This window comes from Eschrichtius robustus, chromosome 7 (genome assembly GCF_028021215.1).
Source record: "Eschrichtius robustus isolate mEscRob2 chromosome 7, mEscRob2.pri, whole genome shotgun sequence".
NCBI lineage: Eukaryota > Metazoa > Chordata > Mammalia > Artiodactyla > Eschrichtiidae > Eschrichtius > Eschrichtius robustus.
Window position 1 is genome coordinate 107,769,698 of NC_090830.1, and position 144,179 is coordinate 107,913,876.

The 144,179-nt window shown below is 40.6% G+C and overlaps 2 protein-coding genes across 2 annotated transcripts in view; both read right to left on the minus strand.

Annotated features, from left to right (window-relative positions):
• Positions 1 to 3,762: 3,762 nt before the first annotated feature.
• On the minus strand, positions 3,763 to 80,318 carry TM9SF3 (transmembrane 9 superfamily member 3). The gene is made up of 15 exons (XM_068548283.1): positions 80,034 to 80,318; positions 70,591 to 70,786; positions 61,570 to 61,692; positions 59,057 to 59,217; positions 57,966 to 58,043; positions 52,397 to 52,528; positions 50,640 to 50,806; positions 43,005 to 43,099; positions 39,850 to 39,980; positions 26,495 to 26,634; positions 23,605 to 23,673; positions 20,669 to 20,815; positions 20,126 to 20,209; positions 19,923 to 19,999; positions 3,763 to 7,970 (listed from the first exon to the last, which is right to left on the minus strand). Exons 1-15 carry the CDS (start codon positions 80,130 to 80,132, stop codon positions 7,903 to 7,905), a joined length of 1,767 nt encoding a protein of 588 aa, XP_068404384.1. The 5' UTR covers positions 80,133 to 80,318; the 3' UTR covers positions 3,763 to 7,902.
• Positions 80,319 to 89,823: 9,505 nt separating this feature from the next.
• The window catches only part of PIK3AP1 (phosphoinositide-3-kinase adaptor protein 1), a 59,247-nt gene continuing 4,891 nt past the window's right edge, over positions 89,824 to 144,179 (minus strand). Inside the window, exons 4-15 of the mRNA XM_068548994.1 lie at positions 143,929 to 144,061; positions 141,476 to 141,672; positions 138,627 to 138,816; positions 122,888 to 122,983; positions 118,615 to 118,812; positions 115,113 to 115,178; positions 113,063 to 113,268; positions 110,143 to 110,215; positions 103,461 to 103,616; positions 98,763 to 98,833; positions 97,318 to 97,436; positions 89,824 to 90,131 (exon numbers count right to left, since the gene is read on the minus strand). Coding sequence (XP_068405095.1) covers positions 90,074 to 90,131; positions 97,318 to 97,436; positions 98,763 to 98,833; positions 103,461 to 103,616; positions 110,143 to 110,215; positions 113,063 to 113,268; positions 115,113 to 115,178; positions 118,615 to 118,812; positions 122,888 to 122,983; positions 138,627 to 138,816; positions 141,476 to 141,672; positions 143,929 to 144,061 — 1,563 coding nt within the window. The 3' untranslated portion in view covers positions 89,824 to 90,073. The remainder of the gene's footprint in view (positions 90,132 to 97,317; positions 97,437 to 98,762; positions 98,834 to 103,460; positions 103,617 to 110,142; positions 110,216 to 113,062; positions 113,269 to 115,112; positions 115,179 to 118,614; positions 118,813 to 122,887; positions 122,984 to 138,626; positions 138,817 to 141,475; positions 141,673 to 143,928; positions 144,062 to 144,179) is intronic.

Sequence of the window (144,179 nt, forward strand, 5' to 3'; positions counted from 1 at the left end):
AAGGATGATTTAAAATGACGGGCTTCTCCTCTTTGTGACCCCATCCTTTAGTAAAACAGTGTAAGATGCTTCAAATAGGCAAAAAGATTGACAAACAGCTGTACGTGCTATTTGTGTTAAACTACAGACATGTTTTTTTTAAATAAGCCACTCACCATTAACTTGATTGAATAAAAACGACCAATTTCTGAAGTCTGGTTAATTTTGTGCCAATTAAAAACATATGCCCAAATAATTTAAGAGAATAATCAAGAGCTATTTGAAAACCCCTGCTACGTTGTACCTTAAACGTAAAAATTGTTAGAACTGAGCCATTTCGATTTATAGACATAAAAAGTACTATTACAGAGAGACTTTTCAGAGACCTTTCTATGCAAGCAAAATGGCCCCAGTCATGAAGTAAGACACACCAATGTGTAGAGATTTTCAGCATCACTCCCAGCAGCATCTTTTTTCATTTAAACTGCAAGCAGAAAAAAGTGGACTGAGCTTTCCTTTTAGATTTTCATATGGTTTCACAGCCACTAATGACAAAAGAGCTGACAGGGAGCCCCGAGCTGGGCTTTACACAGGATTCCGAATTTCTTGCATTATGATTATCTGTCTTCTCATCTAGTAAGTAGGGTAACAAGTCCTTCAAACCAGTAAAGATTTAAAAGTTAACCACTGGACGGGTGCTACTGGATATTTTGTCTGGGCCCTAAGAAATGCAAGTTGACCCTGCTTCATGCTAAGTCTTCATCAAATGGGCACATACAGGATGGAGCCAGGTTGGGCAAGAACTGACAGACAGGAGGAAGTAATCTGGGGTGGGTGTGTGGGTGGAATGGATGTCACCAAATGGCAGGGAAGGCCAAGTGGCCATTAAATAGGTGTGGGAAGGGGTTGAACGTCATTTCTGCCTGAACACTAGGAGTCAAACCCAACGCCATAGGTCTCTGCATTCAACCCAGTGAAGGTCACCACCTGTCAGTAGAGAAGTCCACAAAGTCAACAGCTCAAAAGCCTAACAAACTTCTGTGACACTTCCACGTCTCCAGATGGCACTAGGCAAACAGCCAACTGGCCTCCTCATTAGCAGGGAATTCCTCCGGAAAATAGACATTACAGGCAACCTCTTGGGCAAACACTGAGGTTGTGAGCTTTTATTGCCTCTAATCCCCACCTCATGAGTAGCTGCCAGGCTTCTCACCAACACTCTTCGCCCAAATATTTTGAAGACAGTCATGCTCCGGGATGAGCAAACGGCAGTTTTATGTCAGAAGCCCTGTTTAAATGCTATTTTAAAGGCTATCAAACAAATCAACAGACTATTTGAGTCATAGTACAGAAAAGTTAGATAGGAACAATTGAAAGGGATGGTTAATATTTTCTTCTCAGTTCTATGGTTTCTGATTTCACTCACCACTTTTATATTTTCAACTTTAATCGGGGTTCAAATAACTTTTAAAATGTATCTTTTAAATCCCACGAAAAAACTAAAGATAGATTTAGAATAAAAGGCTTTGTGATCTAAAGCCGCTCAACTCAGTTCCATTATCACATTCATAATTTGTGGGTTTCCTCCCCCATAGCTCATGGTCCTGTGGAAACGTGGAAGTCATTACAAGCTTCCCCCCCTTTTAGTCAGATGTCTGTCCTCCACTCAACTCATTCCAGCTCTACCCCTATGCCCCGAGTGATGCGGCTCTTGCAGCAGCTCTCAGATGCCTCCACACCTACCAAGTTTTATCCTCCTTACCTACTCCACAGAGGCCACTTTGTCCTCCTCGTGCCTTTCCAGGTTACTATACACCATCTTCTCCAAGGCAGGGAGCAGAACCTCCAGGGTAAAGCGGGCACTCTCAGTTGCTGGTTCATTTCTTAGTTTACATTAACTGACCACTGAGAAGGTACTTTGAGTTTTAAAAATATTTAATACTGTTACAATTTTTAGCAGCTGCTGAAAACCTTCTGTGGCTCTCTGAAACCTCTACCCAAGCCCGTAAGGGTGGCACGTCAGGTCCTCCATCCACCACCAGGCCGTCCTTCCACGTGGATTCCAGCCTTGGCTCTTGCCACCTCCGTCTCTCCACTCTTGTTGCATTAAACACCTTGCAGTCATCCTAACAGGGCCCTGCTGCTTCACACCTCCATGTCCTTGCCGGGGACAACTTCATAACCACACAGCCTGCATCTTCATGCCACCATTACTGCAGCTACCACACCTATGACACCTATTTATGTCTATCCTACCCTTCTGGGTCTCTAGCCTGTAGCAGACCCGTCTGACCAACTCTAACTTGGAAAGCGCCTTCCACATCTTACTCTCTAGACCCTCTTCCCTCCAGTGACCTCCAAGGTTAAGTCCCATAATCTTAGTGGCTTAGACTGAGCCACTAAGAACTGCAACATTGGCCAGTTTAAGTGACTTACATCAAGTTCTCCCTACAACCATGTCCTCCATTTTAAAAATGTGAAACTCCTATCACTTTAAGCATGCAACACTTTGAAAATAACTTTAAAAACGTTTGTAGACTACATTACCACCGTTGACTCCATGTGTCCCAATGCAAGCTTATTCCCTCCCCCTTTTCTAATGTTAAACTGTAGATTAGCTATTTAATAAAAGTTCTCACTTTGAAATCCAGAAGGTGGTTGTATAGCAGATTCCTTTATACTCCTAGTTTTCTAATCAGACAAAAAAGTGTTCACTAAAGAGATCAAAAGTAACTCAAATTTGCACCAATATAACTATTTGGCTAACAGGAATTGCCAAGTAATAATACGTGTCAACTGAGTCTGGTAATAAAATCAAGGGGAGAAAAGAACCAAGGAGGTTGACAATAATTTAAATAACTAGTTAAAACCGAAGATGAAAAAAAAGCACAAATAGACCTGCAGAAACTAACCACTAATTTTGATGTAGTACAATAAAAATAATCCCTTCCGTTGGTATAGAACACTCATTTCCGGTATGATCTCTATGACAATATTTCCAATATTCTCTCTTCCATAGGCTGGAGAGGTGATATCCCCATTTTACAGTTACAACAGTCAAGACAACAGGACCCTAATTTTGATTACTTCTGGGCTAAAAATAAGAAACTCTTTAGCTGCTCTAGTTTCTTACCTATAAAATGTAGCTGTCTACCCTATCAGCTTCACAGGACAGTTGTGAGAAAACATATGTGAAATTGTTGTGAAACAGTAATAAGTACTAGACAAATGCAATGCATTACCAATCAGGAGAATGACGGGCATAGGGGTAATGGGGTTTGAATGCAGGAGTCAGAGTTTGTATATAAAGAAAGTCAAAGGAATGGTAATAAAAGAGAAAAATCATTTCTTAAAAAGACAAACCTTGTTCATTGTACCATTCTTTCCATTTTCTGTACTTTTTTTTTTTTTTTTTCAAAATATAAAGCTGGGGGAAAAAACCAAATCTCAAATTTTAAACCCTTTGTTTCAGGGGTCAGCCCACTATGGCCCACTGGCTGTTTTTGTTGTTTTATTGGAACACAGCCATGCTCATTAGTTGATGTACTTTCTCCCATGGCTGTTGTGCTACAATGGTAGAGCAGTTGTTACGGAGACTGTACAACTCTCAAAGCCTCAAATATTTCCTATCGGCCTCTTTACAGAAAGTTTGCTGACCCCTGCTTTATTTAATTGTGCAAAGCTATTAGTAATCTCTTCATATGCGTGCCAATAATAATGGGTTATCCCTTATGCTTGGTTCACCTGTTTCAAAAAGGAAATAAATAAAGCATCCAAGGGAAGAACATTTGACTTTTTATTACTTTTTAAAAATCCAACTTCAGTTAGATTAACAGACTAGGTTAGAACTTCAAATGTGATACATTATATACTGCACTGGATTTCCATTACTAAAAAGCCAGTTGGAATATGGCCTACACAAATCACGGGTGGGTACAAAAATGGAAGTAATCATTGAGCATTAACTGTTTCCTTTCAACTCTGTCACCGATTGTCTGTACTCTGTGGGGATTTATAGATTCATGTTTGACACAGTTGAAAATCCCAAGTGGGACTGCTTTTCCAAAGATACTCTGTTGTCCTTCAAATAGAACGCCATGCTATTTCCTCCTTGCCTAAGCTCTTACTTGTAACGTTTATAACTTTCAAATGACCTAAACTGATGAATTACAGTTAACACACAGAATGCTGCTTTATCAGTCAATTATTAGCAAGACACGTTCACCTACTGGTGAACATTCTTCACAACAGTTTATTTCCATCTCCTAATACAGTGAAACAAGAACTTATAACTTTAAGTGAAACTTAAAACTTTACTTTTGTCTTTGCACAATTCTGCCTACAGTTCCAAAGAGAATGTCAAATTAGATGGCTTTTAGAAAATGCTCGTAAGAGAGAACAAGAGTTATTCCTCATACTGAATTTAAATTTTATAAAATTTCTGCAGCTATATGTCAACTTTCTGAACTACCCTACCTCTAAATCTAGTCTATTTCTATACACACTTCCAAACAATCTTTATAAATTTTCACTTCTCTGATCTCCTTAACATCTCGATTGCTAAAATACAGCTTCAAAAGTATGCAATTTTTAAGAAGATATAAAACATTAATGAATACTTGTGTTCTCGTATGTCACTACTCCTATTTATTACGTGTTCCAATAAATCAACAGAATGAAGCACTAAGACACGCTGAAATCTAAACTTAAAACCCAGGTGGAACTTCAGCGTATAGATTACAAATAGGCTTTTCTTTCCCAGAATTCATATACAGAAGCCCTTCGGTATATAGCTTTTCCTGAACAAATGACATTAATACATTTTTTCCTTTTTTACATTTGTAAAAATTCAGGAAATCTTAAAATAATATTTATTTGCAAGACATTTGGCATAAGGTGATCAATAAACATTTAGGAAACAAAAGCTTTATCGAAATGAATACAATTTGTGGATAAACCCTGAATAAAGGGGCTTTTGGAAGAACTGGAATTTGCAGCAGCCGCCTTTAGAAAGAGGGCCATCCACTCGCAATGGAAAACACTCAAGCATACCGTTCACTAGGTTCAGAAATCACCACAATATAATGAATTCTAAGGGCGTGGGGCTCAATTTACGGGCAAACTCAGCACGATCTAGGAGTCCAACATGATATACTAAAGAATGCTTTACCACCCTTCCAGCCATTACACTTCCACCTTATCCTACTCTTGTACTAGGATATATGTATTAACAATGTCACTTCCTAATGTACCTAAATTTCAGGAGAAGCGTCCTTACGGATACAAATACCCAGTTTTTGAGACTGTTCAAAGCATCAGCTGATAAGCTGAGCAAATGTTAACAAATGAAAGACAACTAGCATTTATGGAGTGGAAAAACCCTACCTACCCTTTAATTAACTTAAATAACATATTTTACCATTCTACAACTGAGAGCTAGGGAGCTAAACTATTTGTGGATTACATCTTCTTCAAGAGAGACACACACACACCCAGCCCCCTCTATGAAGCCATAAACCAAAACCTATTTTTTAAAGGACTTTTCAAGGTGACTTATACTCATTTTAATGGAGCTCTTAATGTATTTGGAAATTAGAAAATTATTTTTCAGTGAAGATCCCAAAGGACTTTAAATACAGATCAATTTAGTAAAAGAACTGGTGTACCTGAAAGCAGCTAAACCACTCATTCTTTAAAAACCCTACATCTTACTTGCAAGATTCATGAGAAACAAATTTCATTTTATTAAGACAGAAGCTTGCCACCCAATTGACAATCTATCAGACTCTATGTTCTTATAAGTACTTAACACATAGTTTAAAAGTTACATAATATAAGCCATTGAGTACTGACTTTTAGTTCTTTTTCTTATAAGATCTTAAAGGCAGGTGTGAGAAGAAAAGAGAAAATGGAGGAACCAGTAGATTACACTTAATATAATATTTTGGTTTGGAGAAGAGGATTTACCTACAGCTTTTGATCAAATTTCTGTTTGTTCATGTCAGCCATACTTAAGTAGTAAGAAATCAAACTTTTCACCCTTTATAGTCCTTACATGCTACATTATAGGATGAAGAGTTTCTTAATTTATAGAAACATATTTTGTAATGAAAACACCTTATGTAACTCCGAATGGCATGAGTTTCACATTAAGGTTTAAATTACAGCTGTTTCGAGTCTTTCTAAAAATACCAATATACAGTATTGTTTGTTTAGGTGGTCATTTGCATAGCAAACTATTAAACTAGAAACTCAATGGTTCTAGGAAAACTTCACATTATGGATCGTTCCAGAAAGATGTATTCAAAATTAAAGTTACTTCTCTTAGAAAACTATAACCTTTATTTGCTCCTCCCCTAGTAAGCTAACCACTTTTACCCATCCCCACTTTACATGGTACACCAACCTGAACAGATTTTGTGCCACAATTTCATTCAAAGGGCTTCTCATTCACTTTGTGACTGTACTGGATAATCTAGATGTAAGCAAGTTTGGGGATTTTAAAGTAATTGTCCCCTGTATTAGAAAAGCATGGTTTATAGTAGAGTAAAAAATTTGCATTCAGTAATTGCCTTTTGAAAAGGTATCTTCAAATTGCAAACACATGTATTTTCACAAAACAATTTGGTCAGGAAGTTTTATTTTAACATTCTAAAGCAGTAACGCTTTAGATGTTACTTAAGTGCCCCAGACAGGATTAACAAAATTAAATGTTTCTAAATTACAAATTCAGCTCCTGTAGGAGTCTCAGGAAAAAAACAAAGAAAACAATCCCCCCTCCCAAAAGAAGTATGAACACACACATTTTGAAGAAACCCCAATGTTTCATGCAGTGGTAGGCAAGATGTAAAAAGCCACCCAAATTCACACATTTCTACACCAATCATATCAGAAAAAAGTACTCTGTAGTCAATCTGTACATCCAAATGCATTTGGGAATCTACACCTACGTTACATTATTTAATGTTATATACATTTATTACCCACCCCCTTGTTTTTAATAATTTCTTATGTAAAACCTTCATTCAAACCCAAAAAAGATGTAAGACTAACTTGGGGGGAGGGGGCAGATAATCACTTTAGACATTCAGTTAAAATGTAGTTTATCTAAATCACAAAATGTTTAATAAAAACAAATATCTCCTCCATTTAATACTTTGCTTTCTAACTGTACAGTAAATTGCATTGTAGAGAGTACACCTCTATCTTCAGACTGTATCTTCTTTGGATGGAATTAAGATGTAACTGGATAGTTTTAAGATAAATAAATGGGAAGTTGGTCCAACTAAGATGACAGCAGATGTATTACACGCAGGATTTAATATTTTTAAATTCTCTCTGTAAAAAAAAAAAAAAAAAAAAAAAGGATGCAGTTGAATTGGAAAAAAAAAAAAAAAAAAAGGCAGGTCAAAAAAGAACCCAGGTTCAATATATAAAAATGTCCCACAATAAGTTGACGATGGCAGTAAAAATAAGAGAAAAAATTAATCTTTCTGGAACATCATTTTTCAATAACGTAGAAACACTAGTGCCAGGAAGATTTCTATTCATGTAATTTTAGCATCCAAGTTTCCCTCTATTTATTTTATTGGAACAAATGCTTTAAATAAACTATTTGTCCTCTTCACTGAAGAGAGCTGGTCTGTTTCATCTTTAATGAGCTAGTTTTTGGGAAGATTAGCCATGTACTGTAGTAATGCCTACTGCATAAAATCCAAGCATTTGCTGTGAACAGTTGGAGAAAGCAGTCAGTTAAGAACCTAGGATCAATGGAAATAGATGTTACTTTAAGCCATCCATGAAAGAGAGACCCACAAAGTACCCAGTATTAAAGCCCAAATCTCTTCTTGCGCTTTTTTTGCTGTGCAAGTTCCACCCCTGTGAAAGAGAAACTGATCCGAAGTTCCAGGTTTTCTTGGGTCTTTAGTCAATTTTCACATTAGTATAGATTTTTCGGACAAAGGCACTTGTTCCCATGTAACCAATTGCTCCTGTAAAGATAAAATAAGATGTTTTGAAACAAATACATACAGAGCAGTATCCATCATTTACAAACAAACACTAAATGCTCTCTGCTCTGAAAAGTTATTCTTTTTCCAAGATAACATCTTTTGTTAGTATTCTCTCTGAACCTATTAAAATAGTGTCATTTGTTCCGCAAGTCACCTGTTACTGTCATACACCAAGTTTGACCTGATGTAGTATTTTTATAATTAAATATCAATTAATACATGAACTTATGAACTATATGAATTAATCTCTTATAAAGAATAATTTCAGAATGACAAAAATTCGTTAAATGAAAAAAACATGTTTTTTTTTAAATTTAAGCATAGATTTTTCTAGGTCATTAAAACAATATTAACATGTTCCCCAAACCATATGATACCTTATGGATAATTCAGTAAGAAGTGACTGGGGATTCTCTCAGGGACGGACTGAGAACCACGACCCAGTGCCATTTGAAGCTCTAGGGAGGAGGCTTCTTTTTTTATGTTTAAATTGTAGAGGCTATGTGATTGGTAGAAAGGCAGGCATTTGAAGACATGCATAAGAGAGACAGGTAAGTAGATCACAAGTTTTTGAATAATTAGCTTCAAATGGGACCCAAAACACCAGAGAGCAGGGGTGTTTTTGTCTGTTTTGTTAAATTAAGTTTCTGCCTCCTGGGCCTAAAAAAGTACTTGGCACATGATAAGATAGTCAATAAATATTTGTTGAATGAATGAATTAACTGTATGGCTCTTTACAGCAAATACTAAGGGATCTTTAAAACAAGACAGTTGGTCATTCATATCATAGAGAAGATTCTCCACTGGATTTAGGAATTTACCACCTAAGCCCATTATTCAAAGTCTAAAAGTAAATCTTCCATGAGTTAACGACACACACATATACACCTAATTGTCCACCTCTGAACTAACTTTTATTTGCCCAACTGGTGTATGCAAGGAAAAAAAATAAGTCTCTTCTGCCTTTACGTATGTAAACTGTACCTCAAGGGAATCAAATGGCTGATAAAAGGAAGTTTCTCCTTAGAGAAGTATCCCAGCTAATAAATATAAAAGAAACAACAGAATGAGAATATTATAACCCCTAATGACTTATTTAAGCTAGGCAATAATTATCAATGGCTCCTAACCTCACAGAGACAACCAGACATTAAGTGCCTCCTTATGAAAGTTCACAAACCACCTGCTAAGTATTCTTGGACAAGTATTAATATTCTTGAGTATGATCAAGTCTGTAGATCTAACTACCACTTTACAGAAAATATGGGGGAGAAGAAGTACATAGAGAACATTAAATAACACCTGAGGGATATAATCAGCAAAATCCAGAGTGTGAAAAACACTACAGGAATTAAAACAAACCAACCAACCAAAACCCAAGTTTCTTAAATAATTGCACGGGAAAAGAGAGCAAACTGGATCTTGATGCAAACAAACTGTATTAAAAGAGAAATAAGGATGTGTGGGGTAAATTTGAATACTAAGTGAATATTTGAGCATATTAATAAATTATACTTATATATTGAATATATACTGAAATAATATTACATATTATATAACTGCATTCTTACATATTATAGTTATATAATAATTATAATATAGTATATAAACATTGCACATTTTATACACACACACACACACACACACACTGAAATATTTACAGTTTAAATAACATGAGGTCCAAGATTCATGTCAGAAAAAAAGCGGGGTAAGGTGGGACTATAAATAAGACAAGATTGGCTACCAGTTGATAATTACTGAGGTGTTAGGTGTGTTAGGTACATGGGGATTCACTACATATATATTACTGTTCCTCTTTTTGTATATATTTGAAAATTCCCCATAATTAAATATTGAAAATGTTTTTAAAAACCCACCCAAACAAAGCAAACCTATTTTTGCAATGAAGACATTTATTTTTTAATATGAAATAATTATACTACACTTGAAAATAGTGATAATTCATTTTGAAATAATTATATACAAGTCCTTACAAGGTAAGAGAAAACACCATTCAATTTATAAAAATAAACCTGAATTCTTATAAAAAATCTATAAAATTTTAAGTAGAATCAAAAATTTAACTTGCATAATACAACACTAGTCCAATAACCAAATCCAGTTCTCCAGACTTAGAAAACATTGTTCCCTTTTGAGCAGAGATACGCTTAAAAGCAAACAGTGTCAACCTAGAGTATCATTTTTCCTAATCTTATGAGTATCTCAAGAATAAGCTTATAAAAATCTGGCTTTATAAAAGGAAGATACTGTTGGGCTTCCCTGGTGGCGCAGTGGTTGAGAATCTGCCTGCTAATGCAGGGGACACGGGTTCGCGCCCTGGTCTGGGAAGATCCCACATGCCGCGGAGCAACTAGACCCGTGAGCCACAACTACTGAGCCTGCGCGTCTGGAGCCTGTGCTCCGCAACAAGAGAGGCCACGATAGTGAGAGGCCCGCGTACCGCGATCAAGAGTGGCCCCCGCTTGCCGCAACTAGAGAAAGCCCTAGCACAGAAACGAAGACCCAACATAGCAGTCAAGCAATCAATCAATCAATAAATTAAAACTTTAAAAAAAAAAAAGGAAGATACTGAATATGCTCTCTAGAAAAGTAAATGTCTTGGGAATAATACACTTTTAAACTTAATTTCCTTAAAACTAAAATGCTATGCTCAAAATATAAAGGCTACAACAATATCTAATTATTTCCCACCTTAACATACTTATTTATTTTTCCTACATTAAAAAAAATCAACAAATATTCTTCTTTCAATTACTGACTGAAAAAGCATTTCAGCAACATAACCTGATGCGTATGTATAATTTTTGTATTATGATGACGTTTTAATCATTTCCACTGTGAACTGTTTCCCCTCCCCCCAAAACACAAATTAGCACTGAAGGCATATAAACCCTTTAAAGAATAAATGTTGGGACACTGCCAGAACAGCAGGGAACCGTAAATGTGCCAAGACTGTTAGGCAGTAAGATGAAATTTCAACAGGAAATGCGTTCAAAAACTTTAGCTAAATTAATTCCATTTTCTTTGTAAATGTCAAGATATTACCTCTCCAGGTTTTCCTAAAATCATATTATAGAAAGATTCAAGAAAAAAGTAACCTTCTGCATAATCCCATGACTCCATACCTCATTGATTGCTGGTGATAATCAAGAAAGATCTCAGAGGGGGAACCAAGATGGCGGAGTAGAAGGACGTGCTCTCACTCCCTCTTGTGAGAACACCAGAATCACAACTACCTGCTAGACAATCATCGACAGGAAGACACTGGAACTCACCAAAAAAGATACCCCACATCCAAAGACAAAGGCGAAGCCACAATGAGACGGTAGGAGGGGCACAATCACAGTAAAATCAAATCCCATAACTGCTGGGTGGGTGACTCACAGACTGGAGAACACTTATACCACAGAAGTCCACCCACTGGAGTGAAGGTTCTGAGCCCCACGTCAGGCTTCCCAACCTGGGGGTCCGGCAACAGGAGGAGGAATTCCTAGAGAATCAAACTCTGAAGGCTAGTGGGATTTGACTGCAGGACTTCAACAGGACTGGGGGAAACAGAGACTCCACTGTTGGAGGGCACACACAAAGTAGTGTACGCATCGGGACCCAGGGGAAGGAGCAGTGACCCCAGGGGAGACTGAACCAGACCTACCTACTAGTGTTGGAGGGTCTCCTGTGGAGGCGAGGGGTGGCTATGGCCCACCGTGGGGACAAGTACACTGGCAGCAGAAGTTCTGGGAAGTACTCCTTGGCGTGAGCCCTCCCAGAGTCTGTCATTAGCGCCCCACCAAAGAGCCCAGGTAGGCTCCAGTGTTGGGTTGCCTCAGGCCAAACAACCAACAGGGAGGGAACCCAGCCCCACCCATCAACAGTCAAGCGGATTAAAGGTTTACTGAGCTCTGCCCACCAGAGCAACAGTCAGCTCTACCCACCACCAGTCCCTCCCATCAGGAAACTCAGACAAACCTCTTAGATACCCTCATCCACCAGAGGGCAGACAGCAGAAGCAAGAAGAACTACAGTCCTGCAGCCTGTGGAACAAAAACCACATAGACAGAAAGACAGACAAGATGAAAAGGCAGAGGGCTATGCACCAGATGAAGGAACAAGATAAAACCCCAGAAAAACAACTAAATGAAGTGGAGACAGGCAACCTTCCAGAAAAAGAATTCACAATAATGACAGTGAAGGTGATCCAGGACCTCGGAAAAGAATGGAGGCAAAGATCGAGAAGATGCAAGAAATAGTTAACAAAGACCTAGAAGAATTAAAGAACAAACACCTAGAAGAATTAAAGAACAAACAAACAGAGATGACCAATACAATAACTGAAATGAAAACTACACTAGAAGGAATCAATAGCAGAATAACTGAGGCAGAAGAACGGATAAGTGACCTGGAAGACAGAATGGTGGAATTCACTGCTGTGGAACAGACTAAAGAAAAAAGAATGAAAAGAAATGAAGACTGCCTAAGAGACCTCTGGGACAACATTAAACACAACAACATTCGCATTATAGGGGTCCCAGAAAGAGACGAGAGAGAGAAAGGACCCAAGAAACTATTTGAAGAGATTATAGTCAAAAACTTCCCTAACATGGGAAAGGAAATAGCCACCCAAGTCCAGGAAGCGCAGCGAGTCCCATACAGGATAAATCCAAGGAGAAACGCACCAAGACACATAGTAATCAAATTGGCAAAAATTAAAGACAAAGAAAAGTTACTGAAAGCAGCAAGGGAGAAACGACAAATAACATACAAGGGAACTCCCATAAGGTTAACAGCTGATTTCTCAGCAGAAACTCTACAAGCCAGAAGGGAGTGGCATGATATACTTAAAGTGATAAAAGAGAAGAACCTACACCCAAGATTACCCTACCCGGCAAGGATCTCATTCAGATTTGATGGAGAAACCAAAAGCTTTACAGACAAGCAAAAGCTAAGAGAATTCTGCACCACCAAACCAGCTCTACAACAAATGCTAAAGGAACTTCTCTTAAGTGGGAAACACAAGAGAAGAAAAGGACCTACAAAAACAAACCCAAAACAATTAAGAAAATGGTCATAGGAACATACATATCGATAATTACCCGAAACGTGAATGGATTAAATGCTCCAACCAAAAGACACAGGCATGCTGAATGGATACAAAAACAGGACCCATCTATATGCTGTCTACAAGAGACCCACTTCAGACCTAGGGACACATGCCAACTGAAAGTGAGGGGATGGAAAAAGATATTCCATGCAAATGGAAATCAAAAGAAAGCTGGAGTAGCAATACTCATATCAGATAAAATAGACTTTAAAATAAAGAATGTTACAAGAGACAAGGAAGGACACTACATAATGATCAAGGGATCAATCCAAGAAGATGATATAACAATTATAAATATATATGGACCCAACATAGGAGCACCTCAACACATATGGCAACTGCTAACAGCTCTAAAAGAGGAAATCGACAGTAACACAATAATAGTGGGGGACTTTAACACCTCACTTACACCAATGGACAGATCATCCAAAATGAAAATAAATAAGCACATAGAAGCTTTAAATGACACAATAGACCAGATAGATTTCATTGATACTTATAGGACATTCCATCCAAAAACAGCAGACTACACTTTCTTCTCAAGTGCACACGGAACATTCTCCAGGATAGATCACATCTTGGGTCACAAATCAAGCCTCAGTAAATTTAAGAAAATTGAAATCATATCAAGCATCTTTTCTGACCACAATGCTATGAGATTAGAAATGAATTACAGGGAAAACAACGTAAAAAGCACAAACACATGGAGGCTAAACAATACGTTACTAAATAACCAAGAGATCACTGAAGAAATCAAAGAGGAAATCAAAAAATACCTAGAGACAAATGACAACGAAAACATGACGACACAAAACCTATGGGATGCAGCAAAAGCAGTTCTAAGAGGGAAGTTTATAGCTATACAAGCCTACCTCAAGAAACAAGAAAAATCTCAAATAAACAATCTAACCTTACACCTAAAGGAACTAGAGAAAGAAGAACACACAAAACCCAAAGTTAGCAGAAGGAAAGAAATCATAAAGATCAGAGCAGAAATAAATGAAATAGAAACAAAGAAAACAATAGCAAAGATCAATAAAACTAAAAGCTGGTTCTTTGAGAAGATAAACAAACTTGATAAGCCAATTAGCCAGACTCATCAAGAAAAAGAGGGAGAGGACTCAAATCAATAAAATCAGAAATGAAAAAGGAGAAGTTACAACAGACACGGCAGAAATACAAAGCATCCTAAGAGACTACTACAAGCAACTCTATGCCAATAAAATGGACAACCTGGAAGAAATGGACAAATTCTTAGAAAGGTATAACCTTCTAAGACTGAACCAGGAAGAAACAGAAAATATGAACAGACCAACCACAAGTAATGAAATTGAAACTGTGATTAAAAATCTTCCAACAAACAAAAGTACAGGACCACATGCCTTCACAGGTGAATTCTATCAAACATTTAGAGAAGCGCTAACACCCATCCTTCTTGAACTCTTCAAAAAAACTGCAGAGGAAGGAACACTCCCAAACTCATTCTATGAGGCCACCATCACCCTGATGCCAAAACCAGACACAGATACTAGAAAAAAAGAAAATTACAGACCAGTATCACTGATGAATATAGATGCAAAAATCCTCAACAAAATACTAGCAAACAGAATCCAACAACACATTAAAAGGATCATACACCAAGATCAAGTGGGATTTATCCCAGGGATGCAAGGATTCTTCAATACATGCAAATCAATCAGTGTGATACACCATATTAACAAATTGAAGAATAAAAACCATATGATCATCTCAATAGATGCAGAAAAGGCTTTTGACAAAATTCAAGACCCATTTATGATAAAAACTCTCCAGAAAGTGGGCATAAATGGAACCTACCTCAACATAATAAAGGCCATATACGACAAACCCAGAGCAAACATCACTCTCAGTGGTGAAAAACTGAAAGCATTTCCTCTAAGATCAGGAACAAGACAAGGATGTCCACTCTCACCACTGTTATTCAACACAGTTTTGGAAGTCCTAGCCACGGCACTCAGAGAAGAAAAAGAAATAAAAGGAATACAAATTGGAAAAGAAGATGTAAAACTGTCACTGTTTGCAGATGACATGATACTGTACATAGAGAATCCTAAAAATGCCACCAGAAAACTACTAGAGCTGATCAATGAATTTGGTAAAGTTGCAGGATACAAAATTAATGCACAGAAATCTCTTGCATTCCTATACACTAATGATGAAAAATCTGAAAGAGAAATTAAGGAAACACTCCCATTTACCATTGCAAAAAAAGAACAAAATACCTAAGAATAAACCTACCTAGGGAGACAAAGGACCTGTACGCAGAAATCTAGAAGACACTGATGAAAGAAATTAAAGATGATACCAACAGATGGAGAGATATACCTACCATGTTCTTGGATTGGAAGAATCAATATTGTGAAAATGACTACACTACCCAAAGCAATCTACAGATTCAATGCAATCCCTATCAAATTACCAATGGCATTTTTTACGGAACTAGAACAAAAAATCTTGAAATTTGTATGGATAACACAAAAGACCCCGAATAGCCAAAGCAGTCTTGAGGGAAAAAAACGGAGCTGGAGGAATCAGACTCCCTGACTTCAGACTGTACTACAAAGCTACAGTAATCAAGACAATATGGTACGAGCACAAAAACAGAAACATAGATCAATGGAACAAGGTAGAAAGCCCAGAGATAAACCCACGCACCTATGGTAAACTAATCTATGACAAAGGAGGCAAGGATATACAATGGAGAAAAGACAGTCTCTTCAATAAGTGGTGTTGGGAAAACTGGACAGCTATATGTAAAAGAATGAAATTAGAACACTCCCTAACACCATACACAAAAATAAACTCAAAATGGACTCGAGACCTAAATGTAAGACCGGACACTACAAAACTCTTAGAAGAAAACATAGGAAGAACACTCTTTGACATAAATCACAGCAAGATCTTTTTTGATTCACCTCCTAGAGTAATGGAAATAAAAACAAAAATAAACAAATGGGACCTAATGAAACTTAAAAGCTTTTGCACAGCAAAGGAAACCATAAACAAGACGAAAAGACAACCCTCAGAATGGGAGAAAATATTTGCAAACGAATCAACGGACAAAGGATTAATCTCCAAAATATATAAACAGCTCATGCAGCTCAATATTAAAGAAACAAACAACCCAATCCAAAAAAGAAGACCTAAATAGACATTTCTCCAAAGAAGACATACAGATGGCCAAGAAGCACATGAAAAGCTGCTCAACATCACTAATTATTAGAGAAATGCAAATCAAAACTACCACGAGGTATCACCTCACACCAGTTAGAATGGGCATCATCAGAAAATCTACAAACAACAAATGCTGGAGAGGGTGTGGAGAAAAGGGAACCCTCTTGCACTGCTGGTGGGAATGTAAATTGATACAGCCACTATGGAGAACAGTATGGAGGTTCCTTAAAAAACTAAAAATAGAATTACCACATGATCCAGCAATCCCATTACTGGGCATATACCCAGAGAAAACCATAATTCAAAAAACACATGCACCCCAATGTTCACTGCAGCACTATTTACAATAGACAGGTCATGGAAGCAACCTAAATGCCCATCGACAGACGAATGGATAAAGAGGTTGTGGTACATATATACAATGGAGTATTACTCAGCCATAAAAAGGAACGAAATTGAGTCATTTGTTGAGACGTGGATGGATGGATCTAGAGACTGTCATACAGAGTGAAGTTAAGTCAGAAAGAGAAAAACATATATCGTATATTAACGTGTGTATGTGGAACCTAGAAAAATGGTACAGATGAACCGGTTTGCAGGGCAAAAGTTGAGACACAGATGCAGAGATATGGACCAACATATGGACACCAAGGGGGGAAAGCCGTGGGGGGGTGGGGATGGTGGTGTGCTAAATTGGGCAATTGGGATTGACATGTATACACTGATGTGTATAAAATTGATGACTCATAAGAACCTGCTGTATAAAAAAATAAATTAAATAAAATTCAAAAATTAAAAAAAAAAAAGAAAGATCTCAGATTAAATAAAGAGGAGTTCAGGGAACAATATTCTGAAGGAAGGATGGCCAATAATACTAAACGAAATTTTTTGATTGCCAAGGGATACATAGGATGTTCCCATATAACACAAATCCAGGTTTAGCTTTCAGTTCCTATTCCCCTTTCCCTCAAAGTTGGTTAACTAATTATCACGAGGAAAAGTTATCACAGCAGCTATAAATAAAATGTGTAACTATAATATAGAGAACTGTCTTCCCTTATAGCTGGTGAAATTAGTTTTACTACTTTACGGTCAGTGTCATTTGTATATGTGTATACAGTGGTCACACACATGGTATATACGAACAGAACAGATTCTTTGTTTTTTTAATTTTTATTTTATATCGAAGTATAGTTGATATACAATGTTGTGCTAGTTTCAGTAGTACAGCAAAGTGATTTAGTTATACATATACATATATCTATTCTTTTGCAGATTCTTTTCCCATAAGGGTTATTACAGAGTACTGAGGAGAGTTCCCTGTGCTACATACAGCAGGTCCTTGTTGATTATTTCATATCTAGTAGTGTGTATTATGTTAATCCCAACCTCCTAATTTATCCCTCCCCTCCATCTCTTTCCCCTTTGGTAACTGTAAGTTTGTTTTCTAAATCTGTGAGTCTGTTTCTGTTTTGTAAGTAAGTTCATTTGTATCATTTTTTAGATTCCACATGTAAGTGATATTATATGATATTTTTCTTTCTCTGTCTGACTTACTTCACCTTGTATGATAATCTCTAGGTCCATCCAGGTTGCTGCAAAAGGCATTATTTCATTCTTTTTTATGGCTGAGTATAGATTCTTTTTTTTAAATTATCATGTAACATTATATTAGTTTAAGGTGGACATCATAATGATTTGATATATGTATGTATTGCAAAATGATCACCTCAATAAATTTAGTTAACATCCATTACCTCACATAGTTACAAAGGTTATTTTTCTTGTGATAAGAACTTTTAAGACCAATCTCTTAACAGCTTACAGACATAAAACACAGTATTATTAAATCTAATCACCTTACTGTACATTACATCCCCAGAAGTTATTCATCTTATAATTGGAAGTTTGGACCTTTTGACCACCTTCATCTCCGGCAACTACCAATCTGCAGAACAGATTCCTCTGAGGAAGGAAGAAAGCAATCTTGGTACCCTAAAGAGGTCCACAAATGTCATACCAGGACCTAGGTTTTAACAAGATCATTCTGTTTTCCTTATTCTATTGCCCATCCTATAGCTAAAGGTAGAATTATCAAAAAAAAAAAAAAAAAAAAAAAAAAAAAAGGTGTGTGTGTGGGGTAGTTCTGAATTGTACACTATCTGGAAATGTCTCCAGAGTGATTAGTCCTTAAGTCTTACAACATTCCTATGAGGTAACTAGGGAATCAGCCTCGTTTACTGGGTAAAAACCTGAATCAGAAAAAAAGTGAGCTGCTTGTACATTTTCCCTTAAGATACCTCTGCCAGGACTCAGTGTCATGAAGTTGCTCTGAGATGAAAACACAAGGTGTAGAAACCCAAAGAAACTACAGAAACAAAGACACAACCCCAGAACAGAAGGACAGCCCAAGACGCTTGGCGCTCCTCAATCCAGTAACAGCAGCAGCCGGCACTCACTGAGCATCTGCCATCCACCTGATGTTTACCCACAGTCAATCACTGGCTCCTCATCACAACCCTGCAAGGTAGGTATTACTACTGTTTTGCAAATGAGAATGTTGAGGAAGAAAGGTTAAATAATTTGGCCACAGTAACAGGGCTATTAAGTAGGGGCAATGCGATTCACAACCAGGACTAATTGTTCCCCCTAAGTCTAGCTCTTCCCAGAAATTCTCCACCATGTCTCCCATGTAACTGGCTATCTCTTAACACCTAATAAGAGACCCGCATTACACTTGGTGCTTCACACACGTGACACTATTACAAATAACTACTCTGAAAGCTATGCCCATTTTATAGATTAGAAAATGAGATTTAGAAAGGTTAATACGCCTTCCCGTGGCCACAAAAAAACAGTGAGTGGCAGCATGGAGATTTAATCTAGGTCTCTCAGACTCTTCAGTCCATGTCTTTTCCATTTTTCATGCTGCTTCCAAAAGTTCTTTCTTTATTTTCTAGTCATTTCACACATACTAGAGACTCTATTATATGGCGATAACTATTACCTCTTCCATTTAAGGGGAGATTGTGATAGACCCATGAAACAGTGGTATTATCCTCATTTTACAGAGGCTTGGAGAGCTTGGAGAACTGGCTCAAGGTATAGAACCACAGATGGCACAGCCAGAACTTAAGCCCAGTCTACAGACCCCCAAGCGTGTACTGATAACCAGTCAACTGTGCTGCCTCCTGGACACTGCTACCTCCATGAACGGTGGAACCGAAACTTCCAAACAAAATTCATTCAGCCAAACCTTAACCTGTTTACATAATAATCTTTTCCAAAGAATCTAAACAAAACAAACAAACAAACAAAAACAACAATTCTCAACATGAATAAGAAACTAATTGTGGTATGGAAAATAAAAATAGTGCTATACAGAATTACTAAAAACAGGAAAGTAAAAAAGAAATCAATGAGGTAATAAATTAGATTTTGAGGAATAGTCAAAAGGACTGAAATCAGATGCTTGAGTTTATTTTGGTATTCCTGATCAAACAACAGAGAGTAGTTTCTTAATTTCCAATTACTGTATTTTTCTAATTCAGAAACACTCAAAGATTTACTCATGATGTTCCAGGAAGTTCAGAACTTACCACACATTATCCCTAAGGCTGTGCTAAATACCGCCATATATCCAAAGTAAAATGATGTCTGAAATAAGCCATACATCCTGAAACAAAACCAAAAAATTATATATAGTATATCCATCTTTACTTTAGACATAAGGCCTAAATTCTAGTATTTAAATGACAAACTTAGCTTCTAAAATACAAAATGAAAAAATGTCTCCACTTACTTTGTTTTGAAAAAATAGTAGTAAAAGGAATACATGTAAACATAAATTGCAGTTGATGCAGCAGAGAGAAAACTTGTCCATTGCCTGAAGAAAAAAAGTAACCCTTTTGAATGGATGGCACTGAAAAGATTTTAAAGCAAAGACTTTTATAAGAACATCCTTTAAGATTCTGTATATTTAAAAACGAATGCATGTACAAATGTACAATGGCATTTAAATATATCAACGAGGAGAAAGCCTAAGAATTGGAAGGAGAGATCCTAAATTTTGTCAAATTCCCTATTATAAATGACCCTAAATAAACCATTTCCTTTTTCAGACCTGTCTCCTAGTGTTTAAACTAATGACCCTCATTAATACCAAAAAAAATTTTTTTGACTGATATTATTTCTCCTCTAAAATAGTCAACATTTTTATAATTGGAAAAAAAAAATCCCTATACTATCTTGAGGAAAATTTCTATACAGATCTTTTACTCCACTTGATACACTTCAAATGGAATCTTATTTAAAAATATTATGGTCCCCAGAAATAAATACTCACCACCTATAATCCTCTGCATTTAGTAGAAAGTATGTGCACACGATGGTCACACAGACGGTCACAATGCACAGGATGACCAGCACCAGCATCATGAAGCCATAGACATAATAGATCTTATACGCCCAGAAAGATGTGAAGATGAAATACCTAAATACAACACAACGAAGACATAGTTTTCTAGTCTTTATTCACGTAGCTCACACTGCTCTTGCTAAATCTCACTTGCATCTTAGTTCTCACTTTTTTCTCACTTAAATCTCAATATTTTTCTTTCAAGTAACTTCCAACAGTTTCCCTTACCCCCTTTTCATTAAATCATTTAAAATTCTCTCAGAAATATTTTCTTAGATAATCTTTCAAGAACAGACTCATTAGTAGGGTAGGGTATTCATCGCTAAGCAAACTAAATAAATTAGAAGCTTAAGGAGTATATTGTGGAGAAGAAAAATGAAAATAGCTAAAAATTCTTATTTTTAAAATAAAGTCAATTTCCTCGTTCTTTCATTTTTTTCTAGATACGACACTATATAAACAATGTATTTTATATTTTATAAAACACCCTACTAAATTAAAAAAGGTTTGATATAGTAATAATGTATAAAATTAGTAAAATAAAAATAATTAGGAAAAGAAAGCCTATGGAAGCTTCATGCCATTTTCACAGTACCACGAGAGAAAGGGCATTAAGATTTTATACCAAAAAAAAGATCCTTTACTCTAATTCCATTACACAAGCCATAGTTAAACAAAAAGGGTTTTTTAGCCTCTTTTCTTTTTCTTGTTCCCTTCTGCTTGTTAGTTACCTTATTCATCACCCATTCTTTCAACAGATATTTACAGAGGCCCTATACATATCAGAGAAGCAGTGAGAACAGAACTGAAGACAAAGTCTCTACTCTCAAGGAGATTAGTTCAGTGGGAACTAGTAAAGGGGCAATCATGACACACAAGTGCTTCTCCAATGCACCTTAACAGGGGCAACTTACAGGTTTGGCTGGGTGGGGCTCTGGGGGTAGGGAAGGGTAGTGAGAAGAATCAGATAAGGCATGGTGGGTGGGGAGCTAGAAGAATGTTCCACGCATTGGAACAGCAAAGGCAAAGGCTCACAAATAAAGGAATTCACTGTATTTAGAAAGACTCAAAGTAATTCAGTATGGCTAGAACTTCAAATGAACTGTGAGATATAAGAAATGAGGTTGGAGAAGAGAACAGGGCCAGATTCTATATTATGAAGGTCTTTGTTGACTATGTGATGGGGTTTGGACCTTACCTCAATGAAAATGAGAAGTCTTTAGCAAATAAGTGACATGATCAGACTGATACCTTAAAAAGACCACTGTGGCTATCAAGAGGAGAATAGGTGTGAGGGTGGTCAAAGCAGAGAAGTTAAAGATACAGCAGAGTGGCTACCAAACGGAACAGAGTACCCGAGAAAACAGGAAGAGGAGTGATCCACAAGGTAGTATGGACAGGGTAGGAAGGAAAAAATAGTGGCAAGTCAAATCAGGGTGAGGACACAAGTCAGAAAGTACAAAAGAATTTCTCGAACTGGTTTTATTAAACCATGAGCTAGAGTGACGTGCTCTCCAATCCCTCTAAGGTGCCGACTAATTAATACCCACAGCTGGCAGGTGACCACCAGGAGTGGCCCAAATCTATGTCAGTTGTCCTTATTAGCGTAATTAGACAATTTAAGTGTCACATAAAGAAATAAACATGATAGCTAAAAGAATTATGATTTCTATGAAAATTATGTTGAATACTTTGGAAAAATTCAGTAAGGTGAGCCACTAAAAAAAAAGTGATAAAACTGGGCGTGGGTGAGACAACTATAAAAGACTGGGGGACGAATGTACAAATCCAGAAGGATTCTGCACTTAGGACACTTCAGACAGGTCTTTACATTCCTGCTCCACTTTAAAAAGGTTGGAAAATACAGAAGATGCATTATGAATTTCAAAGGTAAAAATGATGGAAACGTCAACTGGGTACAAAAGCAAGACCTGGCTCTGTATTTTTTTTAAAAAATCAGTGAAAGATGTACCTTTAGTTGTTTTAAGTTAAAATAAAATGTTATGTATGTATCTTTTTTTAATAATTCCCTTACACGAGCCAACTTTTTCAATTAACCAACTGTCAGATTCAATCACGCCTCTTAAGGAGGCATCCACTACACAGGAGAGAATCAGCACTGGGGGGCATCTGGAAACGTGTAAGGAAATTTTGAGTAGTCACAATGACTGGCATTTCATGGGCAGGATCCAGAGGTGTATGACTGGAGTTCTTGAAAAACTCCCATACAAAGAACTGTCTTTCCTAAAATGCCAGAGCATTCCCATCAAGGAACACTGGAACACAGGCTGAGAAAAGAAATGCTTATATTTTGCAGTGGGGACCAAGGATGCAGATATGAAGCATGGTAACTGGGCACAAGATGGCATATCTCCCACCCCCAAACACATACATAATTCCCAGCACTCCTGTGGGCCTCGATGGAAGAAGACTAGGAATGAATGTGTATCCAAAGATGTCAGGATCTTGACTAACTGGTAGGTAATGGCTTACTTAGTTCCCTGGACCCTTAGAAATATTGTAAAAATAAAAATCAGTAATTTCTTATATCATGTAGGTGATCAAAGGCTGGTCTGACATGCATGCATTCTCTAGCATGCATGCTATGATTTCTAAGATCTCCTGTTTGGTGAGAAAGGTCTAGAACACAATACAAAAACAGTATAAACTTCACCTGAATATTTGAGAACAAAGCAGAAAACCACCTTTTGATAGACTACGTAGACCCCTTTCTAGAAGCATGGACTTAACAAACTAACTCTGTTAGATGCCTGCCCATCTGATGATTCTATACCTATCCTGACTCCTAAATTTTCTTATTACAATGAAATCCCCCAAAACATAAATACATTGCCAAAACTTACATTTCAATAAAGATTGAGCCAAAAGGTAAAATTCCTCCCAGGCAAACAATAACTGCAGGCTCCATGAACCTGGAAAATATTAAAATTAACAGTAAACTTCTAGTATGATTTCCACATTATATTATATAAACCCTGATAATAGAAATCAGATGCTTGGTACTTAAAAATAATCTAAAGGATAGAAACAAACCAGTAAAAAGAAAAACAAAAATTCAAAGAGGCACAGTACTGAGAGGGGACTTCAAATTAGCTGTAGGTTATAGTCAAAATTCTTTTTGGCATTCAAGGCCGAGATAAGAACTTGTGGAACACAAATACTTGCTACTGGCAGAACTCAAGAAAAACTGTGAGTATTTGCTCCTGTTCTATACTTTTCAGTTAACTTCTAAAAATTTTTGTCATTTACTTACAGAAAGCCATAGTGAAAGAAAATAAAAGTCTTGAGACCGCCCCCCTGCATCTGAAATAATGTTTCCCAAATTGTGGCCTTGCCAATCTCTTTGCTCATGCTTGCCTTGGTTCAGTAATTTGTTTTCCTATGAATCATACAATTAAGGTATTACGAGTTCTGAGTTATAAAAGGAGTCAAAGAATGAATAAAAAATAAAATTCAAACCTCATTCATTCACTCAACAAACATTTATTGATTGCAATTGGTAATTCTCCACCTGGAATGCCTTCCCTTGTCTCATAGTTCTCTCCTGCGAGCACTGACTCAAGTGTTCTCCCTGTAAAGCCTTTCCCGGGTCTCCCAAGAAGAGGTGGGTTCTTCCACTGTCTCTTGAACGTAACTCCATGGCAGCACTTACCACACTATACTGTACTGTCTAATTAAATACCTCACTAGATTATAAACCCTGGCAGGCAGAAGCTATTCACCCAGGTATTCCCAGTGTCCAGCACAGTATGTGGCACATAAAAGATAGTAAACTACTATTTCTGAAATGAACAAACTACAAAACTGAGAAGAAAATGAGTTAGAGAGCCGAAAAAAAAAAGATTAAAAAATTGTAAAGTCTAGTCTTCTTTCCTCCTTTTATAGAAAGCCAAGATCCACAGAGGTTAAAAATGACATGCCCGCCAGATCTAGTATTCAGATTTTGGTTCCCATACAACTATATAAAGAAAATGAAGAGACACGCGAGCCTTCCTACACCTAAATGTGACCCATGGCTATTAGCAAGGTCACGTGTTGCTCCTTCCTCTCCTTCACCAGCCCTAGTGACCCAGGGGAACTTTTGTGATTTCTATGCTTTTCCTTTAACCTTATCCTCCCCAGTAATGGGTAAAGGAACAAACATTAGGTCAATGGGCCTTAACAGTCTAATCTTGATTTGAAGATAAAACTGACTTTAAAAAGCAGACTACAAAAGCTCTCATAAGCACCAATCTAAGAGAAAAAGAACACGGGCAATTCCTAAGACTAGAACAGATCACTCTCCTTTACACTACGGGGCTATTTTATTCAGCCTCCACTTCTGCAAAATGTCTACACACCTCCAAGTCTACAAAAGACTATATAAGTACTTAAACATAAGTTATACTTACAATATAGCAAAATATCTAGGAAAAGAGGCTTTTCAATATATATCCCTTATTATGAATATGTAGAGTCTACCATATAGCTATTCTTATGAGATGGGGAATAAAAAAAATGTACAGTAAGATTGTTCTATTTATGTCTGCAAGTAAGAATTAGGAAAATAAAGAATACAGAATAGCATAAATCATCACTAAAACATTCAATTTACTAATTTTATTTTATTTATTTATTTATTTTTATTTTTTTGGCTGCGCCGTGCGGCGCGTGGGATCTTAGTTCCCTGACTAGGGATCGAACCCGCACCCCCTGCAGCAGAAGGGTGGAGTCTTAACCACTGGACTGCTGGGGAAGTCCTCAATTTACTAATCTTAAAAGGCAAAACATATAATGAGTTCACATTTTGTTCAAATTTGAATTATGAAAATTAGGAACATAAACATATTAGTGACATCTCAGTTTATGTCCAAAAGTTGAAAAAATACAAACCACCTCAAGTTAAAAATCCATCAAGAATCACTATTTCAAAGCTGAATGGGCAAATGAACTATAAACTATGCTTACACTATTGCAATAGAAGAATCGCTTTAGCTGTTAAACAGAAATACCTGTCATCCTTTGTCAGGATGAAATCTTGAATTATGGGAGATCCTCAAAAATACATTTTGTGCATAAAATGTGAAAAATGTATTTGAGAGATTCTATACTATTCCAGAAGTGAAGGTAAAGAACATAGGTCAGTAAATTATAATTGGTCTCAATACTAATTCCTCTCTCAGTTGATACAAAATCTATGGCTATAAGTCAATGTTGTTTCGAATAATAAAATATCTGGAAAGGAAAGTGAAATTAGAAGCCAGGGGTTGGCAATCTTTTTCTGTAAAGGTTCAGATAGTAAGTATTTCAGGTTTTGCAGGTGATATGGTCTCTGTCATAACTACTCAACTTTGATGCCACCCTGTAAAAGCAGTCACAGACAATATGTCAACAAACAGGCATGGCTATATTCCAACAAAATTTTATTTATGAAAACAGGCAGCAGGTCAAATCTGGTTTATAGACTGCAGTTATACAACGGCTGCCGCTTTAGGTCCCACCCACCTCTATGCACTAGTGTACCTACCAAAGCATTTGATTTCTCTGTAAATGGCACCAATATTCAAAAAAGTGAAATAAGCATATCATTTATTACTACTCCTAGCAATATAAATTGAAGGAAAAAGTAAAAAGACAAATTCTTAAGTTTAAACTTATAAATACATGCCAAGTCTAAAAATTATGTATACATAATAGCCTTAGGAATTTATATACTGTGAGAAGCAATCACATAAAATTTAGCATTCTCTTTACCATTTTTTCTCCGGTATGGGACGAGGCACAGCATTGACACGACACGGAAAGTTCGGCTGACCTGACAGATTTCGGCCAAGTATTGTACCAACAAGATTTAGAGGAAGGATAACAAAAAAACAGATGCAACAAACGGCCACCTGTAAATTAAATTAAAATATGTGTGATTACTCAGAGAACAATAACACTAATAAAAACAAGTAAAAACGACACTTAAAAATTTAAATACGATTTGATCACAAGAGAAAATGTTTAAGTTCAATAAGGGTTAAAATTGTGCAGAGTATATACTAATGGCAATAGGAAAAGAATGTGCTTTAAAATATTAGAATTAAACTAAATACAAGTTGAACTGTTTCCTATCTACTGTAGTTCCCAATTTTTCCTATTCTTCCATACTGTCCCTACTACAGTCCTTTTTCCTCTCCTTTCACTTTCAGCTGTCATGCTTTTAACATATCCTTTATCTTTTATCATTATAACCAACTTATTTACTTGCCTACACTTTCATTGAGCTCCTAATATGCATAAGGACCTTTATACATGTTATTTTTCTACTTTACAGATGAAGAAAATGAGACTTAAGAGAGGCTAAGTAACTTCCCATGATCACACAATTAGTAGGTGGCTGAACTAATATTTCAGTTCAGATCTGCCTGTCTCAATCTGTCTGCTCGTTTCTATTCTACAGTGCCATAGGGTCTTAAAAATAGAAGAATATCACTATTTATGTACATATGTATATTACTAAAATAAAATGAGTATTTTTCTGCCAATTAGTAATTCAAAGTCTAAAGTTACAGGGAAGACCACACAGAGATTCTAGAACCAAAGTGGTTAGTTAATAAATAAATAAATTTATTTTTGTGATTTTGTTTCTTTATATAAATCTGTACACGCAAGGAGACACACTCAAGCTCTTTTCCAGCCAGCATCTGGTTAGGATTATTTCACTCTGAACTTCAAAAACTGGAATAGGACTGAATCACCTCTAAGATCTCTTTCAATTATACATTTTGGGGTTCTAATAAATCAAATGTAAAAGTGAGATGCAGCTCAATATTAAAGAAACAAACAACCTAATCCAAAAATGGGCAGAAGACCTAAATAGACATTCCTCCAAAGAAGACATACAGACGGCCAAGAAGCACATGAAAAGCTGCTCAACATCACTAATTATTAGAGAAATGCAAATCAAAACTACCACGAGGTATCACCTCACACCAGTTAGAATGGGCAACATCAGAAAATCTACAAACAACAAATGCTGGAGAGGGTGTGGAGAAAAGGGAGCCCTCTTGCACTGCTGGTGGGAATGTAAATTGATACAGCCACTATGGAGAACAGTATGGAGGTTCCTTAAAAAACTAAAACTAGAACTACCATATGACCCAGCAATCCCACTACTGGGCATATACCCAGAGAAAACCATAATTCAAAAAGACACATGCACCCCAATGTTCATTGCAGCACAATTTACAATAGCCAGGTCATGGAAGCAAAATAAATGCTCATCGACAGACGAATGGATAAACAAGTTGTGGTACAGGGACTTCCTGGGTGGCGCAGTGGTTAAGAATCCGCCTGTCAATGCAGGGGACACGGGTTCGAGCCCTGGTCTGGGAAGATCCCACATGCCGCGCAGCAACTAAGCCCGTGCGCCACAACTATTGAGCCTGCGCTCTAGAGCCCGCGAGCCACAACTACCGAGCCCATGTGCTGCAACTACTGAAGCCCACGCGCCTAGAGCCAGTGCTCCACAACGAGAGAAGCCACCACAATGAGAAGCCCACGCACTGCAATGAAGAGTAGCCTCCTCTCGCCACAACTAGAGAAAGCCCGTGCGCAGCAACAAAGACCCAACACAGCCAAAAATAAATATAAAATAAATTAATTAATTTAAAAAATAAGAAGTTGTGGTACATATATACAATGGAATATCACTCAGCCATAAAAAGGAACGAAATTGAGTCATTTGTTGAGACGTGGATGGATCTAGAGACTGTCATACAGAGTGAAGTAAGTCAGAAAGAGAAAAACAAATATCGTATATTAACGCATGTATGTGGAACCTAGAAAAATGGTACAGATGAACCGGTTTCCAGGGCAGAGGTTGAGACATAGATGTAGAGAACAAATGTATGGACACCAAGGGGGGGAAGTGCCGGGGGGGGGGGGGGGGTGGGGATGGTGGTGTGTTGAACTGGGCAATTGGGATTGACATGTATACACTGATGTATATAAAATTGATGACTAATAAGAACCTGCTGTATAAAAAAATTTAAAAATTTTTTAAAAAACCTCAATAAAATGTACCTTGATGGGGGAAAAAAAAAAAAAGTAAAAGTGAGAGAAAAGCTGAATGAAAACTGTGAAGAAACTGACTGAGAGAAATGAAGAGGTGTGGGGTAGAAAATCCACAGTGATCACATGAGAAGGAAAAAATCTATTTTGAAGCAACATTGTGAAAACTCTACATCTTCATTATATCCTTCTGTGTGCTGTGTGTGTTAAACAAGCCAAAGAGTATTATCATCTTCCTTTCAGGTAAAACTTGTATACATGTATGAGAGTTAAGAGAGTTTGAAATTCCATTTTAAAGCTCAGACTTAGGAACGCAAATCATTGGTGTCTCAGTTTAGACCTGTTAATAATATGAATTTTTGCCCATATAAATAACAAGAATATGTGAAACATAAAAAATAAGCAGACATTTTAAAGATATTTTAAATACTAGGATATATCGTGAATTACACATACCTCATATTTGGGGGGTGAATTCTGTCTCAATTTTTGTTATTCATTGTTGATTGCTTTTTAAATTACTATTTTGCTATCATTAAGCATATAAAACTCATAAATATTAACACACTGTGATAGAGACCTATGTATTTTCCCCTTAATTTACCAGAATTCTAATTTCAAATAAGGATTGAAGAGAAGCTGGAGAAAACATTCCTATGTGGAATGACAATGGTCTAGCAGAGTGGTCTTCAAACTGTTCCACAGAACCTCAGGTCCTGCTGAAGAGTTTCAGGAATTCCACAAGCATTTGATTTGAATATCCTTTTGAAAATAGTTTTTTAAAAAGAATATTTTTAAGTGTAATAAAAATATACACACTCAAATTAGTTCTATACCAAATATTAATAACTGGAGATCTCACAATCATGTTAACTCATTTTCATGCAAACCTCAAAATAAATTTTCTCCTGCTATCTCTGTGTATATATTTGGACTCCTAGTAAACGTGTCATTGATTAGGAAGGCTTGTAATGCTACACTGGTCTTTTGTTCTCCCTCCCCATCCTCCACCCCAACCCAATTCAGGCCTGCACATATTTGCTCACTAAAAGCTTTACAAGCAAATGCACTACAGCACATGCATGTCACAAGCAATTAAGTGGCAGGTGAAATGAGGGCATATCTTGCCTTGTGTGTTTAATCAAAGCATAACAGCAGTCAACAAAGGAACCTATAAACGGTCTCATCAACACAATACCAACTGTTCAGCATTTAATTTTTTCCCCTTTTCCTGACTTTTTAATACATGATAAAAAAATGTAAGCAGTTTGTTAGAAACTGTTAGTGACTGAACTGTGAAACCAATTTCCTACTCCTTTATGTCCAAGTTCTGGATGAGTTTACTTGAAAAATACTCTGAGACTGCAAGGCAAGCTATTAAAAAAAAAAAAAAAAAAAAAAAGTCACATGGAACTAAATTATCCGAGAAGTCAGGATTTTTCTCAATACTGATATTCAACCAAACAAACTGGTTACTGAAGAAGAATGTTACCTGTACCCCTTGGTATTAGACCTGCATTCATCGCAACTTTATTGCTCTCATTAAATTTAGAATGTTAAAATATTGAATTTGCAAAATTTATTTATACTAACAGAATCAAGCTTGTATCTGTTTTGTTTATTGGGCTTCTGCATTAAGCTTTCATTTAAAATGAAATTTAACAACTAAGAGTTAAAAAACCATGAGTCTAATACACTGGTGAAAACCCTGGAACTCAAACTAATACAGGGCCCACCCCTAGAGCTTCCTAGCCTCTGTTCACAGACCAGTGAAAAGTGAAAACAGGGACGGGGGAAGGAAGGACTCACTCCAGGTTGAGTTATTTGTAGTGAGATGGATGGACCTAGAGTCTGTCATACAGAGTGAAGTAAGTCAGAAAGAGAAAAACAAATACCGTGTGCTGTATGCTAACACATATATATGGAATCTAAGAAAAAAAAAAAGGTCATGAAGAACCTAGGGGCAAGACGGGAATAAAGACACAGACCTACTATAGAATGGACTTGAGGATATGGGGAGGGGGAAGGGTAAGCTGTGACAAAGTGAGAGAGTGGCATGGACATATGTACACTACCACATGTAAAATAGATAGCTAGTGGGAAGCAGTCGCATAGCACAGGGAGATCAGCTCGGTGCTTTGTGACCACCTAGGGGGTGGGAGAGGGAGGGTGGGAGGGAGGGAGACACAAGAGGGAAGAGATATGGGAACATATGTATATGTATAAGTGATTCACTTTGTTATAAAGCAGAAACTAACACACCATTGTAAAGCAATTATACTCCAATAAAGATGTTAAAAACAAAAAACAAAAAAAAAACATTAGTCTAATACACTGGTGAAAACCCTGGAACTCAAACTAACACAGGGCCCACCCCTAGAGCTTCCTAGCCTCTGTTCATGGACCAACGAAAAGTGGAAACAGGGACGGGGGAAGGAAGGACTCACTCCAGGTTGAGGGCCTCCCCTAGCTACAATGAGAACAAGATAGAAACAAGTACTGCCTATCACTGCTTAATACCCCAAAGATGTACCAACTGGTCAACTCTTCTCAACCTCAGTCACAGACCAAGAATGTGACTATTATTCTATCTTTATTTCCAGACTGGCCTTCTAAGGAAATCTGTGGTGTGAGTGGAATGGAAAGGGAAAAGGCAGCCTAAGATGGGCTATTATGGAATACTAAAGGACATAAATTTTACTGAGGATGATAGACAGTAACTGCTTATAGGTAAGGTGATGGTCAGAAAATATATCATCTTGTCAGTCATTATGTCTAGGCATTTCCTTGACACTTGCTCAGAGTAGGCAATTTTTATGACTCCTTTTCTACCTTATGCATTTTATGCCTTTATGTCTATATAAAAATTATTTAGCTTCAATTTAAGCACGTCAACAATAATCAACCTAACAATCAGGACATTGCCAACTTAAACACAAAGGCTTATAAGAAGCCTATCTATTTTATAGATATTTTCAACATGCTAATTAATAACTCTACATTCTGTTTCTTGGGCAACTTCAATACTGTAATAGAAGGAACACTGGGTTTGAAGTTAAAAACTTATTCTATAATGCTAGCATTATCCTGTTACCAAAACCATAAAAAAAGACATTATAAGAAAATTGCAGATCAATATTTCTCGTAAATATAGGTTCAAAACAAAAAGCAACAAATTTTAGCAAATGGAATCCAGCTATATATAAAATGGATAATACATCATAACAAATTGAGGTTTATCAAAGGAATGCAAGATTGGTTTAAGATTCAATAATCAATCAATGCAGTTCACCATATTATCAGACTAAAAAAAGAAAAATCACAGATCATCTCAAAAGGTGCAGAAAAAAATCGCTGCAAGAGCCAACCTCCCTTCACAATAAAACAAACTCAGCAAACCAGGCACAGAGGGGAACTTCATCAACTTGATTAAGGACATCTATGAAAAAACTACAGGTAATATTTCTTGATGGCACAAGACTGAATACTTTCCCCCTAAGATTGGGAACAAGAGAAGACGTCTGCTCTCACCTCTTCTATTCAACATTGTACTGGAGGTTCTAGCCAGTGTAATAAGGCAAGAAAAAGAAATAAAAGGCATACAGATTAGAAAGGTAGAAATAAAACTGTCTTTATTCTCAGACAACATGACAATCTATGTAAAAAAATCTTCAGGAATCTACAAAAAAGAAGTTAGAACTAATAAGTGAGTTTAGCAAAGGTGCAGGATGCAAAGCCAACATGCAAAAATCAACTGTTTTTCTATACACTAGCAACAAGCAATCAGAATTTTTAATTTAAAAAATACCATTTACAAATAGCATAAAAAATATGAACTACTTAGGGGTAATTTCAATAAAAGCTGTACAAAACCTAAACATTAACATCTATAAAACATTACAAAGAAAAAGTAAAGATACCTAAATAAGTCAAGAGATACTGTGTTCATTAATCAAAAGACTTAATATAATGTTAAGATGTGAATTCTTCCCAAATTGATCCATAGATTTAATGCAATCCTAATCAAAACCCCAGGGTTTTTTGTAGAAATTGACAAGCCAATTCTAAACTTAACATGGAAATGCAAAGAACCTAAAAAAATCCAAAACAACTCTGAAAAAGAACTGATTTCAAGACTTACTGTAAAGCTACAATAATCAAGACAGTGTGATACTGGCATCAAAAAAACCCAAAAAACAAATTAATCAGCGCAACAGAAAAAAAAGTTCAGAAATAGATCCACATAGATATGTGGTCAATTGATTATCAATAAAAGTGCTAAGGGAATTCAGTGGAGAAAGGGTAATCTTTTCAACAAATGGTGCTAGAACAAATGAACAGCCATAAGCAAAACAAAACAAAACAAAACCCCTTGACCCTTAACTCATACAATATATAAAATAAACTACAAATGGATCATAGTCCTATATTTCAGAGCTAAAACTATAAAATTTCTAGAAGAAAACATATGAGGAAAACTTACTGATCTTTGATTTGGCAAAAGATTTCTTAAAAAGGACAGAAAAGTACAAATCATAAAAGGAAAAAAATCAATAAATTGGACTTCAAAATTAATAACTTTTGCTCTTCAAAAGATACTCTCGGACTTCCCTGGTGGCGCAGTGGTTGAGAATCTGCCTACCAATGCAGGGGATATGGGTTTGAGCCCTGGTCTGGGAAGATCCCACATGCCGTGGAGCAACTAAGCCTGTGCGCCACAATTACTGAGCCTGCGCTCTAGAGCCCAAGAGCCACAACTACTGAGCCTGCGTGCCACAACTACTGAAGCCCACGCACCTAGAGCCCGTGCTCCACAACAAAGAGAAGCCACCACAATGAGAAGCCCGCGCACCACAATGAAGAGTAGCCTCTGCTCGCCGCAACTAGAGAAAGCCCGCGTGCAGCAACAAAGACCCAACGCGGCCAAAAATAAATAAATTAATTTAAAAAAAAAAAAAGCATGTCCCCGTCTTGCCCAATTAATATCAAGCAGATGTGGGGCAAAACCATAAAAAAAAAAAAAAGATACTCTTAAGAGAATGAAAAGACAAGCCACAAAATGGGAGAATATACTTGCAAGCTACATATAAGACAAAGGACTAGTATCTATAATATATAAAGAACTCTTACCATTCAACAAGACAACCTATAAAAAATAAGCAAAAGATTTAAACATTCATTAAAGAATATATATGGATGGCAAATAAGTACACAAAAATATCTTCAACATTAGTCATTAGGGAAATGCAAATTTAAACCACAATGAGACAACACTACACTTCCACTATAATGGCTAAAAAGACTGACCATATCAAGTACTGGAGATAATGTGGAGCAACTGGAACTCTTATAAATACAATGCTAGTGGGAATGTAAAATGGCAAAACCACTTTGGGAAAGTTTAATAGCTTCTTGAAAAGTTAAGCTATCATATGACTCAGTCATTCCACTGTAGTTATTTATCCAAGAGAATCAAAAAATATGCCCACACAAAGATTTACATATGAATAATCACAGCAGCTTGATTTGTAATAGCCAAAACCTGAAAACAATTCAAAAGTTCATTACTGGGTAAGTGGATAAACAAACTGTGGTACTTCCCTTGCAATAAAATACTACTGAGCAATACAAAGGAACAAAACTATTAATATATGCAACAACATCGAGAGACTTTTAAAATAATTTTCTGAGTGAAAAAAGACAAAAAAAAAGATCATACTGTGTGATTCTACTTATATGAAATTCTAGGTAATGCAAACTAATCTAAGATGACAGAGAGCAGACCGGTGGTTACCTGAGAATGAAAAAGGGAAGGGAAAAAGAAAATTTTTAAAGTAAAAAAAAAAAAAGAAAGAAAGAAAGAGAGGGACTTCCCTGGTGGCATAGTGGTTAAGAATCCGCCTGCCAACTCAAGGGACACGGGTTCGAGCCCTGGTCCGGGAAGATCCCACATGCCACAGAGCAACTAAGTCCGTGCACCACAACTACTGAGCCCACGTGCCACAACTACCAAAGTCCGCGCGCCTAGAGCCCGTGCTCCGCAACAAAGAGAAGCCACCGCAATGAGAAGCCTGCGCACCGCAACGAAGAGTAGCCCCTGCTTGCAGCAATTAGAGAAAGCCCACACGCAGCAACGAAGACCCAACGCAGCCAAAAATAAATAAATAAATAGATAGATAAATAAATAGATAAAAAAAGAAAAAAGAAAGGGGGAAGGAAGGAAGAAGGAAAAGGGGATAAATTACAAAGGTATACAACAAAACTTCTGGACTTGATAAATACCTTTTTTTAAATTGTGGTGACTGTTTCCCAAATATATACATATATCAAAGCTTGTCACACTTTAAATAGATACAATTTATCACATGTTAATTATACCTCAATACAGCTGTAAGAACATACAGACCGAAAAAGGCATAAAACATTCTTCATTCACTGCTCTCGGCATAAATCTGAACTCCAGGCAGAAAGGAAAAAAAGAAAAAAAAAACTAAAACAGATCATCACCACCACCAGCACCACAACAAAGAAAATGTGACTTTAAGTGAAAAACTGAATACTAGTTTTTTGCTTGGTAAAACCACGATAATGCACACCACTATCTCTATCTCTTTGAGTTCTTCTGAAAACCGGGTGAGACAAGGGGTGTGAAAGTGTTTTGCAAAGTAGAAAATGCTATGCAAATGTACCTGTCCTTACTATAACTCATCTTGTTAGATATGGCACATCACTTCAGTCAGTTGAGATCATTTTAGATGCTGTCTTCATCATTCCATATTACTAGTCCCTGCCCCACACCCATCTCATGTCCTTGTTCAATTTAATCATCAGACCACTGTGCCTTTATATGTCATTAACAATGATTTGAATAGGTCAAAGTCAAGAATATCTGTCGTGTTCTACTAAAAGATAGTATGTGACATATTATGGGTAATATCATACCAATACTTTAATTCTATAATTATTTACATGTTTATTTACCTGACTGTACTATTCTACCCACATTTCTCCATCTTGCCCAACAAGATATAATACTTTATTTATACTCTTTTGTTCTTCTAGTCTTGCTAAAACCTACCAAAGAGAGGAACTGAAGTTGTTCTGGCATTTTTGTTTTAATGAATCCATAATAGCTCCTCATGTTCATTACTTCCTGTGACTTAAAAAGTAAATTTTAATAACACATTCTAAAATCTTGTGCCTCATCAACATCAAGTTCACTATGTTTTGTAAGGGAGAATCCACTTTCTTCATTTTCCTTCTAGAAAAACAATTTGCCTCTGTCGTATACAGTTATTCAAGCGTTACTTATCAGCATGATCTCTCAGTATCTCTAAAAGATCATTTATATGAGCAACTAAACTTACTGCTAAGGCAGCTGGGTACTCCTGTACAATCAATCCCCTTATCTAAGGCTTCACTTCCCTCTTATCAGGGATTATTTCCTCTTGTGTTTTCTTGTTTGAAGGTTATTTTATTTGATGAAAAATAAAAAGAGAAAGAATGAGATAGAGCCATTCTTCTTTTACTCTGTTACATCATTGATCCCATGTAATGAGCCTTTGGTCTTGCTATCAAAATATTTTTACCAAATCCTTTTGTTAGCCTTAGCACTTGTCAAGAGTTCAGGTTAGGAAACGGAGATTTTCTAACACTATTTTTATAGACTTTGGTATTCTTTTATACTTAGGTATACTGTACTCTTCTCATAGCCTTTGAGAGATCACAAAATAGCATGTATCCATTAATCTTTGTCTCCATTTTTTCCTCATTGTGTTAATTTCTGATTATATATCATGAATTTCTTTTTTTTGGGGGGGGGGGGGGGTGGGAAGCAGCACGCCACACGGCATGCAGGATCCTAGTTCCCTGATCAGGGGTCGAACCTGCACCCTGTGCAGTAGAAGTGCACGGTCTTAGCCACTGGACCACCAGGGAAGTCCCCATGAATTTCATTTTTCAAAAACCTCAAATTCTCAAGCCATTTTCCCAGTTATGGCCCAAGACTTGGGTCATGAGAGAGCATTTCCCTAAATATTTGTGAAATCTGATTTCCTAAAACCTAGGGCCTATTTCTGATGATTCCCCTCCCAAGCTAAAACAAACCTCAAGATGACAAATATGACATGGCTCATGACCCCTGTTACTTCTCCATCAACTATTCTACCCATTAAGAGACAACACCATGAAGTATGATAAGTCAAGGATTTATCAATGCATTCTGAGCTGAATAATATTTAGATGAGAAAGGTTATTAGTTTCTATGCTACCTTGCCTCTGAGTTTAAAACTCTGCAACTTGGTTCTTTGTCCTTTGAAAGCCTCCAATAACATTAAATTAAGAATCTGAGATTTACAACCCACAAAAGACTTGATGCCTAAAATGTTTTTTTCAGAATATCCTGGCAAACCCTTCCTCATTCCCAAGAAACTCTCATAGGACCAAAAACTCTGGGTATAACACCTAAATCATTTCTGAACAAATTCCAAAGGAAAAAGGTTTTACCTTACCAGATTCAATTTAATTTGAAGTACACTCTCTCTGACTCTCTGTATAGTACCTCTGCCAGAACACACCAACTTCAGAAACAGGTATGTTCATCTCTGAACAGTCTTTGACCCCAAATTTCATTTAAATGCTCTCTTACATTGTTTTGTAATACTCTCTAGGAACCATGCCTTAAGCCTGGGACACTAGACATTAGCTGAGATTACCACTACCACCCTCTACTTATGCTTCTTTTACCTTTATTAACCTGCTAAGATTGACTATTATTCAACAAGTTTAATCTGGCATGGATTTAATGGCTTTTTATGTATAATCACGTACACATGAGCAGAGAATTTGGGGTCCAGAGACAAATTTCAACCATTTTCAGTCTTATCTTGGGCTAGTCCTGGGGACAAAAGCAGTATTCTGACAAGACTCCAGATCCCAAGTGGGCAAAATCCCCATTGTTCTGGTGCCTCTGTAGGGCAAGACAGAGGCTGAAGTCACTATGACTACAGCTGGATTAAGCCTTCAATTGTGGAATCTCTGAGAAAACAGAACCAGAGCTAAGATCACCAGAGAAGAGGCTCAATGTCCAAGAGGTCAAAGGAATGGGGGACAGAATGAGCTAAGGCCTCAGGAAGAGCATATAAGAGTATCTGAAGACTCTGATTTTCAAACTAGGCTATTTTAGTAGGAGAACCAGCTTCTCAGACACATGTGGTCTGGGAGCTTTTCAGCTGACAGATCCATCCTCAGATGCTGGGAACTAGAATCAGGTAAATAGTAGAGACTGGGTTTAAAGCAGGACAGATAAATTGGCATAGGATGAAGCCCTGGGCATTGAAATTTTTTAAACTCCCAAGTGATTCTAATGTGCACCCAAGGTTGAGAACCATGGAGTTTATGAGAATATATAACCACTTCCTTCATAATGTCAACAAGTCAAATAACTTAAAATATAAGTTTAAGTAGTTAAAACACTTAATGGACAACTAGGTCAAACATTCACATCAATTCTTAAATTTCATGTTCTAAACAAGTTCTGATACTCTTAAAAAGAGGCAAAAAATGTTAGAACACACACCTGATTAAAACTTGAGGGCGGTGGAATGCCCTTCACTCAGCATTCCTTCATTACAACTTAGAATGCAAATTAAGACCATGACATTGTAGAAGGCTGCTAAGCACCAACAGCCAGTCTTTTATACACCCAATATCAATTTTACACACCATCTCTGGCTCAGCAGAGAGTCTGATATTGTATTTGAATAATTAGTAATTATTAAATTATCTAAAGGCAAGTTACAGTGAATATTAGCATTTAAAACCCCATTCACACAGTGGTAAAATTTATAATTTTAGTGAAACAAAGCAACTTTGAAATATAATTTTCACCACATCCAATTCGAAACTTTATGATGAAAATTATAACAGAATCAGAATTTTAATTTTTAAAGCATTATGAAAGTAATTAATTCAGTAGATCATCTTTAAGAAGTAACTTGAATCTCTATAGATACTTCCTGATGGCCTGGAACTACTATGAAGCAAATTCTTTTCCAGTTAATTAATGAATGTAATTAATTACTTTACCCTTTCCTAACGTTTATCAGTTACTCTGCCTTGCAAAAACAAAAAAAACAAACAAAAGCTTTCAATGTTGAAGCAATCTGCCAAATATTCCTAAATAAAAAATATTAAAGACGTAGTAAAAACATATATGCAAGGTGTCTTTGAAAAACCTGGACTGTAAAACAACCAAATCATCTGGAATTTCTGCGAAACCATTCAATAACTCCCATACGATAGAAAGAAAGCCAAAACAAGATTAAAATTCAGATGGAGACACGGGTTCCAGTTACAGTTCTGCCATTAACTATCTGTATGACCTTAACCAAGTTAACTGCCTCTCTGAAAAGCAGTAACCACCTTCCAACTCGCATACGTATATGTACATGTGTGCGCACGTTTGCAAAGTGTACATTCAGACTAACGTCTACTCCAGGCCTAAAGTTCTGTTTCTAGTAAAAAGACAACAGGAAGAACCTGAAGACTGTGCGTTAACTGTGTAAAGCGCCAGTATTTCCGTGCTTTAGCTTTAATATATTTAAATAATCTAAAACATTTCAAACTCTGTGATAACAGGTAAGATATGAGACAGGATTTTAATATCTATAGCACATATATTATCAATATTAATATAGATGCTTTCATAAGGTTCTAAAAATAGTACACTGTCACCAAAAAACAAAAAAATGTTACGGAGAGTCTTCACTTCCTACCACTGCGCTCACCTACCACATTAAAACACCCATGTTGCTTGTGTGTCATCATTCTTCCTCTAAAATATACTCACCAGTTTCTCCCTAGCTGTTCTTTCACTTCATTGGTTGACAGAATCAAGAAAAAAAGTTCTTTACCTAACTTTCCAGGACTGGGTAGGGACTGGCTGCAAACAGCAGAACTCCTAGCTAAGAGGTACTCGGGAGAGACAGCCCGCCTCACGCTAGAGAATGCTGATACTCTTTCAGTTTAAGAGTAAGATGCAAGCAACTCACCATTGTTCCAAAAGGAATGGCTCTCGAAGCATGGTAATAAATGGCTATAAAATTGATGAAGAAGGCAGTGCCACACACCATAGCTGGGATGAGGAATGCACCAATGAACATCTGCTTTATCCATCTCCTTCCTGAAAGAAAAGGGAAACTATAACAATCAGAGAGCTAGGTAGACAGACAGACATATATTAATGTTTAAGAGGTGGTTATTTAGTACCAAATTATCTAAAATTTTAATGTAAAGAACTTAAATTTGACATACTAATAGCTGTTTCAAAACAACAGCTAAAAAAGACCAGTCCAGCTATTCAAGTATGTCTAGCGGAAACATGCTTTTGATGTGGGTGTACTGGAAAAGAGCAATGAACTATGGTAAAATATTCTGGTGTTTTGTCCTGATTCTGCCACTGAACCGCTGTGAACGTTGGTAAACCACTCAATCTTTCTGGGCTACAGGTTGGCCTAGAAAGGTGGTTTCAAACACCTCGGTGTTACTTGGAGTTCTGGAGCTTCTAAGAGGTGCCCATGAAGTCACCGGTAAAGGAAGGGCCCAGGTCCTCCAGCCCTGCTTCAACAGAACAAGTTCATTTTCAACAGTTTCACACATTGTAGTTTCATATATGCTCTCATCTGAAAAGAGGGTTACACTGCTTTAAACAAACAAACAAAAGTTCAAAACTCCCTGGGTTAACGTTCCCTAAATTTACTCTTAGCTCTATAATTATGATTGTAAACATATATTTAAATTCATTTCTGTTTCAAAAGGAAAAAGCAATAGAATGTGTTTCATGAGCTTCCTCTCAGCAATTAGAACTAAATATTTATAGGTTTTACTATTTCTTTGAACCTCTTTGTATTGCCAAAATTCTATTCACTGAGAATCTATTATTTAAATAACCCACGGAAAGAATTTTTAAACTATGTCATCAAAAAATTTTTAATCAAGTTCATAATGACCAAAAGCACGACAGGAGCTATCTTTCTAATACAGCAGAGTGCATGGGCAAGCACACCTCCAGGAAGCATCTCCATACTGCTCAGGAACGTAATGTAAAGATTTAACATGGGATCACTATTAAAGTTCAGCCCCACAACCATAAGCAACAGGACCCAAACAGAAAGTGCTACGGGAAAAACAAGCAATATCCTAACTTTTGTTTTCTTCTATGTAAAGTTCTTTTCAAACATCTGTCTCATAGAATTACTACCCCAGATCTTGACACTCTTCCAGAAAAACCCCTTGATTCTGAACTTTGGCCTCTATTTAATTTCTTTCTCAGGTACGTTTCAAGAAGCCCTCCTCTCTAAACTAGCACTCAGCATTTGAACAACAGCGCAAAAAGGGTAAGAACTAATTAAAATGATTATTTCTCCTATTAAATTCCAACTCTTTCCTAGCATTCTCTTTTCCTGCACTTTCCATTAGCTTCTCAGGTGCAGACACGGGTTAATGAATTCTATATTCAGCTACTTTCAACTCTCTTTCTCCCTTTCCCTCCAACAGTCAGAAAGAATCCCACGCACATTCCACTGGGTACAATCAGCAGCCCAGGCGTCTGCATTGTGCTTCCTACTGCTCCCCAACACCCTTGGAGACTCTGGTCTTTAAATTGGGTCTGGAGCACTATCCAGTGCACTGAGGACAGTGTGAAGTCTCTGAGCTCCACTGTAGTTCAAATCCTGAGATAACCTGAAGAATTCTTGATCCTCTGGGCTGACCTCTATATTCCCCTGGTTTTAGGGATCGCTCAGACAAAATATCAGGACATGATCAGACCTCCTCAGGGCACTGTCAATCAGAAAATAACCTTTAGATTATTCCTGGTAAGATTCGATACTCCTAGGCGTGGGTCTGAACTCTGTCAACTTTGAAGAATAAGTATAGTAAAGTTTGGTTGGGTGTTCTTAACTTGCAATTGGACTAAAAGCAAATTTATGCCCAAGGATGAATAAATTCCCTGTTTCGAGTAATCTGTTTCTGCTGTGGAGACTTTTCTGGAGGTCATAAAGTGTACAATTCTTAGCCTAACTAGTTCTCAGGTTAGATTCAAAGTAGGAGTTACCTGAGGCATCCTTATTTCCTCAGGATGGCAGACCTGTGTGCTAAGACTCATTTCCCATTTCTAGAGGCAGAACAGAGAAACTGGACAGCTAACTAAAACGGTCAGGCATCTGCAATGATACTCCCTCAGGCAATCCAGAGAACTCTCTCTGCTGAAGGTATACACCACACTAAGTCTGGTAGGACCAATTTTTAAAAAAGCCATGGTAAACCAGGATATCCCGAGGGAATTTTAAATGCTCTGAGCTCCTACAGACGATATGTCTAGTCTACTAAAAGAAGGCAGAATCCCCTAATGATGACACTGCTTAGGATGGGCTGGGAAAATCGCATTAAGAAGTCTCTATCCTTAGAAATACAATTCTAACGTCTTTCAACAACCCTTCATTCATAAACTAAAATGCGCAAATCTACTACTTTTAGCACGTTTCTCACTCCAAACGATTACAGGGCAAAAAAAGGAACTTAAAAACCCTGAATGCCATCACAGAAAGAAACACCAAGGAGCAGTATCCTCGTATCATCCACGTATGCCCCGTCATTTCCAGGTCACAATAGTAACGAAGCAAGGGGGTATTCAAGATGAAGCTCTCTTAGCAAAAGATTGTGACAGAAAATCTTTGTGCAGCGTCCTTTGAGAAGTATTTAAGAGTCAACAAAAGTAAACAGATTTCCTTCCTATGCTCCTTCACTGCCCAGACATTTATCCATAAACCATGAAACGTGCCTTTACATTCGGCTCTGACGCTATATATTCTATGTGGAAACCTCCCATGAAGCATTACTAGGGAACTAGGCACCTCAAAGCAAAGTAATATCAATAACTTAAATACACTCTCTCCTACATGTTCCTCAGGGCTAATCCACAGTGGACAATGGAGATAATCTATTCATTATTCATAATTTTAGGAAATAAAATGCAAGGATTCCATAAAAGCAAATTAGAACATGTAACAGGTTTGGTGGAGATTATGTGAAATGGGATAACAAAGGACTTTACAATGGCTGTACTGCCCATTTTACATTCCATATACCTCACAGTGTAATATTAGCGTCTATAATTAAAAATACAAAGCAATAACTCATAAATTACCTCCTTGTCTAGCATACAGACTTCCTCCAAAATAACCATTCACTGGAGATGTAGCAGCATAGACAAATATCGCTGTACTGAGCATCGACCCCCTCCTAAAAAGGCAAAACAACACATATGATAAACTAAAACCAATGATTTAAAGAAAATATCATATAGTCTATCACATTAACATTAGTTTAATTTCAAAAATAAATTTAGCAGGAACACAAAAATATCCTTCTGGACTGCAAAGGACCTCAAAGGGTTGCCTAGTGAATGAATTTCTAGTTAAAACTGCACTTAAATAATAACAGACTGATCCTAATTCTTTTTAAGTTTGAAGTTAAATTTCATAATATTCTAAACAAATATTTCACAGTTCTTTGGCAAACATATTAGAAGCTGGCACTAAAACTGTTTTGCAACCCTGTGAACCAATCATATCATATGGAAAAGGATATTCATCTGTTAAGAAAAATAATTAGAATATTCCTCTTTATAATTTAACTGCTGGAGAGTCTTGCCCTGCTGATAGAAATAAAATGGAAGTACTATAACCTATATTATTGCTATTACTTTAAATGGTATAATACTGAGACTTTTCCTATTTAGTTTCCTTTACACTGTTAAAAACGTTTTTAAAAATCCACAGGTCCACAAATCAACATTAACTCAGATCAACAATTTCTAACCTCCTCTTCCAATAATGATACCTACGCAATTCAGACCAACTCTCCTATTGAATAAAACTGGACAAAATATTTTAAATGCCTAATTGCAAAGATAAATATTAAAATGATAAAATGACAGTACCATTTGCCATAATATAGAAATGTACTTAACTCACTAAAAATAAAGATCATTTCTGAAACTCACCACAACTAGGAAGGTAAAAGACTATAGATAGAAAATATAACCTTGTCAGTTTGAGATAAAGAATACTATTTTAAATAGAATTTACAAGAGTATCACACTAATCTGTGCACTGGAAGGATATACAACTTGCAAAAATTAACCACCTTCTGGATAATAATTATTATTACATTCCATTGTCCACCTACAAAGGCATCATACAGTCTTGAAACATTTACCACTCTTCTGTTCAAACAATTATGTTCCATTTCTTAAAGAAGATACATAAGTTAAAACACTGCAATATTTAATTGCATCAATATATAGGTAAATACAAGTGTGGCATAATATAAAAGTTTGTCACTCCCATGTTTAGAAAACTGTGGGTCTCTCAAAGTTAATCAGTTTAAAAACCAGATTTGCCCACAGCCAACATCATTCTCAATGGTGAAAAACTGAAACCATATCCTCTAAGATCAGGAACAAGACAAGGCTGTCCACTCTCACCACTGTAATTCAACATAGTTTTGGAAGTTTTAGCCACAGCAATCAGAGAAGAAAAAGAAATAAAAGGAATCCAAATCGGAAAAGAAGAAGTAGTCACCGTTTGCAGATGACATGATAACTATATAGAGAATCCTAAAGATGCTACCAGAAAACTACTAGAGCTAATCAATGAATTTGGTAAAGAAGCAGGATACAAAATTAATGCACAGAAATCTCTTGCATTCCTATACACTAATGATGAAAACTCTGAAAGAGAAATTAAGGAAACACTCCCATTTACCATTGCAACAAAAAGAATAAAATACCTAGGAATAAACCTACCTAAGGAGACAAAAGACCTGTATGCAGAAAACTATTAGACACTGATGAAAGAAATTAAAGATGATACAAACAGATGGAGAGATATACCATGTTCTTGGATTGGAAGAATCAACATTGTGAAAATGACTATACTACCCAAAGCAATCTACAGATTCAATGCAATCCCTATCAAACTACCAATGGCATTTTTCACAGAACTGGAACAAAAATTTCACAATTTGTATGGAAACACAAAAAAACCCGAATAGCCAAAGCAATCTTGAGAAAGAAAAACGGAGCTGGAGGAATCAGGCTCCCGGACTTCAGACTATACTACAAAGCTACAGTAATCAAGACAGTATGGTACTGGCACAAAAACAGACATATAGATCAATGGAACAGGATAGAAAGCCCAGAGATAAACCCACGCACATATGGTCACCTTATTTTTCATAAAGGAGGCAAGAATATACAATGGAGAAAAGACAGCCTCTTCAATAAGTGGTGCTGGGAAAACTGGACAGATACATGTAAAAGAATGAAATTAGAACACTCCCTAACACCATACAAAAAAATAAACTCAAAATGGAATAAAGACCTAAATGTAAGGCCAGACACTATCAAACTCTTAGAGGAAAACATAGGCAGAACACTCTATGACATAAATCACAGCAAGATCTTTTTTGATTCACGTCCTAGAGTAATGGAAATAAAAACAAAAATAAACAAATGGGACCTAATCAAACTTAAAAGCTTTTGTACAGCAAAGGAAACCATAAACAAGACGAAAACACAACCCTCAGAATGGGAGAAAATATTTGCAAATGAAGAAACGGACAAAGGATTAATCTCCAAAATATACAAGCAGCTCATGCAGCTCAGTATCAAAAAAACAAACAACCCAATCCAAAAATGGGCAGAAGACCTAAATAGACGTTTCTCCAAAGAAGATATACAGATTGCCAACAAACACATGAAAGGATGCTCAACATCACTAATCATTAGAGAAATGCATATCAAAACTACAATGAGGTATCACCTCACACCAGTCAGAATGGCCATCATCAAAAACTCTACAAACAATAAATGCTGGAGAGGGTGTGGAGAAAAGGGAACCCTCCTGCACTGTTAGTGGGAATGTAAATTGATACAGCCACTATGGAGAACAGTATGGAGGTTCCTTAAAAGACTAAAAACAGAACTACCATACGACCCAGCAATCCGACTACTGGACATATACCCTGAGAAAACCATAATTCAAAAAGTCATGTACCACAATGTTCACTGCAGCTCTATTTACAATAGCCAGGACATGGAAGCAACTTAAGTGCCACCGACAGATGAATGGATAAAGAAGATGTGGCACATATATACAATGGAATATTACTCAGCCATAAAAAGAAATGAAATTGTACTATTTGTAGTGAGGTGGATGGACCTAGAGACTGTCATACAGAGTGAAGTAAATCAGAAAGAGAAAAATAAATACCATATGCTAACACATATATATGGAATCTTAAAAAAAAAATGGTTCTGAAGAAACTAGGGGCAGGACAGGAATAAAGACGCAGATGTAGAGAGTGGACTTGAGGACACAGGGAGGGGGAAGGGTAAGCTGGGATGAAGTGAGAGAGTGGCATGGACTTATATACACTACCAAATGTAAAATAGATAGCTAGTGGGAAGCAGCCGCATAGCACAGGGAGATCAGCTTGGTGCTTTGTGACCACCTAGAGGGGTGGGATAGGGAGGGTGGGAGGGAGATGCAAGAGGGAGGAGATATGGGGATATATGTATATGTATAGCTGAATCACTTTGTTATAAAGCAGAAACTAACACACCATTGTAAAGCAATTATACTCCAATAAAGATGTTAAAAAATACAATAAATAAATAAATAAAAATAAAAAATAAAAACCAGATTTGTTTTTTCAAGTATCCAATTAAACACTGCACATACTAACTTATTTCTTCCAGACTATCATTAACAAATTGATCCATTCTGTTTATAACTGGGTGTGTGAACACTGACAGAGAGTTCAAAAAGGCTGCTCATGTGACTGAGAGTCCAAAATGACTACTAGCGGGCTAAGTTTGTAGTCCCCAGAGACATTTCCACTAAATGGAAGTGTGAGTATAAGTTACAGTTTTAAAAATCAGACATACCCTTGCACCTCTTTGTTCATAAATATTTTATGGGTATTTTCCACCCAAAATAGACCATTTTCATCTACACTGAAAAAATCTGAAGTGGGGAACTGTCCTCCTTGTTCATCTCTCCAAGACTGGGGGTGGGGGGAAGAGGGTGACATCTAAGTAGCTGCTTCACCTGCACTTGCCATCTCACCACTGCAAAGCAAGTTTCAGCACAGCAGCTGCATTTTACCAGACTTACCCACACCTTCTCAAACACCATGCCTTCTCAAGGGTTAACATCACACTAACTGGCATCCCTACATTGATGCTGATCCTCTACCTATCTAAATATTTTTTTCTTCCCTGATTGCTATGATCATCATTGAGCAAAGTAATTTTCACATGTTACATTATCTGCTTTTTATCCTCTGGAATCCTTTAGATTCCTACTCTGGAGTGAGTCTTACAAATTTTATGTGCAAGTTTTTCATTTTCTCACCGTTTTGTATTTTTACTATCTCTATCTTCATTTCTACAGCCCAGAAAATTAAGAGACACGTTCTGGAGTAAGAGTGCCTAGGTTCAAATCCCAGCTTACTAACACCCTTTACTAATAGCTGTGTGATCTTACTCAAATTACTTAACTTCCCTGAGCTTTACTCTTCTCATCTGTGGGATGGAGATAATAATAGTCCCTTTACGGGGCTGACGTGAGGATTAAATGCTAATGAGCATAAAGCTCCTAACATGGAATCTCAATGATGTTAGTCATTTTGATATCATAATAATACTGATATCATAATAATACCCACAGCTGTAGTACTTACCATGTAAATGATTAAGTATGTTCACTTCAAATAAGCACAATGTAGAACAACCATCGATAATAATGACAGGCTAAAATAACAATGCATGACTTGCCTACTAATACCATCTATTAGATGCGGTTTCTTATTTCTAAAAGCTGAAAGTCTATAAGCAGAAAAGCTTCAGAATTAAAAAATGAATTGCCAACGCTGTAACCCTAACATTTGAGAAGGAACAAAGCAAAAACTTGGATTCCAGGAGAGGTTACCCACTACTAACTTATAAAACTGTGACTACTCCAAAGAAGACATACAGATGGCCAAGAAGCACATGAAAAGCTGCTCAACATCACTAATTATTAGAGAAATGCAAATCAAAACTACAATGAGGTATCACCTCACACCAGTTAGAATGGGCATCATCAGAAAATCTACAAACAACAAATGCTGGAGAGGGTGTGGAGAAAAGGGAACCCTCTTGCACTGTTGGTGGGAATGTAAATTGATACAGCCACTATGGAGAACAGTATGGCGGCTCCTTAAAAAACTGAAAATAGAATTACCATATGATCCAGCAATCCCACTACTGGGCATATACCCAGAGAAAACCGTAATTCAAAAAGAATTACTAGGGCTTCCCTGGTGGCGCAGTGGTTGAGAATCTGCCTGCCAATGCGGGGGACACGTGTTCGAGCCCTGGTCTGGGAAGATCCCACATGCCGCGGAGCAACTGGGCCCGTGAGCCACAACTACTGAGCCTGCACGTCTGGAGCCTGTGCTCCACAAGAGAGGCCGCGATAGTGAGAGGCCCGCGCACCGCGATGGAGAGTGGCCCCCACTTGCCGCAACAAGAGAAAGCCCTCGCACAGAAACGAAGACTCAATGCAGACATAAATAAATAAATAAATAAAAATTAAAAAAAAAAAAAAAAAAAAGAATTACTACCCCAATGTTCATTGCAGCACTATTTACAATAGCCAGGTCATGGAAGCAACCTAAATGCCCAATGACAGACGAATGGATAAAGAAGATGTGGTACATATATACAATGGAATATTACTCAGCCATAAAAAGGAATGAAATGGGGTCATTTGTAGAGACATGGATGGATCTAGAGACTGTCATACAGAGTGAAGTAAGTCAGAAAGAGAAAAACAAATATCGTATATTAACACATATATGTGGAACCTAGAAAAATGGCACAGATGAACCGGTTTGCAGGGCAGAAATAGAGACACAGATGTAGAGAACAAACATCTGGACACCAAGGGGGGAAAGTGGCCGGGGGTGGTGGTGGTGGTGGGATGAATTGGGAGACTGGGATTAACATATATACACTAATATGTATAAAATTGGTAACTAATAAGAACCTACTGTATAAAAAATAAATAAAATTCAAAAATTCAAGAAAAAAAAGACTGTGACTATACAGTCAGTGTCAATTCCGTAGTGATGCATTTAATCCAGCATTTAATGTAAGGCATGACTTCTTGAAAGATTTGAAATGCTTTTCTTGAATTTGGGATTCCATTTGAAATATATTATATCCTAAAATAAGAACTACCTACCAGAACACTGAAGTTTAGGTTTTGGCCAATTATTTTAAGGTTTATGCAGTAAATAAATTACAAAGGTTATATTAAAGAAATATGACAGAAACTACAGAGAAATAACTGTTGATTAATACACATTCACTGCAGTTCAACAAGCACTGATTGAGTACCCTGCATATACAAAGTTCTTGAGGTACTCTCAGAATGCAAAGATAAGACCCAGTCCTTGCTCTCAAGGAGCTTACTGTCCAGTGGTAGAAACAGCAATTTAGTATAGTTAAATATTTAATATACAACTAAAGAGCCATGCTTTCAGCAAAACAATTTACTGCTTGTCCACCAAATGCCAAGCACATTTAAGCAAGAAGGCAGCATGAACTGAAACAGAGGTACGAGATGTAACTGGGGACAAGTGTCATTCTGACTGAGGACTTAATGGGGTGGCATCTATACCCCAGGCTCAGAGCGTGTTTGCTTTGCTGAGGTCATGGTTCTCTGAGCACAAGGTTATAGGGCTACTAAATAGGGACTTGAGATCTTGGTGAATGTACAACTTTTTCTTATGATCCAAAGGCCTCACATCAAGAATTTCTTGCAGGACTTCTCTGGTGGCTCAGTGGTTAAGAATCCGCCTGCCAATGCAGGGGACACGGGTTCGAGCCCTGGTCCGGGAAGATCCCACATGCTGCAGAGCAATTAAGCCCATGCGCCACAACTACTGAGCCTGCACTCTAGAGCCCACGAGCCACAACTACTGAGCCCGTGTGCCACAACTACTGAAGCCCACGTCCATGCTCTGCAACAAGAGAAGCCACCGCAATGAGAAGCCCGCGCACCGCAACGAAGGGTAGCCCCCGCTTGCCACAACTAGAGAAAGCCCCACGCAGCAACAAAGTCCCAACGCATCCAAAAATAAATAAATTTATCAAAAAAAAAGAATTTCTTGCAACTGGTTTTGTTTTCAAAGAAAAAATGTACCAGAAAACCATGTAAAGATAGGATAAGAAGTCATCCAATTATTTTTCTAACCTCATGTGCCTTTTCCACCACTCTTTTTACTGTTATTTACAATGCTTTCTTCTGTCTGTAGAGTCTCCAAGTTTTGGAGGCAGATGTGAAGTACTAACTCAGTAAATGTGTAATCCTTGTGCATTTCTTATGAAGATCTAATTGGATCGTCAGATTTCAAAAAAGTGCCTATTCACTTTGTCAAACAACTCTGATTTGTAACTAATTCTGCTCATACCTCTAATGGAATATAACCTTTATAACCAACCAAAATGTTCAGTAAGGCTAGTAATTTTAGGATATAACAGAAAAATATACTTACAGCTGAAGAATACTGCTCATTATTTGTTTGCAATAATGATATTTAGGCTATTTAAATTCTAAGATAATTGAAATAAGCAAATATTTAATTATGATTGACTTAAAGGTTCCAATCATTAAAACTATTCAAGAACAACAAAAAAGTAATAAAGTTAAGCACATGAACTTACTCTGTATACAAATCTTCTATCATTGCAACAATAATAACAATGAGAGACACAGCAAATATCTGACATCCAGAACCAATGAGAGAGGAAAATATCAGCGGGTGACTTGATGGTCTAAATACATCTCCATGCACCTGCTTCCATCCATACTCATCTCCTAGGTCTCTATCCTATATACATATATATGTTGAAAGAAAAGAAAATAATTCAGAATGAAATTAAAATACATAAAATACGTAGAAATTTACAATTACAGTCGTAAGTTCCCTCACTACAAACTTAAAGGTATTAAAAGGGTTTCAAAATATCAAGAAAAGACATTTGTTCAAATTTAAAATAATTTCTGCCTTAATAACTTATAATGTTAAAGTGTTGTAATATTACTGAGGCTCAGGAAGGTAGATCCTGGTTGTACTCAGAGAATCTCAAAGAATGGAAAAAGAAAAGGTCTAGGCGCAAAAAGAAATGGTCAAATTGGGAGAAAAGCCCAGTGGCTCCTGAATGTTACTTTCAGACACTACTCTTGACGTTTACGTCATGACTGAGGCTCACATATGAGCGGGGGCCAGGTGGAGAGCAAAACTGAAGAAGATTAAAACCAGTACTAGATACCCTAGCAATGCAGAAATCTCCCTTATAGCCTGGAGCCTAAGAAAATACACAGGGAATATATCAAATAGTTAAATATCATTTAACTGTGTATAGCATTTTTTAAAAAGGATTCAATTTCGCCTTTTCAACCCAAGTAAGCAAGTATCCAAAACAGTGTTTCTTATGAAATATCAGTCCCTCAAGATAATCTTTGTGTTTTTTTTGGACTGGGTTGCGGGGTGGGGGGGGTTCTGGTCAGCCATGTTTGAGAGGCACCAAATATTTCATCTACCCTCTGATACTTCACAAAACACATGAGCATATTAAAATGTTAATTTGTTTAACTGTTTTCCAAACTTATTTAATGATGGAGCATATCTACACAGACTAGCCATTAACAACTGAAGCACTCTGCTGTACACCTGAAACCAACACATTGTAAATTAACTACACTTCAATTAAAAAAAAAAAAAAAAAAAGAACAGCCATTAACATTCCCTGGCAGTCCAGTGGTTAGGACTCCGCGCTTTCACTGCTGAGGGCACGGGTTCGATCCCTGGTCAAGAACTAAGATCCTGCAAGCCACACAGTGCAGCCATAAAAACTAAAAACAAAAAAAACCACTTTTGCTCATTTACGACACTGTTCTACAATTTAGTAAAAATAATTCAGTAAACAACCCTCCCCTTTGAACCTACTAAACTAAATGTAAATCAATCCTTCCACCTACTCCCTCAATTTTATGCAATATTTAACAGCATTAGAAAGATACCAATACAAGTCTACGACCTCCCAGCTGCAATTCTGAAATCAAAAGCTCCGAAAAGTGAAAGTCTGCTTCACAAGTTTGACATATCCTTATTAGGTGGCAAATCTTGGAGTGAACTAACAAGAGGTTATTTATACTGTTTATTTATCCCACTTAGGGTGAACATTCATATGTTTTGCTGAAAACAAATTAATATATTTGATTATAGGACATGTAATCAGGGCATGTAAAAACATTAAAATATTTGATTAGAGACCCCTCAGGGAGCTTTGTACCTTTCTAAAACCTGAAAATTCTGAATTCTAAAGCTCATCTGACCTCAGGATTATGGACTTGCTTCCAACATTCAATAACACTGAGTTAAATTGTTTTATAAATACAACATAAAATGTTTGCTTACCATGTCGTCCATTTCTTCTTCTTTACTATACCGGGCATAATCTTTTCTTAAAGTTCTCATTAAAATCATTGAAACTAAGCCCACCAAGAAGATAACCATCATGAAGGAGTTGAAAATTGAAAACCAGTGAATCTAAAATAACAGAAAATAAAATATTACTTACTTGAAATACCAGTTACAAAATTCATAGGTTTCGTGAGGACAATGGGATGTTAATGCAAAAAAACCCCACAAAAGCCTTCTAAAAACTTTTACATGACAATCCAAAACTAAGATATACTGGGAAAGAGTAATCAAAGGGATTGGCTTTCTTTCCAGTAAGCTTTAGATGCATTAAAAGTATGATACTGTTTACACGGATTATCACAATCAAATTTATTGTACAAATAAAATACAATTTGGCCACATAGAATGTGCTACTCAGCATTAGAGAGAAAGAACATGGGTTTTGGAGTCAAACAGGTCTGAATTTTAACACAGGCCCTGACCCCAGTTTTCTTACATCAAAAATGAAGGAAATACTACTATATCGTAAATGATTTGTACGGTTTAATACATATATAAACTGTACGGCACCATGTCTGGCGCAGAGCAGTAAATACTCAATAAATATCAGTTCCCTTCCCTCTAACTAAGCAACAACCTGAAAACCTCTTTAAAATTCTAAGACTCAACCATCATAGCTGCCCGCCATGAACTCAGGCCACCTTCCTGAATGACCTGCTTCCCTTGCTTCCAGTTCATCCTCTCCACCCTGTCGCATCACGCACTCCTCTCCAAAGCAGCTATCCATGGTGCAGACAACTCTGAGGTACCCCATAGTTTCTCAATGCCCCCAAGGCTCTTGACTTTGATTTCACCCACACATTTGTCACAAAATTATGTCCAGATTCAGCACATCTGACTTCAACTGTCTGTGGCACTGTCCAGCAATTCCTTTATATTTTAATTCCCCAAATTTCCTTATGGATAGTTCCAAAATTTCTCTTCTCTCTCAATTTCATTTATTTTTCCCTTCCTCTCTATTTCCATGCCATCACCTCATACCTGATAGCTCTAATGGCCTCCTAGTTGACGACCTTTATGTTTGGTCCTTCTCCTTCCTTTCAATCTATCCTGCAAAAGCTTATCCAGCAAATCTTTCTGAAACATCATGTTCATATATCACTTCTCTATTCTAAAACTTACAGCGACATTCCCTATTTTCTCACATAACAAATCTAAACTATTTTCCCTAATATTCTGTGCCCCTTGTAAGATGGCCACCTCAGCTTACCTAGCCAACCTTTCTTTCCGCTGTATCTTATAGTCCAATCAGGCCTACCGTTCCTCAATGATCCAAAAGTACAGCTTATTCACTTCCACCTCTGTATCCTTCTCATAATTTCTTCTCACATGGGATCCACTTCTATCTACCTCTGTAAATTCTATCTACAATTTAAAACCCAACTCAAAGCCCCTCTCCTCCATAAAACCTGTCACACACATATTTTAATTATTCACAGATATTCTCTTGCTCTAAACTTCTACAGATACATAGAATATTTAACATGAAGGAGGTACTGTTCTGTACAATTAGGATTTTAACTAGATTTTAACTTGGGCTAACATGCTGAGCATGTGCACTAGAGTGAAAAGCAGTACTGGCTGTTATCCACCCAGAGGCTTCAGGCAACTGATAAACTATGGCTTCCCCTGAAAAACAAGGGGCAGTCAACTGCCTCTGCCTCTTCATAAGATCATTTCTTCCTTCATTCAACAATTTATTTATTAAATACCTATTGAAATTATAAAGGAAATAATGAATGCATTATATTTTGAAATACTTACCAAAAAGGGTTGTATAAATTTAAGTTTATCACAGAAGTATCACTTAAGATTTATAAATGCAGTCTATAATAATAGGCTTTTCCAAAGGTTTGATTTTGTTTCTACTCTGGGAAATTAATGACCCAGAAAAGGACAAGAGAAAAAAAAATTTACATACATACATATATATATATATATATATATATATATATATATAAAACTCATATCTCTTTTCAGTCAATTTATCAAATTTTTGAAGAGAAAAAGTTTTATATAGTTACTACTTAGTAATAAGAAAGATACACCCCAAAATGCAAAAATTTCCAGCAAAGCTCTCTATCTTCTAATCTAAGATACAAACATTAAACTAATACTGATTATAATGTACTACTAATAACCTGACATTTTATAATATTCCTTTACCTCCCAAATTATAAAATGTTGTATGATTCTGAAATTATTAACCAAGGGAAATATTTCTTTAAAACAATAAAGAAATGAGATGTCACAGAGGGGTTACTAACCCTACGAACTGCTGACTCCAGCACCCCGAGTGTTGCTAATCCGAAAGCAGCACCCCAGGTTTGTCATAAATGTTAGAACACTGGAGATTAACTAACTATACCACCAGGGCTGCCTCTTCCTGAGCACCTGCTCTGGAAACACTAAACCAGGTGCTTTATATACACTGTCAAATGGAATTTCACAACAACTCTGCAAGGCAGTATAACCCCTGCTTCACTACTGAAAAGAAGCTAAACAACTGAGTCATCTGGCCACAGTTACAGTAAATGGCAGAGACAGAGTCTGTATCCAGCTGGGGCTCCTAAGTCTGTGTTTGTAGTCACTGTATTAGAAACAATGTCAACTCTTACACAGTAGATCCCATCCACTCCTGCCGACTCAAGGAAAATGCTTCAGTAATTCTCCCCCATCTCCTGAATCATCAGTTTTGTACTCTCTACTGAACCCCATCAACATAACAAACATGTTTTTCTTACATTTAAAAAAAAAAAAAAAAACCCCAAAAACAAATCCCCACCCCCCTCCTGATTCCATCTTTCCTACCGGCTACTACATCATTTCTGCACTCCCTTTAGTAGCAAACTTGCTGCCTCCAATTCCTCTCCTCCCATTCTCTCTTAGACCAGCTCTGTTGAGATTTTGCCCCACCACTACACCAAACCTGCCCTTTGTCAAGTTCACTGATGACCCCAGATGAATCAACAGGTACTTTCAGTTCTCATCTTACCTAATCCATCAGCAACAATTCAGAAATAATCTTTCTATGCTCTGTGACAGACTTTCCTCTCTTGGCTTCCAAGATACCATACAATCTTTTTTTCGCCCCATACCTTACCAATATCTCCTCAGGGCCCTTAGCTGGTTTCTCCTTTTCTCCCTGAACTTATACTACTGGCTCCCAGGGCTCAGTCCTTAGTCCTCTTCTATTTGTACATACTCTTCCTTGGTAATTACATTCAGTCTCGCAGCTTTAAATACTATTTATGTGCCAATGGCTACAAAATTTGTACACCTCTCTTTTGAACTCCAGATTGATATATCCAACTAGCTAGTCATTATCTCTGTCTGGATATCTTACAGACATTTCAAAACTACCATGTCCCAAACTGTACTCTGATCTTCCCCTCCAACTCTCCAAATACAGCTTTTCCACCCCACTGACAGCAGCTCCACTCTGATAGATGCTCAGGCCCAAAACTGTGGAGTCTTTCTCAAACCTTCTTTATCTTTCTATCCATCAGGAAATCTTGCTGGCTCTACCTTCAAAATACGTTCACAATCTGGCGTCTTCTCGCCACCTCCACTGCTATGCCTTGGTCTGAGCCACCGTTACTTCTCACCTGCATTAATGCGACAGCCTCTCCAATGGTAACCCGGCTACTCCCCGTTTCCCACACAACCCATTTTCAACATCACAACCTGAAAGACCCTTTTTAAATAGAAGTCAGATCTGCCATTACCCTGCTGAAAACACTATCCTGCCCCCTTTGCATTCAAAGTCCTTAAAGCAGCCATGGATGATCTGGCTCCTGCTGCCTCTCTGACTTCATCTCCTACTTCTCGTCCCCTTGCTCTGCTCCAGCCATACGGGCCTCCTTGCTATTCCTCAAGCACACCAAGCATGTTCCCACCTAACAGGCCTTTCCATGGTGTTGCTTCTGCCTGGAATACTCTTTCTCCAGATGGCCACATTCCTTATTTCCTTCAACTCCTTCAAGCTTTTGCTCAAAAGTCCATCTCAGAGGCTTACCCTGTCCTCCGTACTCAAAACTACAACTTGCTCTACCCACAGCACTCTTACCCAACTGCTCTTTTTTATTTTTCCACGTACACATCTTTCAACATACTATACATTTTAGTTCTTATGTTTACTGCATGTCTCCCCCACTAGTATGTACGCTCCAAGAGGGCATGGATCTTTGACATTCATTCTCCAATGTATTCCACTTACTGAGTACAGTGCTTGACACACAGCAAGTGCTCGATTAATATTTGTTTAAAAAATATATATGGTATACAGTTCTACTAGTGAAAATGCCAAAAGGCAGACTTTCCACCAAGCTGTCACTACCCCATGAGACTAGAAGCAAGTAGACCTAGGTGTTCCAATAGGGAATGTCAGTTGGAAGCCCTCATATTCTAAATGCTACTTAAAGTTGAAGTTATTTGTGCCTATACCTTTAAATGGACTACCATGTTCAGGACTGCCTGAGCGCTGAATCTGAGGAAAAGCCCTGGGAGGGTGGGGGAGGGAATCGTAGCTCCAGGAGTAGCACACTAAATCTTTCAGTAGGGGCTAAACCCCAAACAGCTTCATTTTTTTCTCCTAGGACCCCGTGGAAGATTAGAAGTAGTAACAGGTTCTGGTGGAGTCTAAGGGTGGAAACTGGCTGCAATGATATAACTCTGAGACAAAAAAAACTTATAAGCCATCTCAAAAATTGGTGACTAATAAACTTCAGGATTTCAGTCCAAAAGATAGAAGAGGCAAGTCAGGAAGAAAGTCAGAAGAATGGATACATCCCGATACCTTGTAGTTTTTTCATATCCATCCTTGAAGGAGTGAACCACCAAAATAAAATCTGTTTCTTGCTAAAAATAACCAAAGCTATCTGTACAAAAACAGCAGCAATGCCACTAGACTAAGGATCTGAGATCCAGCGTATACCTGCTGGTGGAGGGGTGGGAGGCACCTTTCCATTCTTGGTGTTTCTTTGTATGTGAAAGGATTTCCCCTGGCAAAAACTCCTGGTATCACTCCACTCTTGTATTCATTCCTTCCTAGAGGATGCATATATTCTGCTCTGTTTCTCCACACTGTAATTTTTACACACACAGGCGCCCAGGTAGGAAAACTTGAAACAGTCCAGCACTGTCTGAGTGTGTTAAGCTTCTCCAATTCTGAGTTTCAATATTAAGAAGCCCACTTGACCACAGTTACAGCCACATTCTCCAGTATTAGCCTCATCAGCAATAAAAGTGGTATCTTGGCTTCCCATATGCTGTATTCTTGTGTATCTCTCTTCGTTGGTTTAAACCAGGCATGATGAAGGGAGCTTTTGACTGATCCTCTAAAACTCTCTATCACTCTTATGACTCTGAGCTCACATCTGAAATCAGCATTCGTTAAATCTGAGATCCACAGCCCTAGCACAGTGCCCTATATGTGGCAGATGTTCATTGTTTAACTGATTGAAGCACATACTGAACATCTTAAAATACACAATTTACCTACCCTGTGTTGAAAAAAGGACGGATCAAGGTATTTGTCAAATCGATCTTCAAATTTTACATCTGACTTTTTCCATTTTACCTGAAAAAAATTTTTTTCATTTGAAAATCAAGGCCAGTAAACAATAATCTGATAACAAAACTCTGAGCAAAATTTGAAAAGATTTACACACTTAGAATAAGATACTAGAGAAATAGTAGAAAGTTACTACCAATTTGAGATGCAACTTTGAAATACATGATAGAAAAACTAGCCAACTTTCCTCTCTGTGTATTAACAAAACTTATGACTTAGAGAGATCATTTCAGTTTTCAAGGACTATTAACTGTTGCTGACTTACATTCTCTGACCTCATAAATGTGATAACAACTCAATTAAACAGACCAAATAAAATAAGAATCTGTACATCTTTGTCTTTAGATTGCATTAGTTTTATTACAATGATGTTTCTTTATAAGTACGGTTATGCAAATATTATTTGCACTAGGTACATATGCACAAAGCTTGAAAAACTTTCAAAACTGTCTACTAGCAATGGATTCATTCCAGTTACCTGGAAAAAAAACTACCAAAGAGAGAGGCTACCTACGTCGGATTTCTCTTCTTTCCACTACTTTTAATCCTAACAGAACAGAATTAACTTGACAGTTGCAAGGGGCTCTGACAAGCTCTTACTCTGCAGGAGTATCTTATTCCAACTGATAAAGCAAAATATGGTAAACTATACTCATCCAGAAATTTTCAACATGGCATCATCTCTTAATCTGCAACAGTAAAAAGGAAAGAGAAACAAGGAGTAATGTAATCTAAAAAGTAACCATGAAAACACATGGCTGGGTTAGCTAACTGCCCAGTTATAATGGTAAAGTTTGCTGAAGCAAATGGTAGGTCCTGCCAATGCATAACAGGTATCTAATACTACAGACCTGAAGTATACCTCCCTGCTTTTAGGAGGCTTACTTACATACATTAATAATATTCTGTTGCATCCCATTTCAAGCTACAATTTCAATTACTAAAGTTGTAAAACATACTTAATTGTTGATATTAAGTGACAAACACTGCTTCCTGGATACAATTATTTTAATACTTACTGAATATGACATCTGGATTTTAGTATTGGGAACCAGTTTCACTTTTCCTTCACTAGTTAGATTAACATCAACAATTCGATTTCCATTAAAACCTATTTCAAGTTTTTTATAGGTCCAAAGATAGTAATCTTCCCCATTTTCATCTGCTTCACCAACAATACCTTCAAAGGAAATAACACTTCATACAAGGTATGTAATATCACTTAGTATTTAAAATACATTAGAAGCTAAAAGCTCATTAAAAAACATTTTTATAAAAAAGCAATACTACCATTATTCCTCATGGTTAGAACAATGAAAAGGTACAGGCTGGACTTCTCTTTGTTAACTACTTGGCAAACACACAACTATTTTCACACCATGGTAAAAAAAAGTGATGCACAGCTCAGCATAACCTATCACTAATTTGATCCTCAAAGTTCATGCTCTGTCATTAGTATCACCTTCATTGTAATAATCATGACTGTGTAGTTTATATTCCTGAATATCTCAAAATTTCAGGGAGCACTATATCACTATCTGGCAAGGTTCTCAGTTTCGTGGTCAAACTAAAATTAAAAGCAAGGTCTCCAGAGGTCTAGTCCAGTACTTTCTCTAATAACCTATGATCAACCCATTCCTAATAAGCTGCACATATGTGTATAGTGGGTACCAAAACTTAAAACACCTCCCCTTTATACCTCAAGTATTGGACTTATCCCTGGGAAGTCAACAAAATGAAACGAGAGTTGAAAATAAATGGTAATGAGGCAAAAGTTAAAGTGATCATTTTGATTACAATTTGGGATACTGAAGGAGAAGACCCAAACAAGGGAGTAGGTAGTACCTGAGGATCTATCTCTTGTGCCCTCATACTGTCAGCTATTTATCCAATGTTCCCTACCCAAGCCTATATATTCATTAGCGCCTTAGGCTCTAAAAGTTACTCCTTGGGCCTTCCCTCTACGGCCAATGGAACTCATGAAAAGCATTAGTGGGAAAAAAATGATCATTTCTTATTAAGAATTATTTGCTTATTAACCAAAGTTGTTATAATTGGTACAAGTTCAAGGAATACAGTTTCACTTTGTTTGAGGTTGTAGAGGGATAATAAAATCCTTCCAATAATTAATTTCACCAAAGTTTATTTACCTATCTACTCTGGAAACTCTGAGGGTGGAGACATAATTATACCAAATAGGAAAGTATTCTCTAAATGACTTTTAAAAGACTCTGAAACCTTTATACCAAGAAAAGCCAGATAAAGATTTTTTTCTGACAGGGTTTCCCATGGTTCAGACATTCTAGGACGTCCAAAAGTATCTGCCCTAAACATGGCAGAAACCCAGAGCTAAAAAAGATTTATGTTAAGACAGGAAAGCACAGCTGCCATGTTGCTTATGGAGGCCCACAGAAATGACGGAAAAACCCTAAGGTTCTAGACATGAAACCCATAAGCAATGCAAAAGACTTGCTCTCTCACCAAAAAAAGAGAAAACCCGGATTAGTGGGTTCTCCTAAAACTACAGGCTCAGAAGTCTTCAGCGAATAGTCAGCATATCTTCCTACTACCCTCAGAGCCAATCACAGAAATGTCTGTTATACTAATTACAGTCATTTACATGAAATGCTTACTATTTGTACCTAATTAACATGCAACACAGTAATGACGATGCATACAATTATATCTTGAGATTAACTTTCTTACAAATTCCATCTTAGTACCATATTAAACTCTGGGCTGCTATGTTCAGTCTTTCAGTTTGCTGCTCATGAATACAGTAGTCTGCTAATAATTTTAAGAATTAGAATATTAATTATATATTATTTATATTTAAGAACAAGTGTCCAAAGACCAAAAAATAGAAACAACAACAACAACAAGCCATTAAGAGAAAAATGTGATCAAACATGCTGGCTATGATAGCTGGCTTTGCTTTACATATTAAATAATTTAACCAAGCCCAGCACAAACAATGTTTGGATTATAATAAGTTGGTATTAACTATTGCATTGTTCCTCTCCATTAACACAGATGAACAAGGACATAAAACGTAAAAAAGTTTTTAAAATTTTAAACATAATAGACTTTTGGAAAATAACATAGGAACTAGCAAAACAAGTCATTCAGGAGACTATTATATCCAAAAACCATACTACCACAGTGCCACATGAGAGAAAGCCAGAATATAACTTTAAAATCCTATTCAGTCCCTTTGATTGTATTTGATAAAATAAGTCAAAATAAGATGTGAGAAAATGGAGGGAGGGGGAATATTTCGGATTGTTCAAAGCACCTTTTGACCTCTTGAATATGAAAAGTTACACTGTATAAAAGTTATATTTTCAGGGATTTTCATGTAAAGTTTGACAATGTCAAAAACCCTTCAAGTAACAGGAAACCATAAAATTGATGGTAAAATCATTCTGTGGAAAACACTGAAAACACATTTATTGACTGAATAGTCATTACATAAATCTTGCTTATTATGCAAATATTCCCCAAACTTTAAAAAATAACATACAATACTTACCCCATATTGGTAAGTCATCTATGTACATCTGGTACCAGTAGTGATTTTTGATAGCATACACAAATGCATCTCTCTTCTCTTTATCTAAGTCAATTTCACAGTAAGTGGCTGGCATCACATCGTCTGCATAAAATAAAAATTGCAAATCAGTACACTCATTTGCAAAACAGTTACAGGAAGAATAACACACAAAAAAGCCAACATTTCCTGAAGTTAAAATTTCTACTCATAATAGTTGAATCTGGGTGATATATATATAGGGATTCAGTATACAATTCTTTCCTTTTTGGTGTATGTTTAAGATTTTTCACAATAAAAGAATTTTAACCATCTTTACTTTCAAAGATTATCTTACTAAGTGAAGAAAGCATCTCTTATATAAAGAAAATTATACAGAACATTTACAAAGTAACTTTAAAATGAACAAATTGATTTAAAAACAGAAATGAAAAAGCTTAAAACACATAGGAAAGTTTTCACTTTATACAAAAACTCAAGAATATGATCCTAAGTAGAGCTAACAATTTCTAGCTATGAGATCTCTGAGATAAATATTCATTTGAACATTCCTGGAAGTGCAAGTCACTGGAGGCCACAGATTCCATGAGGAATCCCAGTGACTCTTCATAATTCGGAAGATTAAAAGGCAAACCTCTATCTAGCAGGCATCACTGTTTATAAATTACCCAGAAGTTCCCTGGAGATGAGTCATTTCCAGTCTTGACTGCTTTTAAAAATACTCCTATCTGAAAATACTATTCAGATGGTCTCTAACTTATAAACCTTTCAAAAATGTGCTTAGGATCATTAGTTTCTAAACAAAACAAAGCAAAATCTGAAAAGCACTCTAGATGTCCATCAAAAGGACTGAACTGTTTTTGTATGTTACTTAAGCAACTAGGAAAAAAAAAAAGAGAAATCAATCTTAACAACAACAAAAAGCACAGATGTTTGTTTTTAAGTTCTCCTGTACTATAATATCGGTTATTTAGAACATGAAATACAACTTCCTCCAAGAAACAATGTTAAATTTCCCAAATGTTGATTAAAACAACTTAAATATAAATTGCAGCCAAACTATAATTAATAGCCATCTATAATGTTGTTTCTACGAGAAATAACAATCTGATGTATAACTCCAGACACCACCACCATGTTTCCCCGGTTCTCAACAGAGAGAACAGCTTACTATTGCTCAGCCCAGAGTGGACACCCCAAAACTACAAAACCAAAGATGGCAGGAAACACTGAAGTCCCATGAAAGAGGGATAGGGAAATTCTCTATCCAAGTGGGAGAAGAAAACTGCTTTGTATCCAACAACAATGGCTCCCACACATATTTTCTTTCTACCCAGGCCATTTTTAGGCAGCAAGAAATTTAGGGTTTTCATAATGGTAAAAACTGAGGCTGAGCAGAGGAGAAGGCAGGGAGAGTTAAGACGGAGATTACTACAAAGGATGCCTACAGCAGGAGCTAGGAGAACTGGCAGCAGGAAATTATAGCTACAGAGAAGAGAGCAAGAACCAAAGGAAGGTCCAGGTTGAGCAGCAACGAATGGCCACAGTGGCGTGGGAGGACTCACAGCTACCTCTGCAAAGCCACCAAATTCCTTGCTGTCACAATCAGACATTCACTGATAATTGTCATTAACAATATAGCAGTTTCCTGTATGAAGTTCTGAGGTATACAGTATGACATCTACCCATATATAAAGCTTTTAAAAGATTCCTTACAGTCTGGGGGGCTTCCCTGGTGGCGCAGTGGTTGAGAATCTGCCTGCCAATGCAGGGGACACAGGTTCGAGCCCTGGTCTGGGAGGATCCCACATGCCGCGGAGCAACTGGGCCCGTGCGCCACAACTACTGAGCCTGTGCGTCTGGAGCCTGTGCTCCGCAACAAGAGAGGCCGCGATAGTGAGAGGCCCGCGCACTGTGATGAAGAGTGGCCCCTGCTCTCCGCAACTAGAGAAAGCCCTCGCACAGAAACGAAGACCCAACACAGCCATAAATAAAAATAAATAAATAAATAAATAAATTAAAAAAAAAAAAAAAAGATTCCTTACAGTCTGAACTTTAGTTCAACTCTCCACCATCCTCTCTCCCTATACTCTAACCAGACTCAGCCACCTGCAGTTCCCACACACCTTGTGCTCCCTTGGCCTCCAGATTTGTTGTTTGTGCAGTAAACCCCACCTCATGTGTCCATCCTAAAATCTTCCCCATGCCTCTACCCTGTCCCCCAGAGTAATCCCTGATTCCCCAACCCTCACTCCTCTCACCACACAGCCTGCCCCCTTCACTGAAGTCCCACGGCTTTCTCTCCATATCTCCTATGGCACCTAGGCCTACACCACTTACAACCTCACACCAGTATCTTAGCTCCTCAAAAAGACCATTAGGTCTTGAGAGCTATGTCTATAACTGATCATAACCTTTCTGGCCCCAGCTATGCCTGTTTCAGTACGCTGCACAGAGCAGGCACTAAACAAATAAAATATTTTAACAAATTTTAAGAGCATAATTCTCCATTTATTTGGCAAAGGAAGTCACTAAGTACATTAGAGTATGCACATATACATGCATCTGTGTGTGAATGGTGTGTGTGTGTCTGTGTGTATGTCTGTGTGTAAGGACAAAATGCCAATATAAACAAATGAAATTTTTGAGCTGAGTATCTCAGAAGGATTGACAAAGAAGTCTTGAAGAGTATCTTTCACTGATACAAAACCTAGAAAAGAAATGTTGTGGTAAAAGAGAAAACATCATTATGGAAGGCTCTATCTAATAAGGGCCTGGGTTGGTCATATTTTAATGAAATTCCTCTTGCAGGCATGTAAGCAAATACAAACATCACAAATAATTAAAGAGCCTGGTTGCTCAATTGAAAAAGCACTTCTCTCAGGAGGGAGCCGCTTTGAAGATAACGAATGTAATGTGCCTGAGTATACCAAATCACCACTCAGCATTCTACATGACTGGAAAACAATCTGAAAATCTATTACCACAAAACACTACTTTAAAATTACAATAGGGCATACCCTTCTCACGGGAAATACACACCTATGAATCCTGAAGGGGATGCAATTAAGATCTTACCAATGCAAATACTTTTTATGAGGGAAAAAAGAAGAAAACCAAAGTTATAAAGTGGCAAATGTCAATACTGATTTTTCAAACAGAAAGCAAGGGTAAATTCTGGAAACAACATGCCAATAAGTCTGTCATCAATTCTCAGCAACACTCCGGACTAACAACTGAAGAGACAGTGAAAGCACTGAAAAAAGAATGTGACAATTATTCATGAGTTCTCTAAGAACATATCATGCCTTACTTTGTTTAGTTTCTCTTTTAACAGCATTACTGAACTGGAAAATCAGAAATACTCTACCTCAAATTCAGCAGCACTTAGCAAAGCTTCTCATGAAGTCACTATAGACAAACTATAGAGAAATGGGCAGAAACTTGGGTTTTAGTCTGGGTTCCACTACTTACTAGCTTTGTGAATAAAAGCAAGTCACTTAACCTCTGTGAACCTCAGGTCCCTCACCTGTAAAACAGATAACATCTATGCTATCTCCTTCCCAGAGTTGTTTTAAGGACGAAAAGTGCCAATATATTCACAGTGTTAAGTTTTCTTGAGCCACACACCCCCTTGAGAATCCAATGGAAGTAATATCTCCCTTGTCCCCACAAAATGCACATTCACTCAAAATTAAGTGTACAATTCCAGAGGTTCACAGACCCCTGACGCCAGAGCTTCTGGTTCAACTTTGTATACCCAGAGTCTACCATAGGGCTCTGGAATACAGTAAGCTCTCAAAAACTGCTGAATGAACTTTTTACAGGACTGGAAAAACTGGCATATTCACCATTAATTAATCAACCATCTACATAAACCAATATTGATTAACTGACCAAACTGGCTGGCAGTATAAACTGTATAATTTTTTTTCGAGATGGCTATTTGGCAACGTGTATCAAGAACTGCCTTAAAAATGATTATACCCTTTGATTCAGTAATTCTACTTCTAAGAATTTAACCTAATGAAAGATTCATAGATGCATTAAAATACTTATGTGCTAGTATAGCCAAATGCATTCTTATTTCTAACAGAAAAAAAAAAAGGCAAAAGCAAGGAAGAAAAGGAAGAAAGAAGAAAACAATGAATATCTTGTCATTGGGAAATGGGGAGAAATTACAATATCAAGTTATAGAATACTATATAAATATATTTTAAACAGAGTAATTAACAATATGAGGACAAGCCGATAAGATGTTGAGGAAAAAAAAGAAGAGTAAAAACTAATTTATACATAACTTATTAAACGAGCCAGCAAGTGCTTAGAACGGTATCCAGCACATAATAAACACTATACAAGTGTTCGTTAAATACATTTTTAAAAATCATATATGGAACATGAACCCAATATTTAAAAATTTTAAATACTGTGGATGAATGTAAAGATGGTCAGAAAAAAAGAAGAAACTGTTACTGGTATTTCTATCCAGGTGATTTTTATATTCTTTACATTTCTCTGTAGTTTCTAAATTTTGTACATTGATCCTATATCACTGTTAAAATCAGAAAAAATATATACACATACATTCCTTTGAAAACAAAAAAAAGACAGATGTCAATCTGAAAAGAATAATGTTAGCAATGGTTTAAATAAGAACTTATAAAAAGAGCAGGCTTATCAAATTTGCAGTTAGCACAAAGTTTAAAAAATTGCTAATACCAAGAATTCAAAATATCTAGAGTCAAGATTCAATACAAGATTCAAATTATTTGGTCCAGCTAAAACACTTCAGTTGAAACCAATAAGACAAAATATTGCATCAAGTTCCCAGACTTCCGATTAAACAAGGCAGATTAACCACAAGTGTCTTTTACCTCCTGAAACTCCATTAAAATGTCAATAAAGGAATAAAAAGGATGTAGGCGCACAAGGACAAAAAGAGGAGAAGACAGTGAGAAAAGATTTCAATCAATGTTGGGGAAATGGAAGACGGTGAATGAATAATAAGGCAGAGGAAACCATAACAGAAGGGACAACAGGATTGTTGTCACAGAACACAGGAGACACTCAGAACTTGGAGGCACCACAGACGTCGAAAGGTAGAGGAGAGATAGACGTAGGGCTGAACACATAGGGGAACTGTATAAAAATATGTTTATAGAGGGGCTGGATGCCTAGTTCCCCTCCTGCACCCATCACACAGCTAGATGAATAATATCCTCAACTTCCCCGCTGCAGACCAGAGGCACTTTCCCCTAGAGAACTTCAGCAGAGAGGCTCCAGAATCAGGAAGAACAGGAATAGTAGAATCCAGGGACTGGAAACAGGGTGGGGTTCACCTTAAGCAAAAATCTTCATTGGGGCTGAATGAAAAGAACTGCCACCTCCCAAGCCCTTTCCCCACCCTTTGGCAATCAGGCTTAACTACCCAGCCAGATATCTGGAGGGAAATACCGCATAGTAATTAAAAGCTCAAACTCTAACGCTAGGCTGCCTGGGTTCAAATCCTCACTCCGCCACTTGCCATCTGTGAATCCTTAGACAAGGTTACTTAGCCTCTGGGCCCCAACTTCCTCATCTGAAAAATAGGTATAATACACCTCCATAAGCTTATTTCGAGGATGAAAACAGACTAGACTGAGAATCACTGAACTAGAAATACATAAGGCTCTAAGCAGCCCTTGGCATATCTACATAACTGCAGTACTCTCAACTTACCATTTCACTCTAGAGAAGTAGAAGAAATACTAATAAAATAATTTCACCCCTCTGTTAAGTTAGAATACTCAAGGAAGAGAAAATTCAAGGGAAGATCAATAAAATAAATGGGAGGAAGGAATCCTCTAGAAGTCAACTTTTCAACAATTAATATCCTTCATTATTCTGCAAGAATTCTCAAATGAGAGGGAAGGGATAGGGTGGTGACCTTCCCTGCTTAGGAATTACTATTCCAGATCACCTAATGATCATAATGAACCAATTATAATAAAGAACAAGTAGGCACAAACTAGCTGCTAGACAACTTATTAAAAGCTCACCATGTCTTAATAGCTAAGGATGCAACAGTGAATAAGAATGCAACTGTCCCTGCCCCAGCGGAAGTAACTAAATTACCCAGCAGGCTAGTGCAGCAGCCTGAGGATAAATCAAATCCTATACTCAATAAACTAATTTAACATTTCATAATTGCTAATGCAAAATCAAGCTGGAAGCACAGACACATACTATGTGCTATCAGTATTCATAACAATAACCATTTCTTGAATGTAAACTATCAGGAACTTTGATAAATGATGTACGTGCACTATCTCATTTAAACATGACAATTCTATCAAGTGGATATTATTTCCCTCATTTCATAGATGAGGACAATGAGATCAAAGAGACTGAATACTTTGTCCAGGACTACATAGGTAGGCAGAGGCAGAGCTGAGATGCATCAAGTCTCTCTGACTCTAAAGCACATGTTCTTTCCACTCTACAATGGCAAGATTCTAGGAGGTACCCTTGAAAATTATAGGGTAATGATTTCAGGTCTGGTTCAAAGATATCCAATTTAAGTCTGCCCTTTGCATTTAATTTTGTCTAAATGTTCTCAATGCAGCATTTTGTCTAGTGATAGTATAAAAACTATTAGGAAGAAAAAAACAAAGTTGTGCATAAAACCTCAAAAGGGAGCTTTTGAGGCATCCTGTATTAGACTCAAAACTACTGCTGGTTCCCTAAAATAGTCTATTTAGTGACTTTCATTTTACACAACCATACTAATCCATTTAGCCTGACAGAATCTACTAGGTTAAAAAAAAAAGTTGTGTGTTCGTGTGTATACACATATAAGTGGGTATGTATATGTATAGTTTTTCCTAGTTTCACAATATTTCCAAAATTTTATTTTCTTACTTGAATATGCCTTCAGAAGAACCTTTAAAAATCAAATACTTAAGGGATGAAAGATTAACAATATAAATATTTCTACAGTTTACACAGAGACAGAGGGTTCAAGTTTCCACACAGCATTAGTATGTTGTGATATGCCTTGGGTAATTCATCTTTGGGCCTCCCTAACAGGAAATCAGATGACACAATCTCTAAGGTGCATCCCACCTTTAAAATTCTATGATACGATAAAGAACAACCAGGAAACCTCACAAAACACTTTTCAAAGCACAATCAACTTTATCTTTGAACAGGGTAAGCAAAGGTCTACAACAGAAAGAGAAATCTAATCAGCATTTACTATTGCATCTGGACCACTTAACGTGGCAGCTTCTTTAGCAGCATATCCATGATGGAGTGTAGAGTTGACAAGACTCCAAGGAACCGCCGACTCTTAGGGAGTAACATCTGGCCAGTTCTGATTCTTTTCATCTAAAGGTGTTTAGTCTGAAAGGAAAATAAATCCCACTTTTATAGCCCATGAAAACCATACCCCTCTATCTAAATAATCTTTCCATCTCAGCCTCAAGAAACTAATAAAAGAATGGTTAAGACAGCTGAATGAGTACTCTTCTTTAGTAAATAAAGGTGAGGATTGCAACAAGTGATGAAATCTGTCCATAGCAGCAAAGTAGGACTCGGGGTTTTTGCCTATTTTCTCTCTGGTTCCTTTTTAATAAACTAGAAATGTGTACCAAATATGGAAAAGGAGAGAGTATGTGAATAAATGTAGTATTGAGGTTCCCAAAGATCACATATTCTAGTCTAACTTTTCTCCTTACCTGTAATTAAATATTTAAATTACCTCATTAAATTAAAACAAGCCTCAGGGCATGTTTACAATAATTCATAAAGTTATAAGCAAGGCCACTGTGGTTTAAATTTACAACTTAATTTTAAAATTAAGCCCCAAGGAGTAATACATGGGAAAAAATGTAAATATGTATACCTATTTTCAACAACAGTAAGAAAAAAAATCCTAAAAACAAGAATAGAATTTAACAAATCAAAATTAAACATTATCTTCAAAATATTATCTTTAAAATATCTCATTTCACATTCTCCTCCCAAAAGGCTAAAAATATCAGAAGTCAGTTACTATTCATTTTATACATGTAGACAATGAAGTCAAAATTGGAGTAAACAACTTTACTAAAATCAATAGAGTAAAAGAAATAGGATTAAAATTCAAAGCTTCTGATTATAAGATCCATGCTCTATTCAAAAATCAAGACACCTAATGAAAGATCCTCCAAAAATTCAATTACTCAAGCTTCTGCTTACCAAGTTAAAAATGTCCATGCAGGAAATACACACTCTGACAAACTTCACAGTGAAAACTAAAAAATATAAACACACTCATAGGAACTGATAACACAGAAGATACCTGCATAATAAATAGATAAGGAGGATTTTTTTCCTATTTTAACAAGTCCTTGACTTAAAATTTTAAACCACACAATCCAACAGGTATTGAAGATAAATTAATACAACACTGATAAATACATTGAGCCAATGGTACAAGTTTGAATTTGAGGCTTTACACATAATTTTTAAGTATCCATACAGCCCATTACATCCCCACTCCTCTGGAAATTACCTCATTAGGAATCTATGAAGGCTTTCCCTGACCACATTATGTCCAATCCTTAAAGGATTTACTAGAAAACACTTTTCAGAAATAAATATGTTAAGGAAATATAATTTTATGAACAATTATTTATTATTTTATAAATATTCAAAATAAATCTTTGTCAGTTACTAATATACTTTTCTACATGTAATACACTTAACTTAGAGATTAAAACATATTTTAGGGTCTAGAGCAGTGGTTCTCAACCAAGGGCAAGTAGCAATGTTTACAGACTTCTCGGTTGTCACAACTGGAGAATGCTACTGGCACCTAGTGGGTGCGGGCCAGGGACTCTGCTAAATGTCCCACCCTGTACAGGACAGCCCCCACAAAAAAAAGAATTATCTGGCCCCAATGTCAACAGTGCTAAAGTTGAGAAACCCCGGTCTACAATCTAACTTTTATCCTTAGGACGATTAAGGTTTACGTACCTTTGAATTTAATATCCAGACCACTAAATTCCAATTCAACTCCTTGAAGCGCTTCTCCCAGAGTTTCATGGTAATGACTGATGCTTTTTTTTGACCCGACACAGAATGGAAGTGAAAAGTACTTGTATGTCTCTTGGCGATTATGGTAGGGCCCAACAGTATTCATCCATAAGACAACTTCCTCTTTATCTTGATACTGAAACCAAAAAAAAGCAAGTAAGAATATGTTTTTTAAAGAATCTAATTCAAATTAAGGGAATATTTGTTATTTGTTCTAAACAAAAATGTACTATCTCAGTTTGGGAAGCTCTAAAATAAAATGCTGGAAGCTTGTTTCAAAATGATGGTCAATGTCTACACATTAAAAATGAAATTCGGTGAATTTTAAAATTATATCCTCTGATTGTGGTCTCAAGCAGATTCACATTTTCTAAACTTTGTTTTACAGAAGATACTGTTTAAACAAAACCCAATAACCTATAAGAATGTTTATAATTAATATTTACACTATCAAATAACGATAAACCTAGAACCAACATGATTCACCATGCTAACGTGGACAAGGAAGGAGGAAACAAAATCAATAGCTTATCCAGAACCTCATGTTAATCACTAGAAACTCCAAAAACCTAATGTTGTCAGCAAGCACAAATAAAATTTCATCTCCTTTTTTTCCCCACAGCCATTGATCAAAGTACTAGAGAGGAGAGAAATGACTAAACAAGAGGAGGAAAAAGCCATACTATGAAATCTCCACAGCCCATTCAAGTCATCATTCTATCTTTCCCTTTATCAGCCTGAAAGACAGGTACTGCATGCAAATTTCCTTGAATAAATATTATGGCTTTACCCATCAGTGAATACTATATGTAGCTAAACCTGGAGTGTGGTCTGATGACTTTGGGTAGGTGACGTCACCTTTCCAGGGTCCAACTGGGGGAAGTGCCAAAGATTTCTAAGATCTCCTCAAGTCTAAAATTCCAATGATTCTACGAAAAGCAGTTACCTGAGTAATTTTAAAACTAGTATTCCTAATTAGCCTTTAATATAAATTAAAGACAACTAACAGTTGCAGCTTAAGTCAACTAACAGTGCAGAAGTTAAATCATTGAACAATTATTTACTGAGTGCCTACCATGCGCCAATAATTGTGTTTGTTGAGGATACAGCTTTGAACAAGACACATTCCCTGACCCACTGGAGCTTAGAGCCTAAAGGGAAAGATGACACTGAACAAGCAATTATAATAACATAGGGAGCTGTGGAGCACATAACAGAGGAACCTATCCAACTAGCCCAACTACCAAGCATGACCTCCAGTCCTCCATATAAAATGAATAAACATTTTCCATCAAAATCCAGCATCTCCAAAACCAAACTCATCCCACCCAAACCCAACCACCCAAACTTTGTTTTTCTAATGGTACAGTCCTCTCAGTCATGGCGACTCAAACCCCAAGTCCCACTGCATTCCAAAAAACACTGACTTGTCTACTCTTATCCAAAGCATCTGCCTCTTTTGATTCATACCACCACCACAGTAGGACTTAGATCTAATCACCTCACCTTCAAATCTAATAAACGTCTCATTGTTCATAAGACATCATCCAGGTACCTCATCAAGGAAATAAAAAACTACCTGACTTTTTGAATACATGGGACATGTACCAAGCACAGCATTAGGTGTTAAGGTTATAAAGATAAATAACATACTGTCCTTTCCTTTAAGTAGTTCACAATCCATAGTGGAGCCAGACAAGTAAATGATTAACAATGAAGAAATAAGTGTTACAATTAAGGTAAAAAGGGCTATTGTAGCAACAATAAAAATGATTAATTCTGCTTTGGCAGAGAAGGGTCAGGATGAATAACAATATAGAAAATCATAAGCTGTTTCAAGTGAATTCAGAAAAACAACTGTAGATAACCTTCATGTATGAAGGAACCAATCAAAGGTCTGAATGTATACATAGATACCCGTTCATAACTACTCTTGCCACTTTAGGGGGTTGACAAATATATGTATGCCACCACTCTTCCATCCAATGTTCAAGGTTACACTGCACTAATCAATCAAGGTACTCCTTTCTGCACAGACATAGGTATAGGTATAGATATATAGATATAGATAGGGATACAGCATAAGAATCCTCAAAACGGTTCTCTAAACCAATCACTATCCACTGAACAGGGCTGGTATTAGAATTGAAACCTGTTCACTGAGTAGAAAGCTCTTGGCATAGTATCACGTACACAAAAAGTATTGAATATGATGAAAAAACACTGAAGAAATGCTGAAATGAAAGTTTATTAGCAACTTAGTGAAAGAAGTTTGAAGTATGTGCACTGACTGCGATAGTATCCTTTGAGAGAAATAAGAAAGGCGAGGTAACCAAATGCATCCTTTTAGGATTACCACACTGAAAGAGAGGACCTACTCTTGCCATTAATCCTGCCGAGTTTGCAGAAATTTTATAAATATAACTCGTGAAAATAAACACAAAAAACACTTCCTCTATAAATCCTAATACTCATATTCCTTTACAAATAGACAAAAACTTGAACATAAATACTTGTTAAAACAGAGCATTCATTTATTTCATACAAACTGAAACACAGGACTAAAATAATTTAAGGGTCACAGTATGTGTTAAACTACACGTTCTGAAGTCACTCATTTTAAACATTCATGAAACCTTAATGGGGTAGTAAAGCTCTGACAACATGATGCAAACTGTACTATAACAAAATGTGTACCATTCTTTAGCCTAGGATTCCTTCTGGGAAGAGGACTGAAATAGGGATTAGAAAGAAAAAAATATAGAGATATGTAACATAGACACAAACACTCATATATATACACATACACAAACACACACAGATGAGGGTGAATATTAAGGCTACAACTGTTTCTTTTCTTTTACATTGCTCCTTATGCAGACCACAGTCAGATTTCATGAACTTAAAATGTTTACTTTTCATTATAGTTCTTATTTATCCCTGAGAATAAGTGTTCCCAAGACAAGGTCAAGGGAAGAGTTCTTTTTCAAGAGAGAAAACGTGTCTTAAAATATCTTGAAATTAGAAAATACCAAATGGAAGAAACTTTTTAGGAGAAAAGCCTTTCCTTTCCCTAAGCTGCCGGGAAAGTCCCTGGGCTCCCCCGACTCGGTGGGAAGACAGCAACAGGTAAGGCTCTTCCCTCCACCCTTGGCTGAAAGGCTACTCTAATTTGCTTTCAAAACATTCCAGGGCTTCCCTGGTTGAGAATCTGCCTGCCAATGCAGGGGACACGGGTTCGAGCCCTGGTCTGGGAAGATCCCACATGCCACGAGCAACTGGGCCCGTGAGCCACAACTACTGAGCCTGCGCGTCAGGAGCCTGTGCTCCGCAACAAGAGAGGCTGCGATAGTGAGAGGCCCGCGCACCACGATGAAGAGTGGCCCCCGCTCGCCACAACTGGAGAAAGCCCTCGCACAGAAACGAAGACCCAACACACCCATAAATAAATAAATAAATAGCCAAGAAAAAAAAAAAACCACAACATTCCATAACGTCTTAGCAAGCTCTTTTTAAATACTTTCCTCGGAAAAACTCTGAGTTGCCAATGACGTGGAGAAAGATGGAATTTTATAACTTACCTGCAGAGTGTAACCAGAAGAAGGGGAGAGAAAAAAACAAGCAGGCACAGCAGTGGATCAGGAGGTCCCTGAGCATGGGGGTGGCTCCTTCCATGAGGCCTCCCTGGGAAGCAGCCAAAGGACAGGAAGCCAATTCAGACTACCTGCATTCCTCACCTCACCGGTCCATTCGTTTCCAGTTCTCAGAAGTTTCACTGTTACACTCAACTTCTGCACTGGCCACTCCAGCCAAAATGGCTTATAACATTTTCTTCCTTTCCTTTCCTGCTCCACCTTGTTTCTTACGTCATTCCCCCAAGTCTATAATGCCCTCCTCCTACCCACCTGGCCGATTTCTACTTATCCTTCAGAACTGCCCAAATCCTCCTTTCTCCAATCCTCAGGTCAAACTTTAACTGACCAATCACTAACATGCACATGCTTACCGTCTTTTGGGATAGTATCATTACTAGCCAAAACTTAATAAGCACATACCATGCGCTGGGCATAGTTCTAAGGTCTTTACATAAACATTTAATCTCTCAAAGCTCTGTAAGACAGGTCCTATTATTTCCCCCATTTTACAGATTCAAACAAACAAACTAAATAGAGATGTTAAATAATTTGTCCAAGATCATTCTAACTAATTAGTATCACATTTACAAGCTCAGGACTACATTTTTGCTAATCCCTAGTCAGCTTCATTAACTGAAGAGCAAAAACTAAATGAAGGAATATGGGAAAAATACAGCTGTACAAAGCACCTAAGGAAGTGCTGAATGCTGAACAACTTTTCCATTTGAGCCTTTAATCTGCCCTAAGGAAAAAAACCTTCCTAAGAAGCTCCTTGTCCTCTGATCTCAAAAGGAATGACCTTCATTCTCAAGAACTCACCAATGTTGGATCTCTCATTTAAATACTGTTTATGTGCTGGGTAAGTGTAGGTACAGAAGTTTCCCTCCTTGATAGAGATCATGAATTACTTTTTCTCAGAGGGAACACTTCAGGAGATAATGTTACTGAATTTCTCGTGTAAAATCCGAATAAAGAAATCAGAATTTATGTAGACAGGCAAAGGACTGAGGGCTCAGACTAAGCACCCAAATGCCATCATTTTTATGGGATGAGGGGAAAGATATATGCTTACTTTAAAATACATATCTGAGAAAGCAAACTCCAGTTCAGAAAAATATTTCAGAAATCATAATTTCAATGTCTTTTATTTATTTAAAACACATACATCAGAATGCTAATACATATAAATTATTAGTGTATTTTTCGATAGTCTCTTGAGATAACTGCTCTCTCCCTCTCAAAATAGCTTTGTACCTAAATAAACTTTTAGTCTACCATGGAGTACAGCTGAAAATAGGACAATGAATTATGACACTTCCTAAAACTAGATCCATATTAAAGCACTCACAAATTCACTTGTAGTAAACAGCTCATCCTCTTTATAAATCTTCACATATGTTTTACTAGTTCCCATACTCCCGACAGAGACAAAGACTAAAGGCTTCCATTTGCCTAAGTAAAGCAAACAAAACATCTTTTTTTTAGCCAGTAGTGCTTACGGCAAAGGTTGAGAGTAGGCTATCCTAGGCACAGATCGGGTCCTTTCAATATTACCTACCAGAGATACAATGGGCCACAAAGAAATGGGGTTTTAACCTAGGTAAATCGCAACAGGCATCCCCAAGACTATGCATCTTAAGTGAACAATCGTCTGGGTTTGTTCACTGCTTTAAGTGGTAGGGTTATCATGCTTCCAACACTGCATATTCTTATTCCTGGTAGCTCCCTAATTACTCAAGTCACTCAAGAAGCACTGATTAAATACCACTTGCTGTGCCAAGCACAGAGCCTGGTATGTAACAGACGCAGAAAAAAAAATTTTTGATTTTGTGACCTTGAGGAAACAGAGCCAAAAAAAAAAATTCAAGCCTCCAGTGTAAACCATAAAATGCTTTTAAGATTCCTGTGCCATTGATTACTGGTTTTTTGGCGCTGACATTTTTACATAGTGTTACTATGGAAATTATATGTTCAAGACAGGTAGAAAAAACGACTAGAAATCAGGTAGCTCAGACTCTTTTCTGTGGCCCTGGCCCAGCCACTGGGCCTCTTCAGGCCATTAGGAAAATGAGTGTGTTGGATTCAATGGTCTCGAGTCTTTCCAGTTCTAAAATTCTATGATTCTCAATTTGCAATCCTTGTAATGGAGTCCTTTGAAATCTTAGGAGACGTGATAATCTAACTCTAGATGTTTCCAAGTACTCCAACTGTCAGAAAAGCAAGTAAGCATAAGCCATACCCTATACATCTTTCACTCACTCTAAAGTGTTCTTTTTATGACCCTTCGATCACCTATTAAGAGCCTGTCTTTCATGAAAGTGTTCTTTAATTTTTATTTAAAACAGTATGTTTGGGACTTCCCTGGTGGTGCAGTGGTTAAGAATCCGCCTGCCAATGCAGGGGACACGGGTTCGAGCCCTGGTCCGGGAAGATCCCACATGCCGCGGAGAAACTAAGCCCGTGCGCCACAACTACTGAGCCTGCGCACCACAACTACTGAGCCCGTGTGCCACAACTACTGAAGCCCGTGTGCCTAGAGCCCGTGCTCTGCAGCAAGAAAAGCCACCACAATGAGAAGCCCACGCACCGCAACGAACAGTAGCCCCCACTCGCTGCAACCAGAGAAAGCCCACATGCAGCAACGAAGACCCAACACAGCCAAATATAAAATTAATTAATTAATTTAAAAAACACAAAAACCAGTATGTTCTGTAATTCATGTATGATTCAACTTTTAAAAACTGAAAGGACCCCGTTTTTATATATTCTACATGTGTATATACTCTAGAAGTCAGCAGCACATTTCCTTCTCATTATTCTTCTGAGAATATTAAGAGCGTTGGATAAATAAGCACATAAAAAATGCCATATGAGTCAAATGGTCAGCTGAATCCTAATTCAGTAGGTAAAGTAAGAGAAATCAAGGGCTTTCTGGAATTGCATGAAGTAGTCAGCTGCTCCTTCTTAGGACCAGCTACAGAATTTGTGGGGCCCAGCACACAATGAAAATGCAGAAAGTATTAAGAATTTCAAATGGTGACAGCAGAGCGTTAAACCAAGCAGTCTTTATGTCTTACACACATTAAGCGACTGCAAGGGTCACATGCCCACTGCAGCCCTGTCCCTCTTCAATGCTAACCCAAACACATCCTCAGTAACAACCCCCTATGGAGCTAAACTTACCCAAACATTTAAGCACTTAAAAATACTATCAATACAGAGAATTATTCAATTTAATGCCAAGTGTATTACTATCCTATTTTTAAGATAAAAGGCCGTAGAGCATATCCTATGAGAGCGTAGAAGACTATTAATTCAGTTTGCCTGAGTTCAAATCCTACCTCTACCTGTACTGGTTGTGTGGTCTCGAGCAAGTTACTTAACTTCTCTAGCATCCGTTTCCTCATCCATTCAAAGGACATAATACCACTCACAAGATTATCAGTGTATGTTTAAAATATGAGTTAATACATATAAAGTACTTAGAACGGGGCCTACCACATATTGCTACAAAAGCCCTACTAGTTATTATTTCTATCTGGAAACCGTCTTCATAGAAAGTTAATCTAAAGGGCAAACTTTAACTTCTAAAGATTGTTCTTTAATTAATAATCCAATTCCACAAGTATTTATTAAACACTTACTCAGCAACCTTCCCTTGACAATTTTTCTCCTCCTTCAGTATCATTCTGTCTTCATTAGCTACTTCTGCCTTCTTGGTGGAAAAAAAATTCACTTGACCATAGCCTTTTCAGTATTATTATTTGCTTGAGGTGAATGCCTAGTTTTCAAGAAATATTTTCAAGAAACTTGTAAGAAATAAAATATTTTGGCTAACAGCCAAAAAATATATGAATGACAAATTTTTTAGTTATATCTTAATGCTATCCTTCCTATAATTTTTAAAATAACAGGTAACCAAGTGAGAGCAGTTCAATGTAAACATGACTGAAAGAAAATGGATTCTAAATTTTTTTGTCCAACAATTCTCTCATACGTGTCATATTCTCTCAAAAACCTTTTATCCAATATTTTATATTCAATTTCTGGCTTCAAAAATTTAAATGTTAAAGCAGAAACTAACACACCATTGTAAAGCAATTACACTCCAATAAAGACATTAAAAAAAAAATTTAAATGTTCCTGGCAATAAAATTTCAATGAAATTGGCATTTACATTTTAAATCTGTAAATTAATCTAAGACCTTTTTATTCACCTCCAATTTGTGAAGTTTTAATTAATACGTACTTTTCCCTATTACAGCAGTTTATATAAAACACGAGATAAAAAAGTAAACTACTACTCTTAAGCTTACATGCCTGTATGGTGGAACTATACTTGAGACAATTCTGAGTTTTACACAGCAACTTCCCTTAAGTGTTCAAAAAATTGGAAAAATATTAGTAACCATTGGCTAAAAGAATGCCCATTGGAAATGAACACTTCTTACACTTTGAGACAAGTTACTTGACGGAAAAAACAACAAGAGAGCGTTTTAAACTGTTTAACCTGTGAACAAAATTATCTTAAGGTGACAAGTCACAAATACAGCACAAAAACATGTCACCAGCTCAGGATTGTGTCCCTTAAAAAATATACAGGTAAGAAGTTTCTGGCTGCGACTGAAGGTAGAAACGCCAAAAGTTTAGAACTGTTGTTAGCTAAAATAAGAGCCCAGCTAACCTACCGACTACAGAAACGAAGTCTGGTTGCTTCATTTCCTCACTTGTCAGGAATGACGGAAGACTTGCAGATTTAGTACCACACAACCTCTCATGCAAAATCGTATCATTAATTAGTTAAGGCCTAAAAACACAACTACTCACAAGCACCCTCTAATTTACATGACTTTCCTGCCCTGCTCAGATCTACCTTTCAGAAAGCCACCGACTTACATCCCTAAGTGAAAGTCACTAGAGGAGTCGTTTTAACATCCAAGCTTTGATGTGGAAAATGACAATTAAATAAACAGCCAATCAATTTTAGGCCAAATGCAAAAGGGACTGTTCCCAGCCAGACAAGAGGACTGGGAAACTCAAGACCCCTCGCAGTCAGAAGCCGCCTAGTTAGAGACCACCGGGGTGGGAGCCTCAGCTAGGGGCCAGAAGAGGGTGAAGGGAAAGTTACAAGTAAGGCCTCGCAGGCGGGCGCGTGTGGCTGAGTGCCTGTACACGTGTAAAGTGCTCTTCACCCCAAGTTTATCAAGGCTGTCCCCACGCCAGGGTTATAATCCGGTTTGGGCAGGAGGGGGAAGAAAAGGCCGGTGAGCACCATAAAGTGGTGGGTATTTCCTGGTTACTGTAAGACGGGTAATACGTGGTGCATCCATCTTCTGCCGTGTCGTAGTCCCCAACAGCCCGGGCGCTGCTCCCTTTCCTGGGGGGCACCAGCTCCGAGCCTGGCTGCCTGCGGCCCCCACTCCCGCGGCCAAGTGAGCCCCGACCCTCGGACCCCGCTTCTTTCCCGTCTCCCGGGGCCCCTGGACCCAGGGGTGCGGCGCCATTTAGGTCCGGGATGGGTAAGGAGGCCCACGCACTTAGGGAGAGGAGTCCTGTCCCGGGAGCGCACGGAAAGGCCTCCTCCCCGCTCCCGGGGTTCCTGCTCCGCCAGGCCCAACCGGAAGGCGCCCTCGGGCGGCCGCGGGGCTCGGCCGGGCCGCTGGGTCCTCCAGGCCGCGCCGGGCCCGCCGAGGCGGTGGGCCGGGGGAGAGGGCGGAGGCGGCCGCGCCGGCCGGGAGCAAGTCTCACCGTGTGCTCGTGCTCGTCCGCCCGGGCCCGGGGCAGCAGCAGCAGCAGCAACAGCGCGGCGGCCGCCGCCACGCCGGGAGCGCCCGGCAGCGGCCTCATCCTCCGCGCTCCCACCGGCCCGGCGCCGGACCACCGACTCCTCCGCCGCCGCCGCCTCCGCCGCGGCCGATTCGCATCCACGGGGCGCGGACAGACGCACGGGAGCCCGGGCCCAGCTTTTGGCTCCTCCGCGCCGCCGCCGTCACCGCCCGCTCCGGAGCCTCCCCCACCCCCCGGCGCCTCCTTGCCTCTTCCTCTGACTCAGCCACGTCATCCGGCCACCCCGGCACACGCCGGAAGTGCCTCGCGATGCGGGGCCGCAACCGCCGTTGGCCGCCCCGCCCGAGAGGCGCGACCCCGCAGCCCCGGAGGACCGCGCGAGGGCCCGGCCCTGCCGCCGGTCGCCCCTGGGTCGTGAGAGAGGCGGCGCGCACAGTGGCCCCGGCCTCGCGCCCCTCGCGGATGCCTGGCCCGCGTCGCAGGGCCTAAGCCGCCTCCATTCGACTTGTGCGACCTAGGTCAAAACGCTTTACTCTTTCTGGCCTCATTTTCCTCGGCTGTGAAGTCGGGTAATGGTCTGACCTGCCGCCTCTCGGTGGGGATCGGATCAAGTAGCCTTCACAAAGAGCTCGGCTCCCGCCGGGAATGAATCACCAGCTCTATAATCGTCATTAAGGGAGATTGTTAAACTGGTATCGGGTTGGATGAGTGTCTTAAAGTCAGTGAATATTTACTGAATATTTATTTCAATCTTGTTGAAATTTTTGTTCGTTTGTTTATTTATTGTTTGTTGGGTCTCCCGTGCACAGATATAAACACCTCTTAGAATCTAAGCTTTTCTCCTAAGCAGAGATACTGTTCACTGACATATACTAGAACTGTGTCAGGCCCATAGTGGAAACTCAAAAGATATTTGTCAAATATATACATGAATATGGCACCACCATCTACACAGTCCTCTAAGCCAAAACTCTGGAAGCTGGAGTCGGATTGTCTCCATCTCTCAGCCATCAGCAGGCAACAGTTTCTAGTATTTGTTATCTTAGAAAGGTATCAAGAATTTATTTTTCCTCTCCTCTGCCAGTAACAGCCAATCTTCTACACCTCACTCACTATGTATTACAGCAGCCTCCGACCAGGATCCCTATCACCAATCTTCCCACCCTGTTTATCCTCCCCAACGGGTGCCAGTGAGTCTTCTAAAAAGAAACCTGATTATATCACTCTCTTGCTTAAAACACTCCTTGAATATTGTTTACATAAATCAAGGAATCACAGCTAAGATTTTCATCTGCCAGGCACTGAGTACTTCACATGTATTGACTCAATCCTTATGCAACAGGCACTGTATGTTCATTTTACAGCAATGATCGCTGAAGCCTGGGGGGTGGGGGGTTTAAGTGGTTGCTGAAGGACTGGATCCAAGCATCTGGTTCCAGAATCAGTCTTTCTTACTACTCATGGACTACCATCCATACAGTCATTTTAAGAAATGAAATATAGGGGCTTCCCTGGTGGTGCAGTGGTTAAGAATCCGCCTGTCAATGCAGGGGACACGGGTTCGAGCCCTGGTTCGGGAAGATCCCACATGCCGCGGAGAAACTAAGCCCATGCGCCACAACTACTGAGCCTGTGTTCTAGTGCCTGTGAGCCACAACTACTGAGCCCTTGTGCCACAACTACTGAAGCCCGCACGCCTAGAGCCTGTGCTTCGCAACAAGAGAAGCCACCGCAATGAGAAACCCGCGCACCGCAATGAAGAGTAGCCCCTGCTCACCGCATCTAGAGAAAGCCTGCACGCAGCAATGAAGACCCAACGCAGCCAAAATATAAAATAAATTAAATAAATTAATTAAAAAAAGAAAAAGAAATAGACTTGTATGACTGGCATGGAATGATAGCCAAGAGATAATTTTAAGTGAAAACACTTGAAAATAGACAGTATGATTCCATTTTGAATATTAGGCTACCCATAGAAGACAATCTGAAAGATCATGACTCAAACCATTAACATTGCACATGCCTACAAATATTTGCACGTGAGTATGTGCTACATGTGTAATCAGGAAAAAAAAATCCTTCCTAAAGTATACTCCTGTTAACATGCAGCTGCAGAATCGGACCCCAATTTATCTCCTCAGCTTCACCTCCCACTGATCTCTTCTACCTCAGGCTATAGCCCTATATTTCCCAAATACACCAGGTTCTTTTATACCTCTGTGCCTTTGCTCTTTTTTTTTTTTTTTTTCTTATTGGAGTATAGTTGATTTACAATGTTGTGTTAGTTTCTGCTTACAGCAAAGTGAATCAGTTATACATATACATATATCCACTCTTTTTCAGATTCTTTGATTTCCCTTTCCCTAGGATGGAAATGAATGGACAAACTTTGTTACTCGTTTTCCAGGCCTAAATGGATGACCTCTTTAGTGAAACCTTGCATGATGCCCTCAGGAAGGAGAGCATCCCTTCTTCAGGATTCCAGTTGCATTTATGTCATAACTACCATAGTCCCATTTCCTCTTCTGTACTACATTCTGACCTTTGTTGATGGCAGCCAACAAAGTACTGTACTACTATTTGTTTATATCTGTCCCAGCTGCTGGGACAGTGCTTGTCACATCATAGACATTCAATAACCATTTACTGAAGACATTCATAAGTAAAAAGTCAAATAGCATAGAATGATTTAAAGAACACTTTCTAGATAGTCTAAGAGGCATCACAAGGCAGTACATGATTAATTGCTGAATGAATCATATGCCAGTAATTGCAATAGAAATCAAAGGAGGCGTCTTATACATCTTTGTATATCCCCCAGAGCACCTAGCACAGTGACTTGCTCATAGTGGAAGCTCAGTAAATGCTCTGTGAATGAATAATCACAGTTTTGAATCAAGTGATGATGGGCAATTGAAGAACAAGTAGTGTAAGTGCTGAATTAAGATGGATGAGTAGTCTCTTGCTTAAACATCCATCACCAGCCTCCACAGATTTGAGGCAGGAAGCATTTGCTAGGTGTCGTCAGGAGCTCTAGGTTAGCAATTACTTGGGGGTGGGGAGGACACAAGAAAAAGTATGAAGTATTCATTTGGGGAGTGTAGACCTAAAACCAGGAAACATTACACACATAGAAGAGAACAGGGATTATAGTGTACAAAAAAAGAACTGCACAAAATGTGACCAACTCTGCAAATGTTCGATAGGCAATAAGAGCAATGGGCGACACTCTCACCACTATTATTCAACATAGTTTTGGAAGTTTTAGCCACAGCAATCAGAGAAGAAAAAGAAATAAAAGGAATCCAAATCGGAAAAGAAGTAAAGCTGTCACTGTTTGCAGATGACATGATACTATACATAGAGAATCCTAAAGATGCTACCAGAAAACTACTAGAGCTAATCAATGAATTTGGTAAAGTAGCAGGATACAAAATTAATGCACAGAAATCTCTTGCATCCCTATACACTAATGATGAAAAATGTGAAAGAGAAATTAAGGAAACACTCCCATTTACCATTGCAACAAAAAGAATAAAATATTTAGGAATAAACCTACCTAAGGAGACAAAAGACCTGTATGCAGAAAACTATAAGACATTGATGAAACAAATTAAAGATGATACAAACAGATGGAGAGATATACCATGTTCTTGGATTGGAAGAATCAACATTGTGAAAATGACTATACTACCCAAAGCAATCTACAGATTCAATGCAATCCCTATCAAACTACCAATGGCATTTTTCACAGAACTAGAACAAAAAATTTCACAATTTGTATGGAAACACAAAAAAACCCGAATAGCCAAAGCAATCTTGAGAAAGAAAAATGGAGCTGGAGGAATCAGGCTCCCGGACTTCAGACTATACTACAAAGCTACAGTGATCAAGACAGTATGGTACTGGCACAAAAACAGAAATATACATCAATGGAACAGGATAGCAAGCCCAGAGATAAACCCACACACATATGGTCACCTTATTTTTCATAAAGGAGGCAAAAATATACAATGGAGAAGAGACAGCCTCTTCAATAAGTGGTGCTGGGAAAACTGAACAGCTACATGTAAAAGAATGAAATTAGAACACTCCCTAACACCATACACAAAAATAAACTCAAAATGGATTAAAGACCTAAATGTAAGGCCAGACACTATCAAACTCTTAGAGGAAAACATAGGCAGAACACTCTATGACATAAATCACAGCAAGATCCTTTTTGACCCACCTCCTAGAGAAATGGAAATAAAAACAAAAACAAATGGGACCTAATCAAACTTAAAAGCTTTTGCACAGCAAAGGAAACCATAAACAAGACGAAAAGACAACCCTCAGAATGGGAGAAAATATTTGCAAATGAAGCAACTGACAAAGGATTAATCTCCAAAATTAACAAGCAGCTCATGCAGCTCAGTATCTAAAAAACAAACAACCCAATCCAAAAATGGGCAGAAGACCTAAATAGACATTTCTCCAAAGAAGATATATAGATTGCCAACAAACACATGAAAAGATGCTCAACATCATTAATCATTAGAGAAATGCAAATCAAAACTACAATGAGATATCATCTCACACTGGTCAGAATGGCCATCATCAAAAAATCTACAAACAATAAATGCTGGAGAGGGTGTGGAGAAAAGGGAACCCTCTTGCACTGTTGGTGGGAATGCAAATTGATACAGCCACTATGGAGAACAGTATGGAGTTTCCTTAAAAAACTAAAAACAGAACTACCATACGACCCAGCAATCCCACTACTGGGCATATACCCTGAGAAAACCATAATTCAAAAAGAGTCATGTACCACAATGTTCATTGTAGCTCTATTTACAATAGCCAGGACATGGAAGCAACTTAAGTGTCCATCAACAGATGAATGGATAAAGAAGATGTGGTACATATATACAATGGAATATTACTCAGCCATAAAAAGAAACGAAATTGAGTTATTTGTAGTGAGGTGGATGGAGTTAGAGTCTGTCATACAGAGTGAGGTAAGTCAGAAAAAGAAAAACAAATACCATATGCTAACACATATATATGGAATCTAAAAAAACAAAACAAAAAACAATGGTCATGAAGAACCTAGGGGCAAGATGGGAATAAAGACGCAGACCTACTAGAGAATGGACTTGAGAATATGGGGAGGGGGAAGGGTAAGCTGGGACAAAGTGAGAGAGTGGCATGGATATATATACACTACCAAATGTAAAATAGATAGCTAGTGGGAAGCAGCCACATAGCACAGGGAGATCAGCTAGGTGCTTTGTGACCACCTAGAGGAGTGGGATAGGGAGGGTGGGAGGCAGACGCAAGAGGGAGGAGATATGGGTATATACGTATATGTATAGGTGACTCACTTTGTTATAAAGCAGAAAAATGTTATGTCTGGAAAGTTCTGAACTTTGCATTGATTATTTACACTGCTTGGCATTTCTCTTCAAGACTAATATGAATTTACTAAAACATGAAATAAATTTCCCACTGTTCTCAAAAAAAAAGAGCAATGGGCGAGGAGAGAAAAGCAGACCCTATTTTGGTGGAGTATTTGGGAAAGTCTAATGGAGGGAAGAGCATGTAGGGCCATTAATTCAAGGAATATTTATTGAGCATCTATTATGTGCCAGGAACTCTGGTAGGTACTAGGAAATGATGATGATAAATGGCTTTAGGGGATAAAAGTCTGATAACAGTAGGCTTGGGAAGAAGGAATAGGAGATAAAATAACTGATTAGAGGAAAAGGAATATGGCTTCAAAGATTCTTGGAGGCTGATGACCCTCAGGGCTCAAAAATTGTTAGGACTCAGGGGCACCATCAACATCATTGTTGTTCTGCCAAACTGGAGAGTGTAAAACATTCATAAATCTTATTTCATCAGTTTCTTCATCTAGATTAATGATCTCATTCCCTGACACCAAAAAGGTTGAAGGGGAAAATGCCAGTGAAAGGAAACCCCTCCCAAATGGCTATACAACTTCTTTTTCATGGTAGTTCTAATAAGACTCAATTGGTTAAAGAGTTTATGACCAGCAAATCATCCAGAAAACCAGAATTTCAACCTTTTATTCTTATTCTTGATAAACATGATCATCAAAAGTCTTGGTCTATAGATGACAACATATCTTCTGATTTCCATCCTCAGCTACCTTTTCTTTGAAATTTTATTTCTTCTTTCTACTTTGTTATGTTTGTCTTGCTAGTAACCTACTTTTCTATTGCTATTTACCACCTTCTACCTCTACCTTTTCTGTTCTAGATGAAGTGTTCTAGATACTGAAGAATTTTATAATTGTTCTGAATTCTTTCTTTAGGAAGCAATCACTTAAAACATTGGTTCTTAGACCAAAGAGCAACTAAAGTTATTAATTTCTTTGTACAGTTCCCATCTCACTGTTTCTGACACATTTCTTTTAACTCATCTGTCATAACACTGATACAGGGCATGGAATGGGAGTTGCCACATAATAAGATCCCTTGCTAATTAGGTGGTGAGTCTAGTAAGGTTGTCTCCCTCCTTCATCAGAATGAGGTATTCCCTACCCCTTGCCTTAGTCCTAAACTTAAAGAGGTAAAGGGACCTGGGTTATTGTTAAACACAAAACATTTTACTTCACAGATGATGGGGAGTCAAGTTAAGTGAGTTCAGCAAGTCAGCAGCAGTCCAAAATAAAATCCAGGTTTCCTGACTTCCAAGCCATATTCTTTCTCTACATCATGCTAACTCTTACTGCATGGCTAGCTAAGACATTTTCTCCTATATTGTGGGTTAAATGGGCTCTGGTGAGCTCACCAAGGAACCTATTTACTACAGTTTCTATGAGAAAACTAATTCTGAGTTTTGCCTCAGAATTCAGAATACATCTTTCAACCTCCTACTCATCCTCTTACCACTCTGGTGAACATAGTATCTGGCCATCAGGAATGAATGAGGAAGGCCATTTTATATTCTTAATAACTCACTTGGAAATGAATAGAACACTATTTATCAAACCAAAGCAAATATTTATACAGGAAGATTCCACAAAATTGAGGATTGATTTTTAGGATGAATCTTCTAGAGTTATCCAAATTAGCTACTTGTCTTTCTTAGAAATAAATCTGTTACCAATGCTTCCTCAGCCAACCAGCTGCAAAACCACACACTATGCTTTGAAAGACAGCACAGAAAACCAACTTACTTCCAGGGGCAAATGGGAGAGGGATCTAAAAATCCAAGCTATTGAGGTGATGTAGGACAGAGTAGGATCTCTCTTTTTTAATAACAAAGTAAGACAAAAGAGGGGGAGAGGGTAGGTAACTTAGCTTGACTTGTAAAAATATTTATTGAAGTCATTTACATACTATTACTTTGCCTAATTATGGCAAAGCATTAGGGATTATTCACATCATTAAATACGTCAAGTTAAATTATTTGATTGCAACACAAACCTCCTGTTCAGAGTCTCTCAGTATTCATACTGTGTTGCTCATATAGTTGGGTTGTCTGCTCACAGGTTTCAATATAAGATGAAGGAACAGTGCTGGCCTGGGAACTGGAGGACAATGTACCTTGCACAGTTAGAGGCAAAGGCAATGGCAGTGAATATGACCAATAGCTTCACTGTCTATTGAGCCAGTTTGTAAAATCTTGGGGCAGGATGGTGGCCGCACAGCTGTCTCCCAAGGCATCATATAGAGAACTTTTTAACTGTCTCTTTGGACACCTAGCTACAATTTAGTTTCTGATTCTCATTGTATTTAAATTCATGGTTTTGTTACATAATGTATTCCTAAAAATGTATACAAAAGTTGAGTGTGTGGAAGCTGAATAAATTTACATTATAATGGATGGTTCTGTTTCTAGAGAATGAAAAATTTCACCCGGGCATTAGAGACATTCTTTGATAACGTGGTCCCAGTGTTTCATCCAAATTTTTCATTTTCCTCTTTTACTTTTACACACAACCAATCATTTTGGATGTTCAGTGAACATTCAATGAGGATTTAAGACTTGTCATTTTGACTTGGCACTCCTGATCATTTCCTTCTGTGTCTCAAGTGTGTGTCACATTTATGAAACCCAGGTATCTCATAAGCACTTTCAATTTTATGTTTTCCACTTATTTTCATATAAGAATAAAAATGCAATAAAATATTCCAATATTGCACAGTGATGTGCATACAAAGATGGTAACACCATTGGCTGGCAGTAGGTTTTGCCATGTTACTGATCTAAATGCTTGTTAATCAAAGAATGTAAAAAAAAAAAAATCTAAATTTCGCATCCAAAAGGGAGCTTAGAGGTACTAAATATCTTTAAAAGTATAGCTTTTATCAAGATCAAATGTACTTAAAACAGAGACTATCAATAAGGGGAAGGATAACCATACCAACCTTGTATTTCTTGTTCTCCTTTTATCTCATATTACCCTATTTCTCCCAGATAAGTGACAAGGAGAGCAAAGGGACCATTGCAAAATGGCTACTATGTGCCAGGCATTGTGGTAGGTAAAATTTCCACAAATACTCTCTTAATGGCCAGCGCCAATAGTGTATTTTATGTCAGGAAAAAACAAAACAAAACAAAAAAAACAGAAAAACAAAAACCCAAGATCTCAGAAGCTATTAACTTCAATAAGTCCTTGTTTGCTGGACTGAGGAATTTGACTGAAAAAGAACCATTAATCATTACAAAAGGACCCAATAAAACTGTACTTAAATGGATCTTTAATAGTATGTCTTTTATATCTTTGTGTGGGTTGGAGAATAATTTCATGGAGAAGCACCAGATTTCTGACAATTTTTAAAGAAATAGGTCTGATACTAATTTTACTGTATGTTTAAGCATCAATTAAGGGCCTGTGCTTTGAAGGTAGATTTATGTGCTAGGGACTCAAAATTAATGATATGTTTAAGGCTCTACATTCTCTGCACAAATTTCCCAAGCCTGGTGGTAATAACGTGTATATAACGAAATAGATAACTATTTCTATTTTAAGTTCCTCCTTCTTCTTCTGACCCCTCAGCAGAGTAAAAGTCGAGGGTCCTCCTCTCTCCTATGGCCAGAACTAAGATCTACTGCTCTGCATCTAAGGGTGCAGAGCAATAAGTGGGGTCCCTGGCATCCCAAGCTTCTGGTTCCCAACCATTTTTTAGATGTTCTTTGGTAGCATCACGGTTTTGCAAGCATACTGAATTATAAATGCTCCAAATACTTGATAGTCCCATACCTGGGAGATATGGAAGGAGGAAACTTCTGGAAGGCCAATAGTCAGTCACTGACCAAATTTCTACATCTGGGCATTTCTTGAGGGAGAGAGCTTGGCTATTTGGAGATGGAAAGTATGGTGACCTGGAATCAGCAGGTCCTGATTCTAGACCCACCTCTTCCTCTAACCAACTGAGTATTCTTGGTTCCAGGCTTCTGTGAAACGTCAGATTTGCCTTCTATATAAAAGGAGTTAGGACTAATCCCTCTCTAAAGTCCTTTTGAGTTTGTTGTATGTGACCAGCCCTGGCATTTAAACACCCTCCTGAAGCTACAGAAAAGCTGAAGAATCATTTAAAAATTAGGACATATCTTCTTACTTGGATACTGTAAGTCAAATCATAATCACTTCTAGAAATTAGATTGGACTAGCAAATAAGTAAGACCTAATATAAGTGCATTTCAGTAAAATCACTTGTAATGTACATTTCTGAACAATCTTTTCAGGCTCCTGACATGCCAAATTAGAGGTAAGTATTCCAATTAAGTCGTCATCCTCTTGGCAAACAAGAATAGGGATCAATATACTTGATGATGGTGAATGAAGTCCTTAGTTTCACCTCTTTGTGCCTTAATAATATCTTCTGCAAGGAAAGCCCAGACCAGCAGGGCCGCAACAATATCAGCAATGAGATTGGGTCTTAAGGTCAGCAGTCAGGCCATAAAACTCAACATGAAGACATCATTAACAGGCTGAAAACCACAAGTCTCAAGGTCCTGAAGTAAGCAGGCTTTAGGAGGTAGAATCAGCGACCTCTGGGTGGAACAGGTGGAGGAGGATGGAAGGTCTCCCTGGCTGGAGGCCTGAAATGAAAGATAACGCAATTATTATCAAATGAATTTAATTAACTAGATCTTAGGCATCCATGATTTGTTGCAAACTTGGTATACTATGCAAAGGACATGTTCTTCAATTAATAAAAGTGGAGAAACATACGGACCTTTCAGTGGCATACATGCTAAGCTGTGGCTTGCAATCCTAGCTGCACATTAGAATCACCAGTGGAGCTTTGAAAAATAACAGTTGCCAGGCTCAATCCCAGACCTGTTCCATCATAATCTCCGGAGGATAGGGTATAAGCATCACAACTCTCAAATAGTGTCCCTCCTTCAACCAGTTATATTAACCATGTTGTTTATTTTCTGAGGCTTTGACATCTGGGCCCTGGCTGATCCTGGAGGGCCTGCCCCTCCTAGGGTAAGCTAATTCCTAGGGATAGCAAACAACCTGCAGTGAGCACACTTTTCACATGCAAACTAACCAGTCCAGAGTCCATACCCCAACCACGTCCTTTAATGGGACTCCCACATTCGGGACCACTATCCACTGCCCTAATCACCCCAGGGCCAGGTGCCAGACAACTAGAGACAGCCCCTTTGCCCCGGAGCCTGTTGAAATTATTCAAACTAGCCAATCCTTAATCTGCCTAGCCTGCCTCACTTGTTCCTTCCTGCAGAACCCAAAATAAAGGCTCTTGCCCATGTTTCTCCCCTCCCTGCCACTTCTCCTGCCTAAACCTGGGGTTTTCCTGTGTGCCCTACCCCAGCATAATCTGCCCCCCTCCTCTTGGGATCTAGGAGTATAACGAACTACCTATTCAAAGGCAGTCGTCTCCTGATCTGCTGACCTTGCCATACCTAAATAATAATAAAACCTTTATTTTAAAACTCCAGTGATTCAAATATGCAGCCAGGCAGGAGACACACTGCAGTGGGGAGATCCCTTGAGAGAGGACTTGAGAATTTCTGAAGTCGGCTTCTCACAACTACTTCCACCTGGGATCGCTAAGTGTGCTGTCCCAACTCCATGTCTGCTTTCCTAGAAGCCTTCCCTCCACATTAGGCTAGATGGTTTTTGAACAGTACTAAATGATACTCCAGAAAGACCTGGGTGAATGTATTTACAGAGGGTTCAACAACTGCAGATGTTATTTCCACAAGTGTGCTGTAAAACCAATATTTAATTCTCTTGGAAGCAAGTCAATAAGTCAAGAAAGAGAGCTTTGTCAGGTGCTGTAATTGAACTGTGCTACCCTGGAACTGCGTACTTGAGGACTGAATGAATCAATGAGTAAATATTTACTAAATGTCTCTTGAATGCAAGTTTGCGTAGGTCAAGGAAACGACAAAAGAGTTGGGAAAAGACAGGCCATTTCAGGAGCCAGAGAGGGAGGCAGAAGTAGAAAAGAATAACAACAGACATCCTCAGGAGGTCCTGCAGTGGCACCTGGGAGTAGATGGTTTTGTGTGGTTGTCTCTTTATCCAGAGAAAACAAATGGACAGTCTCCTTCCATCGCCCGACCTGCCCTGTGAACCATGGGCTTAAAGGAGAAAGCTGAAGGACAGTCAGGTGATACCACTTATCACTTGAGTAAGCTTAGGCTGGCTTCCTTGCTTCCTTCCTTCCTCTCAACAAACATTTATCTACTGTGCATCTACTCCTGGGTGTGGGATATAACAGCAAGTAAAATGGGCATGGATCTTTCCCTCAAGGTGCTGAGAATATAATGGATGAGACAGACAATAGGGAAAATCAGTACACTGCACTGAATGTTTTGATAGGGCACATTCAGAACCTATGAGAACATATGGCAGAGGCATTTATGCACACATCTGAAGAATAAGTTCAACTTCTCTGAACCTCTTTCTCATCTGCCAGACAGAGGTAAAGATACCTATATTGCAGATATAGGTATCTATGCTGGAATTACAGATACCTATACTGTGTGAGATGACAGTTGGAAAGTGGATAGCACTTCCTGGCTTAGAGTAGGCACTCAAGAGGTAAAGCTAATACTTTCATTATTATGATTAAAGATGTATTCTTAGACCTTTTCCCCACGTATGCCCCATAAGCCTTACATTTTACCTTCCATCACAAAGAGAGTCACGATTCCCTACTGGTCCCTCTTCCTCTGCTGCCCGACTCTGCAGTTGGGGCGAGTCTACAAGCAAACCATCTCCATATTTCATTCTGATGAACAACCCAGCTAAGGATTGGAAGCCCCATCTCAGGGAAATGGGTTTGTGATTACAGACATATCAGAACCATGGAAGTAAAGGTTATTAAATCAGAATCAAGTGGTGGTCTGTGGGGGAGACGGCCTCTCCAGGACGCTGGGAAGCTGGAGCTGGAGACAGGATTGTCCAGTCCAGAGACCTGGGCACTGGCTGCTTTTTCCTCCGTGTTGAGGGTGAGGTCTGTGCTGATGATAAGCTTGGTTCAAGAACCCAGCAATCCTAATGTTGGCTACATTCTTTTAAAGCAGGCCTATTATTTAGATGGTATGCTTTTGTACGATCACAACATTGTTAAAAATATCTTTAAGCTTCCCTATTAGTAAATAGCCTCCGGCCCAAGTCCCCTTACTCTCTGACCACTACCCCCCACCCCTCAGGGACTTCACAGATCTCTTTACAAGTCAGCAGCTAAAGGATTAACTCTTGGTACTCCAGGAGGCCTTCAGAAGTATGTTCTGATTTGGCAGTACCTAGGCTACACCTTAAAGGGGAACGCATAGATTGTTAGTGATTGGCAAATCACTAGTAAATGGCAAAACATATTAAAAAACAAGGGGGCAATGGCTCAGCAAGATGTTGGCTTTTTTTTTTTTCTCTACTGGCAGGACTTTACCTATGAAGAGTGTGACATTGTCAGCTGCCCACTCTATAGGGACTAATGCCCTGCAAGGGAAATGCCATGCAAAGATATAATGCATCTGCTCCTGTTCTTGTCACCATCTGCCTTTCCTAACTTTGAAGTATAAATATATTGGGAACTTACAGCGGGTGGGAATGTGAAGCTTCTTTCCACTAATCTGTAACCCACCTGCACTGTGGTACACGACTTGATGGCTAGCTGTCAACCCAAGCAGTAGCAATCTATCCATCCACCTGTTCACTTGCATGATAAATATTTGCTAAATTCCTAGCAGGCGCCAATTACCGATTTAACTCCATTCTGTGCTGGGGAGAGTAGAAAAAAATTTTTTTCTAATCAAAAATCTCTAGGGACTTCCCTGGTGGCGCAGTAGTTAAGAATCTGCCTGCCAATACAGGGGACATGGGTTCGATCCCTGGTCCGGGAAGATCCCACATGCCGCGGAGCAACAAAGCCCGTGTGCCACAACTACGGAAGTCCCCGCGCCTACAGCCTGTGCTCCCCAACAAGAGAAGCCACCGCAATGAGAAGCCCGTGCACCACAGCGAAAGAGTAGACCCCGCTCACCACAACTGGAGAAAGCCCGCGCGCAGCAGCAAAGACCCAAAGCAGCCAAAAATAAATAAATAAATAAAACTTAAAAAACAAACAAACAAACAAAAACAATCTCTATTCTTTTGAGGTTTACCATCTACTTGAGGAGACAGGTATGTAAACAAGGGCCACAACCTCGAATGAATTATAATGGAGGTATTTGGGGAAACACAAGAAGGTTCACTCTGCATAGGAACATCAGGGAAGGCTTCACAGAAGAGGTAATGTTTGGACAGAGTCCTAAAGGATGTGTAGGAATGTTCTAAGCAGAGATCGGAAGGGGGTAGGAAGACAGCATTCCAGGCAAAAGGAACAGATTGAGCAAAGACAGTACAAAATGACACAGCTCACTAGGAATTGTTAAGGGGGAAACATCAGTGACTACAAGAGAGGGGTGGGACTCAGGGCCACGGCATGCTAAAAAATACAGAATTAAATTTAAGGCTTTCATGCCAGGAAGTGACATCACCAGCTATCTCTGCTCTAGAAAGGGCACTCTCTGGTGCAGTGGAGGAGGGACTGACTGGAGGCAGGGAGGTGAGTGTGGGCCTACAGGGATGAACTGAGGCACTGGCAGATGGAGAGGAGGGGTAGATCTGAAAGCTGCGAGGGCAGCAAAATGAACAGAGCCTGGGGAGCTGCGAGGGAGGCAGGGATGGAGGCTGACTCCGGGGCAGGCGCTTGGGGAAGACAGAGAATAGTGCCACGTCTCAGGCTGGGAAGTGGTGAGAAGAAGGCAGTTTGGGGCAGAGGATGGCAGGTTGGATGATGAGTTCAGTTTTGCATGGGCTGCGTTTGAGATCTTGGTTGGACACCTGGTGAAGTTCCCAATGAACAGTAGGAAACAGAAGGCCAAGGTACAGATGGAGAATGGAGACTTGGAGTCATTGCTGACAATTCAAGCTCTGGGGTCAGCATGCAGAGTGAGAAGAGGAAGGGACCAGGACTGGAGAGAGTGATGAGCAGATGTGCTGTTTGAGAGAAAGGGGGGTTCAGGAGAACGTGAGTGGGGAAGAGCTGCCAATTCCCAGATCTGGAAGTGGAGTGGAGACCACCAAGGTCAGCCTCCCCTCCTGTCCGTCAGTGGGTCAAGCATTCAGGAGAGAGGCCCATTTTACTCTTTGCTCAAACATCTCCTCATTTTATTATGAAAATTACATACACACTTTCAGAACAATTGCATCTTTTCCAATCTTCACAGCAAAAATGCACCCAAACCCCGTTTCTATCAGAGATTTCTTTGCAAACACCATTTCTTTAGTAACATATGTTTTCCTCCTTTTCTCTCCCCATCTTTATCACAACATGTTTCCAGACTCCCCCAAAACAATTCATCTGCCATCTCTCTTTACACATTAAATGCATCCCAGTTTCCAGCCTTTAATTTCTGGAACCCATTTCCCTGGTTGTTCTCTCTCCTGTAGACAAAATCCCACAGAGTCTTTGTAGCTATATATTGGAGATTGACATTCTTTTTAATCTTGGTACAATTAGATAACTGCCTCCAAAGTCTTTACCTTCAGGAATAAAAGGTCTTAGATCTTGTATCTTCTCCCATGACACCTGGACCTCCTTGGACAGGTGTAACAAAATGACTAAAAGACTGGACCCTGGAGTCAGGCACACCTAGGTCTGCCACAGACATAAAGTCTCCATCCAGTCTTAAGCCCCAGCTTCTACATCTGCAAAATGGGATAACACTAAATATCTACCACCTAGAGTTGTGAAGAGAATTAAATGAGCTAATGCATTTAGTGTGTTTAACAGAACACCTGGCACATAGTAAGCCCTCAATAAATATTAGCATTTATTACCACAGTTGCTCTCCACAAACACCCCTCCCCAATCCCCAAGTATATATAATTTTCAAGCAACAGAACATTATGCAAATTCAGGTGATTGGACTAGGTTATCGCTAAGGTTCCTTCTAGGGCTAATGTTCTAATATGTGAACTCTATTCTACACCAGGGAAACATGCTCCGTGAGTGTGAAGCAGCTTGGGACTGAGGGAGGCTTGTGTAGCAAGTGTCAGTACGTGAATGTTGCTGGGAGCACACGGAAAAGCGGTAATAGCAAGGGGAGAAATGGAAAGATCCTCAGCGCAGAGTCAGCGGCTCTTTCCAGAAAAGCAGAAGAAAAGCCTCCTTGTGGTACTTTCTCAACAAATTTCACCGATGAGGTTCATTTGAGTTACAAGTTTCAAAATGCAAAAAAAAAAAAAGAAATCCTAGTTTAAAAAAAACTTCATCCTTTTAATCTCCCCCCCGCCGCGCGCCCCTCCCCGTACCCCCAACCCCCCCCACCAACCCCGCTTCACATTGTATTTCAGACATCAAAGAATTAAACTCCCAAGGCAAGCCTAGGCTTTTATTCCCAAAGGCTCCTTTCTGCCTTGGCAGACAAGCTAGCTTTGACCACCTCTTCTGTGACTCCAGAAGACCTTAAAAAGGTTCCTGCCAGAAGCCTGAACACAAACAAAGACATACATCAGAGCCCCATAAGTCAGTCACACTCTTTTGTCTAATGCCCAGCTGCAAATCTCCATGGGCTCATCCTTCTGCATAAAAAACACTCAGACTGTTGTGCTCTTACTAAGGGCCAGAAACACAATCCTTACGACTCTGTGAGGAAGTTCATTGACTATCTCCGTTTTTTGTTTTTTTTTTTTTTGGCTGCACCACACACAGCATGAGGGATCTTAGTTCCCGGACCAGGGATCAAACCCGAGCCCCCTGCAGTGGAAGCTCAGAGTCTTAACCACTGGACCGCCAGGGAAGTTCCTACTATCTCCATTTTATGGACAAGGAAATTAAGGCACATGACAGTTAAATAATTCATCCAAGTTCACAAGTGGCTGCCAGAGACTTCCCCTGGCAGTGTTTCCCCACCACCACACCTTGCTGCCTCTCACCTTTATTTCCATTCCCAATTCCTTCTTATCTCCTGGTCCCCAAAAGGCACTGTCCCCACTATGCGGCCAAGGGAATTAGTTATTCATGAGCTGAATTCTAACCAGAAAAAAATTATGCAAAACATTGACCTTCACCAACGTATTTCACTGACAAAATATTGCATTTGTTATTTAGAGTATGTGCAACTGAATAAAGCATCCCTTAAGTTAATGAAGAGTCCACATTGAAATGTGTCCAAAGTATGCATTTCAGTGAGTCTACCTCTGCGCTTATTTTTTTTTTTTTTTTTAATAATTTTAATTCAAATAGCCACATGTGGCTAGTGGCTACCAGATCAGACAACTCAGGTCGAAGACAATCACTAGACATAGGAAACACATTTTGAGCAAGTGCCCTGGTTAAAGAGCTGGGTCTTTTTTTTTTTTTTTGCAAATATCCATTAATGGGGAATTTTTTTTTTAATTAATTAATTTATTTATGGCTGTGTTGGGTCTTCGTTTCTGTGCGAGGGCTTTCTCTAGTTGTGGCAAGTGGGGGCCACTCTTCATTGCAGTGCGCGGGCCTCTCACTATCGCGGCCTCTCTTATGGCGGAGCACAAGCTCCAGACGCGCAGGCTCTGTAGTTGTGGCTCACGGGCCTAGCTGCTCCGCGGCATGTGGGATCTTCCCAGACCAGGGCTCGAACCCGTGTCCCCTGCATTGGCAGGCAGATTCTCAACCACTCTGCGCTTATTCTTAGGTCATTTAAGATGTCCCCAGATCCTACACTCCCCCGAAACTCAGAGAGTGAGGAAGAAATGTCCCGTCAGCTTCGATGTTACCTCTGTGAGGCGGCTCGGGGCGGCACCCTGGGGGGCCTCTCAAGGGGCACGATGGGTGTGCTGTCCACTTGTGGGGGGCCTGGACTACGACTTCTGGTAACCTCGGGGGCTTCATTATCCTACAGCAAAAAAGATGAGAAAGAAGGGTGAAAATCACATTAAGCAACAGCATAGCTGGACACTGCCATCCCACAAGCTCCTCAGCCCTCCCCAGGCTTTGGCTGAAGGTTACTCACTGACTGATAATCAACCCAGCAATACCAGGGCAGTTTTCCACTGACTTTGACTCCCAGAGTCACTGAGGAGACCATCAGACCCAAATTATCATTAGCGATTCGAGCTCTTGTTCCTCGCTACTCAGTGTGACATGTGGGCCACCAACATCACCATCGCCTGGGGGCTTGTGAGAACCACAGGATCTCAGGATCCTCTTCACACCTGCTCCATCAGAACCCACATTTTCACAAGATCCTAGGTATTTCTTATGCATGTTAAAGTTTGAGGAGCATTGCTCTATGTAACCAGATAGGGCTGGAGAAATTCTATTTTTAAACAAAAGCCCCTTTTTGGGACAACAGAACGGTGACTGGTCCTCAGTCACAGGGTAATACAAGCCGTGCACTGGTGGGCGGCCCACCCCTAGGACCCTACCTCAGGGAGCCTCCTGGGTTGGCAGTGACCCATGGGACCTCAACCGCACATCCCAGCCGCTGGTCACTGGATCAGGATACACACCCTGACCCATATTGGGCCTCAGCCTAAGGCAGCAACTTACACTCTGCTCAGAGACCTTGCGGCTCTCAGGGGACTGTCTGCCACTATACATGTGGAGAAGCAGAAAAGGCCAGCGCGCAGTGAGAGAAAAAGGAGATACCCACAGGCAAGAGGAGACAAAAGAGCGTGTGGCCTCGGGGGGTACACTGACCAGTGGCTCCGGGCTGCGGCATGCCCCGCTCCTGACTCAAGCCCCGAAAGGTGACCACTGCCCCTGGAATCCCTGATACTCATCCAGTTCCCTCTCACCGATGCCCCTTTTGGCTTAACCCTTCCTCCTTCCCTCTCTTCCTTTCTTCCCCTCTTTCAATTGAGGTGAAATTCACATAACATAAAATGAACCATTTTAAAGTGAACAATCAGTGGCATTTAGTACATTCACAATATTGTGCAACCACCATCTCTATCTAGTCCCCAAACATTTTCATGACCCCCCCAAAGGAAACACTGTACCCCTTAAGCAGTTTATCCCCGTTTCCCCTACCCCCAGGCCTGGTAACCACCGATCTGCATTCTGTCTCTATGGATCTACCTTTTCTGGACATTTCATATACACGGAATCCTACAATAGGTGACCTTTTGTGTCGGGCTTCTTTCACCTGGATTTCTATTTCCTGCGGGGAAACGACCCCCGGGACGAGACGTACGGGGGCGCGGGCCCCGGCTCTCACCTCGTTGTCCGCCTCCATCCCGCTGCTCACACTGAGGAGGCTCCGGGTGCTGGATCGGTTACTCGCGCTGCCTAAAGGGTGCAAACAAAATCAGCTGGACTGTGGATTCTCTCACGGTAAAGTAAATTGCAGAACTCTGGCTCTCACTTACTGACAGAAACAGTACACAAGCTGTGCATACGGGATTCTTCAAAATGCTGCCGTCTAATAACATTACCATGTTATTAGAGTTCAGTTTTTTCTTTCAGCATAAAATGAAATGGTTCATCTTTGTATTACCACTTTTTGCTTTATAGCTACCATTTACTGAGGGCTTACCCCACGTTATGTGCTTTAAAAGCATGACTGCATTTAATCCCTATGAAAACCCTACCTGATATTAGAGCTCCGATCTGACAGACAAGAAAGCAGAGACGCTCTAGTTCTCACATGTTCAGTGGTATTTCTAAAATCTGCAAACAACTTTTGTTGCTGAAGTTTTTGTACCTATTTAGGAATTACAGCATTTGCGAGTATCACACATGTATACATACCTTCTAAAAAGGGGCCAGTGTGACACAAAACACAAAGCACAGATTCAAAAGTATAATTTACACGCAGGGTAGGAACCGTGACTGTGTGAGTTTAGGTGCTCAAGGATGTAAGTTGGGGATTTATCACCTACCTCGTTGAAACAGCATTATCCAATAGAACTTTCTGGAAATGTTCTGTTGTGTGCTATCCAATTTGGTAGCTAGTAAGACACATGGCTAGTGCAACTGAGGAACTAAATTTTATTCAGTTTTAATGAACTTAAATTTATATAGCCACATGTAGCTAGGGGTTATGGTATCGGACAGCACAGCATTAGAACAAGCTCAAGAACGTGATTGGTCTAGCAGTGAAGAAGGAAGAATAACAGTTAATCAACTAAAACTTTGACTTTAATTTACCAATATTGCCTTTCACAGTATTGCCAGATCTTAGGTCTGCTGAATTTCCACTCAAAATAGCTCCTCATCATATTAGTTTATAGGTAAATTGCCTTAGTTTTGACTTCATTATGGTACCAACTTTGACCTAATTAATTTAGATGTTAGCTTGACGAGAGTAAGTTAAGATTATAATTTTGGATTGTTTCTCGGAGGCAGATTTTTAAATTTAAAATAATGTGTCGAAAATATTTCTAGAAACCAGGGGATTCAGAGTTAGTCTACTAAGGAGCACGTGACCCTGTCTCTTTCTCTCCAGCTACCCACACGTAACACTGTTCGCTCAGCCAGAATGTCCTTTTCTCCCCGCTCCCCCCAGCCCACCCCTATCCACAAATCGAAAACCTCCTCAGTCCCCAACGCTCAGGACAAATGCTATCGAAATCTTTCCAGATTCCCCCAAATGGAAGTAAACCCTCCCATCCACGGGCTCCCACCCCTCTGGAGCCAAGCCTCCCACGTCATTCATCATTGTTCATCCCCTTCCCTGACAACGAACCAGACTCCTTCCAAAGTTTATCCACTAGGAGGGAGCAAAAAGCTGTCCAGGCACTGGCTCCAGGATCCTGGAAATTCGCACCAGCCAGCTCCCCTTGTCCCTTCCCTTGGTGTTCTTGAATTTTTAACTCCCACCCTTTGGCTTTGAGCCTTCGCTCCTGGTTTATCAGCTCTGGCTGGCCCTCTCCTCTCTCCAAGGCTGATGATCTGCTTGGCCACAACCTGTCTGGACTGCACCACTGGTAGGAGGCTCTGGCCCCAGTCCCCATCATCTTCACTCTTGCTGGGGGAAGGGGGCAGTGCCCACCCCTTGCCAGGCTTCTGTCACCAGGGAAGAAGGATCAGACAAGCATCTAACTGGTACTATTTTTATACCTTCTCTCCTCCATTATAAGTCCCCTGAGGACAGACCCTATTTCTTTTTCAGCTTTATGTCTCCAGTTTACAGTCTAGCTCCATATGCACAGAGCCGTCCTCAATATTTGGTGGAGGAATGAATGAGAGAAAAAAAATGACCATATATATATGATCCTTAAGAAACTTGAACCAGACAACTTAGCAGAAGGTCAATGGTCTTTCTGTAATGAAACTTTTGTTCTCTTAAACATAACACTAATATCTTGTGCTTAAGATTTTAGTCACAACCAGATTTAACCTGCAACTGTTTTCCTGTAGTTCCCAAGAGATGACAGCTGCACCATAATAAAACAGTGCTGTTCTTAGGGTATGACTCTGGGGGTTGAGGGGCAGTTGGTGGATCAGAGCTGGGCCATCCTCACTCTCCCTCCTTGCCCTGGGAACTGTTTCTCTTTGGAAGGCAGTATGTCCCCATGGTGGGGCACACAGAGAGATCTGGATGTGAATCCCAGATGCCTTGCTTAATTTCCAAGTGACCCAGGGTTAGATGCCTAACCTAAGCCTCTGTTCCCTGGTCTCACAGCACTGCTGTATAGAGTGAGACCGCACGGTAACAGGCTTGGCACAGAGCCTGTAAGAGCAAGCATTTGATTAATTATGGCAGCTATCATCATCATCATCATCATCACCAGTCTCTAAATGGCAGATTATCCACTAGTGACCCAAGGGCCCTCACCTCCAGTGTCCATACCTTTGTATAGCCTCCTCCTCACCTCCCTCTCGGCTTAGCCATGTGACTTACTTTGGCCAATATGACGTTAGCAAGTGTGATGCAAGCCAAAGCTCGATAAGTACTTGCACACTGGGGCTTGTCCTTCTGGAATGCTCCCTTTATGGATCTTGTTATCATACAAGAAGTTCAGGCTATTGAATTAGAGGCCATATGTAGAGAGTCCCTGAAGAGTGAGAGGCCATCGTGGATGCTCCAGCCCATGCCAAGCTTACAGCTGAATACGGTCACATGAGTGACCCCAGCTGACCACAGGGGGTGGAGGTGAACAATTCCCACTTGACTCCTGGCCGAGTTTAGAATCAGACATAAATAAATGATTATGTTTCAAGCCACTGCATTGTGGGATAGTTTGTTACATAGCAATAGATAACTGTGCAACAGGGCCTGGATGCAGTCTACAGCCACAGAGTAAAATAAAATCCTCTGGTCTGTCATTTAATAACATTTTCTACCCCAGTAAGACAGCCATCTCTGGGCGGTAAACCACCATACAAGGTAAGAAGCACAGTTTATGCTTTCCAGTCTATTCTCACTCCAAGCTAACTCAAAGTAAAACATACGCATAAAATGGTTTAAATTAATCTGAACCTGAAGTGAGTACTCTGCATTTATCTTGTTAAATTTCCCCTTCCCCCACCCCAGAAAGCCCTGCACTCACCCCAAGAGTGTCTATACCACTTCTCCTCTCCTCTGTGACACATCGGAGTTGGTTGCCTGCCTGTCCCTTGCTTCCTCTGCCACCTGTGATCACTCCCATTTCTGAACTTATCAGAATTCTCTAAATTGCCTAAAGGGGGGGGGGTGATACACATTATCACCCCCATAATGTAAGGGGAGGTTTTCTTCTCTGTTAAGTCTAGGCTTCTCATGTGGTTGTATGATATGCTTTGGGTCTGTTTCAACAGGTAACAGTGGCAGAGAGAAGGGCTGGGTTCTACTCTCATTTTGCCATTGACTGGCTGTGGGACCTTGGGCAAAACTCTTTCCCTTTCTGGGTTACAAATACTCTATTAATAAAGTAAGGAGGGGGAACAGTTCAGAGGCTCTTGACCTAAGTCCATGGATGGGCAAAATTGTGTGTGTGCGTGTGTGTGTGTAAACACATGCATGTGCATTTTTATAGGAAGCACATCCAGAGCATATATCAGACTCTCAAAGGGGTATGTGATACAGAAAAGATTAAGAACCCCTGGGTTAGGTGACCTTCCAGTTCCTACATCCATGTGGGGGTCCTCCACCTGACATTTACGGAGACATGAGTCCTGAAATTCAGCTTGTCTCTTGCTCTTTCACTTCTCTCCTAGCTGTTTTGATAACACTGAAATGTTCGAAAGCAGGGAAACTTGATCTATTTGGCTTGTGAAGCTGGTGTGTCTGAAGTCAGCTAATACTGCCCTGGATCTGGAAACAAAGCCGCAGCTCCTGCCTGCACATCAGCGTGTATTGCCTTGTTGCAATCAGACTCCTATTCAAGCTGTCAAGCCAGAAGGAAGACATTTCCAAATTAGATCCTCAACTTTCCTATAAAGTTGGAATTCTCAAATCCGAGTTCACTGTTTTCTCATGTTTCTGACTTTGTGCCCTTTCCTTCCCCTTCCCACAGATGAAGCAAAAAGAACAGTAGGCAAGAGTCTTGGCCCTGGATCCAGTCCACCTGAGTTCAAATCCCAGCACTACCACTTGTTAGCTATTTAACTTAGAGGAAGGCACTAAGTTTCCAGTTTCCTCCCCGGTAAATACAGGTGATAATACCTATCCTGTAGAGTGATTATGAGAATTAAATCAGAGAATCTGTGGAAGAAGCTCAGTATATAGTAAATGCTCAATAAATATTAACAAGTATTATGATTAGGATTTTTCATTTATAAAAGCAATAGAGTAATAATTATCATGCAATCTGGCTTCACGGGATATTTGTATAAAGGATCTTTGGCACCCCGAAAAAGGCAAACCTCACAGGCTAAATGTCCCCTATTTCTTACACCTCCCAAGCCCAGATCAGGCTCCAAGTAAGATGTTCTGGGCTCATAACAGAGCACATTTCCATGGCCCAAAGGCACCTGTGGGCCACCTGCTTACTTGCTGTGCTGGAGGTACTGTCTGTTTTCCAGTCTCCTCGTCTTAGCTCTGTCCTTGGGGGAAAGACGCTTTTCCTGGGGCCACTCTCATAGACTCCAAACTCCACTTTCCCTGGCAGGTGCTGTGAGTGCCGAATTGGGACCGTGATCTCCAAGTCTGGAATTAGAGGGAAAAGGGATAAGCTTTAAGGCACCAGGATGCCATTTACAATACTGCTGGGCTGCTCTCTCCCCACCCACCTCCTCCACCTGAATCTGGAGGGGGCCTGGAGGGGAGGGGAGGGGGAAGGAGGAGGAGAAAGGGAGGGGGAAGGGGGGGGGAATCCTGCCCAATTCAGTACTGAAACTCCACAGACTACTGTGTGGCAACTGCTGACAGAAAGTTGGGGTGGAGGAACGTTGGAAAGGGCAGAGAAATGCTTTTGCATCAGGTAGCAGAAAGAACATGTGATTAGGGAAAGATCCGGGGCCCCGGCTCTGCCACTCACCAGCTGTGGAGCTTGAGTTAAGTCAGTCGACCCCTCTGAATTACTTCCCTTTCTGAGGAGGGGTTGCGAATGCCATTGATTGTAATAATAAGTTATCCTGTGCATCACGCAGAGTTCTAAGAGCTTCCGTATTTTTAGCTCCTTGAATCCTCCCAACACCCATGAAATAAATACTATTGTCAACATTCTCAATAGAAACTAAGGTACAGAAAAGTGAAGTAGCGTGTCCCATGTCCCTGTCACACAGTCGGTAAGGGGGACAGCTGGGATTTGAACCCAGGCTCCAAAGTCCAGGCCCTTAATCACTACTCAGACTGCCTCTCAATCCCTTAATAAGTGATGGATGAAGGGTGGGTGGTCCACAATGACAGCAATGATCCGGAGAGTTCACGAAAGGAGGTCCATCAGGCCCATGAAAGATCTTGTGACTTGCAAAGCTCATCAGTGGTTTGAGACCCCACAGATTCAGAAGGATAGATTATCCCTTTGCCCTGCAAAGCATTAACCTAACCTCTTTACTGGCTTAGCCCTGCTCAGTGGTTGGTCTTTCTTCCTCCCTAGATTTCCACCCCTGGGTGCTATGAGCAGGGAACAACTCCAGCTGACAAGTGGAACAAAACATCTGTGCGGGCCCAAACCAGCTTCCTCTCCAGGGAAGTGTGAGCGCCACGGGTGATCTCCTGTCACAGGGCTCCCCTTGAGGCCCTGGACCTTCCCAAGCCCTGGGGTGGGGCCTCTGCGATGAGGTGTAAGCGCGGGGGGACTTTTGGGGACACGTGGTCTCATTTTTGAGGACCCACTTCCTCCTCGGCTCTCCTCTGCTAGGGGATGGGTGTGGCAGGAAGTTCAGGGAGCACAGCGGCAGGGGTGGCTCTGCTTGCCAAAGCCAGAGGTCTGCCAAGAAGGGTAAACGGGTAAACAAGCGCAGGTGCGAGGACAGGTTAGACCAAGTGTGCTCAACATTCTGCATGGAGAATATTAAAACAGTGGACTGCTGGTTTGCGTGAGCTCGAGCTTTCCTCATCCTAGAGACTCTGGTTCCAAGCGTAGTGTCTGGTCCTAGTACTAACCCAGCTTTCCAGGTCTCGGTGGAACACAGATCTTTTTCATGTCCTTGGGCTCTCTTGGTTACAACTGAGCAGTGGAAGCACCCACCCAAGCTTGGAAGCACTTGGGTGGAGACTAGCCGGTGTACCCACATGTGGGTGTGAGCCCATGGTGGCTCAGAGCCCAAACAGGTGACACTTTTTTCCCCCCTCAGCTTTGACCAAGCTGTTTAACAACAGTCTCTTAAAGGGAGGTTCCTGTCTGCTTAATTCACTTCAATGAAGCATTTTTCGACTCTGAACAGTTCGAGGAGGAAGGAAAGTAAAATACACAGGAAAAAAGTTGGGAGTCAACAGTTCAAAAAATCAAGTAGAGCCAGTCTAAATGTCTACAAAATCCTGATATTCTTTGAATAAAGGGACACTGCCAGGAAAAATAATTATCATCACTATACTGCGTAGTACTTTTGCCAAAGTGCATTCACATGTGTTACTATTCCTCCTTTGAACTTCACTACTCCGTGAAGTAGATAAGCTGGTGTAACCACAGATGAGGAAACTGAGGCACACAGTGGTTAAAGGAAAAGTCCTGGATCATGAAGTGATTCAGTGACAAAACAGGGATCAGAACCCAGGCCTCCTGGGACCCAGCCTGCTCCTCCAGGTCCCCCAGTTTACTGGCCACAGACACGCCCAGAACACAAATATTGATATTCTCCTCCACGGGGCCAGGGCATTCAGCAAGTCAGGAGTCAGCCAGACCTTCTCTGATTTCCTACACTATCAGCGCTCTGCACTATCTCAGCAAGAAGAAAACAACTCCCCAGGGCTGAAGAAAGACTGGCAAGTTATTATGAACAGGCTGTTACTTTTTAATCATCCTTGGTCTTTTAACCCAAATTAAAGAAAAATCACCATTGTTTTTCTTTTCTAAGGCAAATGAGGTTTCCAAATGAATAGAGTCAGTCCTTGAGTGGAGTGGCCTCCATTCCTGGAAAAGGTCCTTCAAGCAGAAATGCCATTCATCGGCCCTAATTCTCCTATAGGTCAATGTTATCCTGTGTCGATGGTTTTCAAATGTTTTTTGTTTTTGGTGAAGCAGGATTCTTTCCTCTAGTGAAAACAGAAGCTCAGTATAGAAAACAGATTTTTTAAAAAGGAGCTGCAATGGTTGAAGCAGAGTAAGTGGCCCCAAACCCTGTTCCAATCCTAATCTTCTCCCCTACCCCGTCCCCAACTGCCCCCCAGTTCCTACCTGCTACCCCTACAAGCATGGATGCAGCAGCATTGGAGCACCTGAGTATGAAAATCCCCAGAATAGGCAATTTCAAGTTAGAATGTATTAAATACACAATCGAGTTTTACGCAGAGATCTAGTATATCATATTTACTCGACCATAAATGATGCCTTCTCTTTGGCAGATGCTCTGATGACCTTGGGCCTCACCAGGCAGTACAGGGTCCAACTTCCAACTGCCTGAGCTTTCTCTGGGAGCCAGATTACAAGCGCCCGTCTCCCAGCAGGCCTCACCCAAAGACACGGGAGCTGGTGCCTAAATGCCCCGCGGGAGGGATAACTCTTCCAGAGTGTTCTCCATTGACTCCCAGCGACTCCGGGGAGATGAAACTGCAGTCTCCATGGTGCTAACTGCACGCTGCTGGCCGCCTTTCCTTCCTCTCTCACTTCCCACCCGCTCCTGTGTTCTCTAGGATCACCTCCCATATCAGCTCAAATCCTTGTCAGGGAAGAAAAAGTTCTAGAAATGGATAGTGTTCATGGCTGTACGTTATTTTGAGTGTACTCAGTGCCAGCAAATTGTACGTTTACGTGCAAATAGGAAATTTTGTCTTATGTACATTTTACCAAAATAAAAAACAAAAATATAGGGAGACTCTTGGTGCTGATGGATAGAACATTCTCCCCATGTGGGCTACTTGTGGTCCCCAGCCGTTCTGGCTCAGTGTCAAATCATACATAGTTTAATCGTTTAATAGTTATGACATTAATTAAAACCCTTGATGTAAAAAGTAAAAATACTTAACCCTTCACCACCACCACCCCCAAATCCTGGTCAGGGGTCTGCTTCTTGAAGAGTAGGGTAGCAGGGAAGGGAGGGCATCTAAACCATGTTCCTTTGGAAAAATTTAGACATTGACCATTCTAATCTAGACTAGAGCCACTGGTGGGTATCACTTATTCGGAGCCTGATTAGCCTTGAGTGAACTTTGTATAATGTGTCAAAAGCCACGATTCCAAGCCTGGCCCCTGGATGGTGAGTCCCAGCTCAGCGCACTCTCCCTGGGAAGCCCTGGCTAAGAGGATGCCAGCTGGTGTGCGGGTGGTTTTTAGAGTGCCTCCATGTGCCGGGCAAAGTGCCTGACCCCAGTCATGCCCTAAGTCATTGAATCCTCAGAGCGACTCTACTGGATGGGCACTTGTATTTGTGCCATTTTGCAGATGAGGACTGAGGCTCAGGCAGGTGAAGTATCTTGCCCATGGTTGCCAGCTAGTTAGGGGTGAACAGTGAGCAGGAACTTGACCTCAACCCTGCTGGCCCCAGGGCCCATGCCTGCAACCCTCTACTCCTCGGCGTGCATGTCTGTCTTGCTTCCATCTCTCCAGTGAGCCCAGGTGGAGCCTGGGTGAGCGGTACATGTGTGATGACACCAGTAGCTCGACTTTGGAGCCCAGGCTGCTGAGCACACGACTCCAACCCTACGACTCGCCGGCCTTCAAACACCACATGCCCCACCAAATCGCAATTTTCTTGATACTACCTATATTTAAAAGCTTGAAATGTTTCATTCAATCAAGGCTTCTATTGACCTTTGGGTTCATGTGCTCTAGTTTTAAAAAGCACCTCAGCCCCCTACCACCTAGAACGCTATTGTCTGACCCTAGGATGACTGCAGCTCTTGAAACAGATTTTCTCCCTTCTCTCCTTTTATCTCCTCTCAAATAGGAGGCAGACAAGTATGAGGGTGGCTAATGGCAGCATACATTTAAAACTTAGTCACCCAGGCAGGAGTCTGAGGATGACCCCTCTGACCTTCTGCCACGGTTGTATCCTCTTTACCCCTCTTCTTCCAAAAAGTCAAAATCAATAATATTCACTAGGCTGTATTGCTTGCAAAACACTGTGCTAGGCATTGTGGGACAGGCTGTAGCTGGGAAAACCAGACCTACACAAATAAAAGACTAACTCATGAGCTACCAGATGGTGAAGATCGCATCTTACAGGTCTCTGTATCTGGCTGGGTGCCTGGTGCTCAATAAGTATCTGTGGAATGAATGAATGGTGTCACCAAACGTTTCACTCAAACCAACCATTCCAACAGAGATTTCTTGAGTTCCACCAACGTACTGTGCTACATGCTGGGGATTCAGCAGCGCACAAAACAGACAAGTTCTTGTCCTCACAGAGCTTATGCAGGTGGTGGTGGCAGGGTTGGGGGGAGAAGGGGTGTGGAAAATAACCATGAGGATAGAAACATAATTCCAGTCTGTGATTTGTGAGAAGAGGGTGAGCAATGGCACAGGAAGTGAGTCGTGGAGGGCTACTCTGGAGAGAATGGCAGAGAAAATGGCCTAACTCTGAAGGATGAAAAAGAGCCAGTGGGTAGGGATGTGGGAAAAGAAGTGGAGGGGGGGACAGCAAGTGCAAAGGCCCTGGGCAGAACACCCTTGGCATGACAGAGCAACAAAAAGCAGTCCATTGCAACTGGAACACAGGGTGTGGGGGAAAGTGGAGGATGAGCTCAGGCATCACATCATGCAGGGCCTTGTAGGTCACAATGAAGAGTGTGATTTTACTCTTGGGACAAGAGCCCCCAAGGGTTTTGAGCAAGAGAGTGACATCATCTGATTTTTATTTTTGAAAGGTTGTTGACTACAGTTTGTAGGATTAACTGTAGAGGAATAAGAATGGACACAGGGAGACAACTGAAGAGGCTTCTGCATTAATCCAGGAAGAGGTGATAGTGGCTTGGATGCAGCTGTGGCATGGAAGGTCGTCAGAAATGATAACATGTACTTTGGAGGCAGAACTTCTGGGAATTACTGATGGTTTGAAGGAATGAAGTAATAACAACCAGAGGCAACAGAAAAGAAGTGCCAGGTGGATGGAAGGGATACTAGGTTCTATAGTTGCTCAAATGAAGGAGTGCAATGGCCAGGAGTGATCCAGGAAGGCTTCACTGAGAAGGGGCTGTCAGGGCTGGGTCTCTCAGCGCCGGTAGTTTCATACAGGTGAGGAGGGAGAGGCATGAGCAAGGGGCCTGTGGCAGGAAGAGGTCCTGTTTGAAGACCAGGGTATTACCAGACTGACCAGGTTCATGGGAAGTCGGGCCGTTGATGGCAGCTGGAGACAAACTACAGAAGTTATGCACCAGCGTAGTTCTTTACGCAATGGAGCGCCATTCAAGATCTGAATGCCTCTGAAAGTCTTTTCTTGCCAGCTCTTCTTGGTATAAGGCTGGCCAGTGTAAATAACAGAGACACACCACGCCAGAGGCTCTCAGCGAGGATATGCAGTGCGGGCAAATGCCCACTCTTTGCTCAGGGGTGGTGGTGCCACATGGGTAGCACCTGGGGGAGGGAGGGTCAAGGGGAACAGAGGGACCTCGTCCTCGGTGAGCACAACTGGAATCCATGGCCCTGCTATTGGGTCCCCACCACACATGGCAGGAGCCCTGCTGCACCTGAGACCGGGGTTTCCAAAGCAGCGTTTGGTGTGGACACCGATGACGCAGTGCCCTACCTGAATCAGAAACAGACACTATGTGAATGGGATTTTCTCTTTTCTCTGCTCAAAAAAAAAGTGTCTTCCTAAATGCCAAGGGGAGAGTCAGGTGCCTGGGGAGAAAGCATTATCATCCTCTTTCATGGGAGGAGGGATGCAGAGTTCAAGCCTTCCTTTCATTCATTTGCTGACATGCCTTATGTGCCAGGTACTAGATTTATAGAATTAACAAGACAAAGCCGTTGCCCCAAAAGACCTCACAGCCTAGTGGGGGACCCAGATCTATAGACAGGTGATAGGTGCTGGGCAAGCATTCTGCCCACTCAGGCCCCAGCAGAAAGGAGAGTCAGGGACAACAGACCACAGCAAAGTCGCCCAGCATGCAGCACCCCCAGGAAGCCATATACCTGTCTGCTTTCCTGATTTTTGCTTCTCTCTCTGTCTTCGGGTGATGCTATCTCTTAGCCGTTTAAGATTTTCCTGGAAAAAAATTTAGTTTATTTTAAAAATATACACCAGAATTATACCCTCTGGGCATTAGAGTTTCTTTCTGATTTTATGACATTTGCAAGATATATCACATTGCAATAACATTTCCAACGTGCAGATGAGGCTGGAGTGCATTTGCAATTGGCTCCCAGAGAAATCCAAGCCCTCTTAGAAGTTGTGCCTGAAGAGAAGACATCTTGTCCACAGCAAAGTATTTCCCCTCCTCTCTGGTTCTCAGCTCCTTCCCAGCCTTATAACCTACCACCCACTTTGCACGCCCCTTAGACAAGCCAGTCTCCTACTTGCTTACAAGCTCTCCACCTACATTCCTACCTCTGATACTGTGTTCTCACACATTCCCCTGACCCTGAGGGACATGGATTCCATGACTTTGTTCCAAGCCTGGGTCAAGGCCCACCTTCTAAGCGCCCCCTCCCATATTGCTCCAGTCCTTACTGCTGCCCATGCCATCTGCCACTGGGCTACACTGCCTTACCCTGTGTGTGTGTGTGTGTGTGTGTGTGTGTGTGTGCGCGCGCACGTGTGCGCGCGCGTGGTCTCTTCAGAGGTACTGTGAGCTCTCGAAGGACAAGAGACCAGGTCTCGGACCTTTCTGTAATCCTGTGGTCTGGTCTATCGCAGTCATTCAATAAATGTTGAACAGACATGTGAGGGTCAAGATTTGCTGCTATTTTAGTCAATAAACAACAATCAGCTTGAAGTTAAGTGTCTGAGCATTCTAGGGAAATGCCCCAGGGACCAACATCCAGACCATCTGGTTGGAGCAGAAGGTTCCTGTGAGGGAGCCACGGAGGCAGGACTGAAAGGTGGGTTGGGTTGTGACTGCAGCTGAGAGACTGAGCTTGGTCCAGGAAGCAGCAGGGAAACATGGGAAGTTGTGGGCTGGCCATAGCTTTAAGGTCTGGAAGAGAGGAAGGGGGAAGGAGTTGGAGGCAAGGAGACCCACCAGGAGACAATGTCATAGGGCAGAGGCAGGCGATACAGGCCAGCACAGGGATGTGGCAGAGGGAATGCAGAGAAAGGAGCAGAGGCAAGAGGAAGAACGTGACGGAGAAAGACCAAGCGAGACACACAGCTGGCTGGATGCAGGGGGTGTGGAAGACGAGCCCAAGAGAGGCTGATGCCTGAACGTCAGCGTCTGGAAGATAACAGTGCAGTGAACAGACACAGGCCGTCGGGAAAGGGCAGCAGCCTCGAGGGACGGTCTGCTGTTGGATGTGCTGCAGGTCTAGGGCGCTTCAGGGGACACGCTCAGCTGGTGGCTGGAAAGGTGTTACCAGAGACACAGACTCAAGAGTCACCTGCACGGAGAAGGAGCTGAAGGGAACCTGGGCGGTGCCTGCTCACGGGAGGGGAAGTGAAGGAGACAGAGGGGTGGACAGAGGCGTGGAGGGAAAGCACGGTGGGGCAGCCCCGGGAATAGTCTTCACACCCTCCAGTCCTTGCATGGGGGGTGCTCTGGAAGCACCAGGAGGCTGTCAGAGCATGGAGTACTCTCGGCATTTACTGTGTGTCAGGCAGGCTGAGGGCTTTACGAGGTTTACATCGTCTAGTCCTCTCCCTTCACATTTCAGAGATGGGAGAGTGGAGGTACAGAGAGGCCAAGGTCATCCAGCCCGAAGAGGCAGAATAAGGCTGAACTCAGGCTGCCTGGCTTCGGAGTCCTGGCTTCTCCTAACCACTGTGCCACGCAGCACCAACTTGGCAAGGAGAAAGAAAATCGGTGTTTGGCCAGGACCAGCCTGTTCCCCGCAGCCCTGCAGCCTCCCTGGGTCTCCTGGGTGACGAGGGCCCTGGGTTCCTGCATCCAGACCCCCAAAGGGAGGGGGGCAGGCTGGGAGAGCAGGTGACCCTGTTTAAGGGAGCGCTCAGAAGGCAGAAGGTGTAGTGCAGGGAGCACAGGCTCTGGAGTGAGAAAGGGCTCGTTTGAATCCTGACTCTGCCTCCTCACCTCTCTGGCCTCACTTTTCTGTAAAATGGGAGCAATGACACTTATTTCAACACAGGCTGTGAGGGGTAGAAGAGATTAGGTCCACTCGACGCTTAGCGCAGTGCCTCAGATTGTTGTCAGAGATGGACAAATGCAGCGTTAGGACTCACGTCCCCACTTCTCACTGTGTGGAGTTACATATCCTCATGCTAATAGCAAGAGTCTCCCGACAGCCCAGCCCTCCAATCCCAGTCTCCTCTTGAGTGGTAGCCATTCGGATGGGCGTGGGCTAGCCGTTCCCAGATTTTTGCCTTTGCATTTGCATACATGCCTACAGTTTGTGTGTGTATGTCTGTGTGTGTGTGTGTATGTTTGTGTGTGTGGTGGGGGGGGATGTGTATGCATGTGAGTGTGTTTTAACTTGAGTGGTTTTATGTCTGAGACTTGTTTTGTTCACCTAATCATAATTCTTGGGAGCTGTCCAAGTTCTCTTTGAGTTCTGAAGTATGATAGTTCTGTGGGAGTGTTGGCAGTAGGAGTAGAGAGAAGGCCTCTGAGAAAAAAGGTGGAAAGCAGAAGTATAGGGCCACACACAGAGGGAAGAGGCAGGCGCAGAACTGGGCCTTGCAGTTGAGTCTTGGTTCCTGATCTCTAGCCTCACGACAACAAGAAAAGCCATCCAGCTCTCAGCCAGGGAGCCACGTGGTTACAGACAACAGGTGACAAATACACATACGCACTGACACACCGTGACACCCAAACATGTTCTCAGGCCCAGTCACAGGTGTGCAGTTACAGCAATACACAAGACAGCCACCGGACCCAGCCCTCCTCCACTGTCTAGCAGAGAAACAGACATAAAACAAAGTCCATCTGGAGCCAGTTACCTGCTGGAAACGAAAGGACTCAGACCGCTTCTTCTGGTTGAGCTGCCACTCTTTGAAGTGGAGCACGGCCTCATCCACGTTGACGATGCCCAGCTTCACCTGCTCCTGGAGGGTAATAAGCTGCCGCTGGCCTGGAGTTTTCATCCCAGCAAATGGGTCATACATGCTTGACTGAGGCCTGTCCCTCCAGGGTCTGACAGGTGGCTCTGGAAAGGATGGAGAAACTCAGCTTGACAGCGCCGCCGCTGGGGAGAGCCGACCGGATGAGCGGGGTTAATGAGGCTGGTCATGGGCTCAAGAGGATGTGTCTCAAAAGAACAGTTACGTGTGGAACCGAGAAAAGGGAGATATTACATGGAATCAGAGAGAGGGAAGCAACTAATAATTTCAAATCCTGTTACACTAAAGTAGACAAGGCCACACCATTTTAGGAAGTAAGGCATCCACGGAGTGAGTCAACATGAATTACTGAGAAGCCTTTAGACCAGCATTTCTCAACCTTGGCACTATCGACATTTTAAACTAGATAATTCTTTGTTGGTGTTGTGTAGCTGTCTCCTACACTGTAGGATGTTTAGCCTCATCCCTGGCTTCTGCCCACTCGATGGCAATAGCATCCCCTTCCCCAGTTGTGACAACAAAAAATGTCCCAGACGTTGTCAAATGTCCTCTGGCAGGTTGGGGGGTGGGGAGTGGAGGAGAAATCACCCCCAATTGAGAACCACTGATTTAGACTAAAATCCACTCCAGAAGAGAATATACAGGAAAGTCTAACCAGGCTGCTTCTCCCAGCACCACTTCCAGCCCTCCCCATCCTCCCTGCCTCCAAGCAGCATGGGGCACAGTGATTGTGGACCTATGGGTATGAACTGCCTGAGGAGACTGGAGTGCTAATAGAATCATGACCCAGTCCAATATCACCAGGTAAAAATTAGGTTCTGGGTCCCAGCTGACTCTCCTTGGGTTGTTCGTGTGCCAACCTCTCCTCCGTATTAAAAATTTATAGTTCTCTGCTTTGGATATTCTAGGGAAGTATGAAGCCAACTCCTCTCTCTCCAGGCTCTGTGACTCCACTAAGTTCTGTGGGGAAAGAGCTACTTGAAGAGGTGATGGGGCCACTGGAGCATATGAAAACGACTTGACATTTCACTGCTCATTTCCTGTAGGGCTATCTTTGATTCTAAATTTCTCCAGCAGGACCCCATGTGAGCATTGTGATTCAGGGATACGGTATGAAGGAAAAAGAGAGATGACTTCACCAGTGGGTATTGAAAAAGCTTCAAAGAAGCTAATGTATCATTCTTACCAACCATTTACTCATCTGTCTACACACACTCACATACCTTTCTCCCAGGTTTGCCCTCTTCCAGGCTGTCTTTAATTGTGTTGGGAGATGGAGTGTGGGGACAAAAAAAAAATGCAAAAGCCAATCAGTTCCAATCTCCTACCACCAAAGTCCTTAGGGAAGCTTTCAGATGTTTAGATGGTGTCATAGTTCCTTTTCAGAAGAATCATCAATGGGATAATACTGAATGCCTCTGTTTAGCACAAGGAAACTAATCAAGAACAAAAGAATACTTATCTCCTCAAGCTTCCTTAAAAGGTCTTCAGAAAAAAAAGAAAAATGTCACCCAGTGGCAAGCAAAATGCCTCAAATAAAAGTTGAATTAAAGTATAGTTTAGCTAATACAGATAGGGTAGGTAAATAGCACGGTAGGGCTGCATCACTAGGTAAAGATTGGGTGCTGGGCTGCCCACTTTCATCCTGTTGGTATCAGTCTCAATGTTTAAATTGTACTTTAGTGTGCCGTTACAGACACTTTCTAGGGTATTAATGTCGTTGGTATGATCAATTTGTACAGTGTTCTAAGGCACCCCAATCTCTTCTCCTCTCCCTTTACCATCAGTACAGCTCCACTTCAGGTATCTCTTGGACCTCTCTGTTTTTCAAGGATAAGGAGCTGTTACACCTGGAAATCACTGAAATATGAACACTTCCACCACCCAGAAGTTCAGGTCATACAAAAGGAAGCTGAGGACATCTGCTTACCTTTCCTCATGCTCTCTGAGGTAACGTAGAAATTCTCAGGCCGCTCTTGACTTTTTTCTGCAAAAACTATGAGATAAAGAGTATTCTAAGTAAAGCCAAATAAGATCTCTTTCCAAAAGGCTTTATAATATTTTATACATTTACCAAAAAAATTACCAATATCTTGTACAAAAAAATAATAATAATAGATCACAACTTGGACCACTGTATGCAGTTCTATAAACCAAAACTTTAGGAGGCAACCAATGAGCAGAAGCTATAGGGATTATGAAACGAAGACAGACCAAACCAACAAGGTCTCAAACCAGAAAGACAAAGCCAGTCAGAGGACATGATCAGCATTTATGAGATCATGAAAGAAAAGGGTAAGGTGAACAAGATTACCCTTTTCTGGATCCTTGAATACTGAAGTGAGCCGTGGAACACCTTGAAGTCTGAGAATAAAAGGAAGTGCCACTTCACATGTCAACAAGTGCCATAAGACAGAACTCAGAGCAGTGGAACAGGTAAAATATGTGCAAGGCTCCAAAGGGACTTAGATGAAGTCAGTCATGCACAAGGGACACATAAAGACTTGTAGGGAAAACTGGGAAATGACAAGCGTTCACTCAGTGGTAGGACTGCATAGTGATTAAGTCTCCCTGGGCTCTGCACACGACTCCCTGGGTTCAAATCCTGGCTCTGCCATTTATGAGCCATACAACCTAAGACAAGAGGCTTGACCTCTTCTTGCCTCAGTTTTCTGATATGTAGAATGAGGATAATAATTGTACCCTCCTCTTTGTGGGGATTACACGAGTTAATACATGGAAAGTGCTGAGAATAGTGCCTGGCACATGTAAGCACTCCATGTTAACTTTTATTATTCACATCTAAACCTTGAGATTGATGCCAATAAGACAGCAATACCTTGGCTTGCTAGTTAACACAAGGGACGTCTACTCAGTGCTTTACAGTTTATAAAATAGTTCCCCGTGTATTATTTCATCTGACCCTTACAATAAGGCTCTGGCAAGTATTATTATGCATCATTGTATACATATAGTATTATGATACCCATTTTGTAGATGAGGAAACTAAGGCTAAAGAGGGTGAAATGACTTACCCAATGTTCCATACTGTACAGCTGAAAAATGCAAGAGCTGAGACTTGAATCCAGGTGTCCTAGACTCCAAACCATTGCCCTTTTTGTCATCTCCTGCCCCTCTCCTTTCCTTTCCTCCTCACAGTTTCCTAGCAAGTCCATCAAGGCTCTTTAGGAACCACCTATGCCTCTCCCAACTGAACTTCCCACAATGAGCCAGACCATCAACACCCTCTCCCCACGCCCTGCCATTTAGGCATTATCAATATATACTTGCAAGCTTCTTCATTTGGGTTCCCTTAGAAGCAGACCTGGGGGACTTCCCTGGTGGTGCAGTGGTTAAGAATCCGCCTGCCAGTGCAGGGGACATGGGTTTGATCCCTGGTCCGGGAAGATCCCACATGCCGCTGAGCAACTAAGCCTGTGCGCCACAGCTACTGAGCCTGTGCACTAGAACCCGCGAGCCACAACTACTGAGCCCATGTGCCACAATTACTGAAGCCCGTGCGCCTAGAGCCCATGCTCCACAATGAGAAGCCCGCGCACTGCAACGAAGACCCAACGCAGCGAAAAATAAATAAGTAAATTAATTAATTTAAAAAAAAAAAGAACTCTGGAAAAAATGTCTCTTAAAAAAAAAAAAGAAGCAGACCTGGGGACAATGATCCAAGTACATGTAGACTATGTGAGAGGTGATGGAGGTAAGACAGGGAAGTGGATAAAGCAGTAAATGGTGGGTTATCCAGTAAGTCACCATGATGGGCAAGCTGGGGAGCTCTGGAAAGCAATGTAGAGCATGAACCCCAGAGTTCTCCCAGTAGAGGGGCAAGTAAGCTAGGGTACTCAGCCATCAACTCTACTCAGTCAGTGGTTGAGGGCTGCATCCAGGGGTGATAATCCCCCAACTCTTCCAGCCTGTCCTGCCAGAGAAAGCCATCAGGCTAAAAGACACAGGTCCTAACAGGCAGGGTCCATCCAGTGAGCACAAAAACATAAAGAGCTGGGGGGATGTAAGCAGGACACTGAGTGTCTGCTACACGCGCCAAAGGAGATGCCATCCAAGGGATGGCAAACCCTGAGCACTGATGGCACTAGGCAATATATAATATCCCCCCACTGTATTTCTACCCAATTTAAGGTTGCCAGATTTAACAAACCAAAACCAAAACTGAAAAAAAGAGTGCAATATTTGGGACACACTTACACTAAAAAATTATTTGCTGTTTGTCTTAAATTCATACTTAACGAGGCATGCTGTACTTTATTTGACAAGCCCAGCCCAACTACCTGGGGCTCTGGTTGAGGGCTATCTTCCCCAGTTTATAATCTTTGCCATACCTTCCACAACCTGCTTATACTATTAAAAATGGAATGGAGGGACTTCCCTGGTGGCGCAGTGGTTAAGAATCCTCCTGCCAATGCAGGGGACACAGGTTTGAGCCCTGGTCCGGGAAGATCCCACATGCCGCGGAGCAACTAAGCCCGTGTGCCACAACTACTGAAGCCCGCGTGCCTAGAGCCCGTGCTCCGCAACGAGAGAAGCCACTGCAATGAGAAGCCCGCGCACCGCAATGAGTAGCTCCCACTCGCCGCAACTAGAGAAAGCCCGTGCACAGCAACAAAGACCCAACGCAGCCAAATATAAATAAATAAATAAGTAAATAAATTTATTAAAAAAAAAATGGAATGGAGGTCAGGTGCACAGATCTGGCAATTCCTATACTCTTATAGTACTTGTAATCATATTAATAAAATCAAGTCCTGAAAGATAGTGAAACTGACAATGCTATCAGCATCTAACTAATGTCCCAGGGATCATTATGGGTCAAAACCCAATTATCACCAACTTTTATCAATGTACGTAGGTAGACAGGATAGCATTGTGGCTGAAAGCCAAGGTTGTGGAGTCAGACTCCTTGAGTTCAAATCCTGGCTCTGCTACTTGGTAATCAAGTGACCTATGTAAGCCTCAAAAATGAGGGCTTACATTTTCCTCACCTGTAAAATGGGGATGATAATGGCCCTTACCTAATAGATTATTATGACATATTCCAAATAGAGCACTCTTGGTAGATTTCAATAAATGTTAACTATTAAAAATTAATAATAATAATAATGAGAGTTTCAGGAGATAAAAATTTACCAGGGATCTTGCCATTTGGAGTAGAGGGACATCTTGTTTATCTCTGTCTTCACACTATGCATAAATTCCTCTGGGAAGGCCAGAACTGAATCTGACCACTGCCCCTAGTCTAGTTCCAGAATCTGCCCCATGCTCTGACTCTGTCTCCTGGGGCTGGTTGGAGACCATTCAGAAGGGAATGGTCCTGAGCAATGGTTCAGGAGGTAGAGGATCCAGGGAATTCCTGCTGAGAGGCTCTGAAGACCCCACTGTGCATCATTCCCTGCCACACTTGCCTTTAGAAATGTATGGTTCATTGTCAGACAGCTGGTGAGTGCCAGAAGCACTGGCCTCTGGCCTGGGCACTGGGACAGGGGGCCTGTTGGCCAAGTCCACGGAAAAGGCCTCATCATCATCCACTGTGTGATAAACATCTTCTTCCTGACCAAGATGGTGTACCTCCCTCTCCAAACTGGACATTCTCACGCTGTTGCCTAGAAACAGAGAGAAAGGTGACTGAAAGCAATTGTCAAACCCTGGGACCCCCAAGTCATGCAGCCAGCTGCCCTGGGACCCAGCCCTGCACATCAGCAAGCTGGCTGCCTCCACATTAGGTAGGGTCTGGCAGCCAACCAGGCCGGGGGCCAGCCCCACCTACCTGGACACCCACAGTAGTTGGCCCTGTCACAACAGAAAGGCCCATGTAGCCCATGTAGGGGGCACCACTAGAGCATATAGCTCTGGTGACCAGAGGGGAGTGTGCTACTGGGCCCCACAGACATCTGCTACCTAAGGCCACCACTCTAAGATTGGGAAACATCACCACGCTACCTAATACACAAAAATTAAAAGAGAGAATTAGGCAAAATGAGGGACAGAGAAATATATTCTAAATGAAGGAACAAGAAAAACCCCAGAAGAAGAACTAAGCAAAGTGGAGATAAGCAATCTACTTGATAAAGAGTTCAAGATAATGATCATAAAGATGTTCAATGAACTTGGGAGAGGACTGGATGAACACAGTGAGAAGTTTAAGAAAGAGCTCGAAAATTTAAGGAACCAAACAGATCTGAAGGATACAATAACTGAAATTTTAAAATACACTAGAAGGAATTAATAGAAGATGAGATAATACAGAGGAACAGATCATTGAACTGGATGACAGAATAGTGGAAATCACTCAAGCTGAACAGAAAAAAAGAAAAATGAATTTAAAAAAATGAGGATAGTTTAGGAGATCTCTGAGACAACATCAAGCATACTAACTTTCCCATTATTGGGTCTCTGAAGGAGAAAAGAGAGCAAAAGGGGCAGAGAATGTATTTGAAGAAATAATAGATGAAAACTTCCCTAACCTGGGAAAGGAAACAGACATTCAGGTCCAGGAAGCATAGAGAGTCCCAAACAAGATCAACCCAAAAAGGTCCACACCAAGACACATTGTAATTAAAATGGCAAAAATTAAAGATAAAGGGAGAATATTAAAAGCAGCAAGGGAGGGCTTCCCTGGTGGTGCAGTGGTTAAGAATCCGCCTGCCAATGCAGGGGACACGGGTTCGAGCCCTGGTCCGGGAAGATCCCACATGCCGTGGAGCAACTAAGCCCGTGAGCCACAACTACTGAGCCCGCGAGCCACAACTACTGAAGCCCGCAAGCCTATAGCCCGTGCTCCGCAACAAGAGAAGTCACCGCAATGAGAAGCCCGCGCACCTCAACGAAGAGTAGCCCCCACTCACCACAACTAGAGAAAGCCCGCCTGCAGCAACAAAGACCCAATTCAGCCAAAGAAAAATAAATAAAATAAATTTGAAAAAAAAAAAAAAAAGCAGCAAGGGAAAGGCAACTAGTTACGTATAAGGGAACTCCCATAAGAATACCAGCTGCTTTTGCGCAGAAATTTTGCAGGCCAGAAGGGAGTGATATCATATTTAACGTGATAAAAATAAGCTTACAACCAAGAATACTCTACCCAGAAAGGATATCATTTGATTTGAAGGAGAGATAAAGAGTTTTACAGACAAGCAAAAGCTAGAAGAATTCAGCACCATTAAGCTGGCTTTACAGAAAGCGTTAAAGGGACTTCTCTAAGCAGAAAAGAAAATACCACAACTAGAAATATGAAAGTTAAAAAAAGAAAAATCTCATTGATAAAGGCAAATATACAGTAAATATACAGATTAACCACTTATAAAGCTAGTAGGAAGGTTAAAAGACAAAAGTATTAAAATCATCTATATCCACAATAAGTAGCTGAGGGATACACAAAACAGAAAGATGTGAAATATGAAATCAAAGACATTAAACATGGAGGCAGGTAAAAATTCAGGGTTGTGAGACTTCCCTGGTGGCGCAGTGGTTAAGAATCTGCCTGCCAGTGCAGGGATAAGGGTTCGAGCCCTGGTCCGGGAGGATCCCACATGCCGCGGAGCAACTAAGCCCGTGTGCCACAACTACTGAGCCTGCGAGCCACAACTACTGAAGCCTGCACACCTAGAGCCCATGCTCTGCAACAAGAGAGGCCACCGCAATGAGAAGACCGTGCATCACAACGAAGAGTAGCCCCTGCTTACCGCAACTAGAGAAAGCCCGCGCACAGCAACGAAGACCCAACGCAGCCAAAGATAAATAAATAAAATAAATTAAAAAAAAAAAAAAAGAATCCAGCTGCCAATGCAGGGGACACGGGTTCGAGCCCTGGTCTGGGAAGATCCCACATACCACAGAGCAACTAAGCCCATGAGCCACAACTACTGAGCCCACGTTCCACAACTACTGAAGCCCATGTGCCTAGAGCCCCTGTTCCGCAGCAAGACAAGCCACCGCAATGAGAAGCCTGTTCACCGCAATGAAGAGTAGCCCCCACTCACCACAACTAGAGAAAGCCCGCACGCGGCAACGAAAACCCAACACAGCCAAAAATAAATAAAATAAAACATAAATAAATTATTTTAAAAAAGAAATAAAAGGAATCCAAATCAGAAAGGAAAGAGAAGACGGTCACTGTTTGCAGATAACATGATACTGTATATAGGAAATCCTAAAGATGTCATCAAAAAACTACTAGAACTATTGGCGCTTCCCTGGTGGCGCGGTGGTTGAGAATCTGCCTGCAGGGGCTTCCCTGGTGGCGCAGTGGTTAAGAATCCGCCTGCCAATGCAGGGGACACGGGTTCGATCCCTGGTCCGGGAATATCCCACATGCCGCGGAGCAACTAAGCCCGTGAGCCACAACTACTGAGCCTGTGCTCTAGAGCCCGTGAGCCACAACTACTGAGCCCACGTGCCGCAACTACTGAAGCCCACGTGCCTAGAGCCCGTGCTCCACAACAAGAGAAGCCACCGCAATGAGAAGCCCACGCAATGCAACGAAGAGTAGCCCCCGCTCGCCGCTACTAGAGAAAGCCTGCACACAGCAACGAAGACCCAACACAGCCCAAAAAAAAAAACTGTTAGAACTAGTAAATGAATTCAGTTAAGTTGCAGAATACAAAATTAATATACAGAAATCTGTTGTGTTCACTAATAATAAACTATAAGAAACAGAAATTAAGAAAACAATCCCAATTACAATTGCATCAAAAAGAATAAAATACCTAGGAATAAATCTAACCAAAGAGGTGAAAGACCTGTACTCTGAACATTATAAGACATTTATGAAAGAAACTGAAGACAACACAAATAAATGGAAAGATATACCACATTCATGCATTGGAAGAATTAATATTGTTAAAATGACCATAATACCCAAGGCAAACTATGGATTCAATGCAACCTCTATCAAAATACCAATGGCATTTTTCACAGAACTAGGACAAATAATTCTAAAATGTGTATGGAAACACAAAAGACCCCAAATAGCGAAAGCAATCTTGAGAAAGAAGAACAAAGCTGAAAGTATCATACTCCCTGATTTCAAACTGTATTATAAAGCTATAGTAATCAAAACAGTATAGTATTGGCATAAAAATGGACTACTGTAGATCAATGAAACAAATAGAAAGCCCAGGAATAAACTCATGCTTATATGATCAATTAATTTATGACAAAGGAGCCAAGAATACATGGGGGGCAAAGACAATCTCTTCATAAATAGTGGGAAAACTGGACAACATATATATAATCACTCTCCAATACAGCCTTGACTTAATAATACCTGTGCATGTTCCCCTATGTTCTCCTCCTTCACCAGAAAGTAAAGTCTCTTGAGGGTATTGATTATATCTTATTTTCCTTTGTGTCCCCTAGCCCAACAACTAAAATAGTGCTTTGCTCATAGTAGGTACTCATTAAATTTTGGTAAAGTAAAAATAAACAAGTGTATTTAAAAAGAGATTTTGCTAAAGGCAACTTGTTTACCCAAAGCAGTGGCTCCAGTGGTGGGAACTTCTGGCTTACTTGTAATAGGCTGATGGGGGAGCTCATGGGAATAGGGTGCCTTCAAGCACACCATGTGCCATGTACATGGCAGCCCATTCCTTGAGTGGAGCAACCCTCATAGGGAGCCAGGCAACATCTTACATTTATTTCTCTTTCCCTCTTTTTGCTTCCCTGCTCACTGCTGCAATTTACCTTCTAAAAACTTGCGGATCATAGAATCCTTAGTGGTCCGAGAGAAACCATCTCCAGGGATTGGATTAGATGTACTGGCCTGAAGCATTTCAACATCTAGAAGGGAAAGGAGACTAAGAGTTTATATGTTGTTCTTCCACACAGGCAAGGACATTTTATAAGTGGATATACAAGGTTTGACAAATCAAGAGATTCAAGAATTCATTAAACCATCCATCTACCCATCCATCCATCTAATCACCCATGCATCCATAGGTCCATGCATGCATCCATACATCCAATTATCTACCTACTCAATAAGGACACTCAGTAAATATGGGGTATAAAGGAGAGCAACATTTACAACCTTCAGGCCCTTTCCTAGACCACAGGACTCAAAAGGTATAGATATGCTCATTTGTGTTTGAAAGAATTAGCTTAATTTTTAAATATATAACTGTAGTCTTTATAACAGCAAAAAAAAAAAAAAAACGACAACAACAAATAATTGGAGGCAGAAACAACAAAGAATAGATAAATCATAATTTATTTAAACAATGAACCATTTTCAACAGTTAAAAAGGATGTACGGGAGCCACTCTATCAACATAGTACCATCTCAAAAACATAACAACCAGAACTCTATTTTTAGGTCATTCATGCAATTGGTCATTTATAAGGAAGAAGCACATAGACCTTTGGTTTTTCACTATTAAGCATAAACCCATGGGGACCAAAACTGTGTGTGAAAACTATTCAATTGACACAGCAGATTCTACTAAAACCTTAGTAACCAACATTACTTTACGTTACTATATGACTCTGAAGTATGCATTTTGGGAGCAAAATTTCAGCCTTGTGTTAAAAGTAGAACTTTGATAATATCAAGAGGTTGTGTTCAGTAAGGCATATCACACAGTTACTGGGGACTTGTTTGCTTAGGCAAAATATGTAGTTTGAAGTTGAATAGTATACTTTGAGAAAAAAAATCATTTGAATTTAATCAGTACACACAGATATACTGTTCCTACTACTTTGATCTTTGGGGACCAGTTAAATACAGTCTGGTGAATTTGTATGAAATATTTATATTTATATCACATTTTCCAAGAATATTAATTGAAAAGAGGTCATGGTCATAAAGTTATGTTAAGGATAATGAACTTCACGTGACATAATCCTAGTTTTGAAACAAAATATCTGTATGTACATAGAAAAAAAGCCTGGAAAGAAGTACATCAAAATGTATATAGTGGCTATTTCTGAAGTAGTATGGATAGGTCATGGACATTTCAGACCATGGATATTTTATTTTCTATTTTACACTTTTCATTGTCTTCCAAATGATCCATAGTGGCTTCTGTTGCATTCATATATGAGAAAAACCCTATCAGCACTTTTTTAAAAGGCCTAGGTAATTATGAGCAAGTATGTACAATTAGATTCCCAAAGCAAAAATAATTTCAGGTTATTAAAAAAAATTATGGCTCACCTGTCAATTACCAGATTACTGATTTTTAAATTATAAAACATACTGATTTTTATTTTTATTTTTTTTTAATTTATTTATTTATTTATGTATTTATTTTTGGCTGCATTGGGTCTTCCTTGCTGCGCGCGGGCTTTCTCTAAGTTGCGGCGAGCGGGGGCTCCTCCTCGTTGTGGTGCGCAGGCTTCTCGTTGCGGTGGCTTCTCTTGCTGCGGAGCACGGGCTCTAGGCTCACGGGCTTCAGTAGTTGTGGCACGCGGGCTTCAGTAGTTGTGGCTCGTGGGCTCTAAAGTGCAGGGTCAGTAGTTGTGGCGTACAGGCTTAGCTGTTCCGCAGCATGTGGGATCTTCCTGGACCAGGGCTCAAACCTGTGTCCCCTGCATTGGCAGGTGGATTCGTTTTTTTTTTTTTAAAAGGAACTCCTTTATTTATTTATTTATTTATTTATTTTTATTATTATTATTTTTTGGCTGTGTTGGGTCTTCGTTTCTGTGCGAGGGCTTTCCCCAGTTGCGGCAAGCGGGGGCCACTCTTCATCGCGGTGCGCAGGCCTCTCACTATCGCGGCCTCTCTTCTTGCGGAGCACAGGCTCCAGACGCGCAGGCTCAGTAGTTGTGGCTCACGGGCCTAGTTGCTCCGCAGCATGTGGTATCCTCCCAGACCAGGGCTCGAACCCGTGTCCCCTGCATTGGCAGGCAGATTCTCAACCACCGCGCCACCAGAGAAGCCCTGGCAGCTGGATTCTTAACCACTGTGCCACCAGGGAAGTCCATACTGATTTTGAAACTTTCCAGTGACCAGATATTACATTATTACATAGCACAGCTCTTACCCGACCTTGTTTCAAACTTTGACAATCTTTTGCTAATCTAAATATAAATTTTGTGACCATAAAACAAAGCAAAACACAATGTTGAGTGAAAAAGTTGCAGACTGGTGTTTGCAGTATATAAAGTATTTTATATAAAGTAGTTTTCAGTATATAAAGTAGTTTATATAAAGCTTTAAGGCCTATAAAATGATACTACATGTAGTTTATGAATTCATAAATATCTAGTAAACATATGAAAACATGCTGAAATGCTGGAAAGGATAAATGTTGAGTTCATGGTAGTGGTTACCACTGGGAGGGAGGGAGGACAATCAGGTTCCAGAGGGGGTTCATAGGGGGCTATAATACGTAATTTTTTAAAAAAAGATCTGAGACAAAAGAAAAAAAAATACATATTCTTGATGAATCAGAATCTTCAAGAAATACAACATTTTTGAAAATTAATATGCTACCTTTTGCCTCCAAAAGGGGAAAATAAGATTCTATTTTTGTATTTTCTTGTATATGCAAAAAAAGAAACTCTGGAAGGAGATATAAGAAATTAAGATCAGTGGTTTCCTGGGAACTAGAAAGATGACAGACAAGGACTGGAGAAAGGTTTTTTTCACTGTTCATCTTTTTATATTCTAGTTTTTTTATCCTATTAAAAAAATAAAGGAAAGAAATGCAGAGCTCTGATCATGTTTTTGTTACCTTAAATATTATCCAAAAAAAGGGAAGATAAACCAATTCCCTTTTTCTACCTTTTCAGTTTAATGTTTCTTGAAATATGTGCAGTGGAGACATTACATTTAATATAATGTACCTTGATACCCTCTGGTCCAAAGCCCTGTGATTCCAAATGAGTAAACTGTTAATTCAGTGAACTTCTCTTGTCAACACTGAATTCTATAAAGTAAACTGTAGAGAGATTAGGGTGACTGTACTGATCCTGAAACATACCTAGAAGTGTTTTAATTTTAAAAATAAATTTCTGGGACACCCCTGGTGGTCCAGTGGTAAGACTCTGAGCTCCCAATGCAGAGGGCCCAGGTTCGATCCCTGGTCAGGGAACTAGATCCCACATGCATGCCGCAACTAAGAAGTCCACATGCTGCAACTAAAGATCCCACATGCCGCAACTAAGACCCAGCACAGCCAAAATAAATAAATAAATAAATATTAAAAAAAAATTTCTAAGAACTCACAATTCATTCCTTAAAAATTCAAGACCAGAAAAATGTCACTTATTTGAGATTTCTATTTAAATTGCTTAATTGTGGTTTTATGGAACATGTTTCTCATAGAGTCAGAAAATTGGGAAGAAAGACATATCCTATAGGTGTGCCTTGCTGGGAGCAGGACCCTCCTCTACCCTCCTGACTCCTACCCCTACAATCCCTCACCCCTTAGCTGCCTGACCCTGACCCAGCCAACTTTTGAGACTCTTCATTCACACAACAATAAAACACAGAGGAAAAGACCCCGAAGGAAAGACTTGCTTGCATCAGACACCCCTAGAGGTGAGGGGAGGGAGAAGTTTTGTGGGCCTATCGTCGGGCTCTGTCATGCCCAGTGCTGCATCCTCCAGGAAACCACAGCCCCCTCAGGCTCCAGCATCTCTAAGAACCTGGTGAGGGCAGAGCAGCGTCAGGACAGTTTCAATCACCAATAAACAGATCTCCCAGGCTGGCAACACCAGAGCACAAACCTCACACACACAATCAGCCACCCCCACTGACAGTGGTAAAAGAGACACACACGGCCTAGCTATTTCACTAACAAAGTTCAGTTTGAGACAACTGATTTCCACATCTGAGATGTAGCTGCAAAACTGAAGGAGCTACAAAGAGTGTTGGAAAAACAAAATGTAGAAGAAAAATGGAAACAGCAAAAGCAGCCCTGGCTGGACCTGGCACGCTTCTATAATAAGGATGCGGGCTTCTGTCCCTGGTACTATGACCCTATCATAATGTGCTGAATTTTATGTGGGTTAAAGAAAGAATTTTAAAAAGAAAAGAGAGAAAAAAGAATGAGCACCAGTAATGACATGTCAATATCACGATCCTTTGCTACAATGCACTGAGGAGGATGCAACATCATCGCTATGGCATTCTTGCCCCAAATTTATAACCTCAGTCCAATCACAGAAAGCATCTGACAAACTCAAACTAAAGGGCATGCTACAAAATAACTGATTGGTGTTCTTCCAAAGTGTCAAGATGAGGAAAGACTGAGGAACTGTTACACATTGGAGGAGACTAAGGAGAATAACAGCATGCACTGCAGGATCCTATCTAGGATCAGCATCTAGTCCTACCTACGAACAGAAAAAGAACATTAGGGGGAAAACCAGTGAAATTTTGAACAAGGTCTGGAGGTTAGTTAGTGGAATTGCACCAATGTTAATTTCTCGGCTTTAGTAACCGTACTCTGGTTATGTTGAGATGTTAATACTAGGGAAATCTGGGTGAAAGGTATACAGGAAGGGTAGCATTTTTGCAACTTTTCTCTAAATCTAAAAGTATTTCAAAATAAAAAGTTTTTTTTTTTTTTAAAGAAGAAGAACAGGTAGGAGGGAAAGAGATGAGAAAAGGAGAGGAAGAAATGCAACAGCAAAACTAAAGAAGCATAAGCCCCGGGAATGACCTATGCTGACCCTTTCCTGTCCACCTACACTACACAAGTCACCTTCCAGGGACTCCTGTGAGCCACGCACCTCTGGGTACGATGAACGAGGCAGGGCTAAATGAGCCACCTGTGACAAACAGATCTTTTTACTCTACGGTCATGCCTTCACTGGTGGTTAAGAGCATGATTTTGGAAGGAGAAAAACTAGGATCTGCTAAAGATCAGTCCTGAGACATTAGTAGAATTATTTCTCCTCCTTGAGGCACCCTAGAAGGATGGTGAGAGGTTTGGGCACTATGGTCAGAATGCATAGGTTCCAATTTTGACTCTTCCACTTCTGACTGTAGGACTACAACACCCACCCGTCCAACTGACTTTTAGATCCAACTTTTTGGATCCAGCTGATCATTTGGACTCACAAGATGACCATGGGCCATGCTGGTGCCAGTCTACTCAGAAGGATGGAGGATACAGACCAGCAGGACAGTGCCAAGCAGGCTTCCTCATCTAGGGCAGTCTTTACACCAGTCCAGCAACTCTCACGCAAGGAGACGAGATCCATATCAGGCAGGTGGAGAAGCTGCCATGGTGTCTCAAAGGAGCAGCATTTCTCAACTCCGGAGTTTACTAGCAACTCCTGAGGCATTAGCTTCCAGGGTCCCCATAAGAGGCATCCAGAGACATTGCCCTCAGGGAAGCCCGAAGTATGGTGTCCCTTTCAGGTATTTATAGTTTACATACAACTCCTCCCAGTTCCAGATGCAATTTACCACCAATTAGGGGTCATTTTTATCATAGGCAATGTTGCCTAGAGACATAATTGACATATGGCTCTTATCAGGTTACCAGGGTAACAGAGTGGAAGTCAACAAAGGTCAAATTCTCCTGCAGAAAGGGAAATGAGAGCTGTTACATTAACTCTTTGCCCACAATTATCTTGGGCCAAGTTGTTTACATCCTCTCAGGTTGTTTTCCTGTCTGTAAAATGGTGATAATAATAGTACATATATCATAGGTTTGTCATGAGTATTAAATGAGAAGCACAGTGCTTAGCACATAGGAAGCGCTAAATGAACGTTAGCTGCTATTATTACTGTTATCTTTATTATTAAATTCTACACCCACACTAATGTCCTAAGTAGAGAACAATTTTAAAAAGAGGACTCAATTTATACTTTTTAATAGTAACTTTATTTGTTTGAAGTCAAGTCTCGTCCTTCAGAGTAATAAATGCTTATGGGTTAATTCTAACATCTGAATATCCACACATATTTTCAAATTACCTTTCCTAGTAAAGAATTACACCCAATCAATATTTTTATATTGAATATACTTAAAGGATGGGGGCATCGTAAGATAACAAATGATAATTCTTCACCATGGAATTATGTGTGGACACCTGACTCACAAACAAGGCTTGCCAGGCATTGTCTTGATCATGGCTCCTGAACACCAAGTCCAGGCTGGACAGAGCTGGAGGCTTCTTTCCTCCTTGGCCAAGGCTCTGCCGCTGCAGTCCAGACCTGACTTGGAGGCCCCATGCCCATTACCTTGTGCTTTCCTGAGGCTTATCACATTTTTTATTAGAGGGCTCAGCAATGAGCACCAAGGGGAAATTCTAGCAGCTCTTCAATCCCTTCTGGCCCCACCTCATACTGCCGGGATCACAGGTAGAGGCTGATCTTAAGGTCAGAGCCGAAAGCCAGAGGATCTGAGGCTTGGCTGGAAGAGCATAATGGAGGCAGGGACACAGGGAGGAGGAGGATGGTCTGCAGACACATGAGAAGGCCTGGAAGTCAGCCGTAAAGGCCCTGACAAGGGCTGGAGCCAAGTGAATGGTCTGCATTCAGGCGACAAACATAAGTCAGAGAAAGGCAGCAGTCAAGGCCAGGCAAGCAATAGAGGTCCAGGACACTGGCCGATAATGTCTGTAAAATGGTGATAACAATAGTACGCATGTCATAGGTTTGTCATGAGTATTAAATGAGAAGCACTGTGCCTAGCACATAGGAAGTGCTAAATGAATGTTAGCTGCTATTATTACTATTATTACCATTATGTTTATTATTAAAGCAGGTCAAGATCACAATCAGAGGTGGTGATTACCAGCATGGACTTTGATATCCTTCAGACCTGGGTTCAAGCCCTGGCTCTGATTCTTAGTAGCTCTGTGTCCTTGGACAAGTTACTTGCTATCACTAAGCTTTCATATCTCCATCTATAAAGTGGGTATGGATAACAGTACCTACCTCATAGGAAGACTGTATGAACCAGTTGAGACGATGCTTATAAAATGTTTAGCAACAGTACTAGGCACTAAATATTAATGGTTATCATTATATTGAGGCAACCTAGACAGTTTATTAGCTTTCTATTGTTGCTGTAACAAATTACCACAAACTTAGTGACTTAAAACAACATCCAGTTCTGTAGTTCAGAGGTCTGAAATGGGTCTCACTGGGCTGAATCAAGGTTTCGGCAGGACTGCATTCCTTTCCGGGAGATCTAGGGAAGGTTCGGTCTTCTTGCCCTTTCCAGCTTCTAGAGGCCCTGCACTCCTCGGCACAAGGCCCTCTTCTTCCATCTTCAAAGCCAGTAATGTTGGGCAGAAAGCTCAGCTGAATTGAGTCCTTCTCATGGTGTCATCTCTGGTCTAACCTGATTCTTTCTTTTATGTTTATTTTTTGGCCACGACCAGGGCCAGGGATTGAACCCAGGCCACTGCAGTGAAAGTGCTGAGTCCTAACCAGTGGATCGGCAGGAAATTCCCATCTTCCTTCTACTTTTAAGGACCCTTGTGATTATACTGTGCCCACCCTGATAATCCAGGATATTCCCATTATTTTAAGGCCAGCTGATTAGCAACCTTAATTCCATCTGCAACTTTCATTCCCCTTTGCCATGTAATCTAGCATATTCATAGGTTCAGGGGCATTATTCTGCCTACCACAGGTAAGACCAAACGTGAGCACAGTCAACCTGTCATGAATTTCCTTCCCATGTGGGACTGGCGAGGGGAGTGGGCACAGGGACCAGGGTGCACTCAAGCAAGTCCATCATGTCATGTCCACATATGGACTCAGTAGCCCTGGCCTGATGTGGGCACAGGCCTCTATTGAGTCTCTGGAGGTGCACTGCCTTAAATAAAGAAAAATACTTTTCTTTCCATTTGTATTTTAAATAAAATGATTATTTTTATACTGAGTTCAACGTAAGTATCTTTGAATTAGACCAGGAATGGTGGATACACACATTGGCCTCCATGTCCCTATTGTGTACTCAAGGCAAACATCCCTATGCAATCATAGCATTCTTTGTGGCCTCAGAATCCTTCTCAACACAGCTCCCCAGGCACTCAACACCAGCTAACTGACACTGGCACATGAAATTACTTTTAAAACACTATTCGCCATAGCTATATTAGGCAGTAAGTCCCAGTAGTAGCAGATACTACTTTTGTAATAATAAAGAAGAAAAAAGAAAAAGTACCTGGTGGTTTGGAGTTAATGAGAGATAAAACCCTCAAACTGTAAATTTGACAACCCATGTGTACATACAACCCAGGCACACAGTAACACATGAGCGACTGAAATAGAAAATTCTGGAGGTGAAGGGAGTCCGTTTCCAGACAAAGGACATTTTGAAGAGGAAAGCACAGCAACAGATCCCTGTGTCCCTGGATGCTCAGGGTTTGTACTTCAGATTCTAAGCGTTTAACCTTCACCACTTAGGTAAGAATAAACTGAAATGTGCTGAAACCTGCTGGTCTAAGGAAAAAGTGCAAAGTTCTTTCATTTCATTGGGAAAAAACCCCAAAACAATAACAAGGAAACTCTGGGGCCACACTCTCCTTCTGGGAAAAGCCAGCTGCAGTGTTACACTGTACTTTTTCAAGGGAGTCAATCCCAAAGAAACCATTCCTGGGAATAAAGAAGCTTGAACAGATGAAGAGAAGGCAGGCAGGCAAGCAATTAAGGAATGAGTCAAGAGCAATAACGAATTTTCAAAGAAGCTCATGTGATACTCCTCATGGGACATAAATCTAGATCACTCGGCTGCAGCGGAAACTCCATCCAGATTATGTGTTGTTAATTTAACAGAAAACCTAATCTGAGTATGTAATACAGTAAAATGTCAGATACTGAGAGACTATTCTTCTGGAAAGGCTCTCAAACCCTGAAAGCAGGCCAAAAGAATTTTTTTTCAGCAAGTGCTTTTGTGGCCAGAAAAGAGGCTTAGAACAAGGATCAGCATGGTAAAACATTTGAAGAAAACCTGAAACCCGACTGGTTCCATTTGCACGCAGGTGGAATGGACTGCTGTGATTGACCATGTCAATAAGAAAGTCCAACCTTCCCATACCCTCATGGAGAAGTAAGGGGAAGGAGAGAGATAGACAGAGACAGAGAGGAAGAGACAGGGACAGAGAGAAAGAGATAGTCACACACATGCAGAGGTTGGGGGGGAAGGAGAGGGAGAGAAAGGGAGAGAGACAATGAGACAATGAGACGCAAAGAAAGAGGGAGTTGGGGGAGGGGAGAGACAGAGACAGAAACAGAGAGAAACAGACACAGAGAGAGGAGAAATGGCATTCTGAAATTAGAGGTGCTAAGGAGTGATTGACATTGAAAAAGAAGCTAAGCATGAAAGGGTTTGGAGAAGCAGCATGCTAACTTTTGTGGATTTCTTAGCAGACAACAAGTACCTTAGTGCGGTGCTCCTGGTAAGCACACAGGCCCTCTTGTCCTGCAGGAATGAGTCCACGGGATGAGTTCCTGATGGGGTGTAGTGGGTACTATGACTTGCTAAGTCACAGGCACCCCTCCCCCAATCCATTCTCTACTAGCTGCCCTCTCGAGGGCACTGTGTCTTTTTCCTCAATCGTACTGTCACAGTTTGTAATTATATATTCAGTTATGCAGTACCTTTGTTTAATATCCAACTCTCCCGCTAGAAGGGAAGCTCTGGAAGGCAGGGATCATGCCAGCTTATTTACTGACTCCTCATCACCTGGCACAGTGACTTAAACACTCAAGGGGGTCGATAAATGTTGTTGAATGAATGAATGTGAGAATGGACAAACTAATGAGTAATAAGCAAATGAATACATGGATATGGAGATCTTTGGGCTTTGTTAAGGAATCTGGGCATTTCCCAAGCTGAGAAAAGAGAAGGGCAATTCAGGCAGCAGGAACAGCACAAGCAAATGTATGGAGACAAGAAAGAAAAGGCAGCTGGGAGTGGCCAAAGATGCCCCACCTTCGGGGACATCTAACAGATATCTCACTACCACCTATCGGGGAAGTGAAGTCCTTGCATTGGAACGTCAACAAACAATTCCACACCACAACATCTAGGATGACTTCTTATTTTCTGGTAACTCTCAAATTCAAGAAATAATTGAGCACCTGTTGTGTACAGCCTGTGGATGATACACGCTTCCTAACTGAAGTAGGAGCAGGTAAGCAGAGAAGCGTGTACATAACCAGAGTGCAAACTGATCTGTATGATGTGCCCCGAGGAAGGTGTGACCCACAGCTGTGCAGGTGCAGAGGGGAGCAAGGTCGCTGCTGATGGTGAGGATTTTATCTTATTAATTTAAAAACATTCAATCCAGCATGCTTTCACTAAGTGCCTATCTCCACAACACAATTCTTGTACATCTAGAGGAGGGAAAAGCTACAGAAGTCAGGAAGTGCCTTGAGGATCCCTCTGCTTCACCAGGTCAGTTTCAGCCCCAGACAAGACAGGAACAGCCATCCCTGCCTCAGAGGGAGTTCCTTGCTGGTAAGACCTCATGCCTTGCACCCAGCCCCACTGCCTCTAAGGCACTTCTTGGCTCTACTAGCGAGGGTCTTCCCAAGATGAATAGCAGGAGGATGGCAGAGACTCCGCGGCTGCAGGAAGGAAGACTCTTGAGAGAAAAGTGTGCAGATGGGGAAGGCAGCATGTTCCAGTAACTTAATTTTACTTACAAATGGTCCTTCAGGTGGGCTCAGACCTTACATGGCTGGGCTATGAGGCTGTTCACTGGGCCCAGTTATGCCCCCAGATCAGAGGGGACCCCGCTCACAGAGACTGTAACCAGAGAGCTCCAGTAAAGAAAACACTGCTGGAGCTGATCTGTTACAAAGACGGCAGTTACCAAGGAGGTTGCTAAGGGAAGTCAGCAAGTTAGCTGGGGCTTAGTTGGCTCTCCACTGCACACAAACTTGAGCCACAGACCCAGGTGGAGGGAGCAGGGGCGCAAAAGAAACGTTCAACGCAAGAGTCACAAGAAGCAGAACAGCCCTCTGGGATGGATTAGAGTGACACGTGTGAGTTTAGTTTCTAGTAGCGAGACATCGCATCTTTCTCCTTTTACTCCTCTCTCCTGATGCAGAAAGACAGACCTCTGAGATTGTCAAGCAGCACTAAATCCACAAGCGGATTACCTTTGAAACAGCTGGACAAGGGCCTCCCAGAAATGGCTCCCGAGGCCTTAGTACCCAGAGCCTCATCAAAGTGCCCAGTCACTGGGTGAGGCTTTCCACACAAAACGTATTACCTAAGTCAAAGGACCACCAGGACCACCGTATCATTCTCTGAAGGCAGGGATAGAAGCAAACAAAGTAAATGAGAAAAAAATCAGGAGATAGTGAAGACACCTAAAGAGAGGTGTGCTGTGATTTTTAGTTAGTGTTTGCAGAAGCTTACCCTAAGAACATTTATTTCTTATATAGTGCGGTGTGGAAAATGATGGTTTAAATCTGTGGGCGTTTGAACACAAAATTCTCAAGAGAATTGGGAGCAACGTTGAAAGTCTGATAACAAAGACGTAGTTACCACCTGGTGGCAGCATATCTAAACTAAAGACAGTATGAGGAGTGTGTGTGTGCCTGCGTGTGTGTGTGCACGCGCACGTGTGCACACGCACCCACGCACGCAAGTTCAGGGGAAGGATCATAAAATCTCAGGATCAGAACCCAACATCGCTGCCCAGCCCCTTCATTCAACACTGGGAGTTTCCCTGACAATCTTCCTACTTAGTGGTTGTTTGGATTCCCTTTGGGGACCTCATTACTACTATCCGCTTTCCAAAACTCAAGTCAGAAAGAGGCAGATTTGTCCCAACACAATCAGATGACCTCCAAAGCAGTGGTAAGGAGATGGCATAGAGCCTGCACTCCATAATGTTTGTCCTGTGAGTGAATGAATGAATGAGTGAGTGAGTGAGTCAGCTAGTGAATAAACATGGCCTAGTTTCCTTCCTATTTTCAGCCTCTAGGGTTGAATGGTAACAAAGGTGGGGCACTGATAACCTCCGCTATTTAGATTTAGGAAATAGCTCCCCTGTAAGTATCCGTCCCAGGGCTGGCAAGTTCTGGCCCTAGAAGAAGGGCAGGCCAGGAGGGTCCTCTGGCTCAGTGGGCAGCTGACATACTTGACCCCTGGGAATATGCAGACCCAGATTCCTGACCTAGTTCTCCCTCGATTAGACTTAAGTAAGTTACTAAATCTTGGAGCCTTAGCGGTCTCCTCTATAAAATGAAGATAACTTTATCCACCAAGCCCCAGGACGCTCAGATGAGATCACAGAGATGAAAGCAGTGTGTTGACTTGAAAGGGCCAGAAGATGACTGTGCGGGCTGGTGTTACAAATATGCATCTTAGATTTATCAGTCTGTCCTACTTATTTATGACCTAAACTGCCTTCTCCCCTAGAGAGTCACTGGTAGTAAGATGAATGGTTCCTCCCCAGGTACAAGTTGCTCCTGCTTCTGAGCCAGTAGGTAAGTGGTCATTCTCAAGATTAAACCACAGAGACAGAAACACAAATCATATCTAGATTCAGAAAATTCAGAGTTTATATGATCTGGCAAGTGAAAACTGCGGTGGGTTTCCTCTGCCCATTCCCCAAACAGCGGAATTCTACAGCCTGCCTGTTGGTGGCCTCCTTCTAGCTCCACGGCAACCAGAATTCCCCCCATCCCCACCCCCTGGAACTTTACAAGATGCCAACTGGCCGCAAACCAGGCAAGCTCCATAGCGCTCCACCGCCTTGGGAAGTGCCGAAGAGGCGCAGCGCTCCCGCTGCGAGAGGCCCAGCAGACAGGAGTAGTGGGATGGCTGCTGTTAGCATTCCCTACCGCTTTGCACTGCTGTGGTGGGGGGTTTCCTGTGTTGGAGCACCCAGAGGGATAACAGGTGTTAAGGCTCTCTGTCAACACTAAACCCACTGCCAGTAAAGTGCGGGATCCTTCAACTGTTCAACTGCCCCACCGTAGGGACACGGGGCAGAACTGATGATGCATGGTCTCTGGCCTCCCAGAGGGGTCCTAGTTTTTCTCCAAATGTTCTTTTGTGAATGAGTCTCTGTTCCAGACTGAAAAGGACTGTGTCTTCCCTCCACCCCGTTGTCTCACCAAAAACCAGGAGTGGGAGCGGCAAGTGGCAGAAACACAGATGCTCCAGAATGCTTGTTGGGTACATGGAGAGATGGATGGATGTGCAAGGGTAGGGGGCGCCAGAGGCTGTTTTGTGAGCTAACATCTGGGCCGCAAAAAGAGGAAGCATGGCCGGAGCCGCTAGATGGTTTTTCTAAAAGAAACCACGACTAAAATTTGTGGTGTTAGATGGAAACTTCTGGCACAGAATAAGGAATATGGTCCTAAAGACAGCGAGACCTGGGTTCAAACCTGGACTCTATCACTTATTAGCTGTGAGACTTTGGCGGAGTTGCTTAACCTCTCTGTGCCTCAGTTTCCTCATTTGTAAAGCGCGGGTTAATAAAAGCACCCCTGTATGGCTGCTTTGAGGATTCAGTGAGGTAGAGGGTGTGGAAGGCGAGGATGACGCCTTCTCTCCTCACCTTCCTGCTGGGTCACGGCTCATTCGGGAAGAGCTTCCACAAGTACTTCAAGTCCTTCCAGTTAGGTGCTGGGAGAGAGCTTCTACCGCTCTTTCCCTCTTTCTTCTCCTCCCCCAGAGGAGCAGCCAATCTGACTAGCAAGCACCTAACAACCACTGGACCACATCTTCCAGGTGTTAGGGTTGCAGTGTCAAAGGCTCTGCTGGTGTCAGGGTTCACCTCTGGCCCCCTTACCCGCCCACATTTCCTGCTCCAAAGCACCCTCTTAATGCCTGCTTTTCCGTTCATGGATGGGAAAATCAGGCCCAACTCCTTGTGGGCCCAGGTCCCCGTGGTCTTCTCCTCAGGCTGAAAATTGGCAATACTCAATCTAGCCCATTCCAGAAATTCCTCTATCAATAAAGCTGATGGATGCGTTGATAGGTATTTGTCTTGTCTTTCTTGAATCTATTAATTAGACCAGAGGGAAGGAGGGAGAAGTTGTAGGCACTGTTTCAGAGCTCTTAGCATCTCGTAGCAAATGGTGGTAACATATAAAGAAGGCCCTTCGAGGGCCGGTTGTGTGGTCCTCCTGCTTCAACCCTGATATGTGCATCGAAAGCCAATGTTTATTTAGACAAGTTCTCAAGGGGAGTGGCACTGACCTCTAGAGGGTGTTTGGAAAATCTATGAGGGTATTTTGGGCTGTCACCATGATGCAGGGACACTACTGGCATTTAGCAGAAGGGAGAAAGATGCTAGACAAACTTCAGTGTGGGGGACAGCCTTGTTTTGTGTCCCTCATGACTTTTAAATATTTCACTAGATACACATATGGGTTAAAAAAATAACTGCTTATGATACATATTTATACATATGTGTATGTTTGTACGTATCTGTTTATATATATATGTATATGTGTATATTTTTAAATTTAATATCAGCAGGTATAAGGAAAAATATGGGCAAAAATCCCCACCAAACTATTACAAGTGCTATATTGGTTGGTTGAGTGGAGTCATGAACTTTTAATAACTCAGTTATACATTTCTTTTTTGTTTCCAATTTTTGGAAGAATGTATTATTTTCGCTATTAAAAAGAATTAAGATTAAAAAAATTGGGCAAAATTTGTTAAGCAATTTACAAAAAAATCATATCCTGGAGATATGATATTTTGGAAATAAGTTTATTATATATTAATCCAGTAAAATCAGGTTATCGAGAAAACCCTGCTTATAATTTTCTGAGCCTCGAAGCTAAACTACTTCATTTATAAAATACAACTTGTATTTTTGCATGGTTTTGATATACACCAAATTTTCCAGTAATTCAATTACTATGAAAATGGAGAAGAGAATGTGAGGAATCATTCACCATTTAGGAAAATCCAGGCATTGATGCCAGCACTGCTGGTGGTATCCAAGTCACTGATACAATAAACATGTCGGTCAGCACTTGAGGCTGTGACATTGGCAGTGATTCTGAATGTAGGTGACTGCAACTGACTAATGCACTATGTCCTTGTATGGAGGCACATCTGAGCATTTCCTCTCCTATGAGTTCTCTTCTATATTTCAATTGGGACATATATTTGATTTCTAAAAATTTCATATGTAGGTAGGTTATATTATATGTATCTCATGTCAGGGTAGTAGCAGGGGCATTACAAAACGTTTGCTATAAAAAGGGCCCGTTGGAACTGACGGGGTCAAAAGCCACTGATTTCGCTTCTGGATCACAAGGCAACGCCTTCATCGACTCTGACTTCCAGGCCCTTGCTTAAACTTTCCAGTCACAAAGCAGTCATAGCAGAGGAAGTTTGGAGAATGATTCTGCTTGTCACAGCACATGATGACCTGTCTAACTTTGTGTAAAATGGGATCTTCATCACTCCGGAGTGGGGCAGGGGTAAGCAAGGGAATTTCCCCACACACAGAAGAAGGAAGAAATGCATTTCTCAGCAGAAAGATGGAAGCAGAACTGCGCCGTGCTACTTACAGAGGTCCTCGGTAGCAGCTGGGACAAAGGCCACCATGGACTCATACAGGTCCTCGTCACAGCCGGGGTTGAGGGAGCACTTCATGAGCAGGTCTGTGGAAAGGTGGGCCATGGACTCATACACAGAGTCAGCCTCCTCCCCTTGCATCAGTTCCTCTTTAATGTGACTCTTCAGCATGTCCACAGTTTCCTGAAAGAGAAGGTGGGACCCCACAGGCGCACTGACACAGCCGGGCTCTCTGGGTAGAGTCAGGCCCTCGAGTGGGCTTGTGACAGCAAAGTAAAGCCTCACACGCATCAGGGTTGCAACTATGTGTGCATGTCTGTATTTCCCACCACACTGAAAGCCCCTTGAGGCCAGGCTCGTAGTCCTTTTCTTTGTTTTATGTTCTTTGTTTTAATCTTTGTATCTTCCTCCAACACTAAGAACAGAGGAGACACCTGTTAAATGTCCAGTGCCCAGAGGATACAAATTTAAAACCTTCTCGTGGGTACCTATTACGTGTCAGGGACGGTGCTATGGATGTGCCTATACATTATCTCATGGCATCCTTTCCACCACTGCTTGAGAGTGTCTCCTCTTCCCTGGTCAAAAGATGAGAAAACCAAAGCTCAGAAAAATCTAGTGCCTTATTCATGGGTCTGCAATCCTGGCTTCTGACCTTTCTACTATACCCTAGTGGTTCCTCAAATGGCAACAAATGGCACACGAAGGTATAACCCTTGCTGATTAGCCAAATGGAAATTCAAATGGGCTAAACAGGGCTGCAGCCAAGGTGCTCTTGCGCTTGTGTGTAGTCAGAAGTCCCTTGGGGACTTGGTCCACTAGTTCCTTCCTGTTCCTTCCACCTGTTCCTCCCACTAGGCTGCTTCAAAGTGCCTGACAGCACACTGCTCCAAAGTGCCCGCCTCAGTTTTACATCCTGTGCCCAAGAGGAGAGATGGTCTTGGGTGAAATGCCCTGAAGTCAGAGAGGCTCCCTTTGTCATTCTGCCTCCAGGTGGTTGTGAAGCCAGAGAGGTGGCTTCTCTGAAACCCCTGCACAACTTTTCCTCGTAAGAAACTTTGGTGTTTCACAATCCTTATTTCAGCATCAACCCACAAAAATCCTCATTTTCATCATCACTACCCCGAGAGAGCTAATCTGCTATCTGACACTCTGTGTTGGGTTCCTGATGAGCCCCAAGGAGTGGACCAGGTGACAGCTGTGGAGTGTTGGAGACTCAAGGTCTGGCATTTGGTTCTGATATGGTGGAAAGAGGAAATGGGACGGTTCTTAGAGGTCATGAACAACACGGAGGAGCAACCTTTTGGGGGCAATGCTGGAGATGCATCGGTTGAAGTGGTTGCAGTTAGAAAACAAAGATGATGTGACAAATGTGAACCAGATTAACTTCAGTGCAAACTGGAAGTGCATCTTTCCACGTCCCTGTGACAGAAAGTAGGGTAATGCTCCCCAGCTTTAGCATCAGCTACGTTCCAATCCTACCTCCACCCTGACTAGTGTGGGACCCTTGGCACAATGACTCGGCCTTTCTAGGCCCTTTTCCTCCTTTGTTGAAGAGAGAGAACAATACTGTCAACCTCAAAGGACTGGGGTGAGGATTAAAGGAGACAATGCATTTGCCAATCAACTAAATTCAATAGACAGTAGTGATTAATATGAATACAGTATGTTCTTAATAAAAACTATTGGCAGGGAAATGAAACACTGCATTTTATACATTTGTGACTCCAAAGTAAAGTGAAGTAAATACTCCTGGACTGTAAGTACCTTTTAGCCTCATTTATGTCAATAATGCCCCAAACAGGCACTCATGCTATTCTGTTTATTCAATACATTTAATCACCCCCCAGATTTTGGGAGGCCTCCTCTGTATGTCTCAGTGAGTCGTTGCCTTGTAGATTGTCAAGCACAGAGCAGAAAGCTAAGTTTCTGGGGAGGTGTCAGGCTCACTCCTGTCTGGAGGTAGCGTTTATTGTTCCTTTTGAGGTCACAGCCCCATGTGAGAGGATAAGCTATTCCCACGTCACTGCTGTGAATTGTGAAAATGGAGGAAAACCAGAAAAGGGTCGAGACAGGAAGGGCAGCTGCCTCCAAAGCAATGGAAGCAATATTGGGGCATGGAACAAGGCCTAGGCATGGGATGAGCTTACACTTAAAGAAAGACTCAGAAATCAGTGATCAAGGAGGATCTGTGGGTCCCAAACCAGGGGAGCAGATAAGCCTTAAGACGGGCAGGGGCTCAGAAAGAGAGAGAGGCTGTCAGCAGAAGGTGGGGCCTCACGGTTGGCCTCCCTGAAGCCTCAGGTGCAGAGCTTTACTGTGGTCTCTGCTAAGGAAGGAACCAAGCCTAACAGTTCACCTGGGCCTGACGGTGGGCGAGGGAGCTGGGAGCATCCTGCCAAGTACCTTGGAGGTGGGTGGGGAGGCGACTGAGAAAGAGGGCTCAGCATCTACCTTCAGCAGATTCACTCTATCAATGCTCTGTAAATTCTTCGAGGGTGGATCTCAGTGCTTTACACATATTATTTCTTCCTATTCTCAAAACAACCCTAAGGGTAGAATTATTATAAACTTTCTCCCGCATATCACGAAACTGAGGGAGACAGAGGACAGATACATGACTTGCCCAAAGGCACGTGGCTGACAAGTATTGGTGAGGAATTTGGATCCAGGTCCATGTGACTCCAGAACTCATCTCTTAAGCCCACGCATACTGGCCCTGCCAGAAGAGGCACGTGAGGACCTGCTAGAGATGAAATCCACCCAGGTCTTCAGTGAAAAGGCAGCCCTGGGACCACATGGTGCATTTCCAATCCTAGAGCCTCTCCTGCCTTGACCTTACCACATACTCGTCGATGAACTGCCGCAGGTCCCGGAAGCCGTGCTTCTCGGCAATGGTGTTGGGGTAGTGGCCGTGCTTGTTGGCCACACTGTAGGCCTGTAGGGCTCCTGGGCAGGTGAGCAACAAGGCAGTGAGATTCTTCAGTCCATACTTGGCAGCAAAGTGCAACAACGTGGGCAGCTCTTCATCCCTCTGATCTGAAAAATTGTCAAGGAACACTTAATGGTCAGACAAAAAGGAAGGCATGGGGTGGTGGGGGGACTTCCCTGGAGGTCCAGTGGTTAAGACTCTGCACTTCCACTGCAGGGGTCGCAGGTTCGATCCCTGGTCAGGGAACTAAGATCCCACTTGCCGCACGGCATGGCCAAAAGATTTAAAAAAAAAAAAAAAAAGGAAGGTATGGGAGGCATGGGGCACCTTGCTCATGGAGATGAAGCTAGAAGCCTAGTATGGCATCCAGCAGGTGCTCAATCATTACTTCTTGGTTGATTGACCTAACATCTAACAGCTTCCTCTGTGGCACCACTGAAGATGACAGAAGAAATATGTCAATTAATTAGCAAATCTAATCATTAATATCCTACCTTCTTTCTTTAAAAGGATTGGGGAATCCTGAGAAATAATACTAGTTCAAAATGTGCTGATGTTCTAAGGGCTTAAACAGCAGCCACAAAGTACAACAGGGATCATGTTTTGACCTTCTCTTAAAATTTCAGAGCACTTTAAAACAATTGCTTTATGCTGATTAAAAGAAAGAAATCCTGGGACTTCCCTGGCGGTCCAGTGGTTAGAACTCAGCGTTTTCACTGCCGTGGGCACGGGTTTTATCCCTGGTCTGGGAACTAAGATCCCACAAGCCATGTGGCGCAGCCAAAAAAAAATAAAAAAAATCCATCTTCTTAGCTCTTACACCCAATTTCTTAAAGTATGCCAAGTAATCCTGGGGCGGTTACTTAGCTTTTCTGTGGCCCTTAGTTTTGAACTAGAAAATATTTCCAGACTATCTCAAAGGGACCTGGAAGGATTAACAAGATTGTTTTCGATGAGCTCTTTGTTTAGGACAGGTTTTGAATGATGGTATTAATGCGTGGGAACCCCAGGATGCCCATTAACCCTCTGATTTGTGGGAAACAAAGTACTCCTGAGAGTCATTGGATCCCCATGACACCCTCCACCTACTAATATCTGGATACAGCAAGTTAAACTCAACCAAGGAAATAGATGTGTTTGTGTTGTGGAGTTGGGGGACAAACCTTTTTTTTAAATTTTCATAAAAGTTGATTTCTAAACCCAAGAGTGATAGATAGATGTATATATACATAAATTTTTTATGTGCATATATATATATATATATATATATACACACACACACACACACATATGTATTTTTTTTAATAAGACAAACCCAGCTTCCTATTCACCAGGATATGATCCTTGGAACGAAGGTCTGAAAATGTCCCCAGGATCCCCCATGATTGTCAAACTATGAAATACTCCCTCCTGAGCCTCAAGTTCAAGAATAGAGAATATTAACACCTGTTGGAAGTGACGTAAGAACATTCCACAGTAGGAAAATGGAGAGAGGCAACAAGAGAATGCACCCAGGAGAAGGACATGAAGGTAATATAACCTCATCCTTATGGTTCTCGGACACTGTGGAAGGATGGAACGCAGGCACTGGGTAACCAGGGGCTTGGGTCCCATTTGTGTAGTGCAGCTGAGATGTGAAGGAAGAGTGGTGTCTACAAAAGAACCATACCAGGCATCCTGTCCAGCGCGCCAGGCACCATCCCCATGCAAGTGTTACTCCCAGCTCCCGGCATGTCATATATGCCCATGAGACTGCTCCTCCCTCATCAAACAAATACTTGTTTTGAGCCTACAGTGAGCCACCAGGCACTGTCCCTGTCGTCATCCAGCTGACAGACTAGCAAAAAAGACAGACACAGCTGAAGAGTACAAGAACCCAACATGCTAGGGGAGCTGCAGCACGTAGATGGAACCTACCTGAGGAAGTGCTGCAGGAGGAGGGGAGGAAGAAACTGTGTTCCCATGGGTCGAGGTGGCAAGAGGCAGGGCGGGATTTTCATTAGGTAAAAGAAGTTCATACCTTCCACAGAGCAGAGCACAGAAGCCAAGGGAGAGAGTAGAGAGAGGTGAGAGCAGAAATGCTGCAGGAGCCCCTTAGGAAGGCCTTGTATAAAGGTTGAGGAGTTTGGACTTTATCTAGAAGACAAGTGGGAAACACAAAGGGTTTTTAGTAAGGGGATGACATATTCAGATTTACAATTTGGAGGAATCCCGGGCTAGCCAGAGAAGAATGACTGCTTCTCAGAGGATGAGCTGTAGAGCAGGAGCCAGCAGAAAACACGAGCACGGGCTGACTGCACACTGAAACCGACAAACTGGAATCAACCCACTGCTGGTTTCCTGAGGTTTGACTGTTGACTTACTTGTCATCATATCTTCCTCTTCCAGCTGGTTGATTCCAAAGAGGTGCAGCCCACTTGCAGGGATGTTGTTCTTTAGGGACTCTGTTAGCAGTTTATCAAGGGTCTCTGTGTTGTAGGGCACAATTTTAAAGGCCTAAATACAAAAGTGAAGATGGTCAGATTTTAAATCCAGCTATCTCCCATCCAGCAGATTGGAGACTGGTGAACCATGAGCAGAAACTACAGGTTCAGAAAACTCCAGTGTCCTTTCA

Excerpts from the sequence above, each read along its gene's own strand:
- TM9SF3 (XM_068548283.1), bottom strand. The coding sequence starts at position 80,132 with ATGAGGCCGCTGCCGGGCGCTCCCGGCGTGGCGGCGGCCGCCGCGCTG. Across the intron at positions 20,000-20,125 it reads TACTATTTTTTCAAAACAAA|GATGTATGGCTTATTTCAGA; the intron begins GTAAGTGGAGAC and ends GTTTTGTTTCAG. Across the intron at positions 7,971-19,922 it reads AGCCTTAGGGATAATGTGTG|GAGCAATTGGTTACATGGGA; the intron begins GTAAGTTCTGAA and ends TTATCTTTACAG.